General features: G+C 47.9%; 3 protein-coding genes, 2 long non-coding RNA genes and 1 pseudogene across 8 annotated transcripts; 1 reads left to right on the forward strand and 5 right to left on the reverse strand.

Moving 5' to 3' along the window:
• Positions 1-17,271: 17,271 nt before the first annotated feature.
• On the reverse strand, positions 17,272-22,751 carry LOC140420227 (uncharacterized). The gene is made up of 3 exons (XR_011946234.1): positions 22,642-22,751; positions 20,615-20,946; positions 17,272-17,758 (listed from the first exon to the last, which is right to left on the reverse strand). It is a non-coding gene; the product is annotated as an uncharacterized lncRNA (long non-coding RNA).
• Positions 22,752-23,062: 311 nt separating this feature from the next.
• Positions 23,063-44,747, forward strand: LOC140420231 (uncharacterized). 3 transcript variants are annotated; one of them, XR_011946236.1, is made up of 3 exons: positions 23,063-23,105; positions 33,165-33,270; positions 43,584-44,747. XR_011946236.1 is itself a non-coding variant. In XM_072504263.1 (2 exons), exon 2 carries the CDS (start codon positions 27,189-27,191, stop codon positions 28,557-28,559), a length of 1,371 nt encoding a protein of 456 aa, XP_072360364.1. In that variant the 5' UTR covers positions 24,093-24,151; positions 26,849-27,188; the 3' UTR covers positions 28,560-28,807. The 3 variants fall into 3 exon arrangements, 1 of the variants encoding a protein (XP_072360364.1); XR_011946235.1 differs by lacking the exon at positions 23,063-23,105 and adding an exon at positions 24,092-24,151; XM_072504263.1 differs by lacking the exons at positions 23,063-23,105; positions 33,165-33,270; positions 43,584-44,747 and adding exons at positions 24,093-24,151; positions 26,849-28,807.
• LOC140420237 (uncharacterized) lies at positions 32,084-33,453 on the reverse strand (annotated as a pseudogene).
• Positions 44,748-49,730: 4,983 nt separating the features above from the next.
• LOC140420256 (uncharacterized) lies at positions 49,731-79,316 on the reverse strand. The gene is made up of 2 exons (XR_011946247.1): positions 79,177-79,316; positions 49,731-49,969 (listed from the first exon to the last, which is right to left on the reverse strand). It is a non-coding gene; the product is annotated as an uncharacterized lncRNA (long non-coding RNA).
• Positions 79,317-79,980: 664 nt separating this feature from the next.
• On the reverse strand, positions 79,981-81,974 carry LOC140420245 (josephin-2-like). 2 transcript variants are annotated; one of them, XM_072504283.1, is made up of 2 exons: positions 81,818-81,974; positions 79,981-81,691 (listed from the first exon to the last, which is right to left on the reverse strand). In XM_072504283.1, exons 1-2 carry the CDS (start codon positions 81,972-81,974, stop codon positions 81,399-81,401), a joined length of 450 nt encoding a protein of 149 aa, XP_072360384.1. In that variant the 3' UTR covers positions 79,981-81,398. The 2 variants fall into 2 exon arrangements, with proteins under 2 accessions (XP_072360384.1, XP_072360383.1); XM_072504282.1 differs by having other exon boundaries at positions 79,981-81,974.
• A 13,863-nt stretch (positions 81,975-95,837) lies between these two features.
• LOC140417994 (uncharacterized) lies at positions 95,838-114,245 on the reverse strand. Its single transcript, XM_072501424.1, has 2 exons — positions 113,464-114,245; positions 95,838-98,137 (listed from the first exon to the last, which is right to left on the reverse strand). The coding sequence occupies exons 1-2, from the start codon at positions 114,148-114,150 to the stop codon at positions 97,343-97,345; spliced, it is 1,482 nt and encodes a 493-aa protein (XP_072357525.1). The 5' UTR covers positions 114,151-114,245; the 3' UTR covers positions 95,838-97,342.
• Between the last annotated feature and the right edge of the window lie 29,934 nt (positions 114,246-144,179).

The following is a 144,179-nucleotide window of genomic DNA, read 5'->3' on the forward strand; positions in this document are numbered from 1 at the left end:
CACACAGACTGAAACATCCTCCTGTGTCTCCAACATCTGTGAGTACCTCTTTTAATGTCGTCACAATTTTCAACACAGACTCATTTACAGGGCACAAGGCCCAATTACACTTCACATTAACGATTCAACAGTCACTGAACACGAAACAGCTGCAAGGCACAAGGCCCAATTACACTTCACATTAACGATTAAACGATCACTGACCACAAAACAGCTGTGAGGCGCCAGGCCCAATTACATTTCACGACAACGTTGTAACAGTCATTGAACACAAACAGCTGCAAAGCGCAGGGCCGAAATACATTTCCAAATACCAATTAACCAGTCATTTATCACAACCAGCCGCAAGGCACAGGCCCTACGTGTAGTTCAGGTAACAATCAAACAGGTTCATAACTCGAACAGTCGTAAGGCACAAGGCCATGAAACCAAACGACTGTTCTAAAAGTAAAAAGAAACAAGGAGACACAAAGCACAATTACATCGAGGCATCAACCTCCAAACACATACACAAGCAGTCGCGAGGCACAAGGCCCCGAAACCATACGACCACTCCAAAATAAAGTAAAGAAAAGAGAAATAAAACCCAAAAGTACAACACACGACACAGGCACGTTTCAAGGTAACGACTCTAAACACAAAAGACAAGCAGTCGCGAGGCACAAGGCCCCGATACAATACGGCCGCTCCAGTTACAAATATGACCCACAGGGCCTCAATTCTTTTTAACAGTATCATATCAAAACCCAATCACCAGGCACCAGGCCTTAATTTACCCCAGAAATGGTTTAACGGGGTAGAATCCATCACCGAACACTAATCCCTGCTCACCCACCCCCGTTCGCCCCGCCCTGCCGCCGACACCCCGGGGGAAAGGCCCCCCCTTGGCTGAGAGCACAGACCCCCCGGAGAGCCAGACCCGGGCGCGGCGGAGGAGAGAGGGTTCCCCTCTCCTGGACCCGCCCGAGGGCACAGGACCATTCGGAGGGAGAGCAGTTCTGCACTAACCAGCGTTCCACCACAATTACTAAATACCATTCCGGAGGACCGAAATGTGTTAAATGTTATAGGCTACTAAATAAAACAAAAGCAAGGAAAACAAGAAAGCAAATCCCTCATTATACATAGAAAAAGTCTGCAGAAAAAGTCCATTAATTTTGCAAGTTCCATAACACAGCACCGGCGCTCTTGCCGAAATTTCACGAGGAACAACATGTCCTCAAAGTCCTCCAATGGCAGCAGCCAGAGTCACTCCAATGTTGGCAACAGTCGACAACGGGGAGGAAAGTCCCAGAGTCAGTCCCAACCGCCCACAGGGCGTCCAGGGGGGCCGAACCCCCGGAGACCCCAGGAACGGCAGCAACCCACCCCGGGCTGCAGGCCGCGGGCCGCCCATCGGGTATCCACTCCCGGTTCCGACCCGCCGCTTCCAGCAGCCAATCCAGCTGCCATCCTTCCTCCATTCCTTCGTCCTCCATTGGGCGAACTCAAAACCGCCGACAGCAAACCTCGCAGTCCGAAGCAGCGTCTCCGCAGCTCAAACGCTGACTTGAAACACGACTGGTCTCAGTACTCCGAAACCGGTCTTCTCCCCTTCCCTCAGGGACCAGGAGCAATGGGCGCCGAGTTGCTGTTTCACCCCATCCAGGAAGCTCCCAGAGGCGGCCTGCCTTTCGAATCGGCCCGGGGGCGGACACCAAGCTCGCACACAACCGCCCAAGCCTCCTCCACTTTTCACCCCAGGAGTTTGGACAGTGTCGGCCGTAGCTCCCACAATCCCCCGCGCTGGGGAACCCGCTCTATCCGCCGCACGGGCGGGTGATCAGGTACTGCGCATGTCCAAGGGTGAGGGGAAGCTGCGCATGTGTGGAGGAAAGCCCAGCCCCTGACCTTCCTGTGAGGTGTTGTCTAATGGATAGAGTTAGGACCGGAAGGACGCTGGTCCTCCAATCAGCGCGGGCTTTATGTGAAAGGAGATTGGGCTTCACACAGACTGAAATGTCCTCCTGTCTCCAACATCTGTGAGTAAAACACTTTCTTTTCTCCCCCTGTCCATTTCTTGTCTCATTCTCACCTTCAATTGGTCACTTGCAGCAACTGAAGGGAAAGGAAGTTAATCCAGGGAGGGTGCAGACTCTGAAAAGCTTGGCCCAGGTCTCTCTCTCTGAAAGACATTGACATCCTTTGCTCCCTCAGCTTGACACATTTATTTGTCTGGCTAAAATGATGGTCTCTTTCCTAATGTTCACATTTAAAGGGCTGGTTTCCCCAGGAGATGGCTGACATTAAAGGGAACAGTAAACAGGACAAACCAAACCAATTACTTTCCTGTCGGAATACTCTCCACCATCAGCAAAGTGATGGAAGGGGTCATTAACAGCGCTATCAAGTGGTACTTACTCAGCAAAACCTGCTCACGGACGCTCAGTTTGAGTTCCACCAGGGTCACTCAGCTCCTGTCCTCATTCCAGCCTTGGTTCAATCATGGACAAAAGAGGTGAATGCCAGAGGTGAGAGTGACTGCCCTTGGTATCAGGGCAGCATTTGACCGACTATGGCATCAAGGAGCCCCAGCTAAACTGGAGTCAGTGGGAATCGGGGGAAACTCTCCGCTGGTTGGAGTCATACCTGGCACAAAAAAAGATGGTTGTAGTGGTTGGAGGTCAATCATCTCAGCTGCAGGAGTTCCTCAGGGCACACTCCTAGGCCCAACCATCTTTAGCTGCTTCATCAATGACCTTCCTTTCATCATAAGGCCAGAAGTGGGGATGTTTGTGGATGACTGCACAATCTTTAGCACCATTCATGACTCCAGATAATGAAGCAGTCCATGTCCAAATGCAGCATGTCCTACACAGTATCCAGATGTTGGCTGATAAGTGGCAAATCACATTTGTGCTACACAAGTGCCAGGCAACGACCATCTCCTACCAAGGAGGATCTAACCACTGCCCCTTGACATTAGCATTGGTGAATCCTCCACAACCAACATCCTGAGGGTTATCATTGATCAGAAACTGAACTGGACTAGCCATATTAATATGGTGGCCACCAGGGCAGGCCAAAGGCTACAGCGGCTAACGCACCTCCTGACCCCCAAAGCCTCTCCACCATCTACAAGGCACAAGTCAGGCATGTAACAGAATAATCACTACTTGCCTGGTTGAGTGCAGCTCCAACATGCTGCTCTACACCATCCAGAACAAAGCAGCCCGCTTGACTGCTCCACATTCCATGAATATTCAAACACTCCACCACCGACGAACAGTGGCAGCCGTGTATACCATCTACAAGATACACTGCAGTAACTCACCAAGGTTCCTCCGACAGCACCTTCCAAACCCACAACCACTACTATCTAGAAGGCCAAGAGCAGCAGATAGTTGAGAACCCCACTACCTGGAGGTTCTCCTCCAAGTCACTCACCAGACAGACTTGGAAATATATCGCCCTTCCTTCATTGTTGCTGGGGCGACATCCTGTAACTCCTTCCCTGACAGCACAGGGTGTGTACCTACAACTCAAGGACTGCAGCGGTTCAAGAAGGCAACTCATCACCACCTTCTGAAGGGCAACTAGGGATGGGCAATAAATGCTGGCTGAACCAGCGACTCCCACATCCCGTAAATGAATTTAAAAAAATGTTATATTGCACAGAGATATATCTAGTGTTATATAGAATGTATTAGATATATTATTGATGGTTCTGTAATGAAATACATGTATTATTAGTTCTACCTACATTATATATTTCCAGTGATACAGTCATTGCAGCACTTATGGAATCCATTTGGGAACTCAAGTCAATGCTGACTCTCTGTACAGCAATCCAGTCAGTGCCATTCCCCCTCGATATCCCTGTTCACCTGCAAGTTTATTTTCTTCATATATTATTTTGAATTATTGATCATCTCGACTTCCACAACGCTTGTGGGCAGTGAGTTCCCTGTCATGACCACTCCATGACTAAATAAAGTTCTTCCTCAGAATTTCCCTATCTCTAATCAGTAAATGTATTTATATGGAGATTCTCTACTCTTGTACAGGTTTTAGTGAGTTTAGATTTGTTGATCAGCACCTTCAGGAAAATTGGGAGGGAAAGTAAGTGAATATAGGTCTCTCTGTCCAGGGTAGGAAGCAGTGAGCTTGGATTTGTCAATCAGCCTGAATCGGCACCTTCAGGAGAATTGGGAGGGGGAATATTAGCTACAGCAGAGTGAGAATGGAGGGAGAGTGTGTGGGATTGAGATTTAGAGCATTTCAGGGAAAGAGAGAGGAAAGAATGTTCGATAGAAACTAGAATTGTCTGTTCTGAGTTTCTATCCTGTACTAACAATGATTACTGTTGTAAAATCTGTTTGCAGGAAGTTCGAACAAGAGGAGTTTGAGGCCGAGCTCTCAAACTAAATATCACGTCAAGAACTGACTGAGTCACTCAATTCTTGGGATCATTGGCCTTTGAATCTAGTAGGAGAAATGTTTGTCTATTCTGTCTGCTTCAAGAGATTTTAAACATCAGTGTGTCTGGAAAAGCACTGAGACACACACACACACCCGTGTGAGACTGTTACAGAGCACTGACTGTGGAAAGAACTTTAACCAGTGACACAGCCTGAACAAATACTACACCATTCACAGAAGGGAGAGACTGTACATGTGTTCTGTGTGTGGCCGAGTCTTCAACTGATCATCCAACGTGGTGAGACGCAAGATCACCCGGACCATGGAGAAACCATGGAAATGTGAGGATTGTGGGAAGGGATTCAGAGCCCCGTGCGAGCTGGAAAGGCATCAACGCAGTCACACTGGAGAGAGGCCTTTCACCTGCCCTCAGTGTGAAAAGGGATTCACTGAAATGGGCAGCCTGCGGAGACACGAACGAGTTCACACTGGGGAGAGGCCTTTCACCTGCTCTCAGTGTGAAAAGGGATTCACTGACATTGGCAACCTGCGGAGACACGAACGAGTTCACACTGGAGAGAGGCCTTTCACCTGCTCTCAGTGTGAAAAGGGATTCACTGACATTAGCAGCCTGCGGACACACGAACGAGTTCACACTGGAGAGAGGCCTTTCACCTGCCCTCAGTGTGAAAAGGGATTCACTGACATTGGCAGCCTGCAGAGACACGAACGAGTTCACACTGGGGAGAGGCCTTTCACCTGCCCTCAGTGTGAAAAGAGATTCAATTATATTGGCAACCTGCGGAAACACGAACGAGTTCACACTGGGGAGAGGCCTTTCACCTGCTCTCAGTGTGAAAAGAGATTCAATGTCATTGGCAGCCTGCGGCAACACGAACGAGTTCACACTGGGGAGAGGCCATTCACCTGCTTTCAGTGTGAAAAGGGATTCACTAACATTGGCCACCTGCGGAGACACGAACGAGTTCACACTGGAGAGAGGCCTTTCACCTGCCCTCAGTGTGAAAAGGGATTCACTGAAATGGGCAGCCTGCGGAGACACGAACGAGTTCACACTGGGGAGAGGCCTTTCACCTGCTCTCAGTGTGAAAAGAGATTCAATTATATTGGCAACCTGCGGAAACACGAACGAGTTCACACTGGAGAGAGGCCTTTCACCTGCTCTCAGTGTGAAAAGAGATTCAATGTCATTGGCAGCCTGCGGCAACACGAACGAGTTCACACTGGGGAGAGGCCATTCACCTGCTCTCAGTGTGAAAAGGGATTCACTAACATTGGCCACCTGCGGAGGCACAAACGAGTTCACACCGGGAAGATGCCATTCACCTGCTCTGACTGTGGGAAGGGATTCTTTCAGTTGTCCGACCTGCAGAGTCACCAGAGAGTTCACACCGGGGAGAAGCCGTTCATCTGCACTGTGTGTGATAAGGGATTTGCTCATTCATCCCACCTGCTGAAACACAATGTCAATCACACCAAGAGCAGGCCCTTTAAATGCTCTGACTGCAAGAGGGGTTTCAAAAGCTCTCAGCTACTGATGTCCCACCAGCGCTTTCACTCTGAGGAGAGACCGTTCAGCTGCTCTCATTGCACAAAGAGCTTTAGTACCTCATCCAACTTGCGGAGACACCAGCGAGGTCACACTGGGGAGAGCCCGTTCACCTCGCCGACTGGGAAAAGATTCACTCGGTCATCACTTGCTGAGCCACAACGTCACTCACACCAATGAGAGACCCTTTTAAATGCTCCGACTGTGGGAGTGGGTTTCAAAGCTCTTGGGTACTGATGGAACACCAGTGCATTCACACTGAGGAGAGACCGCTCAGCTCCTCTCACTGCGACAAAGAGGTTTCAAACATCATCCACATTGCGGAGACATCAGCGAGTTCACACTGGAAAGAAGCCATTCACCTGCTCTCACTGTGGGGAGGGATTCACTCAGTCGTCCAACACGCTGAGACACCAAAGGGTTCACAAGTGATGATGGGTTAGATTCTGCTGTTATTCCTGCTGTTAATCACATCCAGGACTGAACCTGGAGTGGGTGGAGGGATTTGTCTCCTCGTCAACACCTGGTGCTCGGATGTGGCGACCCTGGGGAACTACTGATCCCTGGACCTGGAATACCTGACTGTGAAGTGCCATCCATACGGCCTTCCATGGAGTTCACTTCTGCCATCATCACGGCGGTCTACATCCCACCCCAGGCGGAAGTGAAGAAGGCGCTTGATGAATTGTAACCGCTATAAATAACAATGAAACAGAATACCTGGCGGCCTTGTTCATCGTGGCCGGGGACTTTAACCAGGCCAACCTCAAGTGTGTACTGCCAAAATTCCACCAACACATCTCCTGTCCCGACAGGGGCCCCAACATCCTTGACCATTGCCACACAAACATCAAGGGCGCCTGATGATCCATCCCCTGACCGCACTTCGGAAAATCGGACCACAAGATGGCGCTCCTTCTCTCGGCGTACAAGCAGAAACTTGAACGGGAAAATCCGGTTAAGAAGGTTGTGCAAATGCTGGTCTGAGGCAAAAGAGCTCCTACGTGACTGGTCCATATTCAAGAACTCGGCAGTTAGCCGAAACGAGTATGCCAGCACCATCACAGGCTTCATCAGCAAGTGTGTAGAAGATTGTGTGTCAAAGAAGGTAGTACGTACGTTACCCAACCAGAAACCATGGCTTAATCGGGAGATTCACTCCCGACTGGTCTGAGGCGTTCAAGTCAGGCAACCCTGACCTGTACAAAAAAATCTAGGTACAACCTCTGCAAAGCCAACAGGGATACCAAGAGACAACAGAAGAGTTGTCCAGACTAAGCGAGAATCATGGACTCTCATCGATTGTGGCAAGGCGTAAACAACATAATGCGCTAAAAAGCAAAGCCGAGTAGAATCTTTAGCAACAATGCACCCCTTCCCAACAAACGCAATGCATTCTATGCTTATTTCGAGCAGGAAACCAACAAACCTTTGTCATCTGCCCCAGCAGCCTTGGACACGCCCATGCCCACCGTCACAGCCTCCAAAGTCAGATTGGCCTTCTTGAAAGTGAAGCCTCGGAAAGCGACAGGTCCTGACGGGAGTCCCTGCCATGCACGGACATCCTCAACCTTTCCCTCCTCCGTTCTGAGGTTCCCACCTGCTTCAAGAAGACCACCATCATACCGGTGCCAAAGAAGAACCAGGCAACGTGCCTCAATGACATCGATCATTATGAAATGCTTAGACCACAGCTGGAGTAATGTGTGCAGTTTTACTTAGGAAAGGTATTGCCACAGAGGAACAGCAACAAAGTTTGACCAGACTTGTCCCGGGTATGGCAGGACTGTCCTATGAAAGCAGATTGGGGAAACTAGGCCTCTTTTCTCTAGAGTTCCAAGGAATGAGAGGGGATTTCATTGAAACTTACAAAATCCACAAAGGAATAGACAGGGTGGGTGCAGGTGAGAGGTTTCCCCTGGTTGGAGAGTCTGGAACCAGGGGACACAATTTCAAACTAAGGGAGAAGCCACTTAGGACGGGTCTCTGAGGAGACATTTCTTTACTCCTCGGGTTGTGAATCTTTGGAATTCTCTACCCCAGAGGGCTGTGGAAGCTCAGTCACTGAGTGTGTTTCAAGCAGAGACTGACAGATTTCTTTTTTTTTTGTTTAATAAATTATTTTCTTCTAATTAAGGGGCAGTGGAGCGTGGCCAATTCACCAATGCTGCACATCAAGTTCGGTTGTGGATCTGAGACCCACAAGGCACAAGGAGAATGTGCAAACTCCACATGGACAGTGACCCAGGGCCAGGATCGAACGCAGGTTCTTGGTGCCGTGAGGCAACAGTGCTAACCACTGGGCAACCGTGCCACGCAACTGACAGATTTCTAAATATCAATAACCCATATGGATATGGAGATAGTGTGGGGAAAAAGACATTGAATCATAGGATCATAGTATTTACAGGGCAGAAGGAGGCCATTTGGCCCATTGAGTCTGCACCGGCCCTTGGAAAGAGCACCCGACCAAAGTCCACACCCCCACCCTATCGCCGTAACCCAGTAACCCCACCCAACCTTTTTGGACATTAAGGGCATTTTAGCATGGCCAATTCACCTAACCTGCACATCTTTAGACTGTGGGAGGAAACCCACTCAGACACCTGGAGAAAGTGCAAACTCCGCACAGATAGTAACCCAAGCCGGGAATCGGACCTGGGACCCGGGAGCTGTGAAGCAACTGTGCTAACCAGTGTGCTACCATGAAATGGATGATCAGCCATGATCGCATTGAATGGCGGCGCAGGATCGATGGGCTGAATGGCCAACTCCTGCTCTGATGCTCCAATGGTATAAAGATCGGTAGGAAAGTAAACTGTGAAGAGGACATAAGGAGACTACAAAGGATAGAGGTAGGTTATGTGAGTGGGAAAAGATCTGCCAAATGGAGAATATTGTGAGAAAATGAGAAATTGTCCATGTTGCCAGAAGAATAAAACAGTTTCTGATCTGAATAGTGAGAGATTGTAGAGCTCTGAGACTCCGAGGGATCTGGGTGTCCAAGAGCATGAATCACAAAAAGGGAATTGAATACAAAAGTAGGGAGGTTGTGCTTCAGTTATACAGGACATTGATGAGTCCACATCTGGAGCACTGTGTATAGTCTTGCTATCATTTAAGGAAGGATGTAAATGTGTTGGAAGCAGTTCAGAGAAGGTTTACTGGACTCGTACCTGGAATTGGAGGCTGGTCTTATGAGGAATGATTGGACGGGCTGGGCTTGTGTCCGATGGAGTTTAGGTGACTTGATTGAACCGTATCAGATCCTGAGGGGCCTTGACAGGGTGGATGTGGAAAGGATGTTTCTTCTTGTGGGAGAATCTAGAAATTGGAGTCACTTTAAAAGTAACAACTTGCCTATTTAAGGCAGAGGAGAACTTTTTTCTCTCAGAGTTGGGAGTCTTTGGAACTCTCTTCCACAAAGGGCAGTGGAAGCAGAGTCTTTGAATATTTTGAAGACTGAGTTGAATAGATTCTTGATAAGCAAGGGGGGCGAATGGTTATCGGGGGGAATGTGGAATTGAGGTTACAATCAGATCAACTTATTAAATGGTGGAGCAGGCTCGAGGGGCCGAGTGGCCTACTCCAGCTCCTAATTCGTATGTTATCACATCCTTTATAATAGATTGTAGCATTTTCCCTCCTACTGATGTCAAGCTAATGGGTCTGTGGTTCCCCGTTTTCTCTCTCACTCCTTAAATAGTGTGGTTACATTTACTACCTTCCAATCTGCAGGAACCATTCCAGAATCTATAGAATTTTGAAAGATGATCACCAATGTATCCACTATCTCTCCAGCCGCCTCTTTCAACACTCTGGGATGGAGAGCATCAGCTTTTGGGGATTTATTAACTTTCAACCACATTAATTTCTCCAGTATTACTTTCTCACTAATACTAATCTCTTTCAGTTCCTCGTGCTCACTGGTCCCTTGGTTCTCTCGTGTTTTAGGACAATTTCTGTATCTTCCTCTGTGAAGACAGACACACATTGTTTAGTTTCGCTGTAATTTCCTTATTCCCCATCATAAACTCTTCTGTCTCTGCCTGGAATGGACCCACATTGGTCTTTGCGAATCTTTTCCTTTTCACATTTTATAGGAACTTTTTCAATCGTTTTTTTATGTTTCTAGCCAGTTTGCTCTCGTATTCTATTTTCTCTTTGAGTTTCTTGATCCTCCTTTGTAAATACTAAAACAAGTTTCCAATCCTCAGGGTTACACTTATTTTGGCAACTATATGAGTGATAAGGGGCGTCATTCTCCGACCCCCCGCCGGGTCGGAGAATGGCCGTTGGCCGCCGTGAATCCCGCCCCCGCCCCCGCCGAAGTCTCCGAAGGGAGAAAAGTCGGCGGGGCGTTAATGGCGCCGCTGCCGCGGAGAATGTCACGGGTCTGCGCAAGGCAGCCGATTTTCGGCCTGCCGATATTCTCCCTTCCGGATGGGCCGAAGTCCCGTCGACGTGATGACCGTTCACGTCGACGTGAATCAAACCTCCTTTTCATCGGCGTGACCCGGTGCTCCAGGCTCACGCCGACCAGCGAGGAGGTGAGTGACGGCCTGGGGGGTTGGCTCTGGGCAGGAAATGGCGTGGCCGCAGACTGATTGCCTGAGGAGAGGTGTGTCTCGGCTTGTGTGTGTGTGCGGCGGGGGGGGGGGTGGTTAGAGTAGGCTGGGCTCCGGGGGAGTGCCGGGAGGGGGTCCGTGCCGGGGTGGAGGTTGGGGGTTGTGGAGGGGGTCCGTGCCGGGGTGGAGGTTGGGGGGGGGTCCGTGCTGGGGTGGAAGTTGGGGGTTGGGGAGGGGGTCCGTGTCGGGTTGGGGAGGGGGTCCGTGCCGGGGTGGAGGTTGGGGGGGGGGTCCGTGCTGGGGTGGAGGTTGGGGGTTGGGGAGGGGGTCCGTGCCGGGGTGGAGGTTGGGGGGGGGGCCGTGCTGGGGTGGAGGTTGGGGGGGGGGTCCGTGCTGGGGTGGAGGTTGGGGAGGGGGTCCGTGCCGGGGTGGAGGTTGGGGGTTGGGGAGGGGGTCCGTGCCGGGGTGGAGGTTGGGGGGGGGTCCGTGCTGGGGTGGAGGTTGGGGGGGGGTCCATGCCGGGGTGGAGGTTGGGGGTTGGGGGGGGGGTCCGTGCCGGGGTGGAGGTTGGGGGGGGGGTCCGTGCTGGGGTGGAGGTTGGGGGTTGTGGAGGGGGTCCGTGCCGGGGTGGAGGTTGGGGGGGGGTCCGTGCTGGGGTGGAGGTTGGGGGTTGTGGAGGGGGCCGTGCCAGGGTGGATGTTGGGGGGGGGTCCGTGCTGGGGTGGAGGTTGGGGGTTGGGGAGGGGGTCCGTGCCGGGGTGGAGGTTGGGGGTTGGGGAGGGGGTCCGTGCCGGGGTGGAGGTTGGGTGTTGGGGAGGGGGTCCGTGCCGGGGTGGAGGTTGGGGGGGGGTCCGTGCTGGGGTGGGTGTTGGGGAGGGGGTCCGTGCCGGGGTGGAGGTTGGGGGTTGGGGAGGGGGTCCGTGCCGGGGTGGAGGTTGGGGGGGGGGGTCCGTGCTGGGGTGGAGGTTGGGGGGGGGGGTCCGTGCCGGGGTGGAGGTTGGGGGTTGGGGAGGGGGTCCGTGCCGGGGTGGAGGTTGGGGGGGGGTCCGTGCTGGGGTGGGTGTTGGGGAGGGGGTCCGTGCCGGGGTGGAGGTTGGGGGTTGGGGAGGGGGTCCGTGCCGGGGTGGAGGTTGGGGGGGGGTCCGTGCTGGGGTGGAGGTTGGGGGGTGGTCCGTGCCGGGGTGGAGGTTGGGGGTTGGGGATGGGGTCCGTGCCGGGGTGGAGGTTGGGGGGGGGGTCCGTGCTGGGGTGGGTGTTGGGGATGGGGTCCGTGCCGGGGTGGAGGTTGGGGGGGGGTCCGTGCTGGGGTGGGTGTTGGGGAGGGGGTCCGTGCCGGGGTGGAGGTTGGGGGTTGGGGAGGGGGTCCGTGCCGGGGTGGAGGTTGGGGGGGGGGTCCGTGCTGGGGTGGAGGTTGGGGGGGGGGTCCGTGCCGGGGTGGAGGTTGGGGGTTGGGGAGGGGGTCCGTGCCGGGGTGGAGGTTGGGGGGGGGGGTCCGTGCTGGGGTGGGTGTTGGGGAGGGGATCCGTGCCGGGTGGAGGTTGGGGGTTGGGGAGGGGGTCCGTGCCGGGGTGGAGGTTGGGGGGGGGTCCGTGCTGGGGTGGAGGTTGGGGGGGGGTCCGTGCCGGGGTGGAGGTTGGGGGTTGGGGAGGGGGTCCGTGCCGGGGTGGAGGTTGGGGGGGGGGGGTCCGTGCTGGGGTGGGTGTTGGGGAGGGGGTCCGTGCCGGGGTGGAGGTTGGGGGGGGGGGGTCCGTGCCGGGGTGGGTGATGGGAGGGCAAATGAGTTGGTCCACCTGGCCAGGTGCCAGCCTCCAACAGTTGGACCCATGCGGTCCATGCCACCTGGCTGGGGGGAGGAGGGGATATGGGCAATGATGACATGTCGTCGTTCCCCTCCCCCCCACCAGGCCGTCATGTTTTCAGACCATCCAGCGATGTTGGCCGCCGTGGTGGCAGCCGCTCATGTCTATGTTGCCCTGGATGAGGAGGAGGAGGAGGAGGAGCGTGCCAGAGAGGCGGCGCAGGCTGCCGCAGAGGGGCAGGCGGCAGCCGCCCAGGCTGGAGGGACACCTGACCGACAGGACGAGGAGGGGGAGGAGGGCGTCGCGGCCCCACGGCAACGGAGGCACCCGAGGGCGCCCCGTGTGTACCGGCCCCGGCAGTCATACCAGGACCTCACGGACCGGGAATGCAGGAGGAGACTCCGGATGAGCCGGGAAACCGTGGCACACATCTGCCACCTGCTGGCACACCTGTCACCGCGTGGCACTGGCGGGGGACACCCTCTCCCCGTGTCCGTCAAGGTTACGGTGGCCCTGAACATTTATGCAACGGGGTCATTCCAGGCACCGAGTGGGGACCTGTCCGGCATATCGCAGACATCGGTGCATCCGGGCAGTGACAGATGCCCTTTATGCCATGGCGCACCGCTACATCCGCTTCCCCGTGGACCGGGCCAGCCAAGATGCCCGGGCCGTTGGCTTCTCTGCCGTTGCCGGGTTCCCCATGGTCCAGGGCGCGATCGATGGGATGCACGTCGCCGTGCGGCCACCTGCAGATAACAGGGCCGTGTTCACTAATAGGAAGGGGACCTATTCGATGAACGTACAGGTGGTCTGCGACCACCGCATGATGATCCTGCACGTCTGCGCCCGTCACCCAGGCAGTGTACACGACTCATTCGTGTTGTCGCGGTCATCCATCCCCGGCATGTACGAGGGACGCCATCCCCGGCTGAGGGGCTGGTTGCTGGGCGACAGGGGCTACCCATTGCGATCGTGGCTGATGACGCCTATACGGAGGCCACGCAATGAGGCGGAGAACCGCTACAATGATGCCCATGTAGCGACAAGGGGAGTGATCGAGAGGTGCTTTGGCGTGCTGAAGATGCGTTTCAGGTGCCTGGACCTCTCTGGGGGCGCCCTCCAGTATCGGTCAGATAGGGTCGGCCGCATCATTGTGGTGTGCTGCGTCCTGCGCAACATAGCCCAGCAGAGGGGCGATGTGCCGCAGGCAGAGGAGGGCGGAGTGGAGGAGCAGCAGGAAGAGGCCCAGTCCTCCCCAGATGAGGGGGATGGGGGCAATGGTCAGGGCAGACGGGGTAGACACAGACGGGTGGCTGTCCACCGTTACCGGCTGGCCCAGCGGGCACGGGACAGACTAATAGACGCCCGCTTCACTGACTAGATGGGCGTGGGAATCGGGTAGTATGGCCACAGACCGCACACCATGACAACAGCCGACCACCCACACCCCCCACCCATCCACCCACCCAGCACCCTCACCCCCCTCCCCAACCCCACACACCCCACCCGCATGCACACCACCCCCCCACTCCCAATTGCCGATCCACCGGCGGCACAACGGGCCGGGCTCACCCAGTTGCGGGTGGACGCGTGTCTATCGCAGGCCATGGAGAATGATGACAACCCGCCTCCGATGAGCTCCTGGCTCTACATCGTTGGACTATGTCTGACCCATGGCCACAGTACCACCATCCACCCGGACCATCCCTGCATGCGGCTGTGACACTGCAGCGCACGGTCCCGTCCTCTGCCCGGGGGATGTTGATGGCGGCCCAGGGGGAAGGGGGCAGACTCACCTGGGGCTGAGGTAAGACCACCCCTCACACACACACACTTGCGCTCAACGTACATGACACCCCCGCACACTTTGGACAGAGCACAAAGGCAGCTTCGGTAGGTGTAACATTGACTTTAACCAAAGGAGTTCATGCACGTGCCCTAGCGCCTAAAACTCATCTGTGCCCTGCACCCGTGCCAACTTACTCAGTGTCTAATTGTTTGGCCTTACGGGCCCTTTGACTACGTCTACGTGGTTCCCCAGACGGTACAGCAGAACTGGAGGTGGACTCCTGTGATTCCTGCCCTCTGACACTGGATCCCTTTGGCGGCCGTTTCCTGGGGCGTCCTGGCCTAGATGGGCCAGGCTGCGGCCCGGGCGACTGGGATGGCGAGCTGCCAGCCTGTCCTGCCCGTTGCCCACCCGATGCACCTGGGACGGAAGGGTCCGAGGTGTCGCGGTGTACCGGGACCTCCCCTACAGAGGGAGCCGGGACGGACCACACCACCTCCTCCTCCCTCGGGGTGCCCGATGGCCCCCAGGCCTCTACATGGGTGGGGGATGCGAACGGACTGGCCATCCGACGCGCCCCCGACATCTGGCGCTGCCAGTCCTGGAGGCCCGTGCTGGTATCGACAGGGGTCTGCAGGTTTGCAGCCATGGAGCCCAGGGGGTTGTCGAACCCTGTCTGCGACAGTGCGACGCCAGCTCGCACATGGCCACTGGCGCCGATGCCCTCAGCGATGGCCTGCTGAGACTGGGCCATGGCCTGCAGAGACTGGGCCATGGCCTGCAGAGACTGGGCTATGGCCTGCTGAGACTGGGCCATGGCCTGCTGAGACTGGGCTATGGCGTTGAGCGCCTCTGCCATCTGGCGCTGGCACTGGCTCATGGCCTCCTGTGAGAGGGCAGCCATTTCCTGGGCCACAGACGCCGCCTGCACGGAAGGCCCCAGGCCTCGCAAACCGTTCCCCATGTCTGACACCGTCGCACCCATTGCCTCCACCGCGGACGCCACCCGTGCGGTGTCAGCCTGGGTGGCACGCATGACCGGGACCACTCCCAGCTCCTGGACGCGGGTGGACTCCTCCACCTGCGACCGCAGCCGCCGCAAGCCATCCGTCACCCTATTCGCTCGTCTCCGTGTCGGTGGTTGCATCGGATCTATGTGTGGGTGTGGTAACTGCAGGAACCCGGGATCCATCTGGGCGGCAGATGTTCGCTTGGCCTGGGCTGCCCTCCGACCGCCCGGTCCCTCTGCTGCTCCTACCTCCACCTGCTGTACCGGGACGGCTGTGTTGTGCGCACCAGTGAGTGTACCAGACGCCTCATCACTAAAGTGCCCAACCGTGGTGAGTGTTTCTGCGATGGTGGAGGGTGTTGGTGACAGCAGTGGCGTTGTGTCGTGCTCTTCGTCCCACTCTGAGTCCATGGCACTTTGGGGTGGGGGTTCGTCTCCACCCATCCACTGAGTCACTGTCCGGTATTTCGTCTTCCCGGGTAGGGGTGTCCTGGGTAGTGCCGTCCCGGGTAGTGCTGTCCCGGGTAGTGCTGTCCCGGGTAGTGCTGTCCCGGGTAGTGGTGTCCCGGGTAGGGGTGTCCTGGGTAGTGGTGTCCCGGGTAGGGGTGTCCTGGATAGTGGTGTCCTGGGTAGTGGTGTCCTGGCTCGGATGTGATGGGGGCCTGTGGCTGCCCCCCTCATCGCTGGGTGGTCGCTCCCGCACGTGACGGGGGTGTCGTCTCCCTGTTGCTCCAGGTCTCTCCGTCTCCCGTGGTCTCCGAGGGACATCCTGCGGGCGTCGCATGCTGGAGGGTTCGGGTCTCTCCGTCTCCCGTGGTCTCCGAGGGGCATCCTGCGGGCGTCGCATGCTGGAGGGTTCGGGTCTCTCCGTCTCCCGTGGTCTCCGAGGGGCATCCTGCGGGCGTCGCATGCTGGAGGGTTCGGGTCTCTCCGTCTCCCGTGGTCTCCGAGGGGCATCCTGCGGGCGGTCTGCATCTGCGGGGATGGGTGCCTGGACGTTTGGTCCTGCGATACACAATGAAGCATGCATGGTTAGACATCAGGCAGTGATCAGGTGATACGGGAGAGGGGGATATGGGGACGGGCTGTTGGTGGCTCACTTGCTCGTGGGGCCCCGACCTCTGCATCAGCAACCTCCCGGTCCTCAGGTCCGCCAGCCAGTTCCAGGGCCCTTTCCTCGTGTACGGTCAGTGGCCTCTCATCAGCGGGCCCTCCTCCAGTCCTCACATGCTCCCTATTGTTGTGTGCGCGCTTCTCCTGGGGGGGGGGGGGGGGGGGGGGGTGGTGGCAGGGGTAAAAGGCAACAGTGTTAGGCAGGTATATGAATGCATGCCATCGGTTGCGCGTGCATTGCAGAGGTTAAGGTTAGGGCTGGATTCACTTGGGGATATGGGGGAGGGGGGGATATGGGGGAGGGGGGGATATGGGGGAGGGGGGGATATGGGGGAGGGGGGATATGGGGGAGGGGGGATATGGGGGACGGGGGTATGGGGGAGGGGGGGATATGTGGGAGGGGGGATATGGGGGAGGGGGGATATGGGGGAGGGGGGAATATGGGGGAGGGGGGAATATGGGGGAGGGGGGATATGGGGGACGCTCACCCTGCCTGCTCTGACGAGGTCGTTCACCTTCTTGTGGCACTGGGTGCCTGTCCGTGGTGTTAGGGCCACAGCGGTGACGGCCTCTGCCACCTCCCTCCACAGACGCCGGCTGTGGCGTGGGGCAACTCTGCGGCCGTGCCCGGGATACAGGGCGTCCCTCCTCTGCTCCACCGCATCCAGGAGCGCCTCCACATCGCGTGACTCGAACCTCGGGGCTGAGCGACGGCCAGCCATCAAGTCGGGTGTTGCGGTCGGCTGTTCCGGTCGGGTGGGGGGGGAGCTGCGCGGCCTTATGAGCCGTCACGCCGTGCAGCGCGTATGACGCTGCACGGCGTGAACCACTGCGCAAGCGCGGATCCCGTTACGTCGCTGCTAGCCCATTTCGGGCCGCAGACTATCGGCCCATTTTTATGACGTGACGCAAGTGGGATTTGCGCCGTTTTTTGCACCGATCGGCGGAGTTTCCGCCGATAACGGAGAATTTTGCCCCTGATCTCTTATTTTATCTTCAAAAATGAGCCCAAAATCTGGTTGATTGGAGGTGTCCAAAAATACAACTTTATTGCTAATTATCCACCTCAATTCTCTTACATAAAAATAATTCCAAATTCAGATCAAATAATACATCAAAACATAACAAAGAGAGTTAAACAAAAACATTGGGGAAACACGGTAGCATTGTGGATAGCACAATTGCTTCACCGCTCCAGGGTCCCAGGTTCGATTCCGGCTTGGGTCACTGTCTGTGCGGAGTCTGCACATCCTCCCCGTGTCTGCGTGGGTTTCCTTCGGGTGCTCCGGTTTCCTCCTACAGTCCAAAGATGTGCAGGTTAGGTGGATTGGCCAGGATAAATTGCCCTTAGTGTCCAAAATTGCCCTTAGTGTTGGGTGGGGTTACTGGATTATGGGGATAGGGTGAAGGTGTTGACCTTGGGTAGGGTGCTCTTTCCAAGAGCCGGTGCAGACTCGATGGGCCGAATGGACTCCTTCTGCACTGTAAATTCTATGAAATGAAATTCTATGAAATAAGAAAATATTAGGAAATCAATAGATGGTTCAGAATTTCTTAAAGCATGAATATAGAACAAACTTTAGTCATGAAACTATTCTTAAAGAAATTCTTATCAATGGTCTAACCCCTTATTGGTTTCAAATTCTCAGCTGAGGCTTCCTGATTTAATCAGAAAACTCTGTCACTTGGAGCATGATTTGTTATCCAGGCATTGGTCTTTACTTAAGATTCATTAATGTCTATCAAGTTAATTAAATGTCTACATGCTCCCGCCATGTGTACCAATCCTCTGAAGATAAGGCGTTCTGCATTAACCTTGCTTGTTGCTAAGGCTTTGCTACATTTTGTAAATGTTTCTGTTGCTGAGGCTGCGATACGTTTTCATTGCTAGATGTATTTGTAGAACAATGTTTTATTCATTACGAGGGCTTTTATGCAACTTTTCTTGAAACTGTGTTAGATTCTGACACATATTAAGTTGCTGTACAGCAATTCTCATATTTTTATCTGAAACAATTTCTGCCTGTATGTATACTGAATTTAAGAATTATACTGCATTGATTCTTCAAGGTACCAATAAATCAGTGAAGCAATAAATCTGTAATCTATCAATGAGCCTCTTCCTTTGACCTAATGGAATCTTTAATGTTTCTTGATAGTCACGGTTGCGTCACTTTTCCTGTTGGATTTTTGTTTCTTAAAGGAATCTATATTTTATGTAAATATGTGATAATTCCTTAAATGCGACTGCCTGTGTATCATTACACATTTTATTGTAAGTTCCCAATCAACTTGCCCCTCATAGCTTGACAGTTTCCTTCTGAGACAGAACCATGTAACCACCAAAGCCTATACCTGCATTCTTTAGGGGTTTCAAACAGAAACAGGAACTATCTGTCATCTACCTTCCAAACACCCTTTCACTCAGTGATCCTTATGAAATTTGCCACAAGGCTCAAGAGCATCAGTCATGAGAAGGCCAGTCCAGCAGAAAGAAACCCTCCGACCCTCCCCATTGACCAACTGACAGAATGAACACAATGCAGTCCTGGATGTAATTGAGAGCAGAAACAATAACAACAGAATCCAACCCCTGTAATCAATTGTGACCATGTTGGTGTCTCAGCAAGTTCGAGGAAGCACAGAATCCCTTCTCACACTGAGAGCAGGTGAACGGCTTCTCCCCAGCGTGAACTCGCTGGTGCCTCCGCAGTGTGGATGATTCACAGAATCCCTTCCCACAGTGAGAGCAGATGAATGGCCTCTCCCCAGTGTGAACCCACTGGTGCCTCTGCAGGCTGGATAATTGAGTGAATCCATTCCCACACCGAAAACAGGTGAACGGTCTCTCCCCAGTGTGAACTCACTGGTGTGTCTGCAGGGTGAATGACTGACTGAATCCTTTCCCACAAAGAGAGCAGCTGAATGGTCTCAGCCAAGTGTGAATGCGCCAATGAGCTTCCAGTACAAATAGGCACTGCAGTTGGCCATTTGGCCCATTGAATTTGCTCAACCCTGTAATAAGCTCAATGGCCGATCTAGCTCAGCACCATTTCCCTTAGTGACTTCAACATCTCGAAACCTATCAACTCGATCTGGAAAATACTTGATGACTTGAGGCTCCACAGTCCTCTGGAGCAGAGAATTCCAAAGCTTCACCACATCCTGGAGTGAAGAATTCGCTCCTCATCTTAACTTTCAGTCCATTTTCCTACCTGTTCCCCGTGCCCCTCAACTCCCTCGTCAATCAGAATTCTGTCTAACTTCACGGCGCCAAGGACCCAGGTTCGATCCCGGCCCCAGGACACTGCGTTTGGAGTTTGCACAGTCTCTCTGTGTCTGTGTGGGTCTCATCCCCACAGCCCAAAGATGTGCAGGGTTGGTGGATTGGCCATTCTAAATTGGCCCTTAATTGGAAAAAACATGAATTGGGTACCTTAAATGAAAAAATTATGTTTTGGCGAGGGAGGGAGGGAGGGAGGGGGTGGTGGGGGGGGGGGAGGGGGTCACAATCAAATCCAGTGACTACCCACATATACTTTGTGTCAGGTTGGTGTCAATGTCCACCCCCTCACTTTTCATCCGAGTTTCAGGAGGTTGGAGACTGCTCCGGACAAGTAATGGCGGACGCAGCTCCCACAATCCTCCCATGCTGGAGAAACTGCTTTATCCCAGATGGGTGGGTGGTCTGGAACTGCACATGTCCAAGGGAGAGGGACCCTTAATTGAAAAAAAGACTGGGCACGTATAATAAAACAAATAATTCTGTCTAGCTTATTCTTGAATATATTCAATGACTCCCAGACTCCACTGGACCCTGGGGGAAACAAATTCCGGAGATTAACAACCCTCTGAGATAAGAGATTACTGAAAATATATAACATGGTTGCAGTACAATATTAAAAGACTAGAAATAATAATAAATGTACTTAACAGGTCCAGATGGAGCAGGTTAAAGAGGTGTGAATTGTCTCAAGCCAGGACAGTTGGTAGGATTTCGCAAGCCCAGGCCAGATGGTGGGGGGTGAATGTAATGCGACATGAATCCAAGGTCTTGGTTGAGGCTGTACTCATGTGTGCGGAACTTAGCTATAAGTTTCTGCTTGGCGATTCTGCATTGTTGGGTTGCAAAATCCTATCGACTCTCCTGGCTTGAGACAATTCACATCTCTTTAACCTGTGATTATCCCTCTCTCCAGTTGCTCTGTCTGGACCTGTAAAGACTTAATTACCTGCAAAGACTCTCATTCAACAGTATCGTCTTGCATCATTGCCTTTATCTATCTATGTGTTTCTGGAACCCACCTCTTCATTCACCTGAGGAAGGAGCTGTGCTCTGAAAGTTAGTGATTCGAAACAAACCTGTTGGACTTTTAACGTGGTGTTGTGAGACTTCTTACTTTTACTTTAACACGATCAATAATCACACTCCATGGTTACGTTGCAGAAATTGTCACTCAATTCTCCTGGAACCAGCCCAATGTGATTCTTCATTCCTGTGTTTACTGCCATTGTGTTCCTTTGCCTGACTGGCAACCCTTAACCCCAGAGGTGTCTTTTGCTGTGATGGTTCTCCGGATTGGATTGGATTTGTTTATTGTCACGTGTACCGTATTCAGGTCCCGATAAACCAAGTGACTCTTCCAAATCCTGAAGTGATGTTTGTTTTTTTCTGCAAATCTTCATCTAATATCCTGTAAGATGCAGGGGGGGCGCCTCTCGCAGGTGCGACAGTGGGCTAAGCGTACGCGGAGCTGCCATTGGAATAACAGTGCCATGCGCATCTACCAGGACCTGAGCGTGGAGGTGGCCAGAAGAAGGGCAGGCTACAGGCAAGTCAAAGAGATTCTGTTTAAGAAGCAGGTGAAGTTTGGGCTGCTGTATCCGGCTCGCCTGTGGATCACACACGAGGGACGGCACCATTACTTTGAGGAGCCCGAGGATGCGATGGACTTCGCCAAGAGAGAAGGGCTGGTGCCGAACTGAGGACTTTGTGGACATGTGTTAATAAGACACTGGGTGTTGTTTTCACTCATGGGGGGGGGGGGGGGGGGGGGGCAGGTGGATGAATACTTCTTACACTGCAAATAAGAGGTGCAGGTGTTGGAGAACCAGCGCTGTCTGGAGGTTTGTTTGGCGAAGGCCGAGGAGAATTATAAGGAGGCCCGAGTAAGCTATTGCTGAAGGAGGTTAACGCAGCAAGACTCCCTATTTACTCAGCAGGTTGAGAAAAGTTGAAAGATTGCGAGGCAGAAGTTGTACGAGTTTGGGAGTAACCCGAGCAAATACAAAGGCCGACTTTGGAGCGAATTTCTCTGTGCGGCTTGGCAAAGGGAAAAGGGTCACGAAGACGGAGGAAATAAACAGGAATTTCGGGAATTCTATGCAGGATTATACAAGTCTGAGCAGTCTGGTGATGTATTGGCAGTGTGGAGCATTATTTATTTTCCTTGAATCTCCCGGAAGCCTCAGAAAGCCAGCATGAGGCTCTTAACGCGAATCTTTCTAGGGGAGCGATGTCAAAGACCATGGAGGAGCTTCAGCCAGGTAAAGCGCTGGGACCACATGGCTGTGGGTGTGGGTTTTATAGGGGTTTTGTAGGGGATTTGAGGTTTACTGTTGGAACTATTTGTGGGTTTGTATTATCACTTTGACTCAAGTATGCTGCCATTGACTCTTTCTGAGGCTTATGTCTGTTTGATTCTGAAGCGGACAAGGATCGAGGGAGCGCATCTCTTATCAGCCAATCTATCTTTTGAATGTTGACTTGAAACTGCTATCTAAAGTTTTGGTGAGAAAGCTGGAGGGCATCCTTCCAACAATCAATTTATTTTTTAAATTTAGAGTACCCAATTCATTTTTTCTAATTTAGGGACAATTTAGCTTGGCCAATCCACCTCCCCTGCATATCTTTGGGTTGTGGGGGTGAAACCCACACAAACACGGGGAGAATGTGCAAACTCCACACGGACAGTGACCCACAGCCGCGATGAAACCTGGGACCTCGGTGCCGTGAGGCAGCAGTGCTAATCACTGCACTACCGTGCTGCCCTCCATCTGACAATCATGAGGGAGGACCAGTCTGACCTCGCTCTGCATCACTAACCAGCTGAGCTAAATTGGCTCCTAATTATATTACAAGCTGGGCAGCGGCAGGGTTCATGAATGTCGTATTTGGGCTTCTGAGAAGATCTCGACAAATAAATGTGTCGAGCTGAGGGAGCAAAGGATGTCAATGTCTTTAAGAGAGAGAGACCTGGGCCAAGCTTTGCAGAGTCTGCACCCTCCCTGGATTCACTTCCTTTCCCTTCAGTTGCTGCAAGTGACCAATTGAAGGTGAGAATGAGAAACGAAATGGAAAGAGGGAGAAAAGAAAATGTTTTACTCACAGATGTTGGAGACGGGAGGAAGTTTGCGTCCTTGTGAAGTTCAATCGAGCAGTCACACAAAGCCCGCGCTGATTAGCTGGAGGACCATCCTTCTGGTCCTCCAACTCTTGCCATTGGTCAATACCTCAGGTAAAAGGTTAGAAGGCGGGCTACCCTTTACACATGCGCATCCTCCCCTCTCCCTTGGACATGCGCAGTCGTGGGCAGGGGGAGATTACCGATTGGCTTCTCGCTCTGGCCGTCAGCCGGTTGCCTGGAAACCTTGTCTCGAGGAGGTTCTGTTGTCGGTTAATTTTCCCCCTTGTTCAAGGGGCGGGCGAAACAACGGGTGGGGGCGGGGAGCGCCGGGCCTGCGCACTGGAACCCGGTGACGACAGCGCGGAAGAGTAATTCCTATTAGCTGATTCGGGCAGTGCCCCATTGTGATGTCACAGCGGAAGTGAAGGAAAAAAACTCCAACATCTGTGAGTAAAACACTTTCATTTCTCCCCCTTTCCATTTCTTTTCTCATTCTCACCTTCAATTGGTCACTTGCAGCAACTGAAGGGAAAGGAAGTAAATCCAGGGAGGGTGCAGACTCTGCAAAGGTTGACCCAGGTCTCTCTCTCTCTCTTAAAGACATTGACATCCTTGCTCCCTCAGCTTGACACATTTATTTGTCTGGCTAAAAGGATGGTCTCTCGCCACCCGGGCCCCGGTAGCAGCGCGGTTGGGTGACCTGCACGGCTTACTGCGGTTAGAGAAGAGAAAGTATGAGTTAAGGGTGCAGCAGGGGGGTTTGAGAAAAGGTGGGGGATGTTTGTGACCATGTTTGAGGAGCTGTTCGTCGTGTGGGGGGTGGTGGGGGGAATGGAAAAGGAGAAAAATCTGTACAAACCATATAGATTGTTGGGAAGAATGTTTCCCGGGGGTGTTTATTTGCTGTAACCTACTTTGATACAAGTTTGAATAAAATGCATTGAAAAAATAATTAATAAATAAAAGGATGGTCTCTTTCCTGATGTTCACAATTAAAGGAAGAGAAATTGGTGGCAAATCTCAGCAGGTTTGGCAGCATCTGTAGGGAGAAAAAAGCTGACGTTTCAAATCCGATGACTCTTTGACAAAACTTTGACAAAGAGTCATTGAACTCGAAACGTCAGCTATTTTCTCTCCCTACAGATGCTGCCAGACCTGCTGAGATTTTCCATCATTTTCTCTTTCGTTTCAGATTCCAGCACCCGCAGTAATTTTCTTTTATCACAATTAAAGGGCTGGTTTCTCCAAGAGATGGCTGACATTTAATGGGACAGTAAATTAATATCGGCTAGAGATATGTCTAGTATTTTTAAATTGGATATATTATTTATAGTCTGTAATAAAGTACATTTACTATTATTTCTGGTTGTGTAATATTGTACTGTCGCTATTTATATATTTCCAGTCATCTCTTCCCTCAAAAGGCTATTAATCTATGGAATTCTCTTCCACAGGGATCAATGGAGTCTGTGGATCACTGAATATATTCAAGGTTGAGTTGGACAGATTTTTAATATTTCTTTTGTTATGTTTTTTACCATTTTTAAAATAATGAATGCAACAGAATAACAGAAATATTGATGGAAAATTGGTACAGTGTAGAACAACTGATACTGCCAGCATAAATACAAGCAACACATTGCAGAATTAATTCATAGCAGGATATTTGAGTGACCAGAGCCTCTCGATGAAATGCCAGATCAGTTAACAGGTTAACATAGTGAGCGGGGAAAGAGGGTAAGATTATATAAAAACAGAAGAATAACAATGCAGGGCGCATACCCCAAAATATTACAAAACAGACTAACAGCATAGTCGAATTAAAATAACATAGATGCCATAGAATCTCTATAGTGCAGAAGGAGGCCATTCGCTTCTTCAAGTCTGCACTGACCATCAGAAAAAGCACTCACAGCGGCAGACTCCCCATCCTATTCCCATAATCTGGTGCATTGATCATGGTCAACCCACCTAACCTAACATCGTTTGTGCGGAGGGGCAAGAATTCAAAAATCCCTAAAACAGTACTACAATGGAGAAGAAACATGGGAGGCCTGGCCCTCCCGAACTTGCAATACTATCACTGGGCAGCCACGGCCGAAAGAGTGAGGAGATGGGTAAAGGATCCAGACATGGAATGGGTAAGGATGGATGAGTCCTCATGTACAGGAATGATCCTCCGGGCCCTCGCCATGGCAACACTCCCATCCCCGCCAGCACCAGTCCATTGGTGGCAGCTACCCTGAGAACCTGGAACCAGATGTGGTAGCATTTCAGTCTGACCGATGTGTCCTTCATGGCCCCCATCTGCGGCAACCATAGGTTTGCACCAGCCATTCTCAACACCACCTTCAAGAGGTAGAGACAAGACAGGGGAACACTGATGGTTAGGGACTATGACACAGGAAATAGACTAGCGACCTTCGAGAGACTGGTCCTACCAAACCGGGATGAGCTCCAGATCAAAAACTTTCTCTGCAAGGAGACACCAGCATACCCAGGAACCCTGAGAAGCACAATGCAAGAGGAGTTACTGGACGCAGACAGTCTGGGGAAAGGAAACCCTGAGGACCTGTACCGACAACTCTTAATAAGGATGCGCTCCTTACTTGACGAAACCCAGGAAAAATGGGAGAAAGTGCGAGGGATGGAAATAGGGTGGGGACTCTGGAGCGAAGCACTGAACGGGACCAACTCCACCTTCTCCTACGCAAGGCGAAGCTTCATGCAGTTGAATGTTGTGTACAGAACATACCTGACAAGAACCCGAATGAGCAGGTTCTTCTCAGAGATGGAGGACAAATGTGAATGGTGCCAGCAGGGTCCGGCAAACCGTGCCCACATGTTCTGGGTATGCCCCAGACTTGTCGAATTCTGGACAGCCTATTTAGACGCAATGTCCATGGTTATGAGGGTGGAGCTGTGCCCACAAATGGCAGTCTTCGTGGAATCGGACCAGCCAGAACTATTCATGGGGAAGTGGGTGGACGCCCTTGCCTTTGCTTCTCTAATTGGCCGCTGGAGAATCCTGCTCGGCTGGCGATCAGCAGCACCACCCACAGCTCAGACTGGCTGGCAGACCTATCGGAATTTCTCCACCTGGAGAAAATCAAGTTCACCGTCCAAGAGTCAGAGGATGGTTCCCACAAAGTGTGGAGGCCATTCACCAACTTGTTCCAGGACCTGTTTGAAGCCAGCGGCCAATGGAACACTGGGGAGGGAGGTGGACGTACGGGAGCCAACGGGATCACAGGGAGCAGGCAGGAAAAGGGGAGGGGGGGGCTACTGGGACAAGGAGGGAGAACCCAAAACCAACTGACACAGAGACCAAAGAGCCTAGAACAAAAACACAAGAAGAGGAACCCCCCAAGGGAAGGTTTAAAACAGGACGGGGAGTGCACGGGGTGGAAGGGGGGAGGCCCATCAATGGGGGGGGGGAAGGGAGGGCACCGTCCACTTGTAAATAACAGATAACTCCCATTGTACAGTGAAGGGCCCAGGAAAGGACCCAGAAACGACGAGTGAAGGGGGCGGAGGGGAGGGACGGGAGATGGGGGGACCGGCACAAAGGAAATTGACATGCACATTGTAATCGGCAGAGTTACCCTGACTGCTTGGATAGTGTATAATAAGCATTGCCACAAGTCTGCGACTCGATGAAAAAGAGGTGAAAAAATCTGCCCCATCCAATCCCGCCTCAATTTAAAGTGTTCCTCATAATCCAGATGCGTTTCCTGTAATAAAACTATGTTGACTTTCTCCTTAAGAAAGGAGAGGATCTTTTTCCTTCTGATAGGGTGATGGATGCCCCGTACATTCCCTGAGAAAATTTGCAGATTAACTGCCGCTATTAGTTAGGCGACAGAGAGACAGGAACAGATTTTCACACCACAATCGGGCGTGTGCCATTACCCCCTCCTCCAACTCACTTTACCAAAGTCTCCTCAAACTGCTCCTTTCACGGATAAAAGCCCCGTCTGTACCAGAGTAGGATAAAGTCAACAACACATAAACCCTCCCATAATAACAACAATACAAAAGAATCACCACCACAATAGATCCAAGGGGACATTTCTCAATAAGACTGAGGACCCGGAGGATTAACCCCACGGCCAGACTGTCGTTACCCTCAGGATACCTTCTCCAAAATTAGGAAAAGAAAAGTAACTTCTGTAAATTGTTTTTACAGGATATTAGAAGAGGAGGAATTACAGACAGAAATCTCAAACGTCACATCTCAATCTGACTGAGTCTCTCAATTCCTTGGAACTGAGTATCACTGAATCAAGAAGGAGAAATGTTTGTCTTTTCTGTCGGCTTCAAAACATCAGTGAGACTGGAAAAGCCCCAAGACACACACACCCAAGTGAGAGTGTTCCAGAGCACTGACTGTGGAAAGAGCTTTAACCAGTTACGCAGCCTGAAAAAACATCACACCATTCACAGCGGGAGAGACGTTACACGTGTTCTATGTGTGTACGAGGCTTCAAAGATCGGCAAACCTGGAGACACACGAGGAGACCCAAAATATGAAGATACCGTGGAAATGTGGGGACTGTGGGAAGGGATTCAGGTTTCCATCTGCGCTGGCCGCTCATCGGCGTATTCACACTGGGGAGAGGCCGTTCACCTGCTCTGTGTGTGAGAAGGGATTCATTCAGTTATCCACCCTGTTGACACACCAGCGAGTTCACACTGGGGAGAGGCCGTTCACTTGCTCTCAGTGTGAAAAGGGATTCACTCAGTTATCCGACCTGCGAATACATCAGCGAGTTCACACTGGGGAGAGGCCGTTCACCTGCTCTCAGTGTGAGAAGGGATTCACTCAGTTATCCCACCTGCGGAGACATCAGCGAGTTCACACTGGGGAGAGGCCGTTCACCTGCTCTCAGTGTGAGAAGGGATTCACTCAATCATCCGACCTGCAGAAACATCAGCGAGTTCACACTGGGGAGAGGCCGTTCACCTGCTCTCAGTGTGAGAAGGGATTCACTACTTCATCGAGACTGCTGGCACACCAGCGAGTTCACACTGGGGAGAGGCCGTTCACCTGCTCTCAGTGTGAGAAGGGATTCACTCAGTCATCCGCCCTGCAGAGACACCAGCGAGTTCACACTGGGGAGAAGGCGTTAACCTGCCCTCAGTGTGAGATGGGATTCACTCAGTTATTCAGCCTGCGGATACATCAGCGGGTTCACACTGGGGAGAGGACATTCACCTGCTCTCAGTGTGAAAAGGGATTCACTCAGTTATCCGACCTGCGGCGACATCAGCGACGTCACACTGGGGAGAGACCGTTCACCTGCTTTCAGTGTGAGATGGGATTCACTACCTCATCGAGCCTGAGGAAACACCAGCAGGTTCACACTGGGGAGAGGCCGTACACCTGCTCTCAGTGTGAGAAGGGATTCGCTCAGTTATCCAACCTGCGGAGACATCAGCGAGTTCACACTGGGGAGAGGCCATTCACCTGCTTTCAGTGTGAGAAGGGATTCACTCAATCATCCGACCTGCAGATACATCAGCGAGTCCACACTGGGGAGAGGCCGTTCACCTGCTCTCAATGTGAGAAGGGATTCACTACCTCATCGAGCCTGCGGAAACACCAGCAGGTTCACACTGGAGAGAGGCCGTTCACCTGCTCTCAGTGTGAGAAGGGATTTACTCAGTTATCCCACCTGCGGACACACCAGCGAGTTCACACTGGGGAGAAGCCGTTCACTTGCTCTCAGTGTGAGAAGGGATTCATTACTTCATCGAGCCTGCTGGCACACCAGCGGGTTCACACTGGGGAGAGGCCGTTCACCTGCTCTCAGTGTGAGAAGGGATTCACTCGGTTATCCAACCTGCAGAGACACCTGCGAGTTCACACTCGGGAGAAGGCGTTAACCTGCTCTTAGTGAGAGAAGGGATTCAGATATCCATACACCCTGCAGGAAGACTAGCGAGTTCACCCCTGTAAGAGGCCAATCACCTGCTCTGAGCAGGGGAGACATTCAATGATCCGTCCCATCTCCGGAGACACTAGCGAGTTAATTCTGATGAAAGACCATTCATCTGCTCTCAATGTGGGGAGAGGGTTTTGTGATTCATCACACCTGTTGTGACTCCAACAAGTTCACAATAAATTACAGATGTTGGCTCCGTTGTTATTGTTTCTGCTCTCACTGACATCCAGGAGTGCATTCTGTTCATTCTGACATCTGGTGAATGGTGATGATTGGAGGGTTTCTTTCTGCTGGACTGGCCGGTCTAACACCTCTGCCTCCGGTGGGCTGACCATTTTTGAGGCTAGTTGCGATTACCTGGTTCCAAGTGTGACGACGAGCACAGAATGAAAAGGTGTTTGTATGTTGGAAGATATTTAGTTCCCAAAGCAGCCACGTTGCCATGAAGATGGGCTATGGTGGTTACAGGGTTCTTTTGTCTAATTTATCTGGATGTTTCTCGCAGAAGGAAACTGTCATGGTATGAGGGGCAAGTTGTCTGGTAGATTGGGAAATTACAATAAACAGATCACTGATAAGGTGGATAAGGAGCTAAGAAGGCAGACGGCATGGTTGTCTTCATTGGTCGGGACATTGAGTATAAAAATTGGCAAGTCATGCTGCAGCTGTACAGAACCTTAGTTAGGCCACACGTGGAATATTGCCTACAATTCTGGTCACCACATTACCAAAAGGATGTGGAGGCTTTGGAGAGAGTACAGAGGAGGTTTACCAGGATGTTGCCTGGCCTGGAGGGTATTAGCTATGAGGAGAGGTTGGATAAACTCGGATTGTTTTCACTAGAGCGACAGAGTTGAGCGACGACCCGATAAAAGTTTACAAAATTGACTGGCATGGACAGAGTTGATTGTCAGAAGCTTTTTCCCAGGTTGGAAAAGTCAATTACCAGGTGACATAGGTTTAAGGTCCGAGGGGCAAAGTTTAGAGGAGATGTGTGAGGGAGGTTTTTTTTACACAGAGGGTGGTGAGTGCCTGGAACTCGCTGCCGGAGGAGGTGCTGGAAGCAGGTACGATAGTGACATTTAAGAGGCATCTTGACGAATACATGAATAGGATGGGAATAGACGGATACAGACACTGGAAGCACAGAAGGTTTTAGTTTAGACAGACATCATGATCCGAGCAGGCTTGGTGGCCAAAGGGCCTGTTCCTGTGCTGTACTGTCCTTTGTTCTTTGTTGTTCTTTGTATGACGACAGACAATAGACCGGCAACCACTCGCATTTTATTTACATAAAATATAGATTCCTTTAAGAAGCAAAAATTAAACAGCAAAATGAAGCTATCGTGGCTGACAAGAAAAGTTAAAGATTCTATTAGATCAATGGAGGAGACTCAAAGTGGCTAAAATATTAGTGAGCCTGAGTATTGGGAACTTGTTTTAGAATTCAGCAAAGGACCAAGAAACTGATAAAGAGAAAATAGAATATGAGAGCAAACTGGGGAGAAACATAAAAACTGACTGGAAAAGCTCCTATAGGAATGTGAAAAGGAAAAGATTAGCAAAGACCAATGTGGGCCCAGTCCAGACAGAGACAGGAGAGTTTATAATGGGGGATAAGGAAATGGCAGAGAAACTAAACAATGTGTTTGTCTTCACGGAGGAAGATACAGAAATTGTCCTAAAACACACAGAAAACCAAGGGACCAGTGAGCACGAGGGACTGAAAGAGATTAGTATTAGTGAAAAAGTAGCACTGGAGAAATTAATGTGGTTGGAAGTTAATAAATCCCCAAAAGCTGCTGCTCTACATCCCAGAGTGTTGAAAGAGGTGGCTGTAGAGATAGTGGATACATTGGTGATCACCTTTCACTATTATATAGATTCTGGAATGGTTCCTGCAGATTGGAAGGTGGTAAATGTAACCCCACTATTTAAGGAGAGAGAGAAAACGGGGAACCACAGACCCATTAGCCTGACATCAGTAGGAGGGAAAATGCTACAATCTATTATAAAGGATGTGATAACATACGAATTAGGAGCAGGAGTAGGCCACTCGGCCCCTCGAGCCTGCTCCACCATTCAATAAGTTCACGGCTGATCTGATTGAATCCTCAACTCCACCGAGACCCCTTAGAAAATACATCTGAGGAGATAGTAATAATATTCTTTATTATTATAATCTTTATTATTGTTACAAATAGGCTTACATTAACACTGCAATGAAAATCCGCTAGTCGCCTCACGCCGGCACCTGTTCAGGTACACAGAGGGAGAATTCAGAATGTCCAATTCACCTAACAAGCACATCTTTTGGGACTTGTGGGAGGAAAGCCACGCAGTTTTGGGGAGAACGTGGAGACTCCGCACAGACAGTGACCCAAGCCGGGAATTGAACCCGGGTCCCTGGAGCTGTGAAGCAACAGTGCTAACCACCATGTGCCTCCACACCGCTGTTTCAGTTATGGGGAACAAGGAAATGGCAGAGGAGATTGTTTTTTGTTTAATATTTTTATTCTCCTTTTTCACATTTTCTGCCAAATTTACACCCACCAACAATAAACAATAATCAGCAACAAATATGTTAATCCCCATAACAATAACAACAATCCCATCCCCCCACCAACCCCCAAACATCAGCCCGCATGTTTACATAAACAAATGACAAAAAGGAATCTGGGATTACCCATAGTCACCCTTAATACAAGCAGCCCCCCTCCCCCAACCCTCTCCCCCCCCATTCCCCCCAACTAATGTTCGATGTTATCCAGTTCTTGAAAGTGCTTAATGAATAATGCCCATGACTTGTAGAACCCCTCCATCTTCCCCTCAGTTCAAACTTAACCTTCTCACGGGTCAAGTATTCCAACAGGTCCCCCCGCCACGCCAGGGCACAGGGTGGAGAAGCTGCTCCCAGCAGGATCCGCCTTCAGGCGATCAACGAGACGAAGGCTACAATATCTTCTTCTGCCCCCGTTTCCAACCCCGGCTGATTTGACACCCCGAATATGGCCTCCCGGAGATCCGGGTCCAGTTTCACGTGCACCACTTTAGAAATTACCCTAAAAACCTCCTTCCAGTACTCCTCTAGCTTTGGACAGGAACAAAACATATGAACGTGATTCGTGCCCCACCCCCTCCTGCAACGCTCACACACATCCTCTACTCCTTCAAAAAATCGGCTCACCCTCACCCTCGTGAGGTGTGCTCTGTATACCACCTTCAGCTGTATCAGCCCCAACCTCGCACATGAGGTAGAGGCATTTACTCTCCGGAGCACCTCACACCAGAACCCCTCTATAACCTCTCCCAACTCTTCCTCCCACTTTGCTTTGATCCCTTCCAGTGGTGCCTTAGCCTCTTCCAAAATATCTCCGTACACCGCTGACACTACCCCCTTCTCCAGTACCCTGATCGTCAGCACCTCCTCCAGCACCCTGATCGTCAGCACCTCCTCCAGCGATGTGGAGGCCGGTTCCTCCGGGAAGCTCTGTATCTCCTTCCTGGCAAAATCTCGAACCTGCATGTATCTAAACATTTCTCCCTGCTCCAGCCCATACTTAGCTTCCAGCTCCCTCAATCCTGCAAACCGACCTCTAAGAAACAAATCTTTTAGCGTCTTGATCCCCTTCTCTTCCCATTTCCGAAAACTTCCATCCCACCTCCCTGAACACGCTGATGTGTCTGCAGATGCGGTAACTGAGTGAATCCCTTTCCACACTCAGAGCAGGTGAATGGTCTCTCCCCGGTGTGAACACACTGGTGTCTCAGCACGTGTGCAGACCGAGTGAATCCTTTCCCACACTCAGAACAGGAGAACAGCCTCTCCCCAGTGTGAACTCACCTGTGTTCCTGCAGGCTGCATGAATGAGTGAAAGCCTTCTCACACTCAGAACAGGTGAAAGGCCTCTCCCCAGTGTGTACTCGCTGGTGTGTCAGTAGAGTCGGTAAAGCACCGAATCCCTTACCACACACGGAGCAGGTGAACGGCCTATCTCCAGTGTGAACTCGCTTGTGTCGCAGCAGTTTAGATGAATCACTGAATCCCTTCCCACATCCCGAGCAAGTGAATGGCTTTTCCCCAGTGTGAATTCGCTCATGTTTATACAGGTCTGATGAATTACTGAATCTCTTTACACACTGAGAGCAAGTGAATGGTCTCTCCCCAGTGTGAACCCGCTGGTGTTTATACAGGTCTGATGAATTACTAAATCCCTTCCCACACTCGGAGCAGGTGAATGGTCTCTCCCCAGTGTGAACCCGCTGGTGTTTATACAGGTCTGATGAATTACTGAATCCCTTCCCACGCTCAAGGCAAGTGAACGGCCTCTCCCCGGTGTGAATTCGCTGGTGGGATTGCAACGTGGATAAATGACTCAAACCGCTTCCACACTCAGGGCAGATGAACGGTCTCTCCCCAGTGTGACTGCGGTAATGAGCCTCCAGTTGTGACGGGTATTTGAATCTCTTGCCACAGTCCTCACATTTCCATGGTTGCTGCATGCAGTATGTGTCTCTCTCCAGGTCCGATGATCAGTTGAAACCTTGTCTTCACAGCGAACACGTGTATGGATTTTCCCCTCTCTGAATGGAGCGATGTTTCTTTGGGCTGTGTAGCTGGTTAAAGCTCATTCAATATCTGCACTGGGACACTCTCACTCAGGTATGTGTGTCTTGGTACTTTTCAGATTGCAAAGTTGCTGAAAATCCTTTGAAGCCAACAGATGAGACAAACTTTTCTTCTTCTGGATTCAAAGTCTGATAATATTCAGCCCCAAAGAGTCGAGTGACTCTGTCAGATCGTGTTGTGATGTCTGAGATATCTGACTGGAATTCGTCCTCTTCTAATATACTGTAAAAACAATTTACAAAATACATCACTGTCAGTGCAGGATAGAAATTCAGCACAGACAATTCTAGTTGCTATGGAACATTCTTTCCTCTCTTGTTCCCCAAAAGCTGTGAATCTCCATCGCACACATTCTCCCTCCATTCTCGCTCCGCTTTTCCCAGTAAATACTCAATAATACCGCACTAAAAATGTGTGTAATATACAGGACTTGATTACAGGACTGGAGACTGATGGGGCTGTGAGGGAGATAGTTATTTCAACAGTGAGATGTGAGAGATCTGCAACTCGCTGCCTATGAGGGTGGAGGAAGCACAGACGATCATCATTTCAAAATAAAAGTGTGAGGAAATAAACTTGCAGAGTAATGGGGATATCGAGGGGGGAATGTGACTGATTGGATTTCTCTACAAAGTCGGCATGGATTGGGTTACTGAATGGAATCCAAGTGTCGTAATCATCATAGAATTTATATCATAGAATTTACAGTGCAGAAGGAGGCTATTCAGCCCAGCGAGTCTGCACCGGCTCTTGGAAAGAGCACCCTACCCAAGGTCAACACCTCCACCCTATCCCCATAACCCAGTAACCCCACCCAACACTAAGGTCAATTTTGGACACTAAGGGCAATTTATCATGGCCAATCCACCTAACCTGCACATCTTTGGACTGTGGGAGGAAACTGGAGCACCCGGAGGAAACCCACGCACACACGGGGAGGATGTGCAGACTCTGCACAGACAGTGACCCAAGCCGGAATCGAACCTGGGACCCTGGAGCTGTGAAGCAATTGTGTTATCCACAATGCTACCGTGCTGCCCTGAATAAATGTGTCAAGCTGAGGGAGCAAATGTCTTTAAGAGAGAGAGAGAGCTGGGTCAACCTTTCCAGAATCTGCACCCTCCCTGGATTCCCTTTCTTTCCCTTCAGTTGCTCCGAGTCGCCAATTGAAGGTGAGAATGAGAAAAGAAATGGAAAGGGGGAGAAAATAAAGTGTTTTACTCACAGATGTTGGGGACAGGAGGAGGTTTCAGTCTGTGGGGAGCTCAATCTTCATTCACTCAAAGTCCGCCTTCTGATTAGCTGGAGGATCAGAGTCCTTCCGGTCCACCAACTTTTGCTATTGGTTAATATCGTAACAGGACGTTCAGGGGGTTGGGCTCGACTCTGCACCACATGCGCAGCTTCCCTCTCTTGAACATGCATAGGCCTGGGTCGCGGGCGCGGTGGATAGAGCGGTTTCACCAACGCTGGGGATTGTGGGAGATGAGGCCGTCATTACTCATCCAAAGCCCAGTCTCCAAACTCCTGGGTGACAAGTAGCGGTGGGAGGGCAGTGACCCCACACTGATACAACGTATACGTGGGTAGTCACTGGATTTGATTGCGAGCTCCCCTTAGCAAAACAGTTTGTTAACTCTAGGTGTAAAGATTTAGATACATGTGTGACATATTGGGGAGGGCAATAAGTGAATGTGAAACTGAACCCGAGAGTCAGCACCTTCAGGGGAGGAGAATTGTGGATAAGCAGCAGGAGTAATTCTGGTGGGAGGATTATTTCTTAATTTCTATCCTGTACTGACAGTGATGACATTTGCAAACTCATTCATCAGATGGGTGGATTTGAAGACAGAAATTGCAAGCCAGGCACCTCGTTGTCATCTGACAGATTCACTTAATTCATCAGGATCTGAATATCATGAACCATTGAATCTAGAAGGAGAAATTATGATCTGTCAGCTTTCAAATAATTTAAATATTACTTTCACTGGAAAGGCACAAGGACTCATCCAAGTGAGAGTTCCACTGCACTGACTGTGCAAAGCCTGAAATATTATCACAACATTCACATTGAGGAGAAACCTTTCCTGGTGTTCTGTATGTGGATGAAACTTCAACTGAGCATTGAACCTGAAGAGACACAAGGACACACACCAACGGAGGAACAATCATCAAGGTCCCCGATAATTTTAATGTCAATTGGGAGAATCAGATTCACAAAAATATCCTAAAAAATGGGTTCAGAGTCTTTTTGGAACAATTTCTTGGAGCCATACATTTTAGAGCCAACCAGGGAGCAGACTATCCTCGATCTGGTAATGTGCAACAAGACAGGATTAGTCAATAATCTCATCGTGATGGAGCCTCTAAGTCACATTGATCATAATATAATAAAATTCCACTTTCAGTTTGAAGGTGAGAAGTGCTGGTCTAAGGGCGGCACAGTGGAGCAGTGGTTAGCATAGCTGCCTCATGGCGCTGAGGACCTGAGTTCGATCCCAGCCCCGGATCACTGTCCATGTGGAGTTTACACATTCTCCCCATGTCTGTGTGGGTCTCACCCCCACAACCCAAAGGTGTGCAGTGTAGGTGGATTGGCCACGTTAAATTGCCTTTTAATTGGAAAAAAAAGAATGGGGTACTCTAAATCTTTTTTAAAAGTGCTGGCCTAAGTTAAAAACTAAATAAAGAGAACTCTGAAGGGTATGAAGGGAGAGCTGGCGAAAGCGAACTTGGGAAGCTAGGTTGAAAATTGGGACATCAGTATGGAAGTGGGTGACTTTGAATAACTCTCAGCAAACATTTATGCCAGAGAGAAAGAAAGGCTGTTTGAGAAGAATGCATCATCCATGGTTAAATAAGGAAGTCAAGGAATGTATTAAATTGAAAGAAACACCATCAAAATCTACAAAGGTTAGTGTTCATTCAAAAGTTGGGCAGATTTTAGAATCAGCAAAGAATGAGTAAAAGATAAGAAACAGGCAGAAATTAGAGTATGAGGGTAAACATTCTCGGACTACAAAAGTAGATAGTAAAGGTTTCTGCAAGTATTTGAAGAGGAAAAGAGTGACTAAATCCAGGTTGGTCCTCTGGAGAGTGAGCCTGGGAAATTGATCATGGAAAACAAAGAAATGATGGAGGCTTGAAACAGGTATTTTGTGTCTATCGTCACGGTACCAGACCGAGAACAATTCACAAAGATAATTGAAAATCGAGAGGTAATAGGGAGGGAGGAACACAGAACAATCACCAGAGAAAAGATGCCAGGAAAACTATTGAACCTAAAGGCTGACAAGTCCCCAGGACTGGGTGACCTGCATTCTTGGGCTTTAAAAAAAGTGGTGGCAAAGAGAGTAGATGTATTGGTTATAATCCCACAAAATTCCTTAGATTCTGGAAAGGTCCCAGTGGATTGGAAAATAGAGAATGTAACACCTCTATTCCAGAAAGGAGGGAGGCAGAAAGCAGGAAACTATAGGCCAGTTAGCCTAACATGTGTGACAGGGAAAGTGCGAGAATCCATTATTAAGGAGGTTACAGCAGATTACTTAGAAAATGTAAACATTATTACTTTTTATTTATAACGAGAACTACCATGAAATATGCAGTAAATGCAACTGGTTAACTACAAGTTAACTCGGAAAAGCGTTCTAGTGGAATAATATCCAATCACCACCTGTTACTGGACAGATCACAGATCTTTGGGCCAATTCATTGGCAACCGGCCAAATCAATCAAATGGACGTTTCATTATGAGATATGCAAGACATAAATCACAAACGTTCAATCCATCCCCATTATACAAGTTACCTACCCAGTCTTTATATTGGTAACTAGTCAGCCCTTAAACCCATGACAAAGCATCTGCAATCACATTATCCTTTCCAGGAATATGTACAATTGTAACATTGAACTGTTGTAATAATAAACTCCAATGGAATAATCTTGCGTTCCAGGTTTTAAACTTCTCTACAAATGCAAATAGATTATGGTCTGTGTAACAATGCTTTGCTGATTGTCATGTTGGACATGTACTACGAAGTGCTAAAGGGCTAGTCGCAAGGCCAAGGCTCAATGATGGAATACTTTCTTTGGCACAGACTGAATTTGTTTCTAAAAATACCTCCCTAGCCTCTTTATTCCTTCATTGTTGTCCTGTAGTAGCACTGCCCCTACTCCCAGGTCACTGGCATTTGTGGCCATTTTAAATGGTCTGGAAATGTCTGGGATGGCCAGCAATGGTTCGCCCACCAACATGGATGTCAATCTGTCAAACTCTACTTGGCGTTCTGTGGATCATTGCATTTTTAATTGTTTCCGCTACATATCGAACGTGCTTTTTATTTCAGTTTCTAACTGAGGAGGATTTTGCTTTATTAGTTCAGAATTTCTGATGTTTACTTCATGATTTGTTAACCGACTGCCGCTTGGTGCTTCCATTCAATTATATTCATACCCTTTCAGCATCTTTGTTATATCTGCCCCTTTCTGGGTGTCGTGCAATGTCAAGATGTGGAGATGCCAACATTCGACTGGAGTGGGCTCAGTAAGAAGTCTTACAACACTAGGTTAAACTCAAACAGGTTTGTTTCGAATCATTAGCTTTCGGAGCACAGCTCCTTCATCACCTGATGAAGGAGCTGTGTTCTGAAAGCACGTGTAATGTAATCAGTCTTTTCTGATTGTCCAATAAATGTTTATCCATATTTCAAAGATTTGCTACAGTCAAACAAAAAGCACTATTGTCAATGCTGAGGGAAATATTTGGTTCATTTTAAATCAATAAACCCTCTCCAACCCCTCCAGCTTTACATGCTCTCTTTTCTTGCACATGGTTACTTTCAGAAATAAGAACCATTCTTTGTTTTACAGCTTCTACCTCCTCTTTGGAGTTTTCGTAATCACAACTCTTATCCCAATTTAGCAATACAGACCTTCAGAATCAGAGGATAACACATTGTTGGACCCATGCATTTTCTGTTTTTTGTTACCAGATGTGGTGACAGAATCACGACATAGGTCTCCATTCACCTTCCTCTTAGTTTTAAAAGATATTGATGACTGATTATTTCATCTCCTTTGCCATTTGCTCCCTTTAAGAGGCACTGTGGATCTTTAAAAGGATGTGGGTGAACCAGCTTAGTGCCACTTCTCAGTCCTCGTCCTGACTAACTGATGCTGTGCTATCAAGTATACGTTGCTTCAAAGGAGGCATGCTGTGGGAAATATTTCCCCTGAAGGGGATAGCAATGGATTTACTACAAGGGACTTTAACAAATCACTTTTAGAAAAGTCCAATTCACTTTCTTCCTCCAATTTTCTGCCTTCATTCTGAGCTCTGGGAGAATTACTTGTCATTGGCACAAGATCAGTTAGTGACAGGTCTATTTGGTAATAGCTGTTCATCATCACTCCATAATCAGAAGCAAAATTGAATTTGGTACTCTCGTCTGTCTCTTCATCACTGTCACTACTATTAAATTCAAACTCCTCTTTCCTATGGTCACCTTCAGTCTTAGAATTCTGAGAATCTGGTTCACTGTTTGATCTGTGATTAACATCTTTCAACATTTTTCTTTGAGTAATTTAATGCCCAATGAGTTTTCTTAATTCCCACATGCCCTACTGTTGGTATTTCATGTGATAACTGCAGTAATTCTCTCACACCCTCTGTTATCATGGTTGAATCTACAACCGTCACTCCTGCCAAATCATTCCCCAAAAGTAAATCTATTCCGTCCACTGGGAATTTCTCAGCCAGCCCAACAACTACTGGACCTGACACGAGATCACACTCCAATTGTACTTTATACAATGGGACTGGAATACAATCTCCACTTTTCCCATTCACTAATTCCTCAGCTTTCATTGAGTCTCTGAAAGAAGAAACAAATCCTTCTCCAGTAAGAGAGTTTGCGTAGCCCCTGTATCCCTTAAGATTGTTATGGGTTTGGCACATGTTGGACATGTAAAGTCACAGTTTGTGGCTTAAGAAAAGTAGTGGGAAAACAGACTCAATCAAACAGGATAAGCCAGTGGGTTTTATTAAAGTGGGAGGAAAAAACATTGTCCCAGTGGAAAAGTGCAACAGAGTGTAGAGCCTATTGAGAGGTTGGTGGATAAGCAGGTAACAGAACTTTTTAAGGATATTTGTGAGGGTGAGGTTTACTCGTGTGTACAAGGTGGAGTAGGTAAAGAGATTCAGATCTTGAGGGATACAGGAGCAAGTCAATCTTTTTTTTAATAAACATTTTATTGAGGCATTTATGGTATTACAACGACAACAAAATAAACAATGTCCATGTAAATATAAACATAGTGCAAAAGCCGTCTTTCACCCTTACAGGGACCACCTTTACTAACCCCCTACTCTAAACTAAGCGAACCCCGAATCCCCCCTCACCCCCCCCCCCCCCCCCCCGCCTTCTGCTGATGGTTAATTTTCCCCAAAGAAGTCGACGAACGGCTGCCACCTCCGGGCGAACCCTAACACTGACCCTCTCAAGGCGAACTTGATTTTCTCCAAACAGAGAAAGCTAGCCATGTCAGTTAGCCAGGTCTCCGTCTTCGGGGGCTTTGGGTCCCTCCAGGCTAATAGTATCCATCTCTGGGCTACCAGGGAAGCAAAGGCTAGAACGTTTGCCTCTTTCTCCTCCTGGATTCCCGGGTCTTCCGACATTCCAAAAGTCGCCACCTCTCGACTCGGTGCCACCCTTGTTTTTAACACCTTGGACATGACATCCGCAAACCCCTGCCAGAATCCCCTAAGCATCGGGCATGCCCAGAACATATGGACATGGTTTGCTGACCCTCCTGCACACCTTGCGCACTTATCTTTTACCCCAAAGAACCTGTTCATACGGGCCACTGTCATGTGGGCCCGGTGAATGACCTTAAATTGTAGCAGGCTGAGCCTGGCACATGTTGTGGACGCATTGACTCTACTCAACCCGTCCGCCCAGAGACCATCCTCTATCTCTCCTCCTAACTCCTCTTCCCATTTGTGTTTCAGCTCCTCAGTCTGCGTCTCCTCTGACCCCATAAGTTTCCTATTAATGTCTGAAACCCTCCCTTCTCCCATACACATTCTGGAAACTACCCTGTCCTGTATCCCCCTTGGTGGTAGGAACGGGAAGGTTGAGACCTGCCTGCGTACGAAGTCCCGTACCTGGAGGTACCTAAACTCATTTCCCCTAACCCAATCCAAATTTCTCCTCCAGCTTTCTCAGGCTAGAAAAGCTCCCCTCCATAAACATATCTCCCATCCTCTCAATCCCTGCACTCTGCCAACTCCGGAACCCTCCATCTAACCTTCCCGGGGCAAACCGGTGATTATTACAGATTGGAGACCACACCGATGCTCCCTCCACTCCCACATTCCTCCTCAATTGCCCCAGACCATCAGGGCTGCCACCACCACGGGCTAGTGGAGTACTGTGCCGGCGGGAATGGCAGAGGCGCCGTTATCAATGCCCCCAAACTGGTGCCGTTGCATGATGCCGCCTCCACACGCTCCCATATCGACCCTCCCCCACCACCCACTTCCTGATCATGGCTATATTCACCGCCCAATAATAATTACTAAAGTTCAGCAGCGCCGGCCCGCCCTTCCCCCGGCTCCGCTCAAGCATCCCCTTTTTTACTCGCAGGGTTTTACTCACCCATACAAAGCCAGTGATCACCTTATTGACCCGTTTATAGAAGGACCATGGAATAAAGATGGGGAGACACTGAAACACAAACAGGAATCTCGGGAGGACCGTCATTTTCACTATCTGCACCCTCCCAGCTAGTGACAACGGAAGCGCGTCCCACCTTCGGAAATCGCCCTTCATTTGGTCTACTAATCGGGCCAAATTTAACTTGTGTAGCCGTTCCCATTCCCGCGCCACCTGAATGCCTAGGTATCGAAAGCTTCCCCCTACCACCCTAAACAGCAGCTCCCCCAATCACCTCTCCTGACCTTTGCCTGGATCACAAACATCTCACTTTTCCCCATATTCAGTTTATAACCCGAAAACAGGCCAAATTCCCCCAGAATCCTCATAATTTCTTCCATCCCCTCTAGTGGGTCCGAAACATATAGGAGCAGGTCGTCTGCATATAGAGAGACTCTGTGTTCCACTCCCCCCCCGGACCATCCCCTTGAGGCTCTCAGTGCAATTGCCAGCAGCTCTATGGCCAACGTGAACAGGAGTGGGCATCCCTGTCCCGTCCCCGATGCAGCCTGACATAGTCCGATGTTGACCTGTCCGTCCGTAGCTCGCAACCTGATACAACTGCCTGACCCAGTCAATAAAGTCCTGCCCTAATCCAAACCACCCCAGTACCTCCCGCAGATATTCCCATTCCACCCAATCAAATGCCTTCTCTGCATCCATTGCGACCACTACCTTCACGTCCCTACCTTCTGGGGGCATCATAATCACATTTAACAACCTTCTTATATTGGCCGCCAACTGCCTACCCTTAACAAATCCCGTCTGGTCCTCCGCAATCACGGCCGGAACGCAGTCTTCAATCCGAGAGGACAAGATTTTGGCCAGCAGTTTGGCGTCCACATTTAGTAGGGATGACCTATAGGTTCCGCATAGCCCTGAGTCCTTGTCCCGCTTCAGGATCAATGAGATAGTGGCCTGTGACATCGTCGGGGGAAGCACCCCAGGTTCCCTTGCCTCATTGTATGTCCCCATCAACAGCCACCCCAATAGCCCAGAGAACCTTTTACAGAACTCCACTGGGTACCCGTCTGGCCCCGGGGCTTTACCCGACTGCATGGCCTTCAGTCCCTCTGCTATTTCCTCCAACCCAATCGGGGTCCCCAGCCCTTCCCCAAACCACCTGTCCACCTTGGGGAACTTCAGCCCCCCCTAAAAAGTGCCTCATTCCCTCCGGCCCAGCTGGGGGTTCCGACCCATACAACCTGCTGTAAAACTCCTTGAACGCCTTATTCACCCCTGCTGAGTCTCCGACCACGTTTCCGTCCCCATCCTTTACTTTCCCTCTCTTCCTGGCTGCCTCCCTCTTTCTAAGCTGCTGTGCAAGCATTCTGCTGGCCTTCTCACCATGTACATATATCGCCCCCTCACATTCCTCAGCTGCTCCATCACCTTCCCTGTAGTTAACAAGCCGAACTCCGCCTGTAGCCTCTGTTGCTCCCTTAGAAGCCCTGCCTCTGAGTTTTCCACATACCTCCTGTCAACCTGCAGTATCTCCTTTATCAGTCCGTCCGTCTCTTGCTCTGTCGGCTTTCTCTCTGTGGGCCCGTATCGAGATCAGCTCCCCTCTAACCACCGCCTTCATTGCCTACCAGGCACCACCGCCGAAACCTCACCTGTGTCATTGATTTCCAGGTAGTTCTGAATATATTTGAGCAAGTCAATCTTTAATGGTGAGAAATGGTTTGGGAGGAGTTTTGGCAGAAAATGTGGTCATTTGTGGAATATGGGGTTGGTTTAGCACAGTGGGCTAAATAGCTGCCGTGTAATGCAGAACAATGCCAGCAGCACACGTTGAATTCCTGTACCGGCCTCCCCGAACAGGTGCCGGAATGTGGCAACTAGGGGCTTTTCACAGTAACTTAATTGAAGCCTACTTGTGACAATAAACGATTATTATTATTATTTAGTGGTGAGAGCAGTAGTGTGCCACTATGTAAGGTATGGCGAGAGAGTTCAGTGAAAAGTGGTGAAGTGGTAGTAGGAGTAAAAGAAAAATTACCTTTTTAGGATAAGATTTATCCTAGATAATAATATACCTGGATCACAGGTGGGAGTGCAACCTACTATGGTTGAAAAGCCAGTGGAAAGTGGAACTGAGATGTTGCAAGAAATAGATCCAGGAGTGTTTCCTGATTGTGTGGTAATCAGATCACAAAACCACTGGTTAAGACAGGAGGAAGAGAATTTGAGGAGTGCCAATAGGGAGGCTGAGGTTCAGTTGTCAGAAAACATGTTTGATCAGATGGTTGGTAAAAACAAGAGCAGGTGGTGGATGAAGTGGATAATTTTAGTTCAAGCAAGTTGGTTCAATGGGGAGAATGTGCAGTTCCGCAGACAGTGACCCAAGCTGGGAATCGAACCTGGGTCCCTGGTGCTGTGATGCAACAGTGCTAACCACTGTGCTACCATGCCACACCGGTAGTGACACAAGAGGTGATTATACTAGTATCTGGTCAGGACTGGAGCTGTCTCACAGTTTTATAGAGAGCATCGTCTGTGGTGGAGGCTGAAGAGCTTGTACAAATGTAGCCAGAATGTTCAGCAAACATTTGCATGCACTGACTGTTGTTTTGCACTGTCCAAATGCACCAGCACTTACCCATTATTTTTGGCTATCCTCAACAGACACAGAATACAAAGCAGCTGATAAATGTGAAGAACAGATAATGAATGCTGCAGCATCGATAGCAACCTGTCTTACCATCAAGTGAAGAATTCTGCTGTCAGAGCCAGGCAACTACATATCAGTGAATGGTTTTTTAAAAATTTAGAGTATCCAATTATTTATTTCTAATTAAGGGGCAATTTAGCATGGCCAATGCACCTATCTTGCACATCTTTGGGTTGGGGAGTGAGACCCATGCAGACACGGGGAGAATGTGTAAACTCCACACGGACAGTAACCCAGGGCCAGGATCGAACCTGGGACCTCGGCGCCGTGAGGCAGCAGTGCTGACCACTGTGCCACCATTCTGTGCATTTATCACTGAATTGTTGATGAAGCTTTTCTTGTGTAATCTTGGGAGGCCACCCTGATCTTTGAAATCTCTCTCGCTCGAAGTAGCGGTTACATTTATGCTAATGACTGTGACATGTGAGAAGACTAAAATGGACTATACTCACGTGTAGGTTAGCCTGTTGAAAAATGTAAAATGTTATTATAGAGTATAAGTTGCATGTAATCATAAGAAATGTTTAAAGTTAAAACGTTTTTAGAAAAATAAAGCCATCTGCATACATAGCTGGTTCATTTTTTTAAAGGGGGCGGTGTGACAATTGGAAGATTTTAGGAAAATTTTGATCATAAATGTATTGGGCAATTTAAGGGTTAAAAGCATCGGGTTAAAGTGTGATTCACTGCAGTGGTCCTGTTTTTATTTTAAAGAAGGATCCTGTTTTGCAGGCCGTGGGTGTTTTTAGTAGCCAGGTGAAATTGACAAAATAATGTGTTTTTCAGTCTGGGCTATTGGACTGTGGTTTGACTGGGTAAGTACTTGTGGAATTACTGTACTTTGGAGTCGACAGAGGTTATTTGTTTTCCAGCTTGGGGAGATGGAGTCATTGCTGGGTGGAACCGAGGAAGGCAGAAAGACATTTTAAAAATCTTTAGAAAGCAGTTTTTGGAGAAAGATTTGGAGAGAGGAGTTGAATTCTAGGTCCACAATTCTCCCACAGTAAGATAGATTGAGGGCTGTATCTTTCTTTTCCTGTTATTTAATGGGAGATTGAGTAGTAGTGTTTAAGTGGGTAATTGTAAGCTGTTGTTTTTGGGTGTGATGTTAAGATGTTTAATATTGTCGCCATAATAAAACTTTATTTTAAAAATAACCAAGCTCTATTTCTTCATGTGATCACTCCTGGAGCGAATCATTCTTTCCGCAGTCTGACAAATAAACTGAAATATTGGGGTTTTGGTCCAGTATCTCAGCCACTGTTGGGGTCTGGTCTGGGATCGGAATAGTGACCGATGTAACAATTGATTTTTAAAATTTTTTTAAAAATAAATATATTTTATTGAAGTTTTTCGATCAAACAAAATTTTCCCATTTTACAACTTTGTAATAATATATACATTGATCGTTTAAAAAAAATTAATAATATGCTAACTAACGGCAACTGCCAACAACAAAATAAGAAACAACAGAAATAGTAACTAAAATAGTAACTTCGTAACATCTAATATAAATAACTAATACATAAACACACACATAAAACCCCTGAGGACCCAAATGAGCCCTCCCCCCCCCCCCCCCCCCCCTGGGTTGCTGCTGCTACCTTTCCTATTTTCCCTTATCGCTCTGCGAGATAGTCGAGGAACGGTTGCCACCGCCTGGTGAACCTCTTAGTGCGTACTTTATCCGCTCCAATTTTGTGAACCCTGCCATGTCATTGATCCAGGCCTCCACCCCCGGGGGCTTAGCTTCTTTCCACATAAGTAGAATCCTTTGCCGGGCTACTAGGGGCGCAAAGGCCAAAACATCGGCCTCTCTCGCCTCCTGCACTCCCGGCTCATCTGCAACCCCAAATATAGCCAACCCCCAGCCTAGTTCGACCCGGACCTCCACCACCTTTGAAATCACTTTTGCCACACCCACCCAGAACCCATGCAATACCAGACAGGACCAAAACATGTGGGTGTGGTTCGCCGGGCTTCCCGCTCATCTCCCGCACCTATCCTCCACTCCAAAAAATCTACTCAGCCTTGCTCCAGTCATATGCGCCCTGTGTAGAACCTTGAATTGTATCAGGCTGAGCCTGGCACACGAGGACGAAGAGTTTACCCTACTTAGGGCATCTGCCCACAGCCCCTCCTCAATCTCTTCCCCCAGCTCCTCCTCCCATTTTCCCTTCAGCTCCTCTACCATCGTCTCCCCCTTGACTTTCATTTCCCTTTTTATATCTGACACCTTACCATCACCCACCCATGCCCCCAAAATCACTCTGTCCTGGATCTCTTGCGCCGGGAGCTGCGGAAATTCCCTCACCTGTTGCCTCACAAATGCCCTCACTTGCATATAGCGAAATGCATTCCCAGGTGGCAACCCATATTTTTCTGTCAGTGCTCCCAGACTCGCGAACGTCCAGTCTAAGAACAAGTCCTTCAATTTCACAATTCCTGCTCGCTGCCAAGATTTAAATCCCCCATCTATCCTTCCCGGGACGAACCTATGGTTGTTCCTTATCGGGGACCACACTGAGGCACCCGTCACTCCCTTATGTCGTCTCCACTGCCCCCAAATTTTCAGAGTTGCCACCACCACTGGGTTTGTGGTGTATTTTTCCGGGGAGAACAGTAACGGCGCCGTCGCCAGTGCTTTTAGACTAGTTCCCCTACAGGACGCCATCTCCAGTCTTTTCCAACCGCTCCTTCCCCTTCCCTCATCCACTTACATATCATTGACACGTTGGCGGCCCAATAATAATCACTTAGACTCGGCAGTGCCAGTCCCCCTCTGTCCCTACTGCGCTGCAGGAACCTCCTCTTTACTCTTGGAGTCTTTCCAGCCCACACAAAGCTCATAATACTCTTGTCCACCTTCTTAAAAAAGGCCTTTGTCATCAGTACAGGGAGGCACTGGAACACAAAAAGAAACCTCGGAAGGACCATCATTTTAACCGCCTGCACCCTGCCCGCCAATGACAGGGGCGCCATGTCCCACCTCCTAAAGTCCTCTTCCATCTGCTCTACCAGTCGTGCCAAGTTAAGCTTATGCAAGGTTCCCCAGTTCCTGGCCACCTGGATCCCTAAATACCGGCAATCCCTTGTTACCCTCCTCAACGGGAAATTGTCCATTCCCCTGCCCTGTTCCCCGGGGTGCATCACAAACAGTTCACTCTTTCCCATATTCAATTTATATCCTGAAAATTCTCCAAACTCCCTGAGTGTCTGCATTATCTCAGGCATCCCCTCCACTGGGTTCGCGACATACAACAACAAATCATCCGCGTATAATGACACCCAATGCTCTTCTCCTCCTCTAAGTACCCCCCTCCACTTCCTAGAGCCCCTCAGCGCTATGGCCAGTGGCTCAATTGCCAACGCAAACAGTAACAGGGACAGGGAACATCCCTGTCTTGTACCCCTATATAGTTGGAAGTGTTCAGATCGTTGCCTATTTGTAATCACACTTGCCACCGGGGCCCTGTACAGGAGCTGAACCCATCTAATGAACCCCTCTCCAAATCCAAATCTCCTCAGTACTTCCCACAGGTAGTCCCACTCCACTCTATCAAATGCTTTCTCTGCGTCCATCGCCACCACTATCTCCGCCTCCCCCTCCGGTGGGGGCATCATCACCACCCCCAGCAGCCTCCGTATATTAGCATTCAATTGCCTCCCTTTAACAAACCCCGTTTGATCATCATGCACCACCCCAGGGACACAGTCCTCTATCCTTGTCGCCATCACCTTGGCCAAAAGCTTGGCATCTACGTCAAGAGGGAATAGGCCTGTATGACCCGCACTGCAGCGGGTCTTTGTCTCTTTTCAGGATCAGCGATATCGTCGCCTCCGACATCGTCAGGGGTAGTGTCCCCCTTTCCCTAGCCTCATGAAAGGTTCTCGTCAGAAGTGGGGCCAGCAGGTCCACATATTTCCTATAGAACTCCACCGGGAACCCATCCGGTCCTGGGGCCTTCCCTGCCTGCATGTTCCCAATTCCTTTTACCACCTCCTCCAACTCAATCTGCGCTCCCAGTCCTGTCATCTCCTGTTCCTCAACCTTCGGGAACTCCAGCTGGTCTAGGAAACGCATCATTCCCTTCCGGGGGTTGAGCCTTATATAAAATACCTCTCATAAAATACCTTAAACACCCCGTTCACCCTTCCGCTCCCCGTTCCATCTTTCCGTCCTCGTCTCTAACCCCTCCGATCTCTCTCGCCGCCCCCCTCTTCCTAAGTTGTTGGGCCAGCAGCCGGCTCGCCTTCTCTCCATATTCATACTGCACTCCCTGTGCCTTCCTCCATTGTGCCTCCCCCTTACCCGTGGTCAACAAGTTAAAGTCCGTGTGCAATCTCCGTCTTTCCCTGTATAGCCCTTCATCTGGAGCCTCCGCATATTGCCTATCCACCCTCAAAATCTCCCTCAACAATCTCTCCCTTTCTTTACCCTCTTGTTTCCCCTTATGGGCCCTTATGGCGATCAGCTCCCCTCTAACCACCGCCTTCAGCACCTCCCAGACCACTCCCACCTGGACCTCTCCGTCATCATTAATCTCTAGGTACCTTTCAATACATCCCCTCACCCTTACACATACCCCCTCGTCCGCCAACAGTCCCATATCTAATCTCCAGAGTGGGCGCTGTTCCTTTTCCTCTCCTACTTCCAGATCTACCCAATGTGGGGCATGATCTGAAATGGCTATAGCCGAATACTCCGCTCCTGCCACCTTCGGGATCAGCGCCCTTCCCAGGACAAAGAAGTCTATCCGGGAGTACACTTTGTGGACATGGGAGAAGAAGGAAAACTATTAACTCCTTGGCCTAGTAAATCTCCAGGGATCCACTCCTCCCATCTGCTCCATAAAGCCCTTAAGCACCTTGGCCACTGCCAGCCTCCTCCCGGTCCTAGATCTGGACCAGTCCAGCCCTGGGTCCAGCACCGTGATGAAGTCCCCCCCCCCATTACCTACTTTCCCATCTCCAGATCCGGGATGCGCCCCAACATACGCTTCATAAAGTTCACGTCATCCCAGTTCGGGGCATATACATTCACCAGCACCACCGCCTCACCTTGCAATCTGTCACTCACCATCACGTACCTACCCCCACTGTCCGCTACTATGGTCTTCGCCTAAAACAATACCCGTTTCCCCACCAGTATTGCCACCCCTCTATTTTTCGCATCCAAGCCTGAGTGGAATACCTGTCCCACCCATCCTTTTCTTAATCTGACCTGATCCGCCAGTTTCAGGTGCGTCTCCTGAAGCATGACCACGCCTGCCTTTAGCTTCTTTAGGTGCGCAAGTACCCTTGCCCTCTTAATCGGCCCGTTCAACCCTCTCACGTTCCAAGTGATCAACCGGGTTGGGGGGCTCTTTACCCCCCCCCCCTCGTCGACTAGCCATCCCCTTTTTTAGACCAGCTCCTCACCCGGTTCCCACGCACCCGCTTATCCCCCCGACGGCGCCCTCCCGTCCCGACCATCCCATCCCGTAACAGCTCCCCCTTCCCCTTAGCAGCAGCAACCCCTTCCCCACCGGCGCCCACATTTCTTCGTGTGTCCCCCCCCCTTCGAGGGGAGAGAAAGTTGTCCCCCATCTGATTCACAGTCCCTTACCACCACCTCACTACTTCATTTCAAACACTCTTTCTCCAATCTAGTCCAACTTCTCCTCTTCAATAAATGTCCACGCCTCTTCTGCCATCTCGAAGTAGTGGCGTTTACCCTGGTATTTACCACTATTTTGAAGAAGAGCAGGGGAGTTATCCCCGGTGTCCTGGTCAATATTTATCCCTAAAAACAGATCATCTGCTCATTATCAAATTGCTGTGTGTGGGATCTTGCTGTGTGTAAATTGGCTGCTGCGTTTCCTACATTACAACAGTGACTACACTTCAAAAGTACTTCATTGGCTGTAAAGCACTTTGGGACATCCTGTGGTTGTGAAAGGCGCTATAGAAATGTAAGTTTTAAAATTGAAGGTTTATGTTTTCTGATCTTATCTGGAACTTAATTGATTTCAGCCACACCCAACTTACCATTTAATAAATTCACTTTGGTTCAGACAAGACTTTAACCAATTAAGATAAAATCAGAATTCTCCGGATAGTAAATTTTAAAATAAGTTTATTAAATGAAAATATTTACTGAACAACTTTAAGACATTGACTTTTCCAACTTCATGTGGGTGATCAGTCTGTAGAAGCATAACCCTCTCTGGCTCCTTCTTTGACAGTAATTTCCTTGGAACTCGGCCTCGGGAATCTTCAGTACTTGGTCAGCAAGGAAGACTTTCGGAACCTCTACTTTTATCCCCAAAGTGACCATTACCGCACGTCAGAGTTGGGCCTGTTGTAACACGGCAATTGGTCAATTTGGTCACTGAATTAATTTAATTGGATTCCCAATTACTGACACCACCTTCTCTCATTATCTTAGACAAGAATACAATAGAACTGTTTCATACTATCCCTTTATCTGATTCTATACAATCCCTTATTCATACAGTTTCAAATGTTGAGGCTAATCAGAACTTGAAGGTCTCTCTTGCCAGTACATTTATCCTCATTGCACATTCTTTACATACACAGCAATTAAGCTTTTACAGCAAATGAAAATCAGGGTACGATCTAATGGCCACGATGCGCAAGGCGCAAATCCAAGTGCGCCACTTAGATCGCAGGAGAGTCCGAAATCGGGCACCGCACTAAGCACCAATCGGTTTCAGATCTAACCGGCCTATTCCCATTGGAGAGATCTGAATACAATTAAGACCAATCTCCATCCCATTAACGGGAAGGACACCCTATGTAAAGGCCTTGATATAAGCGACTCCCCAGTCAGTCACATGGACGCCGATTAGTATTGGCCCATACAGACAAGAGCCAGGTACCCGAGGGGTTCCCGGGCCATTGGAGGCCCATGAATGGTGAGGGTTAGGGCAGGGTGTCCCTCCCGGCCCAGCCCCTGGGATGTGTGCACTTGGCACTGCCAGTCTGGCACCGCAAACCTGGGTATTTCACACTCTGCCCATTCATGAAGATCACTCATAAAGACTGAGTCTTGATTTTGTGCAACAACCATGTCTTTCTCTCCATTTCAAATCCCCTGTGAAAATCCAAACACATGTCGTAAATTATTAGATTTAAAACAGAACGAGTTGTTGGGATTCACTGCCTGACAATGGTGCAGGAAGTAAATTCAACAGCAACTTTCAAATGGGAACTGGACAGATTCTGGAGGAAAAGAAACTTGCCAGGCAATGGGACTAATTAGATACCTCACTCAATGAGCTAGCATGGGAACGATGGGTGGGATGGCCTCTTTCTGTGCTCACTGAGACTCGTTTGCATTTGAAGAAAGTGGGAAATACCGTGAACACACTTCCTACGATGCGGGTAGAAGCAGAGATGATGGAATGTTTCCAAAGGGAAATTGGATGGGCTTTTGAGGGAAATAAACTGACACGGAAAGGGGGATAGAACGGGGCAATGGTTTGATCTCCAGAGATCAACAAGTTGTAACTCTTTGTAATTCTATACCCAGAGGGCTTTGGGAGCTCAGTCATTGAGTGTGTTTAAAGCAGAGGCTGACAGATTTCTAAATACCAATAACACAAAGGGATATGGGGATAGTGTGGGGAAAAAGGCATTGAAGTGGATGATCAGCCATGATCGTATTGAATGGTGAAACAGGCTCGACGGGCTGAATGGCCAACTCCTGCACCTATGTATTGAATGGTGGAGCTGGCACGACGGGCTGAATGGACAACTCCTGCTCCTATGTTCCAATGGTACAAAGATAGGTAGGAAAGCAAATTGTGAAGAGGACATAAGGAGATTAAAAAGGTACATATTAAATGAGTGGAATAAGATCTGCCAAATGGAGAACGTGGGAAAATGTGTAATTGTCCATGTTGGCCAGAAGAATAAAAAAGCTTATTATCTAAATGGTGAGAGATTGCAGAGCTCTGAGATTCAGAGGGATCTGTGTGTCCAAGAGCATGAATCACAAAAGGCGAGTATACAGGTACAGAAAGTAATTAGGAAAGCTAATAGAATGTTATTGTTTATTGTGAGGGGAATTGAATACAAAAGTAGGGAGTTTATGCTTCAGTTATACAGGACATTGGTGAGACCACATCTGGAGCACTGTGTACAGTATTGCTCTCATTTAACAAATGATGTAAATGTGTTGGAAGCAGTTCAGAGAAGGTTTACTGGACTCATACCTGGAATTGGAGGCTGGTCTTATGAGGAATGATTGGACAGGCTGGGCTTGTGTACGATGGAGTTTAGGTGACTTGATTGAACAGTATAAGGTCCTGAGGGGCCTTGACAGGGTGGATGTGGACAGGGTGTTTCCTCTTGTGGGAGAATCTAGAAATTGGAGTCACTTAAATGGGCAGAGGAGAACTTTTTTCACTCAGAGGGTTGGGAGTCTTTGGAACTCTCTTCCTCAAAGGGCAGTGGAAGCAGAGTCTTTGAATATTTTTAAGTCAGAGCTGGATAGATTCTTGAAAAGCAAGGGGGTGAAAGTTTATCAGAGGTAGATGGGAATAAGACCACACTAAGACCATAAGGAATAGGAGTAGGCCATTCGGCCCTTCCAGCCTGCTCCACCTTTCAATAGGATCATGGCTGAAACCAACATTCCTCACGTTCACTTTCCTGCCCTTTACCCATAATCCTTGGTTCCCTGACTGATCAAGAATCTATCTCAGCCGGGAAGCATGGTGGCGCAGTGGCTAGCACTGTTGCCTCAAGGTGCCAAGGTCCCACGTAAGATCCCGGCTCTGGGTTACTGTCCATATGGAGTTTGCACATTCTCCCCATGTTTGCGTGGGTTTCGCCCCCACAACCCAAACATGTGTAGGATAGGTGGATTGGCCAAGCTAAATTGCCCCTTAATTGAAAAAAAAAATGAATTGGGCACTCTAAATTTATATTTAAAAAAGGAAGAAAAGAATCTATCTCAGCCTTAAATATACACAAGGACTCTGTCCCAATAACTCCCAGTTGCAAAGACTCTCAGAAGAAATTCCTCCTCATCTCAGTTTTAAATTGACATCTCTTTATTCTGAGGCTAAGCCCTCTGGTCCTAGATTCTCCCATGAGGGAAACATCCTCTCCGCATTTACCCTGTCAAACCCCTTAAGAATCCTGGATGTTTCAATGAGATCACCTCTCAATCTTCTAAATTCCAATGAGTAGAGTCCCAACCTGTTTAACCTTTGCTCCTCAGACAACCCCTCCAGAATGGGGATCATCACAGTGAACCTTCTCTGAACAGCCTCCAATAAAATAATATCTTTCCTTAATTAAGGGGACCAAAACTGGTCTCAGTTCTCCAGATGTGGTGTCACCAGTACCTTGTACAGCTGCAGCAAGACTTCCTGACTCTTATACTCCAGCCCCCTTGGAATCAGGGCCAACATTCCATTAGCCTTCCTGATTACCTGCTGCACCTGTCTGCTAGCTTTCTGTGTTTCATGCACAAGTTCTCCCAAGTCCCTTTGTGTTGCAGCTTTCTGCAGTTTTTCTCCATTTAAATAATACTGATCTTTTGTTCTCCCTTCCAAAATGAACTTCACATTTTCCAAAATTATGCTCCATGTGGCAACTTTTTGTCCACTTGCTTAACGTCTCAATATCTCTTTGCAAACTGTTTGTATCACCCTCGCAACTTGCCTTTCCACCTATTTTTGTCTTCAAATTTGGGCACAGTATGTTCGCTTCCTTCCTCCAAGTCATTAATATAAATTGTACACAGTTGCGGTCCCAGGACTGATCCATGTGGTACCCCACTGGTTACAGGTCACCAACCTGAAAAAGAACCCCTTATCCCCACTCACTGTTTCCTGCTCATTAACCAATTCGCTATCCATGCCAACACCATGGGTTCTTATCCTCATGACTTAACGTTTTGTGAGATACCTTGTCAAAGGCCTTCTGGAAGTTTAAATACAACACATCTACTGGTCCCCCTCTATCCACTCTGGTTGAGACTTCCTCGAAACACTCTGAAAAATTAGTCAGACACGGTTTCCCTTTCACAAAGCCATGCTGACTCTGCTTGATTAGATTATGATTTTCTCAATGTGCTGCTATTACTTCCTAATAATTGATTCCAACATTTTTTTCAATAATAAATGTTAGGCTAATTGTCCTATAGTGTCTCATTGTTTTCCTCCCTTCCATTCTGATTAGGGGGGTTGTCACATTGGCAGTTTTCCAATCCTCTGGTACTTCTACAGAATCCAAGGATTTTTGGAAAATTACAATCAATGCACCCACTATCTCTGTAGACATTTCTTTTAGGATCCTTGGATGCAGCCATCCAGGGGACTTATCTTATCCCCATTAGTTTGTCCAAACAACTTCTCCAGTGATGGTATTTAATTGCTTCCTCCATATTCTTTAGTATTAATGGGATATTCGAAGTATCTTCCACCGTAAAGACTGATGCAAAATATCTGTTTAACTCCTCGGCCATTTCCTTGTTCCCCATAACTGACACAGTGGCATGGAAGCACAGTGGTTAGTACTGTTGCTTCACAGCTCCAGGGATCTGGGTTCAATTCCTGGCTTGGGTCACTGTCTGTGTGGAGTCTGCACGTTCTCGCCAAAACTGCGTTGGTTTCCTCTGGGTGCTCCGGTTTCCTCCCACAAGTCCCAAACGACGTGCTTGTTAGGTGAATTGGACATTCTGAATTCTCCCTCCGTTACCTGAACAGGTGCCGGAGTGTGGCGACTAGCGGATTTTCACAGTAACTTACATAGAACATAGAACAATACAGCGCAGTACAGGACCTTCGGCCCACGATGTTGCACCGAAACAAAAGCCATCTAACCTACACTATGCCATTATCATCCATATGTTTATCCAATAAACTTTTAAATGCCCTCAATGTTGGCGAGTTCACTACTGTAGCAGTTAGGGCATTCCACGGCCTCACTACTCGTTGCGTAAAGAACCTACCCCTGACCTCTGTCGTATATCTATTACCCCTCAGTTTAAGGCTATGTCCCCTCGTGCTAGCCATTTCCATCCGCGGGAGAAGGCTCTCACTGTCCACCCTATCTAACCCTCTGATCATTTTGTATGCCTCTATTAAGTCTCCTCTTAACCTGCTTCTCTCTAATGAAAACAACCTCAAGTCCATCAGCCTTTCCTCATAAGATTTTCCCTCCATACCAGGCAACATCCTGGTAAATCTCCTCTGCACCCGTTCCAAAGCCTCCACGTCCTTCCTATAATGCGGTGACCAGAACTGTACGCAATACTCCAAATGCGGCCGTACCAGAGTTCTGTACAGCTGCAACATGACCTCCTGACTCCGGAACTCAATCCCTCTACCAATAAAGGCCAACACTCCATAGGCCTTCTTCACCACCCTATCAACCTGGGTGGCAACTTTCAGGGATCTATGTACATGGACACCTAGATCCCTCTGCTCATCCACACTTTCAAGAACTTTTCCATTAGCCAAATATTCCACATTCCTGTTTTTCCTTCCAAAGTGAATCACCTCACACTTCTCTACATTAAACTCCATTTGCCACCTCTCAGCCCAGCACTGCAGCTTATCTATATCCCTCTGTAACCTGCTACTTCCTTCCACACTATCGACAACACCACCGACTTTAGTATCGTCTGCAAATTTACTCACCCACCCTTCTGCGCCTTCCTCTAGGTCATTGATAAAAATGACAAACAGCAACGGCCCCAGAACAGATCCTTGTGGTACTCCACTTGTAACTGAACTCCATTCTGAACATTTCCCATCAACCACCACCCTCTGTCTTCTTTCAGCTAGCCAATTTCTGATCCACATCTCTAAATCACCCTCAATCCCCAGCCTCCGTATTTTCTGCAATAGCCTACCGTGGGGAACCTTATCAAACGCTTTGCTGAAATCCATATACACCACATCAACTGCTCTACCCTCGTCTACCTGTTCAGTCACCTTCTCAAAGAACTCGATAAGGTTTGTGAGGCATGACCTACCCTTCACAAAGCCATGCTGACTATCCCTGATCATATTATTCCTATCTAGATGATTATAAATCTTGTCTCTTATAATCCCCTCCAAGACTTTACCCACTACAGACGTGAGGCTCACCGGTCTATAGTTGCCGGGATTGTCTCTGCTCCCCTTTTTGAACAAAGGGACCACATTTGCTATCCTCCAGTCCTCTGGCACTATTCCTGTATCCAATGATGACATAAAAATCAAAGCCAATGGTCCAGCAATCTCTTCCCTGGCCTCCCAGAGAATCCTAGGATAAATCCCATCAGGTCCCGGGGACTTATCTATTTTCAGCCTGTCCAGAATTGCCAACACCTCTTCCCTACGTACCTCAATGCCATCTAATCTATTTACCTGGAGCTCAGCATTCTCCTCCACAACATTATCTTTTTCCTGAGTGAATACTGACGAAAAATATTCATTTAGTATCTCGCCTATCTCTTCAGACTCTACACACAACTTCCCATCCCTGTCCTTGACTGGTCCTACTCTGTCCCTAGTCATTCGCTTATTCCTGACATACCTATAGAAAGCTTTTGGGTTTTCCTTGATCCTTCCTGCCAAATACGTCTCATGTCCCCTCCTTGCTCGTCTTAGCTCTCTCTTTAGATCCTTCCTCGCTACCTTGTAACAATCCATCGCCCCAACTGAAACTTCACACCTCATCTTCACATAGGCCTCCTTCTTCCTCTTAACAAGAGATTCCACTTCTTTGGTAAACCACGGTTCCCTCGCTCGGCACCTTCCTCCCTGCCTGACCGGTACATACTTATCAAGAACACGCAGTAGCTGATCCTTGAACAAGCTCCACTTATCCAGTGTGTCCAACACTTGCAGCCTACTTCTCCACCTTATCCCCCCCAAGTCACGTCTAATGGCATCATAATTTCCCTTCCCCCAGCTATAACTCTTGCCCTGCGGTGTATACTTATCCCTTTCCATCCTTAACGTAAACGTCACCCAATTGTGGTCACTGTCCCCAAAGTGCTCACCTACCTCCAAATCCAACACCTGGCCTGGTTCATTACCCAAAACCAAATCCAATGTGGCCTCGCCTCTTGTTGGCCTGTCAACAAACTGTGTCAGGAAACCCTCCTGCACACACTGTACAAAAAACGACCCATCTAATGTACTCGAACTATATCTTTTCCAGTCAATATTTGGAAAGTTAAAGTCTCCCATAATAACTACCCTATTACTTTCGCTCTTATCCAGGATCATCCTCGCCATCCTTTCCTCTACATCCCTAGAACTATTTGGAGGCCTATAGAAAACTCCCAACAGGGTGACCTCTCCTTTCCTGTTTTTAACCTCAGCCCATACTACCTCGGAAGATGAGTCCCCATCTCGCCTCCTCTCCGCCACCGTAATACTGCTCTTGACTAGCAGCGCCACACCTCCCCCTCTTTTGCCTCCTTCTCTGAGCTTACTAAAACACCTAAACCCCGGAACCTGCAACATCCATTCCTGTCCCTGCTCTATCCATGTCTCCGAAATGGCCACAACATCGAAGTCCCAGGTACCAACCCATGCTGCCAGTTCCCCAACCTTGTTTCGTATACTCCTGGCATTGAAGTAGACACACTTCAAACCACCTACCTGAACACTGGCCCCCTCCTGCGACGTCAAATCTGAGCTCCTGACCTCTATACTCTCATTCTCCCTTACCCTAAAACTACAATCCAGGTTCCCATGCCCCTGCTGCATTAGTTTAAACCCCCCCCAAAGAGCACTAACAAATCTCCCCCCCAGGATATTTGTGCCCCGCAGGTTCAGATGTAGACCATCCTGTCTGTAGAGGTCCCACCTTCCCCAGAAAGAGCCCCAGTTATCCAGAAATCTGAATCCCTCCCGCCTGCACCATCCCTGTAGCCACGTGTTTAATTGCTCTCTCTCCCTATTCCTCATCTCACTATCACGTGGCACGGGCAACAACCCAGAGATAACAACTCTGTTTGTTCTAGTTCTGAGCTTCCATCCTAGCTCCATGAAAGCCTGCCTGACATCCTTATCCCCTTTCCTACCTATGTCGTTAGTGCCAATGTGGACCACGACTTGGGGCTGCTCCCCCTCCCCCTTAAGGACCCGGAAAACACGATCCGAGACATCACGTACCCTTGCACCTGGGAGGCAACATACCAAACGTGAGTCTCTCACGCTCCCACAAAATCTCCTATCTGTGCCCCTGACTATAGAGTCCCCAATTACTAATGCTCTGCTCCTCTCCCCCCTTCCCTTCTGAGCAAAAGGGACAGACTCCGTGCCAGAGGCCCATACCCCATGGCTTACCCCTGGTAAGTCCCCCCCCCCACAAGTATCCAAAGCGGTATACTTGTTTCTCAGGGGAACGACCGCAGGGGATCCCTGCACTGACTGTTTTTTCCCAGTCCCTCTTACAGTTACCCATCTATCTCCAATCTTTGGTGTAACTAATTCCCTGAAGCTGCTATCTATGACCCCCTCTGCCTCCCGAATGATCCGAAGTTCTTCCAACTCCAGCTCCAGTTCCCTAACTCGGTCTTGGAGGAGCTGGAGATGGCAGCACTTCCTGCAGGTAAAATCAGCAGGGACACTAACGGCATCCCTCACCTCAAACATCCTGCAGGAGGAACATTGCACTCCCTTCCCTGCCATCCCTCTAACTTTCTACCAAGATCTGGCTAACAACTAAATTAAAATTTTTTATTAAAAAAAATATTAATAACAATAATAAAATATGGTACTTACCTCACACCAATGGGTTTTATTATTAGGTTAGAGGAGGAGGGCGGGTGGGAGACACTACACGTGTAGTGTCTCGGGTTTCCTCTCCACCAGAATTTATTGGTGAGGGTCTTCCCAGAAGTCCGCGGGTCGACTTCCTGTTCCCACCTTAAATACTAGAATTAAAAAAAAAAAATTTAAAGGAGAAACTTACCTCCCAGAAATCACTTCCGCACTGCCCCCGCTGAAATGGACTAGCCTGCTCCGCTCCTGCTGAAATCGACTTGGCCTGCAAGGTAAGTAAGTTGTTAATCTGTACTCACAGACAGTGACCTTTTAAATGGTCCCCTCTGCCTTGCAGCCCCCGCGCTTTTTCAAAATTCCCGCGCTGATTCTAAGGTCCTGGCTCTCACTCCCGAACTCAACAGCTGACCCGCAAGGTAAGCAAGTTAATCTGTACTCACCTCACCACAGACAGCGACCTTTTAAATGGTCCCCTCTGCCTCGCAGCCCCCGCGCTTTTTCAAAATTCCCGCGCTGATTCTAAGGTCCTGGCTCTCACTCCCGAACTCAACAGCTGACCTGCAAGGTAAGCAAGTTAATCTGTACTCACCTCACCACAGACAGCGACCTTTTACAGATTAACTTGCTTACGAGTACAGATTAACTTGCTTACCTTGCAGGTCAGCTGTTGAGTTCGGGAGTGAGAGCCAGGACCTTAGAATCAGCGCGGGAATTTTGAAAAAGCGCGGGGGCTGCGAGGCAGAGGGGACCATTTAAAAGGTCGCTGTCTGTGGTGAGGTGAGTACAGATTAACTTGCTTACCTTGCAGGTCAGCTGTTGAGTTCGGGTGTGAGAGCTGGGACCTTAGAATCAGTGCGGGAATTTTGAAAAAGCGCGGGGGCTGCGAGGCAGAGGGGACCATTTAAAAGGTCGCTGTCTGGTGAGGTGAGTACAGATTAACTTGCTTACCTTGCAGGTCATTGCAGTCTTAATGTAAGCCTACTTGTGACAATAATAAAGTTGATTATAATAAAGAATATTATTACGATCTCCCAAGACTTATTTTCTCAGGAGCCTCTGTGGAGTTGAGGTTTCAATCAGATCAGCCGGGAACGTATTGAATGGTGGAGCAGGCTCGAGGGGCCGAGTGGCCTACTCCTGCTCTTAATTCGTATGTTATCACATCCTTTATAATAAATTGTAGCATTTTCCCTCCTACTGATGTCAGGCTAATGGGTCTGTGGTTCCCCATTTTCTCTCTCCCTCCTAAAAAATTGGGGTTACATTTACCACCTTCCAATCTGCAGGAACCATTCCAGAATCTATATAATTGTGAAAGATGATCACCAATGTATCCACTATCTCTACAGCCGCCTCTTTCAACACTCTGGGATGTAGAGCAGCAGCTTTTGGGGATTTATTAACTTCCAACCACATTAATTTCTCCAGTGCTACTTTTTCACTAATACTAATCTCTTTCATTCTCCTGTCTCTGTCTGGACTGGACCCACATTGGTCTTTGCTAATCTTTTCCTTTCCATATTCCTATAGGAGCTTTTCCAGTCAGTTTTTATGTTTCTCCCCAGTTTGCTCTCATATTCTATTTTCTCTTTATCAGTTTCTTGGTCCTTTGCTGAATTCTAAACCAAGTTCCCAATCCTCAGGCTCACTAATATTTTAGCCACTTTGAGTCTCCTCCATTGATCTAATAGAATCTTTAACATTTCTTGTTAGCCACGATAGCTTCATTTTGCTGTTTAATTTTTGCTTCTTAAAGGAATCTATATTTTATGTAAATGAAATGCTAGTGGTTGCCGGTCTATTGTCTGTCGTTATACAAAGAATAAAGGACAGTACAGCACAGGAACAGGCCCTTCGGCCACCAAGCCTGCTCGGATCATGATGTCTGTCTAAACTAAAACCTTCTGTGCTTCCAGGGTCTGTATCCGTCTATTCCTATCCTATTCATGTATTCGTCAAGATGCCTCTTAAACGTCACTATCGTACCCGCTTCCACCACCTCCTCCGGCAGCGAGTTCCAGGCACTCACCACCCTCTGTGTAAAAAACCTCCCTCACACATCTCCTCTAAACTTTGCCCCTCGCACCTTGAACCTATGTCACCTGGTAATTGACTTTTCCAACCTGGGAAAAAGCTTCTGACTATCCACTCTGTCCATGCCACTTAATTTTGTAAACTTTTATCAGGTCGTCCCTCAACTCTGTCGCTCTAGTGAAAACAATCCGAGTTTATCCAACCTGTCCTCATAGCAAATACCCTCCAGGCCAGGCAAAATCCTGGTAAACCTCCTCTGTACTCTCTCCAAAGCCTCCACATCCTTTTGGTAATGTGGTGACCAGAATTGTCGGCAATATTCCACGTGTGGCCTAACTAAGGTTCTGTACAGCTGCAGCATGACTTGCCAATTTTTATACTCAATGTCCCGACCAATGAAGACAAGCATGCCGTCTGCCTTCTTAGCTCCTTATCCACCTGCGTTGCCACTTTCAGTGATATGTTTATTGTAATTTCCCAATCTACCACAGACAACTTGCCCCTCATACCATGACAGTTTCCTTCTGTGGGAAACACCCAGATAAATTAGGCAAAAGAACCCTGTAACCACCACAGCCCATCTTCATGGCAACATGGCTACTTTGGGGACTAAATATCTTCCAACCTGCAAACACCTTTTCATTCTGTGCTCCTCGTCAAACTTGAAACCAGGTAATCGCAACGAGGCTCAAAAATGGTCAGCCCACCGGAGGCAGAGGTGTTAGACCGGCCAGTCCAGCAGAAAGAAACCCTCCAATCATCACCATTCACCAGATGTCAGAATGAACAAAATGCAGTCCTGGATGTCAGTGAGAGCAGAAACAATAACAACGGAGCCAACATCTGTAATTTGTGAACTTGTTGGAGTCACAACAGGTGTGATGAATCACAAAACGCCTCCCCACATTGAGAGCAGATGAAAGGTCTCTCCCCAGAATTAACTCGCTGGTGTCTCCGTAGTTGGGACGGATCATTGAATGTCTCCCCTGCTCAGAGCAGGTGAATGGCTTCTTCCAGGTGTGAACTCGCTAGTGTTCCCGCAGGGTGTATGGATATCTGAATCCCTTCTCTCACTAAGAGCAGGTTAACGCCTTCTCCCCAGTGTGAACCCGAAGGTGTGTCTGCAGGTGGGATGATTGAGTGAATGCCTTCTCACACTGAGAGCAGGTGAACGGCCTCTCCCCAGTGTGAACTTGCTGGTGTGCCAGCAGGTTCGATGAAGTAGTGAATCCCTTCTCACACTGAGAGCAGGTGAACGGCCGCTCCCCAGTGTGAACTCGCTGGTGTGCCAGCAGGTTCGATGAAGTAGTGAATCCCTTCTCACACTGAGAGCAGGTGAACGGCCTCTCCCCAGTGTGAATGCGCCGATGAGCTTCCAGTGCAGATGGGACCCTGAATCCCTTCCCACAGTCCCCACATTTCCACCGTTTCTCCATGTGTTGGTTCTCCTCGTGTCTCTCCAGGTTTGTCGATCAGTTGAAGCCTCGTCCACACACAGAACACGTGTAACGTCTCTCCCACTGTGAATGGTGTGATGTTTTTTCAGGCTGCGTAACTGCTTAAAGTTCTTTCCACAGTCAGTGCTCTGGAACACTCTCACTCGGGTGTGTGTGTCTCGGGGCTTTTCCAATCACACTGATGTTTTGAAGCCGACAGAAAAGACATTTCTCCTTCTCGATTCAAAGTCCGGTGATACTCAGTTCCAAGTAATTGAGAGACTCAGTCAGATTGAGACGTGATGTTTGAGATTTCTGTCTGTAATTCCTCCTCCTCTAATATCCTGTAAAAACAATTTACAAAAGTGACTTTTTTTCTCCTCATTTTGGAGAAGGTATCCTGAGGGTAACGACAGTCTGGCCGTGGGGTTAATCCTCTGGGTCCTCAGTCTTATTGAGGAATGTCCCCTTGGATCTATTGTGGTGGTGATTCTTTTGTATTTTTGTTATTATGGGAGGGTTGATGTGTTGTTGACTTTATCCTACTCTGGGACAGACGGGGCTTTTATCTGTGAAAGGAGCAGTTTGGAGAAACTTTGGTAAAGTGAGTTGCAGGAGGGGGTAATGGCGCACGCCCAATTGTGGCGTGAAAATCTGTTCCTGTCTCTCTGTCACCTAACTAATGGCGGCAGTTAATCTGCAAATTTTCTCAGGGAATGTACGGGGCATCCATCACCCTATCAGAAGGAAAAAGATCCTCTCCTTTCTTAACGAGAAAGTCGACATAGCTTTATTACAGGAAACTCATCTGGATTATGAGGAACACTATAAATTGAGGTGGGATTGGGTGGGGCAGTTTTTTTCACCTCTTTTTCATCCAGTAACAGACTTGTGGCAATGCTTATTATACACTATCCAAGCAGTCAGGGTAACTCTGCCGATTACAATGTGCGTGTCAATTTCCTTTGTGCCGGTCCCCCCATCTCCCGTCCCTCCCCTCCGCCCCCTTCACTCGTCGTTTCTGGGTTCTTTCCTGGGCCCTTCACTGTACAATGGGAGTTATCTGTTATTTACAAGTGGATGGTGCCCTCCCTCCCCCCCCCCCCCCCCCACATTGATGGGCCTCCCCCCTTCCACCCCGCGCACTCCCTGTCCTGTTTTAAACCTTCCCTTGGGGGTTCCTCTTCTTGTGTTTTTGTTCTAGGCTCTCTGGTCTCTGTGTCAGTTGGTTTCTGGTTCTCCCTCCTTTTCCCAGTAGCCTCACCCTCCCCCCCACATCCCTTTTCCTGCCTGCTCCCTGTGATCCCATTGGCCCCCCGTACGCCCACCTCCTTCCCCAGTGTTCCATTGGCCGCTGGCTTCAAACAGGTCCTGGAACAAGTTGGTGAATGGCCTCGACACTTTGTGGGAACCATCCTCTGACCCTCGGACGGTGAACTTGATCTTCTCCAGGTGGAGAAATTCCGATAGGTCTGCCAGCCAGTCTGCAGCTGTGGGTGGTGCTGCTGATCACCAGCCGAGCAGGATTCTCCAGCGGCCGATTAGAGAAGCAAAGGCAAGGGCGTCCACCCTCTTCCCCATGAATAGTTCTGGCTGGTCCGATACCCCGAAGACTGCCATTTGTGGGCACGGCTCCACCCTCATAACCATGGACATTGCCTCTAAATAGGCTGTGCAGAATTCGACAAGTCTGGGGCATACCCACAACATGTGGGCATGGTTTGCCGGGCCCCGCTGGCACCATTCACATTTGTCATCCATCTCCGGGAAGAAACTGCTCATTCGGGTTCTTGTCAGGTATGTGCTGTGCACAACATTCAGCTGCATGAAGCTTAGCCTTGCGTAGGAGAAGGTGGAGTTGGTCCCGTTCAGTGCTTCGCTCCAGAGTCCCCACCCTATTTCCGTCCCTCGCTCTTCCGCCCATTTGTCCTGGGTTTCGTCCAGTATCCCGGTGCGCATCCCGATGAAGAGTTGTCCGTACAGGTCCCCACAGTTTCCCTTCCCCAGACTGTCTGCGTCCAGTAACTCCTCTTGCATTGTGCTTCTCAGGGTTCCTGGGAGTGCCGGTGTCACCTTGTGGAGAAAGTTTTTGACCTGGAGCTCATCCCTGTTTTGTAGGTCCAGTCTCTCAGTCAGCTCCTCTAAGGTCGCTAGTCTATTTCCCGTGTAAAAGTCCCTAACCATCAGTGTTCTCCCGTCCTGTCCCCACCTCTTGAAGGTGGTGTCGAGAATGGCTGGTGCAAACCTATGGTTGCCGCAGATGGGGGCCATGATGGACACATCGGTCAGACTGAAATGCTGCCACATCTGGTTCCAGGTTCTCAGGGTCACTACCACCACAGGACTGGTGCTGGAGGGGTTGGGAGTGCTGCCGTGGCGAGGGCCTGGAGGATCAGTCCTGTACATGAGGACTCGTCCATCATTAACCATTCCGTGTCTGGGTCCTTTACCCATCTCCTCACTCTTTCGGCCGTGGCTGCCCAGTGATAGTATTGCAAGTTCGGGAGGGGGAGGCCTCCCATGTTTCTTCTCCATTGTAGTACTGTTTTAGGGAGTTTTGAATTCTTGCCCCTCCGCATAAACGCCATAATCACCTTATCTATTGAATGGAAAAAGGCCTTGGGGATGTAGATCGGTAAGGATCGAAACAGGAAAAGGAACCTGGGCAGTACGTTCATCTTGATCATCTGCATCCTCCCCGCCAGGGAAAGCAGGAATCCATCCCATCTCTGTGGGTCGTTTTTGACTTCCTCCGCCAGACTGGACAGCTTCCACTTGTGGATCCGTGTCCACTCGTGGGAAACCTGGATCTCCAGGTAGCGGGATTTGTTTTTGGGCTATTTTAACTGGGAGGCCCTGCAGCTCTGCCCCTCCCCCTCTCTGCCTCACCTGGAAATCTTTGTTTTTGTCCAGGTTGAGTTTGTAGCCCAAGAAGATTCCGAACTCTCTCCGGGGAGGAGGGGGTCCTCGGAGGCGTACAGTCCCCGGTAGAAGGCCTCGAATGCTTGGTTGACCTTTTTTGGTTGGGCTACAGGACGGCTATGGTTGGGCGGCACGGTAGCACAGTGGTCAGCATTTTTGCTTCACAGCGCCAGGGTCCCAGGTTCGATTCCCGGCTTGGGTCACTGTCTGTGTGGAGTCTGCACGTTCTCCCCATGTCTGCGCGGGTTTCCTCCGGGAGCTCCGGTTTCCTCTCACAAGTCCCGAAAGGCATAATGTTAAGTAATTTGGAAATTCCGAATTCTCCCTCAGTGTACCCGAACAGGCGCCGGAGTGTGGCGACTGGGGGATTTTCACAATAACTTCATTGCAGTGTTAATGTAAGCCTACATGTGACAATAATAAAGATTATTATACCGTCTGCCTCTGTTATCCTTTACCTGGGCTATTTCCCTCGTGGCTGCCTTCTTTCTCAGCTGGTGAACCAGCAGGCGGCGAGCCCTCTCCGTGCTCATAAAAGGTCCCCAGTGTCTGGCGGAGTTGGTGCACTGCCTTGCTCGTGGGGAGCAGGTGAAAGTTCTTTTGCAGCTTCTTCCTCTACAGGAGAAGCTCTATGGCCAGGACCTCGGAGTATCGTCTGTCAACCTCCAGAATGGAGTCGATCAGTTGCTGCCTAACCGCTCCCTCTTCCCTGTCTCTACGAGCCTTTTGGTGATTATTTCTCCCCTAATCACAGCCTTCAGTGCCTCCCAGAACGTGGAAGGTGAGACTTCCCCGTTCTGGTTGTTAGTGATGTACTTGCCGATGGCCGGTGATGTTTTCTAGCAGAAGACCTTGTCGGCCAAGAGCGTCGTGTCCAACCTCCATGTGGGGCATTGGGTTTGTCCCGTCTCCAACCTCACATCCATGTAATGTGGAGTGTGGTCTGAGATTACAATCATGGATTATTCCACTCTGACTATTTCTGGAAGCACCGATTTCCCCACAACAAAGAAGCCGATGTGAGTGTAGACCTTGTGTACTGGTGAGAAGAACGGGAATTCCTTCTCATCCGGGTGTAAGAATCGCCAGGAATCCACTGCCCCGTCTTCTCCATGAACCGCCAGGGATCCACTGCCCCCGTCTGCTCCATGAACCACCAGGGATCCACTGCCCCCATCTGCTCCATGAACGTTCCCAGTTCCCTGGCCATGCCTGTAATTTTCCCTGTTCTGGGATTGATCTGTCAGTCAATGGATCCTGTGAACAGTTGTGAAGTTCCCCCTCCCATGATCAGACCGTATTCCCCCCTTCCATCTCCGCCTCCCACACCCTTCTATAGAACATAGAATCCCTACAGTGCAGAAGGTCATTCAGCCCATCGAGTCTGCACCGGCTCTTCGAAAGAGCACCCTACATAAGCCCATGTCTCCATCCTATCTCTGTAACCCGTTAACCCCACCTACCCTTTAATGGAAGCCTACAAAGCCTCCGTTTCCCTGCTCCAACCCCACACGTACTCTGCGTTCGCCGCCCAATAATAGTATAACAGGTTCAGCAGGGCCAAGCCCCCTGACTGTTGCCCTCTCTGAATCACCGTCTTCCAAATCCTTGCCACCTTATCTGCCCACACAAATAACTAAACCAACCTATCCACCCCCATAAAGAACAATTTTGGCAAAAAGACCATTAGGCACGGAGATAAAAATAAAAACCACAGCAAAATGTTCATCTTAACCAGCTGCACCCAATTGTGGACAGATTTAGTGCCTTCTCTGGTTATAAGATGACTTTTACTGAGTCAGAGGCCAGTGAGGGGGAGGGTGTGTGTTGAAGGGTAAGCCCCCTCCTCTTGCTAAGTTTCCAATCAGGTACTCCCCTTGGGATTTAAATATCTGGGAATGTCAATGTCCCCCTCTTTCGGACAGCTATATGGGGTCAACTTTCCACAGCTGATGGTGACTATTAGGTGGGACCTTGCCCGGTGGTCGGCTCTTCCGATTCCATGGTGAGGGAGGATCACCTTCATTAAAATGAATGTGTTGCCCAGACTGTTGTACCCTCTGCAAATGCTGCCTATACTGCTGTCGACCAGAGTCGTTAAGGAAATTAATGGAATGATTAGTACAAAAATAAACCTCACCTCAAGTTTGTTGAGCTCCAATCACCAGGAGCTCAGGGATCTTTGTGTCTCCCGAATATCAGGCTTTATCAATTGGCCTCACATCTTAGTTTCACACGGAATTTGGTTAGGATAGACCCAACATCCATCAGGCTCGATATGGAAGCAGGCCAATCAGTTCTCCCTCTATCCAAAACTGGCACAGATTGATTACAGAATGTATCCCATTGGAATTTTTAATGTCTACTTCATTCTAAGTCTGATGCATTTGTTCAATTATGAGACCCCTATCTCAAATACATGTGCTCCAATCTGGCTGACTTGCTCCTCCAGGGATTTCCATCAGTGAATTCAATTCAACTGAGCCCAGAGTAGGGCACAGTGGTTAGCACTGCTGCTGCATAGAGCCAGGGTCGCAGGTTTGATTCTTTCAGTGGCTGTCTGTGTGGAGATGCGCTTTCTCCCTGTGCCTGCATGGGTTTCCTCCGGGTGCTCCGGTTTCCTCCCACAGTCCAGAGATGTGCAGGTTAAGTGGATTGGTCATGCTCAATTGCCCCTTAGTGTCCAAAGATGTTAGGTTAGGTGGGTTGACGATGATCAATGCACCGGATTATGGGAATCGGGTGGGGAATCTGCCTCGGTGAGTGCTTTTTCTGAGGGTCAGTGCAGACTTGATGAAGCGAATGTCCTCCTTCTGCACGACAGAGATTCTGCGTCATCTATGTTATTTTAATTCGACTATGCTGTTAGTCTGTTTTGTAATATTTTGGGGTGTGCATTGTTACCCTTCTGTTTTTATATAATCTTACCCTCTTTCCCCACTCACTATGTTAACCTGTTAACTGGTTGTTCAATTGATCTGGCATTTCACATAGCAGCTCTAGTCCCAAAAATATCCTGCTACAAATTAATTCTCAATGTGTTGCTTGTATTTATGCGGCAATATCAGTTGTTCTACACTATACCCATTTTCCATCAATATTTCTGTTAGTCTATTGCATTCATTATTTTAAAAAGTTTTAAAAAACAGAACAAAATAAATATTAAAAATCCATCCAACTCATCCTTGAACATATTCAGTGACTCCAAGACTCCACTGGTCCCTGTGGAAGAGAAAGCCAGAGACTAACAACCCACTGAGGGAAGAGATGACTGGAAATATAAAACGTAGCTACAGTACAATATTACACGACTGGAGTTAATAATAAATGTACTTTATTACAGACCATAAGTAATATATCTAATCTGTACCATTTAAAAATACTAGACATATCTCTGTCTGATATTAATTTACTGTCCCTTAAATGTCAGCCATCTCCTGGAGAAACCAGCCCTTTAATTGTGAACATTGGGAAAGAGGCCATCCTTTTAGCCAGACAAATAAATGTGTCAAGCTGAGGGAACAAAGGATGTCAATGTCTTTGAGAGAGAGACCTGGGCCAAGCTTTGCAGAGTCTGCACCCTCCCTGGATTCACTTCCTTTCCCTTCAGTTGCTGCAAGTGACCAATTGAAGGTGAGAATGAGAAAAGAAATGGAAAGGGGGAGAAAAGAAAGTGTTTTACTCCCAGATGTTGGAGACAAGAGGAGGTTTTACCTCCACCGTCCGCTTTGTGACGTCACGAGAACCCGATCTGAATCAGCCAATAAGAATCACTCTGTTCAACTGACGTTTTCTGGTCTCAGTGCGCAGGCTCGGCACGCGGACACGGGAGCCCCGGAGCCCCACCCCCACCAGTTTTCACCCTGTACCTCCTCGAGACAAAGGGTTCCAAGAAACCGGCTGACGGCTCCCGGGACTGCGCATGTCCCAAGGAAGAGGAGAAGTTGCGTATGTGCAGGGGAGAGCCCGCCTCCTGACCTTCCTTCTGAGGTTTAGACCATTGGAAAGAGTTGTGGGATCGGATGGACTCTCGTCCTCCAGCCAATCAGCGCGCGTGCTTTGTGTGAATGAAGATTGAACTTCACACAGACTGAAACCTCCTGTGTCTCCAACATCTGTCAGTAAAACACTTTCCTTTCTCCCCTTTCCATTTCTTTTCTCATTCTCACCTTCAATTGGTCACTTGCAGCAACTGAAGGGAAAGGAAGTGAATCCAGGGAGGGTGCAGACTCTGCAAAGGTTGACCCAGATCTCTCTCTTAAAGACATTGACATCCTTTGCTCCAACAGCTTGACACATTTATTTGTCTGGCTAAAAGGATGGTCTCTTTCTGAATGCTCACAATTGAAGGGTTATTTTCCCCAGGAGATGGCTGACAGTTAAGGGGGCAGTAAATTAATATCAGAAATAACGAGAAATGTCCAGTGTAGTTATATGGCACAGATCAGATATATTATTGATGGTTCTGCAATAAAGTACATTTATTATCATCCCATTTTCTGTAAATGAAATGTGCAACAATGGGTGCCCGCATGGGTCCTAGCTACGCTTGCCTAACACAAGAACCTGCTTCCATACCCGCATGTCTATCCTTGTCTTCTGCAGTGTTGCAGTGAAGCTCAATGCAAACTGGAGGAATAACATCTCATCTTCCGGTTAGGCACGCTAATTCCTTCCGGTCTCAACATCGAATTCAACAACTTCAGATGATCAGCTCTACCCCACCTCGACCCATTTGTTTTCCTCCCATTTCATTTTAACTGTCTTTTACCATTTATTTCTCTCTTGCCTTTCTTTATATATATTTACCCCCCCCCCCATCTTCTCCACGTTTCCTTACCTTATCTCCCCTTTGCTTCCCCCTTCCCCTCCCCCCACATCTACATCTTCACAGTTTACCCTCTGATGTTAATTTCTCTGCAGTTTGGCCTTTCACACCTTTAGTTCTCTCTGGGGACTGCCATTAGCACTCTTTCCCCTTGCTTTCTGTGGCTATTAGCACCCCGTTTCCCTTGGTTTCTGTGGCTATGACTCATCTTTCATTCTCACTCCACAATATAAATATTTCCCACTTTCTCTGTCTTTTAGCTTTGACAAAGGGTCATCTGGACTCAACGTTAGCTCTTTTCACTCCCTACAGATGCTGCCAGACCTGCTGAGATTTTCCAGCATTTTCTCTTTGGTTTATTATCATTTCTTGTCTTCTAATATTGTTCTGTAGCTACGTTATATATTCCCAGTCATCTCTTCCCTCAGAAGGTCGTTAGTCTCTGGAATTCTTATCCATAGTGACCAGTGGAGGCTGGGAGGGTCATTGAATGTTTTTTACGGATAAATTGGACAGATTGTTTTAAATCTGTTTATTATTATTTTTTTTAAAAACATTTTTTTAAGCATAACCACAACAGAATAACAGTAAAATTGGTGGAAAATGGGTACAGAGCAGAACAAGAGATATTGCCAGCAACAATACAACAACATATTTCAGAATTAATTCAGAACAGGATATTTAAGGGAACTGGGCCTCTAGATAAAATGCAGGGTCAATAGAACAACCAGATAACAAGTTAACATCATGGGCGCGATTTTCCGAAGAGGAAACAAAGTCCCCTAGCGAGCACGTTTAGCTGCGTGTTTCATGCCACCCTCAGCGCTGAGAAACACATGGCTATTCAACGTGACACGCATTGTATAGAGGACCGGAATGGGGACGCACAGCCAAGGCTGCACTTAGCCCGTTTTCTACTGTGAGGAGCTTCGCTGGCCGGAACTCCCCAGTTTAGCGAGAGATGGTGAGGCCGTTTTTTAAATGATGTCTCAATCTCCAAGGCTCCAGAAACGAGCCCTGACCTCCCGACCCCACCCCCTCCAGCCCGATCGCACTATGGAAGGGTCGCCAGCCACCCGAACCCCTCTCAAGACACACGCTGGGCACCCCCTGCCCGATCACATGCACATGCAAAAAATGCCAGCCTGGCAGTGCCAGGCCAGCACCCAAGTGGCACTGCCAAGGGCCAGGCTGACACTGCCAGGGTGCCCAGGTGGCACCAGCAGTGCCAGGGCACCACCCTGCTCAAAGGGCATGCAATTTGTAGGCCTCCGATCCTCTGGGAGACCCCCGTGAGTGCTATTCTGTTTCGCCCCTGTTTGCGGGGATCAGTGCTGAATGGCGCTCGCCCAAGTTCCCTGAGGTGAAGGGAATGAATCCCAAAGCCTCAGGTACCTGGGGAACATGCACATTAGAGTGGGGCTAACTGCCTCGCTCTAATATGCAGATTTGCCAAAATGTAATCCCACCCACAATGGGTGATATTTACAGCACAACGTCTCTCGAGATCGCGTTGAATCTCGCGAGGCGTAACAAACCGAGTAGATTCCAGGAGCAGGGTCTCCCCGGTTTCATCGGCCATGCTGCGACGCGGCGAGCTGCTTTGCCAGCGCAGCATGGCCACTGGATCGCACCCAGTGAGTGAAGAAAGAGGGTAAGGATAACAATGCCAGTTGCACACTCAAGAGTATTGCAAAACATACTAACAACATGGTCATGTTCAAATTAATCAGTCAAATTGAATTCACTCATGGAAAGTCCAGGAGAAGCAAGTCAGGCGAATTGGAGCTGATGCCTTTGCGGTTGGAGGTCCCATACTTTATAAAAAACATAAGACTTAGAATGGAGTACAGATGTTAAAAATTCCGTGGGAACGCATTCCATAATCAGCCCATGCTAGTTTTGGATGGAGGGGAAGTTGTTGCTAATCCAGGAGCGAGGATATTTTTACCAGTGACAAACATCGGGATATTATAATCGCCTTTTTTCATTAGAATCGGTGATTTCCCCATCTGGGAGACACAGGATCAGGAATACTGGGTCAGGCTCTATCAAAAATTCTCTCCAGTTCCCTGACTACATTTGACCAATAGGATTGAATCTTGATGCAGTTCCATGGAGAATGTATATCATCACCCTCGACTGCCAGGCACTTTAGGCACATAGGGAATATAGTAGGATCAAACCTGTGTCTAAGACTAGGTGTCAAATGAAGGCTGGTAGTATTTTCAACCGGGCCTCCTTCCTTTTATTGCAAATCATAATAATATTTATTGTCACAAGTAGGCTTACATTAACGCTGCAATGAAGTTACTGAGAAAATCCCCTCGTCGCCACATTCTGGCGCCTGTTCGGGTACACAGAGGGAGAATTCAGAATGTCCAAATTACCTAACAGCACATCTTTCAGGAATTGTGGGAGGAACCGGAACATCTGGAGGAAACCCACGCAGGCGGAACGGTAGCACAGTGGTTAGCACTGTTGCTTCACAGCTCCAGAGTCCCAGGTTCGATTCCCGGCTTGGGTCACTGTCTGTGCAGAATCTGCATGTTCTCCCCGTCTCTGCATGTGTTTTCTCCGCTGGATGCATTCCTCTCATTATATCCTCCACAGCAGACACCATCTCCCATGCCCTACACTCAACCCTGGAGCATCTCGACAACAAGGACTCCTACATCAGACACTTATTCATTGACTACAGCTTCAAATTCCTAGTGTGCACATCACAAACAATCTGTCCTGGTCCACCCACGTCCGCACTACGACCAAGGAAGCACAACAGTGCCTATACTTTCTCAGGAAACTAAGGAAATTCGGCATGTCCACATTGACTCTTACCAACTTTTACAGCTGCACCATAGAAAGTATCCTATCTGGCTGCATCACAACCTGGTATGGCAACTGCTCGGCCCAAGATCGTAAGAAACTACAGAGAGTCGTGAACGCAGCTCAGTCCATCACACAAACCCGCCTCCCATCCATTGATTCTGTCTATACCTCCCGCTGCTTTGAGAAAGCGGGCAGCAAGGACTTCCGGGTGCGACGATGACCAGCTAAGTCGCACGTTTCGGCAGCTCCCGTTGGAACGGACTTTTGGGCTCTTGATAAGAGCCCCAACGGCAATTTTAAACGGCCAAAATCACTGTGCGGTGAAATAGAAGGGAATCCCCCCGGATATTGATGGAAAAAGGAGAGGATAGCGGCAGGATTGCAGTGGATCCTTCGGAGCAGCGGCAAGGGAGGGAAGCTCGAAGCAAGATGGCGTCGGAAGGTGGCCGTTCGATATGGGGCCCGGAGCAACAAGAGTTCCTGCGGCGCTGTGTGGAAGAGCTGAAGAAGGAGGTGTTGGCCCCGATGCTACAGGCGATTGAAGGGCTAAAGGAGGTGCAGAGGACCCAGGAGCTGGAGCTTCGGGTCGTGAAGGCAAAGGATGCTGAAAATGAAGATGAAATTCAGGGCCTGGTGGTGAAGACAGAGACGCACGAGGCGCAGCACAAGAGGTGTGTGGAGAGGTTGGAAGCCCTGGAGAATAATTCGATGAGGAAGAATCTAAGAGTCTTGGGTCTTCCCGAGGGCGCAGAGGGGGCGGACGTCGGGGCATATGTGAGCACGATGCTTCACTCGCTAATGGGATCGGAGGCCCTGACGGGCCCTTTGGAGGTGGAGGGAGCTTATCGAGTTATGGCGCGAAGACCAAGGGCAGGAGAAATACCTCGAGCCATAGTGGTGAGGTTTCACCGCTATAATGACAAAGAGATGGTCCTAAGATGGGCGAAGAAAACTCGGAGCTGCAGGTGGGAGAATGCGGTGATCCGCGTATACCAGGATTGGAGTGCGGAGGTGGCGAGAAGGAGGGCGAGTTTCAATCGGGCTAAGGCGGTGCTTCACAAAAAGAAGGTGAAATTTGGAATGCTGCAACCGGCGAGACTGTGGGTCACATACCAAGGGAAGCACCACTACTTTGAGACGGCAGAAGAGGCAGAGGAACTGTGGGCGCCGGTGGGTAGGAAAGCGGGGCTGAGTGGGAAATGCGGGCCTCGTTCCCGCGCTATGGTAATTATGGCGGGAACAGGGACGCAGGAAGGTGGGGGCCTCGCACAGTGAGAGGCCGAGGGCAAACGGGGAAGCCGAGGTCAGCCAGAGTTCTCTGACTTCTGGGAGCAACATATGGGGGTGTAATTACGCTAGAGGGGGATCTAGCGGAGGGTGGGGGGGCTAACTGGGTTGCTGCTGCTAAGGGAAGGGGGAGCTGTTATGGGGCGGGGTGGTCGAGGCGGGAGGGCACCGTCGGTGGGATATACGGGTACGTGGGAACCGGGTGAGGAGCTGGGGTAAGAAAGGGGATGGCTAGTCGACAAAGGGGGGGGGGGGTAAAGAGCCCCCCAACCCGGTTGATCACGTGGAACGTGAGAGGGCTGAATGGGCCGATTAAAAGTGCGCGGGTACTCGCACACCTAAAGAAATTAAAAGCAGATGTGGTTATGTTGCAGGAGACGCACCTGAAATGGACAGATCAGGTCAGACTACGCAAAGGATGGGTGGGGCAGGTGTTTCATTCGGGTTTAGATGCGAAGAACAGGTGGGTGGCTATTTTAGTGGAGAAATGGGTACTGTTTGAGGCAAAGACCATAGTGGCGGACATGGGGGTAGATACGTGATGGTGAGTGGCAGACTGCAAGGGGAGGCGGTGGTTCTGGCGAACGTGTACGCCCCGAACTGGGATGATGCAAACTTCATGAGGCGTATGTTGGGGCGTATCCCGGACCTGGAGGCGGGAAAGTTGGTAATGGGGGGAGATTTCAATACAGTGCTTGATCCAGGGCTGGACCGGTCGAGGTCCAGGACCGGGAAGAGGCCGGCAGCCCTTCAAGGTGCTGAAGGACTTCATGGAGCAGATGGGAGGAGTAGACCCTTGGAGATTTATCAGACCGAGCAGTAAGGAGTTCTCATTCTTCTCCCATGTTCACAAGGTATATTCACGGATAGACTTTTTTGTCCTGGGAAGGGCACTGATTCCGAAGGTGACAGGGACAGAGTACACGGCCATAGCCATCTCGGACCACGCTCCACACTGGGTAGATCTGGAGGTAGGAGAGGAAAAGGAACAGCACCCACTCTGGAGAATGGATATGGGCCTGTTGGCGGATGAGGGGATATGTCTAAGGGTGAGGGGGTGTATCGAAAGGTACTTGGAGCTTAATGACAATGGAGAGGTTCAGGTGGGAGTGGTCTGGGAGGCGTTGAAGGCGGTGGTCAGAGGGGAACTGATATCCATAAGGGCACATAAAGGGAAGCAAGAGAGTAAAGAAAGGGAGCGATTGCTGAGAGAACTTCTGAGGATGGACAGGCAATATGCAGAGGCACCGGAGGAGGGACTGTACAGGGAAAGACAAAGGTTACATGTGGAATTTGACCTGCTGACCACGGGTAAGGTAGAGGCACAGTGGAGGAGGGCACAGGGAGTGCAGTATGAGTATGGAGAGAAGGCGAGTCGGTTACTGGCCCAACAATTGAGGAAGAGGGGAGCGGCGAGGGAGATAGGTGGGGTGAGGGATGAGGAGGGAGAAATGGAACGGGGAGCGGAGAAAGTGAATGGGGTGTTTAAGACATTCTATGAGCGGTTGTATAAGGCTCAGCCCCCGGAAGGGAAGGAGGGAATGATGCATTTCCTGGATCAGCTGGAATTCCCGAAGGTGGAGGAGCAGGAGAGGACGGGACTGGGAGCACAGATTGATGTGGAGGAGGTGGTAAAGGGGATTGGGAGCATGCAGGCGGGGAAGGCCCCGGGACCGGATGGGTTCCCGGTGGAATTTTACAGGAAATATATAGACCTACTGGCCCCGCTTTTGACGAGAACCTTTAATGAGGCCAGGGAAAGGGGGAAGTTGCCCCCGACTATGTCGGAATTAGGGTTGGGAATGGGGCCAATGGGCCCATTGAGTCCATGCTGGCTCTCTATAGATCTAACCATCTCCTTGTTCTATCCCTGTCATTTTATTTCCCTCAGGTCCCCATCCAATTTTCTTTTGGAAACATTCCATCATCTCTGCTTCTACCCCCATTGTAGGGAATGGGCTCCAGATGTTTACCAATTTCTTTAAATGCAAACGGATTTCAGAGAGTGAAGAAGGCCATTCTGCCCATCGTTCCCATTCTGTCTCTTTGAATGAACTATCTAATTAATCCCAGTACCCTGAAAGTTTATACTTCTTTCCAGAGTCTGTCCAGTTCCATTTTGAAAGCTATAGTTGAATTTACTTCCTGCACAATTGTCAGACTGTGAATCTCAAATCAGAATAACTTGTTCTGTTTTAAATTAAATAATTTCACAATATCCTGTGTTTGGTTTTTCACAAGGTATTTGAAATGGAGTGAAAGGCATGGTTGTTACACAAAACCACGACTCAATCTTTATTCTTGATCATGGTGAGTGGGCCGAGTATGATATGTCCAAGTCTGGGGACTATTTCTAAAATGAAATTACATTTCTATAGCACCTTTCATGACCACAGGATCTCCTCACACATTTTACATCCAGTGAAGTGCTTTTGAAGTGTCGTCACTGCTGTCATGTGGGGAACGATAGGTATGCCTTAGTAACAAAATGTAATTTTAAAATCATCTTCATCCATCTGCACTGTTATAAGTAACAAGGTCAAGGAAGCCATGTTAAACTCCAGTACATGAGTGGACTTCTAATTAAAAATGAATACTGTATAAACCAAAATGTTTCCAGAAACTGCTGAAGTAGTGGAAATTGTTTAAACTACTAATTCCAAAATTTTGAAAAGCTACTGGTCATCATATACTGCCAAAATCTGGCTCAAGAATAAGATTCATTTTTCCATCCGATCAAAATTAGTAAGAAAGTAAGCTATTGTATTCTACAAAACTGTCTTTGAACTACTGTATCCTGTATTAACCAACTGTATCAATTGAAGATTACTGTATTAGTTAGCAATCTGTCAGAAATAGATGATTGAATAAGTAGTGAGCTTTAATTGAGTTACAGTTAATGAATCAATTGTTATGTTAAAAGACAGTTTAAATTGCTGTAAAACTGTAATGCTTACTTTCTGTGTCTGTAAAGAATGTGCAACGAGGATAAATGTACTGGCAAGAGAGGCCTTCAAACTCTGATTAGCCTCAACATTTGAAACCATAAATAAGGGATTATATAGAATCAGATAAAGGGATAGTAAGAAACAGTTCTGTTGTATTCATGTCTAAAGTAATGAGACATGTGTGGAGTTTGTATGTTCTCCCTGTGCCTGCATGAGTTTCCTCCGGGTGCTCCAGTTTCCTCCCACTGTCCAAAGTTGTGCAAAGGTTAGATGGATTGGCCACGCTAAATTGCCCCTCAGTGTCCAAAGATCCCACAAACAGCAAATGATAATGAGCAGATGATGTGTTTTTAGTGATGTTGATTGAGGGATAAATATTGACCGGGACACCGGGGATAACTCCCCTGCTCTTCTTCAAAATAGTGGCTGTGGGATCTTTTACACCCACCTGAGAGGGGCAGACAGGGCCTCAGTTTAACATCTAATTTGAAAGAAGGCTGTTCTGACCGTGCAGCACTCCCTCAGTGCTGGGACCAGGAATGTTGGATGTGATTTTTGTCCTCAGGTCTCTGGACTGGGATTTGATCCCACACCCTTCTGACTCAGAGGTGAGAGAGCTGCCCACTGAGCCACGACTGACACTATAGACTATGGGCCCGATTCGCCGGCCTCGTTGCGCTCTCGATCAAGAGTAACGAGGCCACTGAATAGCGGGAAATGCCAAAAACGAGATCCGTGCCAGGCGCCAAACAGTTTGCGATGCAACCAGCCCACTCCCCTTGGTGAAATCAGGATCTCGCCGTAGCGAGGTGAGAAACCAATGATCACCTCTTCAGCCCCATTTCCATTCAATTAACGAGAGCTACCCCAGATCCAATGGCCTCCCGTCATTCAGCGGCCTCCCCAGCAAGTGCTCACACTGGCGGCGATTAGTATTTATTTTGAAAAGCTTGAACCAGGCAGAAGAATTCCTGTGGTGAGCCGAGGAGGTGAGTCGCCATCTTTGCTCACAGGCAAAGAGCCCGGGGGCACTGGGCATGCTGCCCCAGTATTTGGGGGGGGGGGCGGGGGGAGACTCTGGGGGTGACAACCACTCGGGCACCACCATGCCAACCCCTGGATCATGTGTTCCAGTTCCGGGGGCAACCCTTGTCCCTGCCCATCTGCCCCAACCGCCACCCGTAACCCCCACCGACTGCTGAGGCCTCTGGCTGTGTGGCTGAAGGCTATTGCTGATAGGGAATTGGCAATTGTGAGCCCTTCACAGATGCCAAGTGGATTCCCGTGGGTGGGCAGGCCTTGTAGCATGTGGGAGTCATTGCCCAGCATTGCAATCAAACCTTGATGCCTGGACACTGCGCCTGAACGCTGCGGGGGACAAGAGCATACACGCAGCATCCGCACACCCAGGGGATGGGACAGAGCCTCAGGGACATGCCCACGGCCAGAGGGTGGGTGGGTGCCACATCAGGTGGTGGTGGGGGTGGGGGGGAGGGGGGATGCGTGGAGAGATGGGCAAAGGGATCAGGGGTCAGCCCACATTGCAGAAGAAAGTGACAGAGGCATCATAATGTTTGTGCAAAGAGGTATTTATTGTGCTGTACGTTATCCCACTCCTGGTGGCGTGGTGCCCCCCCACCCCTGCACCCAGTACCCTCGGTGATCCTCGACATGCCTGGCCCTCCTAGCTCTAACACTATGTCTGGCTGTGACCAACGTCGACGAAGCTGCACAGGCGTGACTGACACTCATTCAAGTGTCTATCTGAAACCGCGCACCAGGGAATGAACGCAGGCGGACCATTTTGGTTGAAGCCACGCTAACGTGACTGCCGGATTTGAAGCCGCGGAGATGGGCCATCGCTCACTGAGCGTCTGGTTGAAGCTGCACAGGTTGTTGAAGCCATGCAAGTGGGCCAATGCTCACTCGAGTGTCTAGTTGAAGCCGCATAGTTCACTGCATTTTCTTTCCCTTCGTCTATTTGTTAGATTTCTTTCTCCATCGCATCAGAAAATAAATAAATAAATATTGCCGAATACAAAAAGAAAGAATGTTCCGGGTTCTGATTGAGGAGCCGTGAGCTCCATCACAGGGTTCACAGCGGAACATCAATCTCAGTTAATGCAGAAAGATGGTTGGGACCCACACCTTACGGCTGGGGGACAGGAAAGCTGGCGGATGGGTCAGAAGAAGGCTAGAGAACAAAAGGGGTAATAATTCTGAGCAGCCTATATTTAGTGAATAATTAGACAAAGGAATGAGACAATCCAGTCCAGCCGGTGGCTGCAGTTTGCAGCAACACAGTTGGGCAGATAGGGTGGGGCTGCCCCAGTGGATAAAACACAATCACCAACCGCCCTTGGGCCGAGGATACTGAGCCTCATCTCCCTGTGGCCAGAACCAATAGATATTGGGAATTGAAGGAAAAGGAGAGACATTTAGTAAACCCACAGGGTAAGACTAATCCTGAAGGAACACAAATTTGCTGAGGAATAGCAATGGTGTCACTTTACCTGCCTGAAGACACAGGAAACTGAGCGATAAAATGAAACCATTCAGCTGGACAGCTGGAAATGAAATACAGGCTTGTGTCTCAAAGGAAAACTCCGTCTGTGAAAAAGCATTTTTGCAAACTTTAAACCAAGTCCTTTCAGAGCAAGTAGATAAGGACAAGTACAGCTCCTCCTGCGATTACCAAGGGGGAGGCTGCCCTAAACATTACAGTCATATATTCTCCCCTCCCTTGTCCTGGCGAGTTAGCAACAGTTTTAGTTAAAAATGTAACAAATGAATTTACTGTTCCATTTGAGATGCTAATAAGAGGTTTTTTATTGTGTTTAGTTCTATGTTTACAATTAGTTTGGATAGGAAACTAAACTTCATCCAATGTGAAACTGATTTAAATAAAATTCCAACCGCTTGGATTTAAGAGACAGGTTTGAAAGTAAGTAACCCATGTTTAGGTCAGTCTGTTCCAAAACAAAGATAAGACGAGTTTGGCAGCAATCCAATTTTAACTCCCCAGTACATTTGGGTGATAAAAAAATGTTGAGAGTCAGTTTTAAAAAAAATATTTTTTTATTCTCCTCTTTTCTCACATTTTCTCCCAAATTTACACCCAACAATAATCAGTAACAAATATGTCAATCCCCATATCAATAACAACGATCCCATCCTCCCACCAAACCCCAAACATTAGCTCGCATGTTCACATAAACAAATGACAAAAAGGAATCAGGAATCACCCATAGTCGCCATTAACACACACAGCCCCCCTCCCCCAACCCTCCCACCCACCCGCCCCAACTAATGTTCGATCTTATCCAGTTCTTGAAAATGCATAATGAATAATGCTCATGAATTGTAGAACCCCTCCATCCTTCCCCTCAGTTCAAACTTAACCTTCTCAAGGGTCAAGTATTCCAACAGGTCCCCCGCCACGCCAGGGCACAGGGTGGAGAGGTTGCTCTTCAACCTATCAGGATCCGTCTTCGGGCGATCAACGAGGCGAAGGCTACAACATCTGCCTCCGCACCCGTTTCCAACCCTGGCTGGTCGGACACCCGAATATGGTTGGAGTTCTGTAAACATCTTCCATGACCAAAAGGGGGAAGTGTTGGAGGGCATTTTGTGATACTGGACTATGGTATAAATTATAGGTGGCCCTGTAACTACATCTGTGCTCCCGTATTACTTTTAAATAGTTCTGATGAAACAAAAGGTACTCATTGGCTTAGATGCCTGTTTAGAAGAGGTAATTTGTAGAAATAGATAGTGTATACACAATGCTGTTAACATCAGAAAAGACACAAAATGGCTGTTAGCTATTTTGTGATATAAAATGGCTGAACAAGCCACATTCCCTGTAAACTGTCTCATGAGACCCAAGCGTGGGTATGTATAGAGAGTGTCCCAACAGCCGCTGATAACAGCTTCACAGAACAAGACTTGCAATGTATCCTTGATAAGTTCAAGGTCTAAGGCTGTAGACAGGGCACATCATTGTTAGTTTTGAATGACTTCTGTATGAAGTTAGGGGCGGGTAAGACAACACCCACTTTAACCATATATGTGATAATTGGGTATGCCAGGAAAATTGATTGACTGCATGTAAAAAGTGTGACGTGAATATAGTTGATTGATTGTCTGTAAATGAGAAAACAACTAATTCTGCCCCTTGAATCTGTATATTATCCCATGTGAGCTTTAGCTCAAGTGAGAGAAGGTGCTGTCACAGGCTGTGGAGTCTGAGACCTTCCCTCCCAAAATTCTGACATAATAAACTGCTTTTTTTACTTATACTCAGGTCATTGTGTGAATATTTTCACCCCTAACATTGTAATTCTTTTATTTAATGATGTGATATTCCCAATGAGAGCGCGACCTCGAGGAATTGAGCTGAGTTCTAACCGTACCATCAAGCAACATTGCATAATATTATGTATTAAAACCCCATTCCTGTTTGTTTCAGTCTGATCAATGAACTTAAACTATGTGACGATGGAGCAATATAGGAAATGATAGAGGCAATGATTCAATAACAGTCCTGCTGATATTGTCTCTTTAAACATTTCAAGTTCTTTTTTAAATACATTTAGAGTTTCCAATTATTTTTTCCACCTCCCCAGCGCGCTGGCTTCATCCGTTACAGCTGGAGGTCTGAGTCAGGCCGCCATCGGCGGCGAGACCTTCCCCCCCTCACCGCTCCCGCTGTCCGATCTCCCGTGTCTCGCGTTCAGGGAGCGAGCAGCCAGCTTCCGTCCTCCTCCACCTCCCTCGGCACCACCAGCAGCAGCTCACAGGGATCCTGGGCAATCTGGTCCTGCAGGAACTTCCTCAGTTCCTCCTCATTCCCGATTGGAACCGGGGCCTTTAGTTTGGAGTGCAGGTTGTAGTAGGCCCCGTTGATTAGCCTGACTGCCACCCAGTGCTTGCGCTGGATGGGGAGCGAGACAAAGCCCAGCGTCATGTTGGAGGGAATGTTGAGGATGAAGCCATGGACCCGGCTCAGCACCAAGCTGCTGAGCGACTTGCGTTTATCCCACCAAATCGCAGCGAGGCCTTGAGTTAGCAAGGCGGCCATGAGGACGTTGACATCATAGTTCCCGGTTCCTAACAAACTGCGATGTGGATTCACCAGAGAGTCGGGAGCCAGCTGGCCGCTCAGCCCGTCCAGCTGCTGCTGGGTGAAGAGCGGCTGCTGCAGGAGGTTGTTGAGGGCGTGGAGGGCGCAGAGCTCTAGGCGCTGCCGCTCGTGGTACAGCGGAGGGGGGGGGCTCCGACATCCCCACACCCGGGGGGGCTCCGACATCCCCACACCCGGGGGGGCTCCGACATCCCCACACCCGGGGGGGGCTCCGACATCCCCACACCCGGGGGGGGGGCTCTGACATCCCCGCACCTGGGGAGGGCTCCGACATCCCCACACCCGGAGGGGGCTCCGACATCCCCACACCCGGGGGGGGCTCCGACATCCCCACACCCGGAGGGGGCTCCGACATCCCCACACCCGGGGGGGGCTCCGACATCCCCACACCCGGAGAGTGAGGACAGGCTGCCGGGTGAGTCACTGCCAACCCCGAGGATGCGCCAGTCCCACCCAGGCCCGGACGGAGAGCCCTTTTTGCATCTTTTAACGACTTATTATTTTTCTTTCTTCAATCTAAAAACAAAAAAATTCTTCAAAAATAGTTTTTTTAAATATTCCTCAAAACGTCCCCTGGGGCCGGACTTCCGACGACTTAAAAACACACTCTAGGCGGGAGCCACCCGGTGTGGAACATCTCCACTACATTGCGTCCTGGCTTCGGGCCTGCCGCCTCATCCTCAGTTTAGCTCCACCCCCGTTGCTCCAAATGCGCGCGTCCCGGGCCCGACACCTCAGCTCCGGCCGCCAGACACTCACGTGGGGTTCGTCGCCGGTTCTGAAACCGGCCCGGCTGGACGCCCGGGACAGCTCCAAAGGCCGCCGAAAATCGGTGGGGGGAGACCAAAAAAACGTGGAAACCCCTGAAAGCGGCGTAGACAGTGGCCACCGGCGGGAGCTCCTCTAGGACAGAGACTTGGACTCTTTCCACAGTCAGTCCCCTGGAACACACTCACTCGGGTGTGTGTGTCTCGGTGCTTTTCCAGTCACACTGATGGTTAAAATCTTTTGATGCCGACAGATCGGGCAAACATTTCTCCTTCGAGGTTCAAAGGCCGATAATACTCAGGTCCCAAGGTATCGAGTGACTCTGTAAGACTGAGACGTGATCATTGAGATTTCTGTCTGTAATTCCTCCTCTTGTAATATCTGTAAAAGGGGTTTACAAAAGTCAACACTCAGTACAGGATAGAAATTCAGATCAGAGAATTCTAGTTTCTATGGAATATTCCTTCCTCTCATTCCCCAATACCTCGTCTCCAATACCTATTCCCCATACCTAGTCTCCAGGGAGCGGACTCGGAGGGATGGAGTGTCGGAGCTGTGAGGACAAAATCCTTATCTCAGGGATTCACAGCCAAGTCTCCAGGGAGCGGACACGGAGGGGCAGGGTATTGGAGCAGTGACTGTAGGAAGGATGAGCTAGCTGACCACTGCACCCTGGTACAGGAGGCCATCCAAGTGGGGGGAGGAAGTGGTAGTTGTCGGTGATTCTATAATTAAGGGAAGTGATAACGTCCTTTGGAAGCAGGACCGAGAGTCCCACATGGTGTGTTGCCTGCCCGGTGCCAGGGTGAGGGGCATCTCTAACCGGCTTGAAAGGATATTGGAGAGGGAGGGGGAGGATCCAGTTGCTGTGGTCCACATTGGGACAAACAACATCGGCAAGACTCGGAAATAGGACCTGTTTGGGAATATCAGGAACGAGGAACAAAATTAAAGAACAGGTCCTCAAAGGATGTAATCTCTGGATTATTACACGAGTCACGTGCAAATTTGGCACAGGGATGAGAAAATTACGGAAGTAAACACGTAGCTAAAGGAGTGGTGCGGGAAAGAGGGGTTCCAGGGGCACTGCCACCAGTATTGGGGCAGGAGGGATCTGTACCGTTGGGACAGTCCCCACCTGAACCGATCTAGGACCAGTGTCCTCGTGGAAAGGATAAATAGGGAGGTCAGAAGGACTTTAAACTAATAAATGGAGGGGGAGGGGAAGGCCTCAGGGGAACTCAATACAGTTCCAAACACAAGTAGCAGGACGGTCTGGACTGGGTACCAAATATACCGGTTATAAAGTTTACAGGAGGGACGGAGAATATGGCAGAGTGGGTGGAGTAGCCTTACTGATTGGAAATACTATCACCTCAATGGTGAGGATTGGAGTTGTTAATTGTCACGTGTATCGAGATACAGTGAAAAGTATTGTTCTGTGTACAGTTCAGATAGATCATTCCGTACATGAGAACAATACATAGGGTAAACATCAATACACAAGGCGCCAATACTACCCCTTCCCCAGTCCCCCTGTCGTCAGCACCTCCTCCAGCAATGTGGAAGCTGGCTCTACTGGGAAGCTCTGTATCTCCTTTCTGGCAAAGTCTCAAATCTGCATATATCTAAATATTTCCCCTTGCTCCAGCCCATACTTCGCTCCCAGCTCCTTCAATCCTGCAAAACGACCCCCAAGAAATAAATCTTTTAGTGTCCAAATTCCTTTCCAATCCCATCTCCGAAAATTTCCAATCCCACTTCGCTGGCTCAAATCTATGGTTATCCTCTCCTTTCTTAAGGAGAAAGTCGACATAGCTTTATTACAGGAAACTCATCTGGATGATGAGGAACACTTTAAATTGAGGCGGGATTGGGAGGGACAGGTTTTTTTCATCTCCTTTTCATCCAGTAGCAGGGATGTGGCAATCCTTATTAATAAAAATATCCCTTTTAAGGTTGAAACCTGCACCAAGGACAAAGGAGGTAGATATGCGATCATTAGAGGTTCGGTGCATGGCGATATTGTTTCAATAATGAATGTTTATGAATCCCCGAATTACTCCCCGGAGTTCATTACTAAGGCCTTTGTGGATTTTGCAGAGTTAGCTTCAACTAACTCTTTTGTGGTTGGTGACTTCAACTGTCCCTTAAATCCGCTGGTAGATAAGCTCCCGGTTACCAAGACCCCCCCCCCCCCCCCGCTGCCACAAGCCAGGGCATTGGCCTTTACTTGTGAGGAGGTGGGTTATGTGGATGTTTGGAGAACTTTGCACCTGAGGGGAGGAGATTTTACCTTCTTTCCAGCTCTAATCAATGTCATACTAGAATCAACAACATTTTTATGTCAAGGACGATCCTACACCTGGTGTCCTCTTGCACCGTCGTGACCATCGATTGTGGACCATCCCCCTGTTACTCTGGAATTCTACTCGAGGGTTCACCCCCAGGTCGAGAATGTGGAGGTTTGCTGCCTCTCTGATAAGAGATACTTCATTTACTAAGCATTGTAAGAACGAGTTTGAGTTCTTCCTTTGGGTTAACCCGACCCCTGGTATTCCCCCCTCCATTTTATGGAAGACATGTAAAGTTTATGCTCGGATGCTGAAGAACCAGCAATGTCTGGGGGTTTGTTTCACGAAGGCCGAGCAGAATTACAAGGAGATCTCGAATAAGCTATTGCTGAAGGAGGTTAATGATTGATGCAGCAGGTCGAGAAAGGTTTGCGAGGCAGACGTTGTACGAGTTTGGGAATAAACCGAGCAAATACATGACCTGTTTGACAAAGAAAAAGGCCGACATTGGAACAATTCCCTCTGGGCAGCTTGGGGGGGGGGGGGGAAGGGTTGTGAGGACAGAGGAGATAAACAGGGATCTGGGGAATTCTATGCAGGATTATAAAGTCTCTGAAGTCTGGTGAAGTGTTGCTGGATATGGAGCATTTATTCACTTCCCTGAAGCTTATGGAGGCCTCAGAAAGCCAGTGTGAGCCTCTTAATGCTCCCCTTTCTAGGGAAGAGGTCTCAAAGGCCATGAAGGAGCTCAGTTGGGTAAAGCACCAGGAGCGGATGGCTGTGGGTGTGAGTTTTATAGGGGGCTTGAGGATTTGTTGTTGGACCCATTGATGGGTATGTATTGTCACTCTTTTGACTCAGTCGATGCTGTCATCGACTCTTTGGGAGGCTACTATCTCTTTGATTCTGAAGGATCCAGAGGAGTGTGCCTCTTGTTGGCCAATATCTGTTTTGAATCTTGACTTCAAATTACGATCTAAAGTTTTGGCGAGAAGGCATCCTTCCAACAATTGTGCGGGGGCGGGGGGAGCCTGGGTTTTCCAGTAACAATGTTGGACGGTTGCTGAATGTGATTCAGGCTTTTCAGAAATACACAGTGGGTGGGCTGGTGATCTCCTTCGATGCAGAGAAAGCTTTCGATCAAGTCGAATTATCTGGTGCATCCGATTCGAGGCTTCGGAATGGGTGAGGATTATATCGAGTGGATTCAATTGTTAGATTAAAGGTAAAGTCGCCAAGGTCCCAGATGACCATAGGCTGCTTTCCCCATTGAGAGGTATATCTGACTGGTGGTGATTTAACCTGAGGATCAACACAACTCAGGCACGATACAAGGTTGAGAAGCTGGTGCCTTCATGAATAACCTCAGCCGGGAATTGAAGCCTCCCTCTGCATCATGAACCAGCTGTCCAAACAACTTGAGCTAAACCGGCCCCTGTTATATTACAGGCTGGTCAGGGGCAGGGCTCATGGATGGTTTATAGTTGTCGTGTCTTTAAGAGAGAGACAGACCTGGGCCAAGCTTTCCAGAGTCTACACCCTCCCTGGATTCACTTCCTTTCCCTTCAGTTGCTGCAAGTGACCAATTGAAGGTCAGAATGAGAAAATAAATGGAAAGGGGGACAAAAGAAAGTGTTTTACTCACCATAGGCTGGAGACAGTGTTGTGTTGGGTGTTCCGCTATACAGACGAACCAACACGGTTGCAGATGGTACAACTTTGTTTTATTACTATCAATAACAACATCTGTAAACTTATGACTGTGGTTCGTTCTTTACCCTTTAACCTGTGGACCCAACCCTAACACTATCTTAAAGAGGCACTCAGCACATGGTGTATGTCTGAGTGGCTTGCTGTGAGCTCTGTGCCCTGAGCTGTCTCCTGCTGGAATGAGCGGGAACTGTGGTGTTCCCCGTTTTATAGTGCGTACTCTTGCTTGTGATTGGCTGTGATGTTGCGTGTGTGTTGATTGGTCCGTTGATCTGTCCACCAGTGTGTATGTGTGTTTGCACCATGATGTTTATCTGAATATCATGACATCCCTCCTTTTTTACAAGAATATGTGCCTATGTGGTAATAAATATAGATGTGTACTGAGTGCAGCTGAACGTGTGTGTGCAATATCTACAACATGTACATGAGGCTAAACTATATACATAGGAAGGTGTCAGGTGCAACATAGCAACGAGGTTGTACCATAAACAAAACAAGCGTAATCATCAAACATCAAAAACGAACACCTGTAACGACAAAAAGAGAAACATATTAACATTGTGGCATAATACGTCAGTGAGTTCAATGTTCAAACAGGCTCATAAGTCCAGCCTCGTAGGTGGGCGACGAATTCGGGTTAACCGCCTCAAGGGTGGGTCAGGATCCACCGGCTGAGGAATGGGCCTGGCCACAGGTGACAGAGGAATGGGCATGGTGGCAGGAAGCTCCCCGAAGTCGACATCAGGAACAACAGGAGGGCGTGGCACCGGTGTATGATCATGTAGCGAACGCGGAAGCAGGCGAATGGAGCCATCAGGCATGTGAACCAGGAACGAGCGGGGAGCCACGCGGCGGAGAACTTCGGCACTTGCTGACCAGCCACCCTCTGGTAGGTGGATGCGGACGTTGTCTCCAGGCGCCAAGGCAGGAAGATCAGTTGCCCGAGTGTCATGTGCCACCTTCTGCTGAGCACGCTGCTGTCACATCCTTTGCAGTACTGGAGCATGGTCGGGTGTAGGAACAAGAATGGATGGCACAGTGGTCCTGAGGGCGCGACCCATCAACAGGTCTCTCTCTCTTAAAGACATTGACATCCTTTGGTTTATTTCCCAATGTTCACAATTAAACGGCTGGTTTCCCCAAGCGAGGGCTGATATTTAAGAGGACAGTAAATTAATATATGATGTCAAGTGTTGTTATATGGCATAAATTAGGTATATTGTTTATGACTCTGTAATAACGTATGTTTATTATTATTTCCAGTGTAATATATACTGTGGCTGTGTTATATAGTTCCAGTCATGATGACACAGAACGAGTGCAACTGGAGTCCATGCTGACTCTGTAGACAATCCAGTCAGTTCCATTCCCCCTTGATATCCCCAATCCACTGCAAGTTTATTTACTTAAAATACCAATTTCATATTAAAGTCGTAAATCCACTCCTTGTATAAAACGAATTCCAGGTCACGGCCACTCAATATCTAAATAAACTCTTCCTTAGATTCTTCTGTTAACTCTAATCAGTAAATATGCTTATATGTATATGTTGAAGTGAGTTCCCAGTTGTTAGAGGTGAAAATATTCACACGCAGGCCTTTATGAATGAGTAAAGAAGCAGTTTATTATATCAGAGCTCTGGGAGAAAGATCTGAAAGCTCCCCAGCTTGGCAGCACTCTTTCTCACTTGAGCTAAGGTTCGCATTGGGTTAATATACAGATTCAAGAGGTGGAATTAGTTGCATTCTCATTAACATATCAATCAACTCTATTCACGTCACAATTCATTACATGCAGTCAATCAATTTTCTTGGCATCCCAGTTATCACATATATGGTTAAAGTGGGTGTTGTCTTACCCGCCCCTAACTTCATGCAAAAGTCACTCAAGACTCAACATAAAGATATCTGTCTGCAGCTGGAGACCTTGAGCTATTGTGTGAAGTTGTTATCAGTGGCTGTTAACATACTCCCTAGAAATACCCATGTCTAGTTCCCATGAGGTAGCCTACACAGCTTGCAACCCATTGTTCAGGAATGTGGCTAGTTCAGACATTTTGTGTCTTTAGTATTGCTATCTTAGCTAACAGCCATTTTGTGTCCCTTCTGATATTAGTAAACATTGTGTATACACTGGGCGCGATTCTCCGCTCCCGCGCCGGTTGGGAGAACCGCCTGGGTCGCCACATTTCCCGCGACGCCGGTCTGACGCCCTCCTGTGATTCTCCCAAGTGGCGAGAACGGCCCCGTCGAGTTCCGCGCGGCGCAGACCGGAGAATCGCCCGTGACACCCAAAATGGTGACTCTCCAGCACCCCTGCTATTCTCAGGCCCGGATGGGCCGAGCGGCATGCCCAAAACGGCGGGTTACCCCCGGCGCCGTCCACACCTGGGGCGAAATTCTCCCGAAGCGGGGCGATGTCTGCCGACTGGCGCCCAAAACGGCGCCAATCAGACGGGCATCGCGCCGCCCCAAAGGTGCGGAATGCTCTGCATCTTTGGGGGCCGAGCCCCAACATTGAGGGGCTAGGCTGACACCGGAAGAATTTCCGCCCTGCCAGCTGGCGGAAACGGGCATTGTTGCCCCGCCAGCTGGCGCGGAAATGACATCTCGGGGCGGCGCATGCGCGGGAGCATCAGCGGCCGCTGACAGTTTCCCACACATGCGCAGTGGAGGGAGTCTCTTCCGCCTCCGCCATGGTGGTGACCGTGGCTGAGGCAGAAGGGAAAGAGTGCCCCCATGGCACAGGCCCGCCCGCGGATCGGTGGGCCCCGATCGCAGGCCAGGCCACCGTGGGGGCACCCCCCGGGGCCAGATCGCCCCGCACCCTCCCCAGGACCCCGGACCCCGCCCACGCCGCCTTGTCCCGCCGTTCAAAAGGTGGTTTTAATCCACACCGGCGGGACAGGCAATTTATTGGCGGGACTTCGGCCCATGCGGGCCGGAGAATCCAGCGGGGGGGCCCGCCAAGCGGCGCGGCCCGATTCCCACCCCCGCCGAATATCCGGTACCGGAGACTTCGGCAACCGGCGAGGGCGGGATTCACGGCAGCACCCGGCGATTCTCCAACCCGGCGATGGGTCAGAGAATGACGCCCCTGGTCGCTGCCGGCGGGAACAGCGCGGGAACGTGGTGGGGGGGGGGCGGCCTGCGGGGGGGCGAGGGGTATCCTGCACCCGGGGGGGGGGGGGCGGGCCTCAAATGGGGTCTGGCCGCGATCGGTGCCCACCGATCGTCGGGCCGGACTCTCTGAAGGAGGACCTCCTTTCTTCCGTAGCCCCGCAAGATCCGTCTGACATCTTCTTGCGGGGCGGACTCAGCGAGGACGGCACCACGCATGCGTGGGTGACGCCAGTTATGCGGCACCGGCTGCGTCATGTATGCGGCGCCGCCTTTACGCGGCGCCAAGGCCTGGCGCATGTAAATGACGTGGCTCCGCTCCTAGCCCATTATCGGGCCCTGGATCGGTCGGGATAGGGGCAGTTTCGCGCAGTCGGGAACCTCGACTGCGTTCCCGACGCCGCAAACACTCTGCCTCCATTTCGGAGAATCGCGCCCAAGGTCTATTCCTACAATATGCCTCTTCTGAACAGGCATCTAAGCCAATGAGTACCTTTTGTCTCAGCAGAACTATTCAAAAGTAATATCGGAGCAAAAATGTAGTTACAGAGCCAACTATAATTTATATCATAGTCCAGTATCAGAAAATGTCCCCCAACAATTCCTCCTTTTGGTCCTGGAAGAAGTTTACTGAATCCCAGATGATCACAATGATTCGATGAGGGCAGCAGGATGGGTTTTAATACGGCCTTTGGGGCATGTAACCTCCCTGATGTTCCATACGTACACCGTGCCTGTGATTCAAAGATCACCCCTCAAATGAACCCATGTATGTCACGTTTAATGCCTTGATATCAATCATGCCTGCCTCCCTGACTAACTCTGCTGTCTGTAATTAAAATATATTATTCATACTAGTTTGCAAGTTAGCTCATCTTACACTCCCACACTCTCTGCCACCAACTTTCACTCTGAAGTAGTTCCTCGTGTGTTTTTTTTTTCAAAGCATGGATTTTTTTCATTAACTGGTAGTAAAGCTTAACTGATTGACTGATCTTGAGTCTTCGTTCCCTCAGAGTTTCTGCAAGGTGTGGGACCATCTCTGGCTCTTTATAATCCTAACTCAAATAATCCTTGCTAGGCCGACCTAAGGAGAACAAGTTATAGCGATAGGAGGTTATGGTGGTGAAGGCGCAATATTTTCCTTTCCCTCCGTAAGCTTAAAATGCATGGGGACAGGTGTAATCTCTAAGGCACAACCATGAGTTCTGATTAACCCACATTCGTCCAACTCTCCCTGTCCTACCGGGTCGGGGCACACTTTAATGTCCCCTTTCTGTTTACACCCCGTGAGGGAGATCCCATATATTATTCCTGCGTATAGCAGAGGTCTCGGTGAAAAGTACCTGAGGGAGGTGTTAGCCCGTACTATTCCAGTGTTCTCCAGTTGGTTGAGAGGGAATGGCCCTGAGTCCGGTGTGATGATAGGGATCATCAGGACCATCTCTAGCCCCGTTATCTCGTCCATTTTGCAGTCGAGGATCGCTGAGTATACTGTGGTTACTCTCTTCAGAGTACAGTTGTCCAGCGTCCCTTGTCATTTGGCTAGCTTAGCCAGTTGAGGGCTGTCTATTCAAGCTGCCCCTGTCAGAGCCTTCCAGCTGTCTCTGTTTCTCGGTCGATTAGTTTATTAATTATTGTTGATTGTCTTAGTGTGTCCCCCAAACACTGTTGTCCTATTCAATTGTATATCCAGGCCATCTTCTCTCAAGCTGGGTAGACCTTTCTCTGGTTTCTCTAATATTCCTTTCCTTATTCCTTTAACTTGTTCCACCTTTGCATTTATCCCTTGTATGTCTAGTGACTTTACCATAGAAGTTTCTGTGTTAAGTCAAGTCACTGCATCATTGATTATGCCTCTTCTTACGCTGTGTAGGTTGTCATGCCCTCAAAATCTAGTGGCACCCGTATCATTGGCAGCCTGCTTCATAACAACCTTACTTAAAACACAATGCCTATTTATTTCATATTATAAACAATACCTGAACCTGCGAGAAGTACAGTGACAATTTGTATACGCATCGGCTGTCTTTCCCCGAGTGTACCTGCAGCCACGCATTAAAATAAGTTCTACCATTGTTCCAGTCTCTGGCTGCTGGGATCAATATTACGTCAATAAAATTATATAAAGCACCATAGTTCATATAGCTATGTTCATCCTGTGTCCGTTGTGAAATCAATGATTTCCTGCGCTCTTATCTGCTCGTAGTTGTTCTGAGATCTCAAGAGTCATCACGAGTCCCCACAACCTCCGCTGTCGTTCCAGCCTTTTTTGGATGTTTAATCTGAAAATTTAAAGGAAAAGTGTCCTGGTCATCACCAGGTGTTAGGTGTTGTCCGTATTAAGCTTGTTCCTGTATGGGCCGAACACGTCTGTTATCCAGGGGTTAGTAGTTCTCATATTTTACAATCTTTTCATATCTATTTTCCTCGTGGTTGCGCGCCTGTTTCTGTTGGGCTTGAACCCGACCCTGACGTGCTTGTGCCTGTTTAGTTAGCCAGTTTGCTATAACCCAACTATCTCAAATTCCTGAAGCTACTGCAAATCGTGTTCCACTTGCAGTTGCTTGTAAAGTAAAACACAAAAGATCCATTCTGCTTGGGAGAGAGTGGGTTAGCTAATCTGAATATATCTGACAATTCAAAACTTAAAATTTGTAAGTTCCAATTAAAAATACATCGTCAGCTGTTTTTTTAAATTGCTTTATCAGAGTTACAAAGCCAGAGCTCAGAGTGTGGACAGGGGCAAACCCTGAATCCAGCTCCTCGCCTGCTCCAAAAACCAATTCAAATTGAATCCAATTCATGGTCCCCGCAAGAGTGACATACCAAATCCAGGCATTAAAAAGCACGGGTCAATTCTCTGCTGGTTTGAAAAGGGGTGGAGTAAGAGTTCTCTACCTGACGTCATTTTGTCACCACCCTTCTTTTGTTTAAACAAGAAACATGAACATGGACATATTTTGTTAACCCATCTGTCCTTTACACTTAATTCTGCAATCTCAGAATTAATACATCTGCGTTGTGTCAGGGAAGTTTTAACGCTGGACTAATCCAACACCGGATTGGTCAAATGTATTTCAACTATCCTAACTTCCAATGAACACCATAAAACTAATATTTTCTTATTCTTACACACGTGATTTTATATCCTGATTAAAATTCTTTGTGTATCAAAATTACCCTTAAAATGTCAATGCTAACTTTTGAAAAGATAAATTTGTTAATTACACTCAAACTATGATCTTTAAATCACAATGTCAGATGACACACAAATATCACCACACTCACAAAGGAAACCTAGCACTTCAGTGCTTTAACCAAAATTAGTTAGGTAAAAATCCTTATGGTTCCTATTCTAAAGTTCCAAATTATAAACTCAAGGTTACTTCTCAGAAGATAAATCTTAGCAGAGATATATGAACATTCATAAACCAAACACACACATTATCACAGCTCGCAAATATCATAGTTAACTGTTAGCCCTTTCTCATGGCTACAGATTCTTGAAGAGACAGCAATTTCACAATCACTTAATTAAAATACTGAACAAGATCCTCCATTCTCCTTCATCATAAAACTTTATCTATGTTATTCCATTTAAGTCAATTTCCACTAATTGATTTTATAGGCATTAGCTATTCTTAGAGACATATATGTTTTTACAGATCAACAGCTTGCTGTTAAATTTTGTACGGAGCCTAAGGGGGCGGAGAACTTGGAACGATGCCATTTGCGTCTTTTACGTGATCTAAAACTTTATTTATTCTGTCCTTTAATTTCACTCAAATGTCTTTCTTGTTCTTGAAACTGATTTCAATTTTCAATGTTCGGTATTTAACCAGTGTTTGAAAGAAATCTTACAAGTTTTTTAAAAACTCAAATGAATTGAATTACTGCTGAATTTATCTGGACGGCTTGAATGGCTTAATCTCAAACGGAAATCCCATCTTGCAAATTTGAAACGATCTGAAGTTCTTCTCGACAAGAGCCCATTTGTTAAGTTTCTAACCATAATCTTGTATTTACATTACTCCCCTTTTTTTGTTTTGGGAGGTGATTTGTCATTCTCAGATATTTCTGAACAAAAAGCTTATTGAGCTTTTCAGCCCCCCCTTTTTTTTTTACTATGCCACAGTCTGTCTTATTGAAATCCACCCGGCTTCCACATTTTATTAATTGGGTTACAATGCTTCTGGATGAGCAAAAGGGACATTGTACCTTCCCCTCCTCATTCCTCAGTGACCACGAGGTCTGACCTTTTGGATTTAACTTCATTTTATTTTATTTCCCTTTTGACATGTCTAAACTTTAGTTAATTTAAAATGTCCATCCCCAGGGAGCCTGTTTCTTTCCCGTCTCCTTGAGCCATTCCAGGAATGCTGCATGATCTTTTGGGCTAATTGAGTTAGATTTCCAGAATTCTGTCTTATGCCAGCAACTGTGACTGTGGTGTCCTGATTTCCCGCAATGTTTACAGTTCCCTTTCTTTACCCTACAGTCCTTAGCCATAATTGTAACAGTTTCATAGAACATAGAACATAGAAAATACAGCACAGAACAGGCCCTTCGGCCTACGATGTTGTGCCGAACCTTTGTCCTAGATTAATCATAGATTATCATTGAAGTTACAGTGCAGAAGGAGGCCATTCGGCCCTTTGAGTCTGCACCGGCTCTTGGAAAGAGCACCCTACCCAAACTCAACACCTCCACCCAACACCAAGGGCAATTTGGACATTAAGGGCAATTTCCTGTGATTCTTTTGCCGGTTTGCACAATCTGTACTGCCGCTATCTTTTCTCGCTATATTTCTATGCTTAAAATGATTTGGTGTGAATGTGGGAGAGTGAGAGCTCAATTCCTTTAATTTAGCCTGTTTTTCTAATGGTGTGAAGGCTTTATATCTGTCGTTTACATTATTAGCGTAACGCTGCACGGGGACGCACTTCATTTCTGTCATTTGCTCTTCTAACTGGTGAACTAAGATGACTCCTGCCTTATTTTTTTTGCCGGATCTCACTTTTGTTTATCCCACCAGTTTCTTTGTTCTACGGGGGCTGCTTCGGGATCTCACCATCTCTGATCATTGTTTTTTTGTATCAGAGTATTTTGCCTCGTGCCTCTCTTTCCCATGATGTGTTAACCGTGTCGTATCTATCAATCGTGTATCCGGTATACTAGGCAACTGTGCTCAGAGGCTTTTACCTATCATGCACTCCCGTAGGGTGGCGGTCCTGGCTTGTCACTGTGTCACGGCAAATTCCGCGACTGTTAACACTCAACAGTCTGTGCGTCTCGGATTCCCAAATAACTCTGGCCTTCACGTGAGAGCCCCAAATAAAATCTGACGAAATGCGAGCCATTCGAACCGTGGCATTACAAAATCGAATGGCACTTGACTATGTGTTAGCCGAAAAAGGTGGCACCTGCGCCCTGATTGGTGCGGAGTGTTGAACTTTCATTCCAGATAATTCAAAAGAAGTTAAAGATCTGGCAGCACACATTCAAGAAGAAGTCAGAAAGCTTGACACACCCTCAGATATCTCTATCTGGGAGAAACATTGCGGGTGGTTGGGAGCCACAGGAATGTCCATAGTACAGGGAATATTTTTCTTTTGTGTAGCAGGATTCATCAACTACGTAACATTCCTGTTGATCAAATGCGTTAGCCAACTATTCATGAAATGCAGGGCCCCACCAATCAGAATGATCCACATTAATCCCCCGGCACCACCAGTTAATGAAATGGAACTAAAATATCATTCTTGAACCGTTACTAACCTATCAATTATTTGACTTAATTACTAATGTATTGCTAGAAGATTAATACTGAATCAGCAGAATCAAATTCAATTAATTGATTAATTGTTATTGAATAATAATTTTGAAAGAATTTTTGCTGCAATGCTTGAAATGCAAAGCTTGCCCGCTCTATTGTTGAAGGTTGTTTTCAAACAAGGGAACCATCAAAGACAATATGAATGAGTTCCTCTTTGCACTTTTACCTATCCTATCGTATTTCTCCTTCCTTTTGTTTTATTATGACACACCTCACTTAATCTTTCGATCTATCAAAGGGAGGACTGAAGGAAACCAGCTATTTCTGATAGGTAAAAGGATCATTGATTTAGCCATTTTGTTTTAAATACAACCCAGTTTAAAAACCATTTTAAATGGTTTCTCTACTAAACCACAGAGTTTAATCAGTTTCATTACAATTTTAAAAAACCACATAGCTTACAGAGAAATCTGCAAAGCATACAGAATTCATTTGAAACTTTTGCAGTCTAACTAGAAGCAAACGCAACATTTCTACTGAAGGTCAAAATGAGCACCATAGTTCACCTGAATCTACCATTGTTCAAAATATGAATAGTATAGCAGTCAGCAAATACCTGATAAGTGTTACATTCCCACACACAGAAAACACCCAAAGATGCAACACAGTCAGACCTACGTTACATATTGATGATTTACAACTAATCATCCAATCAAATATATTGGGAACTCACCCAAACCAATCAGCATGTTACAGGGGTAAGAACAGATGGACTCAGATTTATAACATTTTCCTTCAAGGTAGTGGTCCTGGCAGACATTTTCCATTCTAGAATCACTCTATACTATTTGCCCAGCTGTCTACTATCTTTATTTCGTATTTTCATATTTCTACTCTAACTCGAAGTCTGCGCAAGCTGTTTTGCTTTGAGCAAGAAAACATTATTGTATTTTGAAAGTTCAGATCGTTTGTAATGCACATCATAAAACATCTAATCGGGTGGGGGGGGGGGCTCTATAGTAGTTGCTTCATAGCTCCAGGGACCCAGGTTTGATTCCCGGCTTGGGTCACTGATTGTACCGAGTTTGCACTTGCCGTGACTGCGTAGATTTCCTCCGGGTGCTCCGGTTTCCTCCCACAGTCCAACGATGTGCAGGTCAGGTGGATTGGCTATGCTAAATTGCCCTTAGTGTCCAAAAAAGGTTGGATGGGGTTACTGGGATAGGATGAGGGTGTGGGTAGTAGGTAGGGTGCTCTTTCCAAGGGCCAGTGCAGACTCGATGGGCCGAATGGCCTCCTTCTGCAATGTAAATTCTATTAAAATAGCAATTGACACGTTTCTGTCCTATATTAGTTATAGTTCCCTTAAATGTCCACTAACTCCTGGGAAACCAGCCCTCGAATTATTAACATTAGGAAAGAGACCATCCTTTTAGCCAGACAAATAAATGTGTAAAGAGGGAGTGAAGGATGTCAGAATGGGCGACATGGTAACACCGTGATTAGCACTGTTGCTTCACAGCTCCAGGGTCCCAGGTATGATAGCCAGGCTTAGGTCACTGTCTGTGCGGAGTCTGCACGTTCTCCCTGTATCTGTGCGAGTTTCTCCGGATGCACCGGTTTTTTCCCACAGTCCAAAGATGTGCAGGTTGATAAATTGCCCCTAGTGTCCAAAAAGGTGAGGTGGGGTTATGGGGATAGGGTGGAGGTGTGGGTTTAAGTGGGGTGCCCTTTCCAAGGGTCGGTGCAGACTCGATGGGCCGAATGGCCTCCTTCAGCACTGTAAATTATATGAATGAACATGGTTGATCCTGGATGTGATTAACATCAACATCGACAGCTGAATCTGACCCCGTGTAATCATCTGTGAACTCTTTGGTGTGACTGCTGGTGGGATAACTGAGAGAATCCCTTCCCACACACAGTGCAGGTGAACGGTCTCTCCCCAGTGTGAACTCGTTGGTGCGTCTGCAGGATTGATAATCGAGTGAATCCCTTCCCACACACAGTGCAGGTGAATGGCCTCTCCCCAGTGTGAATGCGCTGGTGTTGCAGCAGGCGGGATGACTGAATGAAATTCTTCCCACACACAGAGCATCTGAACGGCTTCTCACCGGTGTGACGTCGCTGATGAATCAGCAGGTTAGATGACTGAGTGAATCTCTTCCCACATTGAGAGCAGGTGAATGGTCTCTCCCCAGTGTGAACTCGCTGGTGTGCCCGCAGATCGGGTGACTGAGTGAATCGCTTTCCACACTCAGTGCAGGTGAACGGCTTCTCCCCAGTGTGAACTCGCTGATGTCTCTGCAGATTGGGTAACTGAATGAATTCCTTCCCACACACAGTGCAGGCGAACGGCCTCTCCCCAGTGTGAAGTTGCTGGTGTCTCTGCAGATTGGGTAAGTGAGAGAATCTCTTCCCACACTGAGAGCAGGTGAACGGCCTCTCCCCGGTGTGAACTCGCTGGTGTGTCCGCAGGTAGGATAACAGAGCGAATCCCTTCCCACACTGAGGGCAGGTGAATGGCCTCTCCCCACTGTGACTGCGTCGATGAGCTTCCAGTGCAGATGGAGTCCTGAATCCCTTCCCACAGTCCCCACATTTCCAGGGTTTCTTCATGTTTTGGGTGTCCTCGTGTTTCTCCAGGTTTGACGATCAGTTGAAGCCTCGTCCACACACAGAAGTCGTGTATGTTCTCTCCCCGCTGTGAATGGTATGATGTTTTTTCTGGCTGTGTAACTGGTTAAAGCTCTTTCCAGTCAGTGGTCTTGAACACTCTCATTCGCTGTGTGTGTGTCTCGGTGCTTTTCCAGTCACACTGATGTTTAAAATCTTTTGAAGCCGTCAGAACAGAGAAACATTTTCTTTTCTAGATTTAACAGCTTATGATATTCTAGTCCCAGCGAATGGAGCGAGTCCACCAGATCTTGATGTGACGTTTGGTTTGAGATTTCAGTCTGTAGATTCTAACCTTCTGATATCCTATAAAAGATGTTAACAAAAGACATCACTGTCAATCCAGGACAGAAATTCAGAACAGACAATTCTAGTTTCTCTGGAACATTCTTTCCTCACTCGTTCCCCAAATGTTGTAATTCTCCATACCACACACTCTCCCTCTATTCTCACTCTGCTGTGTCTAATATTCATCCTCCCAATTCTCCTGAGGGGCTGATTCATGAGTGATCCAGGCTCACTGTTGAAGAAGTGAAAATCTTCATCCAAGCGTCTTTTGATTAGATAAAAGGGGGGGGGGGGGATCTAATAATAATCTTTATTAGTGTCACAAATTGGTTTACATTAACACTGCAATGGAGTTACTGTGAAAATCCCCTAGTCGCCACACTCCGGCGCCAGTTCGGGTACATTGAGGGAGAATTCAGAATGTCCAATTCACAAAACAAGTGTCTTTTGGGAATTATGGGAGGAAACCGAGACAACCAGAGGAAACCCAGGTCGACACTGGAAGAAAGTGCAGACTCCACAGTGACCCAAGCCAAGAATTGAACCCAGGTCCCTAGCACTGTGAAGCAACAGTGCTAACCACTGTGCTACCGTGCCACCCTGAGGAAGGATTTAATTTTGGTAGCGAGTGGTTAAGAATTTTCTGCCTACGATGGAGGTGGAAGTGGAGACGAATATTGATTTAAAAATAAAATTGGACCAGTATTTGAAGGAAATTAACTTGCAGGGGAACGGGGAAATAGCGGGGGGATGGAACTGACTGGTTTGTTGTACAGTCGATATGGACTCGAGTTACTGAATGGATTTCTTCTGTGCTGTAATGACTCCATGACTGGAAATATATAACATAGCTACAGTACTATATTATGCAACTAGAAATAATAAGAAATGTATTTTATTGCAGAACCATAAATAGTATATCTATTATGTACCATATAACACTAAACATATCTCTGGCCTATATTAATTTGCTGTCCCCTTAAATGTCAGCCATCTCCTGGGGAAACCAGACCTTTAATTGTGAACATTGGGAAAGAGACATTTTAGTCAGACAAATAAATGTGTCAAGCTGAGGGAGCAAAGGATGTCAATGGGAGCAAAGGGGCTGTTTAGCACAGGGCTAAATCGCTGGCTTTGAAAGCAGACCAAGGCAGGCCAGCAGCACGGTTCAATTCCTGTAACTGCCTCCCCGAACAGGCGTCGGAATGTGGCGACTAGGGGCTTTTCACAGTAACTTCATTTGAAGCCTACTTGTGACAATAAGCAATTTTCATTTCATTGCAATGTCTTTAAGAGAGAGAGACCTGGGCCAAGCTTTGCAGAGTCTGCACCCTCCCTGGATTCACTTCCTTTCCCTTCAGTTGCTGCAAGTGACCAACTGAAGGTGAGAATAAGAAAAGGGGGAAACATTGATTTCCTCCCAGATGTTTTGGAGGAGGAAGTTTTGGAGCTTTTGGTTTGTTAACAATTCGACAATGCAACAGGACAAAGCTGAATACAGAACAATCAGCAAGAAAACAAAGCCGCCATCGACCCCCCTCCCAGCGGTAGATCCCCATCAGTGGGAACGGACCCAACGTGCGTGTGGGAAAGTATGGGTGTGGATGCAGTACATGCATGTCAGCAAGAGCAGGCGTGTGTGAAGGAGTATCTGAGTGAATGCTGCATGTGCCGGTCTGTGAGAGTGTGAGAGAGAATGAGCAGCACCGACCATCAGGAAAGGACACACCGACACCGAGAGAGACCCCTCCCCTCCCCGGAGGGGCACAGTTCAGCCCCAAAAGGCGGTTCCATTGCCCAAGAGACCAAGGCAGAGGACAGGGTAAACACACAAAGCACAATAGTCACGATGCAAAAACACATCAGCTGCACCAAAGACAAAAAGCTCTAAACAATCAATAAAACAAAGCCGCCAGCAGGCGAGCCCGCGCGTGCGCACTCCCCCGCACATTCTTCCACATCCGCGGAAAGGCCCCAAACATATCTCCGGGTTCCAGTGCGCGGGCCCAGCGCGCAGACACGGGAAGGCCCAGCGCGCAGACACGGGAAGGCCCAGCGCGCAGACACGGGAAGGCCCAGCGCGCAGACACGGGAAGGCCCAGCGCGCGGACACGGGAAGGCCCGGCGCGCAGACACGGGAAGGCCCGGCGCGCAGACACGGGAAGGCCCGGCGCGCGGACACGAGAGCCCCACCCCCACCAATTATTCCCCCTCCCTCCACACCTGCCCCAGACAAGGTTTCCAGGCAACCGGCTCCGGCCAGAGCGAGAAGCCGCTCGGTGATCTCCCCCCTCGATCCAAGATTGCGCATGTCCAAGGAAGTGGGGAGACTGCGCATGTGCGGGGTAGAGCCCACCCCCTAACCTTCAGGCTGAGGTATTGACCAATGGGTTGAATTTGAGGACCGGAAGTACTCTGGTCCACCAGCCAATCACAGCGCGTGTTTTTGTGAATGAAGATTGAGCTTTGCACGGACTGAAATCGACTCCTGTCTCCAATATCTGCGAGTAAAACACTTTATTTTCTCCCCCTTTCCATTTCTTTTCTCATTCTCACCTTCAATTGGTCACTTGCAGCAACTGAAGGGAAAGGAAGTGAATCCAGGGAGGGTGCAGACTCTGCAAAGCTTGGCCCAGGTCTCTCTCTCTTAAAGACATTTACATCCTTTGCTCCCTTAACTTGACACATTTATTCGTCTGGCTAAAAGGATGGTCTCTTTCCTAAGGTTCACAATTGAACGGCTGGTTTCTCCAGGCAATGGCTGACATTTAAGGAGACAGTAAATTAATACCGGACAGAGACATGTCTCGTGTTCTATGGTACAGATTAGATATGTTATTTATGGTTCTGTAATAAAGTACATTTATTATTATTTCTAGCCCTGTAATATTGTACTGTAGTTATGTTATATATTTCCAGTCATCTCTTCCCTCAGAGGGTTGTTAGTCTCTGGATTTATTTTCAACAGGGACCAGTGGGGTGTGGGGCTCATTGAACATATTCACGGATGAGTTGGACAGATTTTTAATAAGTTGTTATTTTTAAATAATTTTTTAAACAATGAATGCAACAGAGTAACAGAAAAAATGCTGCAAAATGGGCACAGAACGGAACAAGAGACATTGCCAACATAAATACAAGCAACACATTGCAGAATTAATTTGGAACAGGGTATTTGAAGGACCAGAGCCTCGAGATGAAATGCCAGATCAATTGAACAACCAGTTAACAGGTTAAAATAGTGAGTGTGGAAAGAGAGTAAGATTATATAAAAACAGAGGATAACAATTCAGTTTGTAAAATATTACAAACAGACTAACAGCATATACAAATTAAAATGAATAACACAACATAGATGACATAGAACTCCTATAGCGCAGAAGGCCATTCACCCCTCAGGTCTGCAGTGAGCCTCAGAAAGAACACTTCACTGAAGCCCACTTCCCATCCTATCCTCATAACCCGGTGCATTGATCATGGTCAAGCCACCTAACCTAAACATCTTGGACACAAAGGGGCAATTTAGCGTGACCAATCCACTTTAGCTGCACATCTTTGGAAAGTGGGAGGAAACTGGAGCAACCGGAGGAAACCCACAAAGACACAAGGAGAATGTGCAAACTACACACAGACAGCCACCCAAGGCTGGAATTGAACCTGGGTCCCTGGCGCTGAGGTAGCAGCATTAACCACTGTGCCCTACTCCCGGCCTAAGTTAAATTGAATTCACTCATGGCAAGTCAGTCAAATTGGAGCGTATGTATTTGAGATAGGAGTCCCATACTTTACCCAATGCATCAGACTCGGAATGAATTATAGACATTAAATATTGCATGGAGATGCATTCCATAATCAGCCTATGCCAGTTTTGGATCGAGGGAGACCTGACTGGTCTGCTTCTGTATTGAGCCAGATGAATGTTGGGCCCATCCTAACCCAGTCCCTTATGAACCTAAGACGAGAGGCCAATTGATGAAGCCTGATTTTCGGGAGACCATCTCCTCCCTTCGCTCCTGGTGATTGGAGCTTAACAAACTTGAGGCAAGGTTTCTTTTTGTTCCAGGTAGAGTCATAGATGTTTACAGCTTGGAAACAGGCCCTTCGGCCCAGCTTGTCCATGCCGGCCAGTTTCTATCACTAAGCTAGCCCCACTTGCCAGCATTCGGCCCATATCCCTCTATACCCACCCTGCCCATGTAACTGTCTAACTGCTTTTTAAAGGACAAAATTGTACCCGCCTCTCCCACTGCCTCTGGCAGCCGTTCCAGATGCTCACCACCCTCTGTGTGAAGAAACTTCCCCACTGGTCTCTTTTGTATCTCTCTGCTCTCACCTTAAACCTATGCCCTCTAGTTCTAGACTCCTCTACCTTAGGGAAAAGATGTCGACTATATACCTTCTCTGTGCTCATTATTTTATTGACTTCTATAATATCACACCTAACCCTCCTACGCTCCAGGTAAAAAAGTCCCAGCCTATCCAGCTTCTCCTTATAACTTAGAACATCAAGTCCTGGCAGCAACCTCGTAAATCTCTTCTGCACTCTTTCTAGTTTAACAATATCCTTCCTATAATAGGCTGACCAGAACTGTTCCTCATCATCCAGATGAGTTTTCTGCACTAAGGTTATGTCGACTTTCTCCTTAAGAAAGGAGAGGATATTTTTCCTTCTGATAGGATGATGGATGCCCCGTACATTCCCTGGGAAAATTTGCAGATTAACTGCCGCCATTAGTTAGGCGACAGAGAGACAGGAACAGATTTTCACATCACAATCGGGTGTGCACCATTACCCCCTTCCTCCAATTCACTTTACACCAGAAGCACCAAAGTTTCCCCAAACTGCTCCTTTCCCGGATAAAAGCCCCGTCTGTACCAGAGTAGGATAAAGTCAACAACACATAAACCCTCCCATAATAACAAAAATACAAAAGAATCACCACCACAATAGATCCAAGGGGACATACCTCAATAAGACTGAGGATTGGAGGATTAACCCCACGGCCAGACTGTTATTACCCTCAGGATATCTTCTCCAAAATGAGGAAAAGAAAAGAAGGGCCAACAAGGGAATGGGGATCGAAGGTCCCTCCCGCATTTTAGACCCACCCATGAAGACCTGCATCCACCACCACCCACCCTTCGGCAATGGCACCACGCGGTTCTGCCATGATTAACGCTCGGATAATAGTTGAAAGACACGGCCCTAGATAAGATAATACGAGTTACTGTAACACTCAAGGAGAAGACATTTAATCGGCGCTCACAGAATAACAACTCCCTTCAATAGGATAAAAGATAATAAATTCAGACAACAACACCATAACAGGGAAAGAGTTCAGATTAGAGCCTGAGTTAGTCTGAGCTGCAAATCATCGCTCCAATCCTTGTCCTTCATGGATTGAACGCAGGCCAAGGCAGTAGTTGGATTATTGAAAGACTTGCCGGAGTTGTCGGATATAATTTTCAGGGTCACAGGATAAAGCGACATAATTCACTCCCACAGCCTTGAGTTCCCTTCAAACTTAATCAAAGCCTCGATGTTTCGTTTGTGTGGCTGCCGGAAAGTCCTGGAAGAAGGAAATCCTCACTCCCTCATGGAGCCAGGTCCCACCTCACCGTCCCCGTCTCCAGGATCTTCTGCCGATCTTTCAAGTTGTGGAAGTGAATGACTACAGTCCTGGGATGAAAAATATCCCTCGCCCTCAAAGACAGGATCTGATGGCCATTCTAATTTGAAACACCCAGTCTTCACATTCAGCTGGAGAAAACGTGGCAGCCGGTCCTCGAAGAACCTCACAGGAGCCTCACCCTCCACACCTTCTGGCTGGCCGACAACTAGATGTTCTTTCTCTGACCCTCGGTTCTCCAAGTCCTCCAGGAGTCCCCAGCATCACTCGGCTGGTTTTCCAAGGATTCAATTCTTAGCTTGCTGAGAAGGCATCTTGCTCAACGTTCAGGTGTCTCTCCTCTGGATCATTGAGTCCCTTCATGGTGTTTGCAGCTCGGCCTCATGAGCTGACAGATATTGAGTCAGCTCACTCAGCCTCTGGTCAATAACACGGAGAGCCGGTCCTCTTTCAACACCAAAGATGTGGCTGTCGGGATAATGGATACATTGGTGATCATCTTTCAAAATTCAATAGATTCTGGAATGGTTCCTGCAGGTTGGAAGGTGGGAAATGTATCCCCACTATTTAAGGAGAGAGAGAAAACGGGAACCACAGACCCAGTAGCCTGACATCAGTCGGAGGGAAAATGCTACAATCTATTATAAAGGATGTGATAACATACGAATTAGGAGCAGGAGTAGGCCACTCGGCCCCTCGAGCCTGCTCCACCATTCAATAAGTTCACGGCTGATCTGATTGAAACCTCAACTCCACATTCCTGAAACCCCCCGATAACCTTTCATCCCCTTGCTTATCAAGAATCTGTCCAGCTCTGCCATAAAAATATTCAAAGACTCTGCTTCCACTGCCTTTTGAGGAAGAGAGTTCCAAAGACTCACGACTCTCCGAGAAAAAAGTTCTCCTCTGCCTTAAATGGACAATGATGTGGAGATGTCGGCGTTGGACTGGGGTGAGCACAGTACGAAGTCTTACAACACCAGGTTAAAGTCCAACAGGTTTGTTTTGATGTCACTAGCTTTCGGAGCGCTGCTCCTTCCTCAGGTGAATGAAGAGGTATGTTCCAGAAACATAGATATAGACAAATTCAAAGATGCCAAACAATGCTTGGAATGCGACCATTAGCAGGTGATTAAATCTTTACAGATCCAGAGATGGGGGTAACCCCAGGTTAAAGAGATGTGAATTGTATCAAGCCAGGACAGTTGGGAGGATTTCGCAGGCCAGATGGTGGGGGATGAATGTAATGCGACATGAATCCCATGTCCCGGTTGAGGCCGCACTCATGTGTGCGGAACTTGGCTATAAGTTTCTGCTCGGCGATTCTGCGTTGTCGCGCGTCCTGAAGGCCGCCTTGGAGAACGCTTACCCGGAGATCAGAGACTGAATGCCCTTGACTGCTGAAGTGTTCCCCGACTGGAAGGGAACATTCCTGCCTGGTGATTGTTGCGCGATGTCCATTCATTCGTTGTTGCAGAGTCTGCATGGTCTCGCCAATGTACCGCGCTTTGGGACATCCTTTCCTGCAGCGTATGAGGTAGACAACGTTGGCCGGGTCGCACGAGTATGTACCGCGTACCTGGTGGGTGGTGTTCTCACGTGTAATAGTGGTATCCTTGTCGATGATCTGGCACGTCTTGCAGAGAATGCCATGGCAGGGTTGTGTGGTGTCGTGGTCACTGTTCTGAAGACTGGGTAGTTTGCTGCAAACAATGGTTTGTTTGAGGTTGCGCGGTTGTTTGAAGGCAAGTAGTGGTGGTGTGGGCATGACCTTGGCAAGATGTTCATCGTCATCAATGACGTGTTGAAGGCTGTGAAGAAGATGACGTAGTTTCTCCGCTCCGGGGAAGTACTGGATGACAAAGGGTATTCTGTCGGTTGTGTCCCATGTTTGTCTTCTGAGGAGGTCGGCGCGGTTTTTCGCTGTGGCGCGTTGGAACTGTTGATCGATGAGTCGAGTGCCATATTCCGTTCGTACGAGGGCATCTTTCAACGTCTGTAGATGTCTGTTACGCTCCTCCTCGTCTGAGCAGATCCTGTGTATACAGAGAGCTTGTCCATAGGGGATGGCTTCTTTAATGTGTTTAGGGTGGAAGCTGGAGAAGTGGAGCATCATGAGGTAAAGCAAAGTGCTGAGGTGACCGTCCTTGATGGAGACGAGTGTGTCCAAGAATGCAACTGATTTTGGAGAGTAGTCCATGGTGAGTCTGATGGTTGGATGGAACTTATTAATGTTATCGTGTAGTCGTTTCAGTGATTCTTCGCCGTGGGTCCAAAGGAAAAGAATGTCATCAATGTATCTGGTGTATAACGTCGGTTGAGGTCCTGTGCGGTGAGTAGGTCCTGTTCAAACTTGTGCATGAAGATGTTGGCGTATTGGGGTGCGAATTTGGTCCCCATGGCTGTTCCGTGCGTCTGGATGAAGAACTTATTGTCGAAGGTGAAGACGTTGTGATCCAGAATGAAGCGGATGAGTTGCAGAATTGCGTCTGGAGATTGGCAGTTGTCGGTGTTGAGTACTGAGGCTGTTGCAGCAATGCCGTCGTCATGGGGGATGCTGGTGTAGAGTGCCGAGACGTCCATTGTGACGAGGAATGTTCCTGGTTCAACTGGTCCATGGTTGCTGAGTTTCTGTAGGAAGTCCGTCGTGTCACGACAGAAGCTGGGCGTACCTTGTACGATGTGTTTCAAGATGCCCTCGATGTAGCCAAGAGAGTAAATGGACAAGTTATTACTTTTAAAGTGACCCCAAGATTCTCCCACAAAGGGAAATATCCTTTCCACATCCACCCTGTCAAAGCCCCTCAGGATCTTATACGGTTCAATCAAGTTACCTAAACTCCATCGGACACAAGCCCAGCCTGTCCAATCATTCCTCATAAGACCAGCCTCCAATTCCAGGTATGAGTCCAGTAAACCTTTTCTGAACTGCTTCCAACACATTTACATCATTCCTTAAATGAGAGCAATACTGCACACAAGTGCTCCAGATGTGGTCTCACCAATGTCCTGTATAACTGAAGCATAACCTCCCTACTTTTGTATTCAATTCCCCTCACAATAAACAATAACAGTCTATTAGCTTTCCTACTTACTTGCTGTGCCTGTATACTCACCTTTTGTGATTCATGCTCTTGGACACCCAGATCCCTCTGAATCTCAGAGCTCTGCAATCTCTCACCATTTCGATCATAAGCTTTTTAAATTCTTTCTACCAAGATGGACAATTTCACATTTTTCCCTTATTATACACCGTTTGGCAGATTTTTTTCCCACTCATTTAATCTATCTAAATCACTTTAGTCTCCTTATGCCCCCTTCACAATTTACTTTCCTACCTATCTTTGTACCATTGGAACATAGGAGCAGGAGTTGGCCATTCAGCCCATCGAGCCTGCTCCACCATTCAATACGATCATGGCTGATCATCCACTTCAATGCCTTTTCCCCCACACTATCTCCATATCCCTTGTGTTATTGGGATTTAGAAATCTGTCAGTCTCTGCTTTAAACACACTCAATGACTGAGCTCCCACAGTCCTCTGGGGCAGCCGTCAGAGATCATTTGTTTTCCAGCTTGGGGAGATGAGGTCATTGCTGGGTGCAACCGAGGAAGGCAGAAAGACATTTTTAAAATCTTTAAAGAGCAGTTTTTGGTGAAAGAATTGGAGAGATGGGTTGAAATCTGGGTCCATAATTCTCCCACAGTGAGACAGATTGAGAGCTGTATCTTTCTTTTCCTGTTGTTTAAGGGGAGATTGAGTAGTAATGTTTAAATGGGTAATTGTCAGCTGTTGTTTTGGGTGTGAAGTTAAAATGTTTAATATTGTAGCCACAATAAAGTTTTATTTTAAAAATAACCAAGCCCTATTCCTTCATGCAATCACTCCTGGAGCGAATCATTCATTCCGCACAGTCACACAAATAAACTGAAATATTGGGGTTTTGGTCCAGTATCTCAGCCACTGTTGGGGTCTGGTCTGGGATCGGAATAGTGACCGATGTAACAATTGGTTGGAGGCCCATTTCCCAGTCAGTCCTTCAGCGCCTTCCTGCCTCCCTATTACTGCGACACACTGTGACAGTTTCCCAACTTGAGACACAGGCCCCATTATTCTCAGCTAAATTGAGCCTCAGCTCCATCGCCTGACTGTCATTGACACGAGATATAGACAGAAAGGTTCCAGAGGAGCCAGTGGAAAGTCAAAACGTGTGGCTCTAAAACACCTCAACAATTGTCAGTCAAATTCATTTATTATTTATACTGGGTCTTTAGGTATTAGATTTAGGCACTGGAGGTAAAGGATTGGATTGGATTTGTTTATTGTCACGTGTACCGAGGTACAGTGAAAAGTATTTTTCTGTGAGCAGCTCAACAGATCATTAAGTACATGAAAATAAAAGAAAAGAAAATACATAATAGGGCAACAAGGTACACAATGTAACTACATAAACACCAGCATCGGGTGAAGCATACAGGGGTGCAGTGTTAATCAGATCAGTCCACAAGTGGGTAGTTTAGGAGTCTGGTAACAGCGGGGAAGAAGCTGGTTTTGAACTGTTCTTGCGTGCTCTCAAACTTTTGTATCTGCTGTCCGATGGAAGAGTGAGTACGGGTGGAGGGTTTTAAAGTATAACTTTTTCTTTCTAACTAGTGTCTGCCTTGGCTCAGTGGGCAGCACTATCACCTCTGAGTCAGACGTTTAATTCCCAGTTAGGGTCCTGTGGACAAAAGCCAGTTCCAACATTCCTCGTCCCAGCATTGAGGGAGTGCTGCCCTGTCACAACAGCTTTCTTTCAAATAAGATGTTAAACTGAGGCCCTGTCTACCCCTCTCAGGTGGGTGTAAAAGTTCCCACAGCCACTATTTTGAAGAAGAGCAGGGGAGTTAGCCCCGGTGTCCCGGTCAATATTTATCCCTCAGTCAACATCACTAAAAACAGATCATCTGCTCATTATCACATTGCTGTGTGTGGGATCTTGCTGTGTGTAAATTGTGTTTCCTACATTACAACAGTGACTGCACTTCAAAAGCACTTCTTTGGCTGTAAACCACTTTGGGACGTCCTGTGGGTGTGAAAGGCACAATAGAAATGCAAACTGAAGATTTCTGTTATCTGATCTTGTTATCTGGAATTTAATTGATGTCAGCCACCCCCAACTTACCATTTAATAAATTCACTTTGGTTCAGACAAGACTTTAACCAATTGAGGCACATTCAGAATCCTCTGGATAGTAAATTTTAAAAGTTTATTGAATGAAAAATATTTACTGAACAGCTTTAAGACATTGACTTTTACAACTTCGTGTGGGTGATCAGTCTGTAGAAGCGTAACCCTCTCTGGCTCCTTCTCTGACAGTAATTCTTGTGGAATTCAGCCTCGGGAGTCTGGCTCCTTCTTTTATAGTAATTTCCTTGGAATTCGACCTCGGGAATCTTCGGTACTTGGCCAGCAAGGAAGACCTTCAGAACCTCTACTTTTATCCCCAAAGTGACCATTAACTCACGTCAGAGTTGGGCCTGTTGTAACATGATCATTCGTCAATTTGGTCACTAGATTAATTTAATTGGATCCCCAATTACTGACACCACATTCTCTCATTAACTTAGACAGGAATAGAATAGAACTATTACATACTATCCCTTTATCTGATTCTATACAATCCCTTATTCATACAGTTTCAAATGTTGAGGCTAATCTGATCTTAAAGGCCTCTCTCACCAGAACATTTGTCTTTATTTCATATTCTTTACATACACAGCAGTTAAGCTTTGACATTATTACAGCAAATAAAACTTTGTCTTTCACTATAACCACTGATTCATGATGGCTTCATTACTTGCAATTCGATGAAGGCTCCCGAGGTATTAGTGCTACTGGCTGGTAGCTAATTAATACAGTAATCTAATTCATACACTTGGTTAATACAAGATACACTGGTTTAAAAAGACAGTTTGTGGAAGGCAATATCTTTCTTTTTTACTAATCTTGATCAGGTTGAATAATAAGCTTATTCTTGAGCCAGACTTGGGTAGAATATGATAGCCCGCTATTTATCAAAATATGATAAACGATTTCTGCTAGCTCTGCAGTTTAGAAACATTTGGGTTTGTACAATCTTAATTTATAAAAGAACAATTCAGCCATTGCAATATTATCGATTACATTGTTTCGTGAATTATAAATTATATTGAATAATCAACTGTTTGGTGACTGGCTTCTAATATGAAATCAATAAGTGATTAACAAAGAAATGTTACATAATCTGTGTAAGAAGCTAGATGTTATAGTTTAAAATGGCTTCCTTGACCTTGTTACTTATAACCATGAATATGGTGCAAAAGTGATGGAATTATAAAATTAAATGGATTTCCCAGTCCTACCTACAGTTTTGTACATTACAACAATGACTACATTTAGCACTACACTCATTATGCTTCACCCGATGTTTATGTATTTACATTGTGTATTAATTGTATGTCCTATGCTTTTCTTGTATGGAACAATCTGCCTGGACTGTACGCAAAACAGTACTTTTCACTGTACCTCAGTACACCTAACAATATATCTAAATCTAAAATCTAAATCTTTTGGAGGGGCTGTGATACTATACAAAAGGATTTTAAAAAAATATTTTCCTCAAACTTGGTGCCCTCATCAAAATGATTGATGAAGATTTAAATGTTGTTTTCCGATTAAGGGGCAATTTAGCGTAGCCGACTCCACACATCTTTGGGTAGACATGGGTAGAATGTGCAAACTCCACACGGACAGTGACCCAGGGCTGGGATTCAAACCCGGGTCCTCAGCGCCGTAGTCCCAGTGCTAACCACTGCGCCACCGTGCTGCCCCGATTGAGCTTTAAGTTTGAGTAAAATTTTGATTCTCTTCGAAATTCTCAATGAAAATCCAAACACACAATATCCTGATCACAGGCAAGTTGTTGTGATCAGGAGTGCTCAGAAAAGGGCGCAAGAAACAGATTCTACTATTTCTTTCAAAAGGGAATTGGGCTAGTCCTTGAAAAGAAAAGAACATTTCTTGACAATGAGATTAATTAATTGGCTCTTTCACAGATCTGGCATTAGCACGATCGGCCGAATGGTCTCCCTCTGTGTGACCTGAGCTTCGTGTGCTGTTAACATGGGTGGGAATAGTGGTAAAGGGACCTGGGTGTGAATGGACCCGGGCGTCCTGTCAATAAGTCACCGAAGGATAACCTGCAGGTGCAGCAAGTTATTAGGAAGGTTAATGGGATGTTGGCCTTTATCAGAAGAGGATTTGAGTACGGGAGGAGTGAAGACTTGCTTCAATAATATAGAACCTTGGTTAGACCACAGCTGGAGTACTGTGTGCAGTTGTACTCCCCTGACCTTAGGAAAGGTATTATTGCCACAGAGGGAGGGTAATGAAGATTCACCAGACTTGTTCTGAGCAAGATCGGACTGTCCTATGAAGAGAGATTGGGGAACCTGGGCCTCTTTTCTCCAGAATTTTGAAGAATGAGAGGGGATTTCATTGAAACTTACAAAACCCATAAAGAAATAGACAGGAATAGACAGGGTAGGTGCAGGTGAGATGCTTCCCCTGGTTGGGGAGTCTGGAACCAGGGGACCCAATTTCAAAATAAGGAGGAAGCCACTTAGGACCGGTCTCGGAGGTGACATACTCAGAGGGTTGTGAATCTTTGGAATTCTCTACCCCGGAGAGCTGTGGGAGCTGTCATTGAGTGTGTTTAAAGCAGAGACTGACAGATTTCTAAATACCAATAACACAAATGGATATGGGGATAGTGTGGGGGGAAAGGCATTGAAGTGGATGATCAGCCATGATCGTACTGAATATTGGAGCAGGCTCGATGGGCTGAATGGCCAACTCCTCCTCCTACGTTCCAATGATATAAAGATAGGTAGGAAAGTAAATTGTGAAGGGGACATAAGGAGGTTAAAAAGGTATATGTTAAACGAGTGGAATAAAATCTGCCAAATGGAGAATAACGTGGGAAAATGTTTTGTCCATGTTGGCCAGAAGAATAAAAAATCTTATTATCTAAATGGTGAGAGATTGCAGAGCTCTGAGACTCAGAGGGATCTGGGTGTCCAAGAGCATAAATCACAAAAGGCGAGTATACAGGTACAGCAAGTAATTAGGAAAGCTAATAGACTGTTATTGTTTATTGTGAGGGGAATTGAATACAAAAGTAGGGAGGTTATGCTTCAGTTATACAGGACACTGGTGAGACCACATCTGGAGCACTGTGTACAGTATTGCTCTCATTTAAGGAATGATGTAAATGTGTTGGAAGCAGTTCAGAGAAGGTTTATTGGACTCATACCTGGAATTGGAGTCTGGTCTTATGAGGAATGATTGGACAGGCTGGGCTTGTGTCCGATGGAGTTTAATTGAACCGTATAAGATCCTGAGGGGCCTTGTCAGGGTGGATGTGGAAAGAATGTTTCATTTTGTGGGAGAATCTAGAAATTGGAGTCACCCTAAAAGTAATAACTTGCCCACTTAAGGCAGAGGAGAACATTTTCTTTCCCGAGGGTCGCGAGTCTTTGGAACTCTCTTCCTCAAAGGGCAATGGAAACAGAGTCTGTGAATATTTTTAAGGCAGAGCTAGCTAGATTCTTGCCAAGAAGGTGAAAGGTTATCGGTGGGTCAGCGGGAATGTGGTTTTGAGGTTACAATCAGATGAGCTGAGAACTTACTGAATGGTGGAGCAGTCTCGAGGGGCCGAGTGGCCTACTCCTGCTCCTAATTTGTATGTTATTACATCCTTTATAATAGATTGTAGCATTTTCCATCCTGCTGATGTCAGGCTAATGGGTCTGTGGTTCCCCGTTTTCACTCTCCCTCCTTACATTGTGGGGTTACATTTACCACCTTCCAATCTGCAGGAACCATTCCAGAATCTATAGAATTGTGAAAGATGATCACCAATGTATCCACTATCTCTACAGCCGCCTCTTTCAACACTCTGGGATGTAGAACATCAGCTTTTGGGGATTTATTAACTTTCAACCACATTAATTTCTCCAGTACTGCTTTTTCACTAATACTAATCTCTTTCATTCCCTCGTGCTCACTGGTCCCTTGGTTCTCTCATGTTTTTAGGACAGTTTCTGTATCTTCCTCCGTGAAGACAGACACACATTGTTTAGTTTCTCTGCCATTTCCTTATTCCCCATTATAAACTCTCCTGTCTCTGCCTGGAATGGACCCACATTGGTCTTTGCTAATCTTTTCCTTTTCACATTCCTATTGGAGCTTTTCCAGTCGGTTTTTATGTTTCTCGCCAGTTTGCTCTCATTCTATTTCCTTTTGATCAGTTTATTGATCCTTCTTTGCTAAAACAAATTCTCAAACCTAAATTTACACTTATTTTGGCCACTTTATGAGCCTCTTCCTTTGATCTAATGGATTTTTAATATTTCTTGTACGCCACAGTTGCATCAATTTTCCTGTCTCAGATTCCCTGAGAGAGAAAGAGAAGAGAGAACGAAAGGCAGTCCTGGATGTAATTGAAGCAGGAACAATAAGAGCAGAATCCATCACGGTAATCAATTGTGAAACTTGTTGGTGTCTCAGCAGGGACGAGGAAACACAGAAACCCTTCCCACACTGAGAGCAGGTGAACGGCCTCTCCCCAGTGTGAACTCTCTGGTGTGTCTGCAGGCTGGACAACTGAGTGAATTCCTTCCCACACACAGAGCAGGTGAACGGCTTCTCCCCAGCATGAACAAACTTGTGTCTCCGCAGGTTGCATAAGTGAGTGAATCCCTTCCCACATGGAGAGCAGGTGAATGGTCTCTCCCCAGTGTGAACTCGCTGATGTATCCGCAGGTTGATTAACTGAGTGAATCCTTTCCCACACTGAGTGCAGGTGAACGGCCTCTCCCCAGTGTGAATTCGCTGATGTAAATTCAGATGAGATAACTGAGTGAATCCCTTCTCACAGTGAGAGCAGGTGAATGGTCTCTCCCCAGTGTGAATGCGTCGATGAATCTCCAGCGCAGATGGGGCTCTGCATACCTTCCCACAGTCCCCACATTTCCACTGTTTCTCCATATTTTGGGTCTCCTCGAGTCTCTCCAGGTTGGACTATCAGTTGAAGCTTTGACCACACACAGAACACGTGTACGGTCGCTCCTCGCTATGAAAGGTGCAATGTTTTTTCAGGCTGTGTAACTGGTTAAAGTCCTTTCCACAGTCAGTGCTCTGGAACACACTCACTCGGGTGTGTGTCTCGGGGCTTTTCCAGTCACACTGGTGTTTAAAATCTTTTGAAGCCAACAAGTTGGGTAGACATGACTCCTTCTAGATAATGGCTGATGAATCGAGTGACTGTCAGATCTAGACGTGATGTTTGAGATTTCTGTCTGTAAATCCTATCCTTTTAACAGCCTGTAAAAGGAGTTTACAAAAGACATCACTGTCAGTACAGGATAGAAATTCAGAACAGACAATTCTAGTTTCTCTGGAACATTCTTTTCTCTCTTGTTCCCCCAAAAGCTGTAAATCTCCATCCCACACACTCTCCCTCCATTCTCACTCTGCTGTATGTAATATTCACCCTCCCAATTCTCCTGATGGTGCTGATTCAGGCTGATTGACAGATCCGTGCTCACTGCTTCCTGTCCTGGACACGGAGATCATAACAAACAGGAGCTGCAGTCGACCTTAAAGCCTATCGAGCCTGCTCAACCATTCAATGGGATCATTGGCCGATCTACCTCAGCACCATTTCCCCACACTATCCCCCATATCCCTTGATATGTTCAATATTGAGAAACCTGTCAATCTCTGTCTTGAAAATACTTGATGACTGAGGCTCCACAATCCTCTGGGGTAGAGATTTCCAAAGCTTCACTACATTGTCTTTAAATTCATTGACGATCCCAGCCCCGTGTCACTGTCCATGTGGAGTCTGCACATTCTCCCGTGTCTGCGTGGGTCTCACCTCCACAACCTTAAATGATGTGCAGGGTCGGTGAATTGGCCATGCTAAATTGCCACTTATTTGGGGGAAAAGGAATTGGGTACTCTGAATTTTTTTTAAAAATAAATTAATTTACGGGATTTGGGTGTCACTGGTTAGGCCAGTATTTGTCGCCCATCCCTAGTTGCCCTTCAGATTGTGGTGGTGAGTGGCCTCCTTGCACACCCACTGTGCTGTTAGGGAGGGAGTTCCAGGATGTTGCCCCAGCGACAGTGAAGGAACGGCAATATATTTCCAAGTCGGTCTGGTGAGTGACTTGGAGGGGAACCTCCAGGTGGTGGGGTTCCCAGGTATCTGCTGCTCTTGTCCTTCTAGATGTAGTGGTCGCTTTGCTGAGCACCTTCGGTCTGTGCACATTCAGGACCCTGACCTTCCCGTTGCTTGCCATTTTATTTATTTATTTATTTATATAAATTTGGAGTACCCAATTCATTTTTTCCAATTAAAGGACAATTTTATCGTGCCAATCCTCCTACACTGCACATCTTTGGGTTGTAGGGGCAAACGCCAAGCAGACACGGAGAAAATGTGCATACTCCACGTGGACAGTGACCCAGAGCCGGGCTCGAATCTGGGACCTCGGCGCCGTAAGGCAGCAGTGATTAACCACTGTGCCACCGTGCTGTCCCTGCTTGCCATTTTAACACAAGACCCTGCTCCCATGCCTGCCCTTGGCTTGTTGCAATGTTCCAGTGACGCTCAACACAAACTGGAGGAACAGGATATCATCTTCCGGTTAGGAACGCTACAGCCTTTCGGTCTCAACATCAAATTCAACAACTTCAGATGATGAGCTCTACCCCACCTTAACCCCTTTGTTTTCTTTCTGTTTCATTTGAACTGTCTATTACCTTTTATTTATTTCTTGTCTTTCTTCATATATATATATATATGCCCCTCACTCTTTCCCTCTATCTTATCCCCCCTTTCTTTACCTTTTGTCCTCTTTGCTTCCCCCTTCACCCCTTCTTCTCATTTGACCTCTCTCCCAACCATGCCCCCCACATCTACATCTGTCACAGCTTACCCTCTGACTTTAGTTTCTCTGCTGTTTGGTCTTTCACACCTTTTATTCTCTCTGGGGACTGCCATTATAATCTTTATTTTATTAATAACCTTTATTGTCACAAGTAGAATTACATTAACACTGCAATTAAGTTGCTGTGAAAAACCACTAGTCGCCACATTCCAGCACGTGTTCGGGTACACAGAGGGAGAATTCAGAATGTCCAAATTACCTAATAGCACATCTTTTGGGAATTTTGGGAAGGAACAGGAGCACCCGGAGACAATCCACACAGACACAGGGAGAACGTGCAGACTCCGCACACCGACCCAAGCCAGGAATTGAACCTGGGACCCTGGCGCTGTGAAACCACAGTGCTAACAACTGTGCTACTGTGCTGCCCATTAGCACTCTTTTTCCTTTGTTTCTGTGGTTCCGACTCATCTTTCTTTCCCTCGCCCGACAGTATAAATATCTCCCACTTTCTATCCTTTTTACCTTTGACAAAGGGTCACCTGGACTCGAAAATAGTCGCTCTTTTCTCTCCTTACAGATGCTGCCAGACTGGCTGAGATTTTCCAGCATTTTCTCTTCTGGAAATATATAATGTAGCTCTACAGTACTATATTACACAACTAGAAATAATAATAAATGTGCTTTATTACAGAACCAATAATATATCTAATCTGTACAATATAACAACACTACACATATTTCAATCCAACATTAATTTACTGTCCCCTTAAATGTCAGCCATCTCCTGGGGAAACCAGCCCTTTAATTGTGAACACCAGGAAAGGGACCATCAGGGGCAGCAAGGTAGCACAGTGGTCAGGCCAGTTGCTTCACAGCTCTAGGATCCCAGGTTCGATTCCCGGCTTGGTTCACTGTCTGTGCGGAGTCAGCACGTTCTCCCCGTGTCTGCGTGGGTTTCCTCCGGGTGCTCTGGTTTCCTCCGACAGTGCAAAGATGTGCAAGTTAGGTGGATTGGCCATGTTAAATTGCCCTTAGTGTCCAAAAAGTTTAGGTGAGGTTACTGGGTTACGGGGATGGGGTGGGCTTAAGTGGGGTGGTCTTTCCAAGTGTTGCGAAAATGTTTCTCTCTTTATTTGGCTCTGAATATGGCGGTCAATATGGTCACCTTTCTTAATTCTAATTACATTTTGCTCTAGAGTCGCCAGGTATCTTTCGATACCGCCACAAGGTTCAAACCGAATACTGATCAAAGGCTCAATACACCAGTTAGTTAGTTCAAAGTCAAATGCTTATTCATTTACACACACAGTTAAATATACTCATGCACAAATACTACAGACTAAACTATCACTACTGCTAAAGCCTATACTTAGCTTCGGGCGCCCACTCAGTCAGAGGAACAATGGCCTTTGTTCAGTTCTGAGGCTGCTGGGGTCGAAGTGGTGAAGGAGAACAGCTAAGGTCGTCTGACTGGTAGCGTGCGTTGACCTTGGACTTACTTGTTCTGGTGCAGCTGTTGGGCAGGTCTCTCATCGGTGAGAGCCGGAGCCAAGAGAACGATTCTCTCTTGGGGGCTCCTTCTTATACCTAAAGGGGCTTCGCGCTCTTTTGGCTGGGCCTTGAACTTGGCCCCAATCAATTGGGCCATTTCTTGATCATTCATATTGATCTCGTCCAATAAAAGAGTGGGTGCCCTGATGGCTGGGCGTGTCCTAGGTGGCCGTTGGCCTGCTTTATTCTGGTCTCCTCTAGTGCCGGGGTGTCTGCCTTAGTATCGGTTACTCAAATGTTCCTCTTTTGTTCCCAGAGATGGGCCATTAGTATGCTAATGGGCCTACAGTTTCGGTCTTGTCTGGGAGCTGCGGCTCCAATCAACAGACAAACCCTGAACTTGCTTGTTTTCTCAGTATTGTCCATTTTCCCTGCAATCTTTGCAAAGTGTCCATTTTGTAATCGGGAAGTGGCCATCCCAGATGGCTACACAAGGGCCGGTGCAGACTCAATGGGCCAATTGGCCTCCTTCTGCACTGTAAATTCTATGAATCCTTTTAGCCAGACAAATAAATGTGTCAAGCTGAGGGAGCAAAGGATGTCAATGTCTTTAAGTGGGCCTACAGTTTTGGTCTTGTCTGGGAGCTGCGGCTCCAATCAACAGACAAACCCTGAACCTGCTTGTTTTCTCAGTATTGTCCATTTTCCCTGCAATCTTTGCAAAGTGTCTTTAAGAGACACTTAAATGTCTCTCTTAAATGTCTTTAAGAGAGAGAGACCTGGGCCAAGATTTCCAGAGTCTGCACCCTCCCTGGATTCACTTCCTTTCCCTTCAGTTGCTGCAGTGACCAATGGAAGGTCAGAATGAGAAAAGAAATGAAAAGGGGGAGAAAAGAAAGTATTTTACTCACAGATGTTGGAGACATGAGGAAGCTTCAGTCTGTGTGAAGCTCAAACTTCATTAACACAACATCCGCGGTTTGATTGTCTGGAGGACCAGAATCCTTCCGGTCCTCCAAGTCTTCCCATTGGTTGCTGGCTGAAAGAAATAAGCAACGATGTCACGTGGTCATGGATACCCTTTTGACGTCAATGGGAATAACCGTCACTGCGCATGTGCATATTTTCCCCTCCTTTGGACATGCGCAGTTCCTGTCCCCCCCCCCCACTCGTACCCCGGTGGATAGAGCGGTTTCCCCGGCGCGGGGGACTATGGGAGATTCTGCTGCCAGTACCCATCCGGAGCCCAGTCTCCAAACCCCTGGGACTGGGATAAAAGTGGGGGTTGGGGGCAGTGACCCCATTCCAGTCAAAGTACATGTCACTGGGTTCGATTGTGACGTCCCCCTTAGAAAACAGTTTGTTAACTTCAGACACCTGGGTGACATATTGGGGAGGGCAATAGCTGAGAGAGAAACTGAACCCGAGAGTCAGCACCTTCAGGGGAGGAGAATTTGGGAAAAGCTGGAGGAGGATAGTGGGATGAATTAGTGTTACAATCAACAGGGAGGGAGTGTGTGGAGGCAGAGACAGAGAGCAGTATTTTCTGTCACATGATCATGAGCTTGGACAATGTTATCAAATCATTTGTGAAACCTGGATTTACAATGTCCCTGTGAAACACCTTGGGCTATTTAATTACATTAAATGTGCTGTATAAATGCAGATTAATCTGCTCTTGAAGGCTGTCACTTGAGCTCCTCCACTGCCCAGAACACCAAGTCCCCGATCATGAACAGTCTGATTAACCAGCTTATTCACACAGATCAGACCAGCCCAGCCCACCCATTCTCAGCGAATCTGCTTTCCTCAGGCTCCCTTGTAACGCTATCCCTGCTCTCACTGCGCTGAGCTCAAGTGCCAACAAAGCATTTTTGTCTTCAGATTTTTACTGTGAGAGGTTAAACCTATCAGGAGATGATGAATAGGCCAGATCACTGCTCTCTTCAAAATACAAGGCTGAGGGACTAATGGAGGGCTGTAAATTATGAAAGATTTTGATACACATGGAGAATGTTTTCACTTGTAAGGCTACGAGCAAAACTAGAGGCTATCAATGTGAGATAATCTCATCAGGAATTCAGGAGAAACTTCTTCCCCAGAGAGTGGTGGGAATGTGGAACTCGCTACCACAGGGATTGGTGGAGGTGAATAACATCGATATATTTATGAGGAAGCTGGATGAACACAAGGGAGAAATGAGCAGATGGATACACTGATCGAGTCAGATGGGAAAGCATGAGAGGGGGATCAAGTGAAGTCTAAACACTGGCATGGATTGGTTGGGCTGTTTCTATGTTGTATATTCAATGTAATTTAGCCTGGTATTGCCTTTAACTCTCACATAGTCGATTCCGGGTTAAAGAGAAACAGTTTCACTCCCAGAAAAACATTTCAGCTCGTTGTTTCCAGCTATTGTCCAATCAGTGCCTCTTGTCAGCCACGTGTCCGTGTGAGGAGTCAACTACAAAGATCTCATGTAATTTGTACCAATATATCTTTCAAGAGCAAATTGTTTTTTCAAATGGACTGGATTATATAAATGTATTAGGTTTTAATCAATTCTTTAAAGTGCTTGATTATCAGACAGTCTTATTCAAATCTGAGAGTTTGTTTTATACAAGACAAAGTAGGCACATGATCAGCACCCCATTCACCATCTCCACCATTGATACACAGAGGCAACAGTGTGTAGCATCTACAAGTGGCACAGCAGCACAGTGGTTAGCACCATTGCTGACATGACCAGGGACCGAGGTTTGATTCACGGCTTGGGTCATTGTCTGTGAGTAGTCTGCACATTCTCGTTGTGTCTGCGTGGGTTTTCTCCGGGTGCTCTGGTTTCTTCCCACAAATCCTGAAAAATGTGCTGTTAGGTGAATTGGACATTCCGAATTCTCCCTCAGTGTACAGAACAGGCGCCGGTGTGTGGCAACAAGGGGATTTTCACAGTAACTTCATTGCAGTGTTAATGTAAGCCTACTTGTGACAATAATAATAAGATTATCATAATAAAGAATATTATTACAATCTCCCAACATTTCTTTTCCAAGGGGCCTCTGTGGAGTTGAGGTTTCAATCAGATCAGCCGGGAACTTATTGCATGGTGGGGCAGGCTCGAGGGGCCGAGTGGCCTACTCCTGTTCTTAATTTGTGTTTTGTCACATCCTTCATAATAGATTGTAGCATTTTCCCTCCTACTGATGTCAGGCTAATGGGTCTGTGGTTCCCCGTTTTCTCTCTCCCTCCTTTAATAGTGGGGTTACATTTACCACCTTCCAATCTGCAGGAACCATTCCAGAATCTATAGAATTTTGAAAGATGATCACCAATGTATCCACTATCTCTACAGCCGCCTCTTTCAACACTCTGGGATGTAGAGCATCAGCTTTTGGGGATTTATTCACTTTCAACCACGTTAATTTCTCCAGTGCTACTTTTTCACTAATACTAATCTCCTTCAGTTCCTCGTGCTCACTAGTCCCTTGGTTCTCTGGTGTTTTTAGGACAATTTCTGTATCTTCCTCCATGAAGCCATACACACATTGTTTAGTTTCTCTGCCATTTCCTTATTCCCCATTATAAACTCTCCTGTCTATGCCTGGAATGGACCCACATTGGTCTTTGCTAATCTTTTCCTTTTCACATTCCTATAGGAGCTTTTCCAGTTCTCCCCAGTTTGCTCTCATATTCTATTTTCTCTTCATCAGTTTCTTGGTCCTCCTTTGCTGAATTCTAAAACAAGTTCCCAATCCTCAGGCTCATATTGTCTCCTCCATTGATCTAATGGAATCGTTAACTTTTCTTGTTAGCCACGATAGCTTCATTTTTGCTTCTCAAAGGAATCTATATTTTATGTAAATAAAATGTGAGTGGTTGCCTGTCTATTGTCTATCGTCATACAAAGAACAACAAAGAACAAAGGACAGTACAGCACAGGAACAGGCCCTTCGGCCCACCAAGCCTGCTTGGATCATAATGCCTGTCTAAACTAAAACTTTTTATTATAATAAAGAATATTATTACCATCTCCCAACATTTATTTTCTAAAGGGCTTCTGTGGAGTTGAGGTTTCAGGGTCTGTATCCATCTATTCCCATTCTATTCGTCAAGATGCCTCTTAAACGTCACTATCGTACCTGCTTCCACCACCTCCTCCGGCAGCGAGTTCCAGGCACTCACCACCCTCGGTGTAAAAAACGTCCCTCGCACATCTCCTCTAAACTTTGCCCCTTGCACCTTAAACTAGGTCACCTGGTAATTGACTTTTCCAACCTGGCAAAAAGCTTCTGACTATCTACTCTCTCCATGCCGCTCATAATTTTGTGAACATTTATCAGGTCGTCCCTCAACCTCTGTCGCTTGAGAGAAAACAATCTGAATTTATCCAGCCTCTCCTCATAGCTAATACCCTCCAGGCCAGGCAACATCCTGGTAAACCTCCTCTGTACTCTCTCCAAAGCCTCCACATCCTTTTGGTAATGTGGTGACCAGAATTGTCAGCAATATTCCACGTGTGGCCTGACTAAGGTTCTGTAAAGCTGCAGCATGACTTGCCAATTTTTATACTCCATGCCCAGACCAATGAAGACAAGCATGCCATCTGCCTTCTTAGCTCCTTATCCACCTGCGTTGCCACTTTCAGTGATACGTTTATTGTAATTTCCCAATCTACCACAGACAACTTGCCCCTCATACCATGACAGTTTCCTTCTGTGAGAAACACCCAGATAAATTAGGCAAAAGAACCATGTAACCACCAGAGCCCATCTTCATGGCAACGTGGCTGCTTTAGGAACTAAATATCTTCCAACCTGCAAACACCTTTTCATTCTGCGCTCCTCGTCAAACTTGGAACCAGGTAATCGCAACGAGGCTCAAAAATGGTCAGCCCACCGGAGGCAGAGGTGTTAGACTGACCAGTCCAGCAGAAAGAAACCCTCCAATCATCACCATTCACCAGATGTCAGAATGAACAAAATGCAGTCCTGGATGTCAGTGAGAGCAGAAACAATACAACGGAGCAAACATCTGTAATTTGTGAACTTGTTGGAGTAACAACAGGTGCGATGAATCACAAAACCTCTCCCCACATTGAGAGCAGATGAATGGTCTCTCCCCAGAATTAACTCGCTACTGTCTCCATCGTTGCGACGGATCATTGAATGTCTCCCCTGCTCAGAGCAGGTGAATGGCTTCTTCCAGGTGTGAACGCGCTAGTGTTCCTGCAGGGTGTATGGATATCTGAATCCCTTCTCTCACTCAGAGCAGCTTAACGCCTTCTCCCCAGTGTGAACTCGCTGGTGTGTCTGCAGGTGGGATGATTGAGTGAATCCCTTCTCACACTGAGAGCAGGTGAACGGTCTCTCCCCAGTGTGAACTCGCTGGTGTGCCAGCAGGTTCGATGAAGTAGTGAATCCCTTCTCACACTGAAAGCAGGTGAACGGCCGCTCCCCAGTGTGAACTCGCTGGTGTCTCTGCAGGTCGGATGATTGAGTGAATCCCTTCTCACACTGAGAGCAGGTGAACGGTCTCTCCCCAGTGTGAACTCGCTGGTGTGCCAGCAGGTTCGATGAAGTAGTGAATCCCTTCTCACACTGAGAGCAGGTGAACGGCCTCTCCCCACTATGAACTCGCTGATGTAACCGCAGGTTGGATAACTGAGTGAATCCCTTTTCACACTGAGAGCAAGTGAACGGCCTCTCCCCAGTGTGAACTCGCCGGTGTCTCCGCAGGCCCGACGAAGTAGTGAATCCCTTCTCACACTGAGAGCAGGTGAACGGCCTCTCCCCAGTGTGACTGCGCTGATGAGCTTCCAGTGCAGATGGAACCCGGAATCCCATCCCACAGTCCCCACAGTTTATCCATGTTTTGGTTCTCCTCGTGTCTCTCTAGGTTTGTCGATCAGTTGAAGCCTCGTCCACACACAGAACACGTGAAACGTCTCTCCCACTGTGAATGGTGTGATGTTTTTTCAGGCTGCGTAACTGCTTAAAGTTCTTTCCACAGTCAGTGCTCTGGAACACTCTCACTCGGGTGTGTCTCTCTCAGTGCTTTTCCAGTCAGAATGATGTTTTGAAGCCGACAGAAAAGGCATTTCTCCTTCTAGATACAAAGTCCGGTGATATTCAGTTCCAAGGAATTGAGAGACTCAGTCAGATTGAGACGTGACGTTTGAGATTTCTGTCTGTAATTCCTCCTCTTCTCATATCCTGTAAAAACAATTTATAAAAGTTACTTTTCTTCTCCTCATTTTGGAGAAGGTATCCTGAGGGTAACGACAGTCTGGCCGTGGGGTTAATCCTCCGGGTCCTCAGTCTTATTGAGGAATGTCCCCTTGGGTCTATTGTGGTGGTGATTCTTTTGTATTTGTGTTATTATGGGAGGGTTTATGTGTTGTTGACTTTATCCTACTCTGGTACAGACGGGGCTTTTATCTGGGAAAGGAGCAGTTTGGGGAGACTTTGTTGCCTCTGGTGTAAAGTGAGTTGGAGGAGGGGGTAATGGCGCACGCCCGATTGTGGTGTGAAAATCTGTTCCTGTCTCTCTGTCGCCTAACTAATGGCGGCAGTTAATCTGCAAATTTTCTCAGGGAATGTACAGGGCATCCATCACCCCATCAGAAGGAAAAAGATCCTCTCCTTTCTTAAGGAGAAAGTCGACATAGCTTTATTACAGGAAAATGACAGATTAACTTACTTACCTTGCAGGTCAGCTGTTGAGTTCGGGAGTGAGAGCTGGGACCTTAGAATCAGCGCGGGAATTTGAAAAAGCGCGGGAGCTGCGAGGCAGAGGGGACCGTTTAAAAGGTCGCTGCCTGTGGTGAGGTAAGTACAGATTAACTTACTTACCTTGCAGGTCAGCTGTTTAGTTCGGGAGTGAGAGCTGGGACCTTAGAATCAGCGCGGGAATTTGAAAAAGCGCGGGAGCTGCGAGGCAGAGGGGACCGTTTAAAAGGTCGCTGCCTGTGGTGAGGTAAGTACTGATTAACAACTTACTTACTTTGCAGGCCAAGTCGATTTCAGCAGGAGCGGAGCAGGCTAGTCCATTTCAGCGGGGGCAGTGCGGAAGTGATTTCTGGAAGGTAAGTTTCTCCTTTAAATTTTTTTTTAAAAATTCTAGTGTTTAAGGTGGGAACAGGAAGTCGACTCGTGGACTTCTGGGAAGACCCTCACCAATAAATTCTGGTGAGGGTACCAATAAACCAGCCCTTAAGATGCAACTGAGGCCCTGTTTGCACCTCTCGGGTGGATGGAAAAGTTCCCACAGTCACTATTTTGAAGAAGAGCAGGGGAGTTATCCCCGGTGACCCGGTCAATATTTATCCCTCAATCAACATCACTAAAAATACATCATCTGCTCATTATCACATTGCTGTGTGTGGGAACTTGCTGTGTGTAAATTGGCTGCTGAATTTCCTACATTAAAACATTGACTACACTTCAGAAATATTTCATTGGCTGTAAAGTACTTTCGGACGTCCTCTGGTTGTGAAAGGTGCTATAGAAAGGCAAGTTTTTAAATTGAAGATTTCTGTTATCTCATCTTGTTATCTGGAATTTAATTGATTTCAGCCATCCCCAACTTAGCATTTAATAAATTCACTGGTTCAGACAAGATTTTAACCAATTAAGACAAAGGCAGATTTTTCTGGATAGTAAATTTACTGAATAACCTCAAGACATTGACTTTTACAACTTCATGCGGGTGATCAGTCTGTCGAAGTGTAACCCTCTCCGACTCCTTCTTTGACAGTAATTCTTGTGGAATTCAGCCTCGGGAGTCTGGCTCCTTCTTTCACAGTAATTTCCTTGGAACTCGGCCTCGGGAATCTGCAGTACTTGGCCAGCAAGGAAGAAGTTTGAAACCTCTACTTTTATCCCCAAAGTGACCATTATCTCACGTCAGAGTTGTGCCTGTTGTAACATAACAATTTGTCAATTTGGTCACTAGATTCATTAATTGGATCCCCAATTACTGACACCACCTTCTCTCATTATCTCAGACAGGAATACAATAGAACTGTTTCATACTATCCCTTTATCTGATTCTATACAATCCCTTATTCATAGTTTCAAATGTTGAGGCTAATCAGAACTTAAAGGTCTCTCTTGCCAGTACATTTATCCTCATTGCACTTTCTTTATGCACAGCAATTAAGCTTTTACACTTTTACAGCAAATGAAAATCAGGGCACGATCTAACAGCCACGATGCGCAAGGCGCAAATCCAAGTGCGGCAGTTAGATCGCAGGAAAGTCGGAAATCGGGCACCGCACCAAGCACCAATCGGTTTCCGATCTAACCGGCCTATTCCCATTGGCGAGATCTGGATACAATTAAGGCCAATCTCCATCCCATTAACGGGAAGGTCCCCCTATCTAAAGGCCTCCCTTGATTTAAGCCAGTCGGTCAAATGGACGCCGATTAGTGTTGGCCCACACAGACATGGGCCAGGCGTCACGGTACCTGAGGGGTTCCCAGGCCATTGAAGGCCCCTGAGTGGTTAGGGCAGGGTGGCCTCCCGGCCCAGCCCCTGGAACGTGTGCACCTTGACACCGCAAACCTGGGTATTTCACACTCTGCCCACTCACTAAGATCATTCATAAAGACTGAGTCTTGATTTTGTGCAACATCCATGTGTTTCTCTCCATTTCAAATCCTCTGTGAAAATCCAAACACAGTGGGCGCGATTCTCCACTCCCACGCCGGTTGGGAGAATCGCCTGGGCCGCCGAAATTTCCGGGGACGCCGGTCCGACGCCTTCCCGCGATTCTCCCAAGCGGCGGGAACGGGCCGGTCGAGGTTCGCGGGCCACAGGCCGGAGAATCGCCGGAGATACCCAAAATGGCGATTCTCCGGCACCCCCGCTATTCTGAGGCCCGGATGGGCCGAGCGGCCAGGCCAAAACGGCGGGTTCCCCCCGGCGCCGTCCACACCTGGTCGCTACAGTCGTGGGCGGTGCGTGAACGCTGGGGGGGGCGGCCTGTGGGGGGGGGGGGGGGCGAGGGGGGATCCTGCACCGGGCTTCACCTTCAATGAGGGGTGGCCCGCGATCGGTGCCCACCGATCGTCGGGCCGTCCTCTCTGAAGGAGGACCTCCTTCCTTCCGCTGCCCCGCAAGATCCGTCCCCCATCTTCTTGCGGGGCGGATTTGGACAGGACGGCAACCATGCATGCGCGGGTTGGCGCCGGCCAACCCGCGCATGCGCGGATGACGTCAGTTATGCGGCGCCGCTTTTACGCGGGCGACATGGCCTGGCGCGGGTAGATGACGTGGCCCCAATACTGGCCCATTGTCAGGGCCTGAATCGGTCGGGACCGGGGCCGATCCGCGCCGTCGTGAACCTCGATGGCGTTCACGACGGCGCGGCCACTTCGGTGTGGGGGTGGAGAATCCCGCCCAGTGTATCGTGAAATTATTAGATTTAAAACAGAACGAGTTGTTGGGAGTCACTGCCTGACAATGAAATGAAAATCGCTTATTGTCACAAGTAGGCTTCAATGAAGTTACTGTGAAAAGCCCCTAGTCGCCACATTCCGGCACCTGTTCGGGGAGGCTGGTACAGGAATTGAACCGTGCTGGCTGGCCTGCATTGGTCTGCTTTCAAAGCCAGCGATTTAGCCCTGTGCTAAACAGCCCCTTGCACAATGGTGCAGGAAGTAAATTCAACAGCAACTTTCAAAAGGAAACTGGACAGATTCTGTAGGAAAAGAAACTTGCAGAGCGATGGGACTAATTAGATAGTTCACTCAAAGAGCTAGCATGGGAATGATGGGCAGGATGGCCTCTTTCTGTGCTCACTGAAACTCGTTTACATTTGAAGAAAGTGGGAAATACCTGGAAGCCACTTCCTACGATGCGGGTAGAAGCAGAGATGATGGAATGTTTCCCAAAGAAAATTGGATGGGCTTTTAAGGGAAATAAACTGACAGTGATACAGGGATAGAACATGGCAATGGTTTGATCTGCAGAGATGTACTGGTTTAGCACAAGGCTAAATCGCTGGCTTTGAAAGCAGACCAAGGCAGGCCAGCAGCATGGTTTAATTACCGTACCAGCCTCCCCGAACAGGTGCCGGAATGTGGCGACTAGGGGCTTTTCACAGTAACTTCATTTGAAGCCTACTTGTACAATGAGCGATTTTCATTTTTCATTTCATTACAAGTTGTGAATCTTTGGAATTTTCTACCCCAGAGGGCTGTGGATGCTCAGTCATTGAGTGTTTATCAAGCAGAGACTGACATATTTCTAAATACCAATAACACAAAGGGATATGGGGATAGTGTGGGGGAAAAGGCATTGAAGTGGATGATCAGCCATGATCGTACTGAATATTGGAGCAGGCTCGACGGGCTGAATGGCCAACTCCTGCTCCTATGTTCCAATGATACAAAGATAGGTAGGAAAGCAAATTGTGAAGAGGACATAAGGAGGTTAAAAAGGTATATGTTAAATGAGTGGAATAAGATGAATAATGTGGGAAAATGTGTAATTGTCCATGTTGGCCTGAAGAATAATAAAGCTTATTATCTAAATGGTGAGAGGTTGCAGAGCTCTGAGATTCAGAGGGATCTGGGTGTCCAAGAGCATGAATCACAAAAGGCGAGTATACAGGTACAGCAAGTAATTAGGAAAGCTAATAGAATGTTATTGTTTATTGTGAGGGGAATTGAATACAAAAGTAGGGAGGTTATGCTTCAGTTATACAGGACATTGGTGAGTATTGCTCTCATTTAAGAAATGATGTAAATGTGTTGGAAGCAGTTCAGAGAAGGTTGACTGGACTCATACCTGGAATTGGAGGCTGGTCTTATGAGGAATGATTGGACACGCTGGGCTAGTGTCCGATGGAGTTTAGGTGTCGTGATTGAACTGTATAAGATCCCGAGGGGCCTTGACAGGGTGGATGTGGAAAGGATGTTTCCTCTTGTGGGAGAATCTAGAAATTGGAGTCAATTTAAAAGTAATAACTTGCCCATTTAAGGCAGAGGACAGCTTTTTTCTCAGAGGGTTGGGAGTCTTTGGACCTCTCTTCCTCAAAGGGCAGTGGAAGCAGAGTCTTTGAATATTGTGAAGGCAGAGTTGGATAGATTCTTGAAAAGCAAGGGGGTGAAAGTTTATCAGGGGTAGGTGGGAATAAGACCACACTAAGACCATAAGGAATAGGAGTTGGCCATTCGGCCCTTCCAGCCTGCTCCACCTTTCAATAGAATCATGGCTGAAACCAACATTCCTCACGTTCACTTTCCTGCCCTTTACCCGTAATCCTCGGTTCACTGACAGATCAAGAATCTATCTCATCCGGGAAGCAGGGTGGCACAGTGTTTAGCACCGCTGCCTCACGGCGCCGAGGTCCCAGATTCGATCCCGGCTCTGGGTCACTGTACGTGTGGGGTTTGCACATTCTCCCTGTGTCTGCGTGGGTTTCGCCCCCACAACCCAAAAGATGTGCCGGGTAGGTGGATTGGCCACGCTAAATTGCCCCTTAATTGGAAAAAATGAATTGGGAACCCTAAATTTACATTTATAAACAAGAATCTATCTCAGCCTTAATATCTTCAGATTTTCTGAATGTGCTGTTATTACTTCCTAATAATTTATTCCAACATTTTTTTCAACAATAAATGTTAGGCTAATCGTCCAATATTGTCTCATTTTTTGCCTCCCTCCCATTCTGAATCGGGGGTTGTCACATTGGCAGTTTTCCAATCCTCTGGTACCTCTCCAGAATCCAAGGATTTTTGGAAAATTACAATCAATGCATCCACTATCTCTGCAGACATTTCTTTTCGGATCCTAGGATGCAGCCATCCAGGGGACTTATCTTATCCCCATTAGTTTGTCCAAGACAACTTCTCCAGTGATGGTATTTAATTACTTCCTCCGTATTCTTTAGTATTAAAGGGATATTCGAAGTATCTTGGTGCAAAATATCTGTTTAATTCCTCTGCTATTTCCTTGTTCTCCATAACTGACACCGCAGCATGGAGGCACAGTGGTTAGCACGGTTGCTTCACAGCTCCAGGGAGCTGGGTTCAATTCCCGGCTTGGGTCACTGTCTGTGCGGAGTCTGCCCGTTCTCCCCAAAACTGCGTGCGTTTCCTCCGGGTGCTCCGGTTCCCTCCCACACGTCCCAAAAGACTTTGTAAGGTGAATTGGGCATTCTGAATTCTCCCTGTGTACCCGAACAGGCCGGAGTGTGGCGACTAGCGGATTTTCACAGTAACTTCATTGCAGCGATATTGTAAGCTTACTTGTGACAATAATAAAGATTATAATAATAAAGAATATTACTATCTCCTCAGATTTATTTTCTAAGGAGCCTCTGTGGAGTTGAGGTGTCAATCAGATCAGCCGTGAACTTACTGAATGGTGGAGCAGGCTCGAGGGGCCGAGTGGCCTACTCCTGCTCCTAATTCGTATGTTATCACATCCTTTATAATAGATTGTAGCATTTTCCCTCCGACTGATGTCAGACTAATGGGTCTGTGGTTCCCCGTTTTCTCTCTCTCTCCTTAAATATTGGGGTTACATTTTACCACATTCCAGAATCCATAGAATTTTGAAAGATGATCACCAATGTATCCACTATCTCTACAGCCGCCTCTTTCAACACTCTGGGATGTAGAGCAGCAGATTTTGGGGATTTATTAACTTTCAACCACATTAATTTCTCCAGTGCTGCTTTTTCACTAATACTAATCTCTTTCAGTTCCTCGTGCTCACTGGTCCCTTGGTTCTCTCGTGTTTTTGGGACAATTTCTGTATCTTCCTCTGTGAAGCCAAACACACATTGCTTAGTTTCTCTGCCATTTCCTTATTCCCCATTATAAACTCTCCTGTCTCTGCCTGGAATGGACCCACATTGGTCTTTGCGAATCTTTTCCTTTTCACATTCATATAGGAGCTTTTCCAGTCGGTTTTTATGTTTCTCCCCAGTTTGCTCTCATATTCTATTTTCTCTTTATCAGTTTCTTGGTCCTCCTTTGCTGAATTCTAAACCAAGTTCCCAATCCTCAGGCTCCTATTGTCTCCTCCATTGATCTAATGGAATCTTTAACTTTTCTTGTTAGCCACGATAGCTTCACTTTTGCTGTTTAATTTTTGCTTCTTCAAGGAATCTATATTTTATGTAAATAAAATGCGAGTGGTTGCCTGTCTGTCTATTGTCTGTCTTCATACATAGAACAACAAAGAACAAAGGACAGTACAGGAACAGGCCCTTCGGCCCACCAAGCCTGCTTGGATCATGATGTCTGTCTAAACTAAAACCTTCTGTGCTTCCAGGGTCTGTATCCATCTCTTCCCATCCTATTCATGGATTCGTCAAGATGCCTCTTAAACGTCACTATCGTACCTGCTTCCACCACCTCCTCCGGCAGCGAGTTCCAGGCACTCACCACCCTCTGTGTAAAAAAACCTTCCCTCGCACATCTCCTCTGAACTTTGCCCCTCGCACCTTAAACCTATGTCACCTGGTAATTGACTTTTCCAACCTGGCAAAAAGCTTCTGACTATCCACACCACTCAGAATTTTGTATACTTTTATCAGGTCTTCCCTCAACCTCCGTCGCTCGAGTGAAAACAATCAGAATTTATCCAACCTCTCCTCATAGCTAATACCCTCCAGGCCAGACAACATCCTGGTAAACCTCCTCTGTACTCTCTCCAAAGCCTCCACATCCTTTTGGTAATGTGCTGACCAGAATTGTCGGCAATATCCACGTGTGGCCTAACTAAGGTTCTGTACAGCTGCAGCATGACTTGCCAATGTTTATACTCAATGCCCCGACCAATGAAGACAAGCATGCCGTCTGCCTTCTTAGCTCCTTATTCACCTGCGTTGCCACTTTCAGTGATATGTTTATTGTAATTTCCCAATCTACCACAACTTGCCCCTCAGACCATGACAGTTTCCTTCTGCGAGAAACACACAGATAAATTAGGCAAAAGATCCCTGTAACCACCATAGCCCATCTTCATGGCAACATGGCTGCTTTGGGAACAAAATATTTTCCAACGTGCAAGCACCTTTTCATTCTGTGCTCCTCGTCAAACTTGGAACCAGGTAATCGCAACGAGGCTCAAAAATGGTCAGCCCACCGGAGGCAGAGGTGTTAGACCGGCCAGTCCAGCAGAAAGAAACCCTCCAATCATCACCATTCACCAGATGGCAGAATGAACAAAATGCAGTCCTGGATGTCAGTGAGAGCAGAAACAATAACAACGGAGCCAACATCTGTAATTTATTGTGAACTTGTTGGAGTCACAACAGGTACGATGAATCACAAAACCCCTCCCCACATTGAGAGCAGATGAATGGTCTCTCCCCAGAATTAACTCGCTAGTGTCTCCGTAGTTGGGATGGATCATTGAATGTCTCCCCTGCTCAGAGCAGGTGAATGGCTTCTTCCAGGTGTGGACTCGCTAGTGTTCCTGCAGGATGTATGGATAACTGAATCCCTTCTCTCACTAAGAGCAGGTTAACGCCTTCTCCCCTGTGTGAACTCGCTGGTGTCTCTGCAGGTGGGATAACTGAGTGAATCCCTTCTCACACCGAGAGCAGGTGAATGGCCTCTCCCCAGTGTGAACTCGCTGGTGTCTCTCCAGGTCGGATGATTGAGTGAATCCCTTCTCACACTGAGAGCAGGTGAATGGCCTCTCCCCAGTGTGAACTCGCTGGTGTCTCTGCAGGTCGGATGATTGAGTGAATCCCTTCTCACACTGAGAGCAGGTGAACTGCCTCTCCCCAGTGTGAACTTGCTGGTGTGTCAGCAGGCTGGATAACCGAGTAAATCCCTTTTCACATTGATGGCAGATGAACGGCCTCTCCTCAGTGTGAACTCGCTGGTGTGTCAGCAGGTCGGATGATTGAGTGAATCCCTTCTCACACTGAGAGCAGGTGAACTGCCTCTCCCCAGTGTGAACTCGCTGGTGTGTCAGCAGGCTGGATAACCGAGTAAATCCCTTTTCACATTGATGGCAGGTGAACGGCCTCTCCTCAGTGTGAACTCGCTGGTGTGTCAGCAGGTCCGATGATTGAGTGAATCCCTTGTCACACTGAGAGCAGATGAACGGCCTCTCCCCAGTGTGAAGTCGCTGGTGAATCTGCAGGCTCGATGAAGTAGTGAATCCCTTCTCACATTGATGGCAGGTGAACGGCCTCTCCCCAGTGTGAACTCGCTGATGTCTCCGCAGGTCCGATGATTGAGTGAATCCCTTCTCACACTGAGAGCAGATGAACGGCCTCTCCCCAGTGTAAACTCGCTGGTGTGTCAGCAGGCTGGATAACCGAGTAAATCCCTTCTCACACTGAGAGCAGGTGAACGGCCTCTCCCCAGTGTGAAGTCGCTGGTGAATCTGCAGGCTCGATGAAGTAGTGAATCCCTTTTCACACTGAAAGCAGGTGAACGGCCTGTCCCCAGTGTGAATTCGCTGATGTATCCGCAGGGTGGATGAATCTCCAAATCCCTTCTCACATTGAGAGCAGGTGAACGGCCTCTCCCCAGTGTGAACTCGCTGGTGTTTCTGCAGGGCAAATAACCGAATGAATCCCTTCTCACACACAGAGCAGGCGAACGGCCTCTCCCCAGTGTGACTGCGCCGATGAGCTTCCAGCTGAGATGGGGCCCTGAATCCCTTCCCACAATCGACACATTTCCACCGTTTCTCTAGGGTGGGGGTCTCCTCGTGTCTCTCCAGGTTTGTCGATCAGATGAAGCTTCATCCACACACAGAACATGTGTAACGTCTCTCCCGCTGTGAATGGTGTGATGTATTTTAAGGCTGTGTAACTGGTTAAAGTTCTTTCCACAGTCAGTGCTCTGGAACACTCTCACTCGGGCGTGTGTGTCTCGGGGCTTTTCCAGTCTCACTGATGATTTGAAGCCGACAGAAAAGACAAACATTTCTCCTTCTCGATTCAAAGTCCGGTGATATTCAGTTCCAAGGAATTGAGAGACTCAGTCAGATTGAGACGTGACGTTTGAGATTTCTGTCTGTAATTCCTCCTCTTCTAATATCCTGTAAAAACAATTTATAAAAGTTACTTTTCTTCCCCTCATTTTGGGGAAGGTATCCTGAGGGTAACGACAGTCTGGCCGTGAGGTTAATCCTCCGGGTCCTCAGTCTTATTGAGAAATGTCCCCTTGGATCTATTGTGGTCGTGATTCTTTTGTATTTTTGTTATTATGGGAGGGTTTACGTGTTGTTGACTTTATCCTACTCTGGTACAGACGGGGCTTTTATCTGGGAAAGGAGCAGTTTGAGGAGACTTTGGTAAAGTGAGTTGGAGGAGGGGGTAATGGTGCACGCCCGATTGTGGTGTGAAAATCTGTTCCTGTCTCTCTGTCGCCTAACTAATGGCGGCAGTTAATCTGCAAATTTTCTCAGGGAATGTACGGGGCATCCATCACCCTATCAGAAGGAAAGAGATCCTCTCATTTCATTAGGAGAAAGTCGATATTGTTTTATTACTGGAAATCCATCTGGATTATGGGGAACACGTTAAATTGAGGTGGGATTGGGTGGGGCAGTTTTTTTCACCTCTTTTCCATCCAGTAACAGACTTGTGGCAATGCTGATTATACACGATTCTCGGCTCTCTGGTCTCTGTGTCAGTTGGTTTCTGGCCTCTCCCTCCTTTTCCCAGTAGCCCCTCCCCACATCCCTTTCCTGCCTGCTCCCTGTGATCCCGTACGACCATCTCCCTCCCCAGTGTTCCATTGGCCGCTGGCTTCAAGCAAGTCCTGGAACAAGTTGGTGCATGGCCTCCACACTTTGTGGGAATCATCCTCCGACCCTCGGACGGTGCACGTGATCTTCTCCAGGTGGAGAACACACACACACACACACGAACACGATTGGGGCCGCCGACCCGCTTGCTCGCCGCTCCTGTCTCCTGCCGCAGTTTCTGTGACCCTGCAGCCTTTCGAGCTGTTGCTTCCTGGCATTTTGTTGTCCGCACTATTGTTGAGGGTGAGGGGATGTTTAAGTCTGATTTTGCGGCTAAATTCGGCAGACAGTGCCTATTTTTCTGTTGTATGGAGGAGAGCCACCTGATGTGTGACTGCTCAGCACATCCCCGTCACAAGTTCCCTCTCTTTTGAATGTTGACTTGAAACTGCGATCTTATGTTTTGGCGATAAGGCTGGAGGACATCCTTCCGACAATCGTGCGGGAGGACCAGACTGGGTTTATACGGGGAAGATTTTCCAGTAACAATGTTGGAAGGTTGCTGAATTTGATTCAGGCTGTTCAGAAATATGCATTGGATGGGCTGGTGATCTCCTTCAATGCATAGAAAGCTTTTGCTTGAGTTGAGTGGAATTATCTGGTGTGTGAGGCTTCGGGTTGGGTGAGGATTAGATTGACTTGATTCAATTGTTACATCACACACCGGCAGCGGCGGTGCTCACCAATGGTTTATGGGCATCGAATTTTCAGCTTCAGAGAGGGACTAGACAGGGCTGCCCTCTGTCCCCCTTGTCCACTGAGCAATTGCCAGAGGCTATCAGATCGGAGTCTCTGATATCGGGACTGGGGGGTGGGGTGAGGCAGCACAAGATCACTCTGTGTGCAGATGACGGGTTGCTGTTTGTGTTGAACCCCAGTGTTTCAGTCCCGGACATTATTGGAGTAGTTGATAGATATTTTTTAAAGTATTTTCATTCAGATTTTAACATTTGCAACACATAACATTACAAAGTAAAACCAACACAAAACCCCTAAACCCACCCCAACTCCCTAACCAAATTCTTCACCTCCCACCTAGCAGTTCCTTGAAATTATAGAACATAGAATCCGTACAGTGCAGAAGGAGGCCATTCAGCCCATCGAGTCTGCACCAGCTCTTTGAAAGAGCACCCTACATAAGCCCACGTCTCCACCCTATCTCTGTAACCCATTAACCCCACCTACCCTTTAATGTAAGCCTACAAAGCCTCCGTTTCCCTGCTCCAACCCCACACGTACTCTGCATTCGCCACCCAATAATAGTACAACAGGTTCAGCAGGGCCAAGCCTCCTGACTGTCGCCCTCTCTGAATCACCGTCTTCCGAATCCTTGCCACCTTATCTGCCCACACAAACGATTAAACCAACCAATCCACCTCCATAAAGAACAATTTCGGCAAAAAGACCATTAGGCACCGAGATAAAAATAAAAACCACAGCAAAATGTTCATCTTAACCAGCTGTACCCGATTGTGGACAGATTTAGTGCCTTCTCTGGTTATAAGATGAATTTTACTGAGTCAGAGGCCATGCTGGTGAGGGGAGGGGGGGGGGGGGGGTGTTGAAGGGTAAGCCCCCTCCTCTTGCTAAGTTCCCAATCAGATGCTCCCCCCTTGGGATTTAAATATCTGGGAATATCAATGACCCCCCTTTTTCAGACAGCTACATGGGGCCAACTTTCCTCAGCTGATGGTGAGTATTAGGTGGGACCTTGCCCGGTGGTCGGCTCTTCCGATTTCATGGCGAGGGAGGATCACCTTCATTAAAATGAATGTGTTGCCCAGACTGCTGTACCCTCTGCAGATGCTGCCTATGCTGCTGTCAACCAGAGTTGTTAGGGAAATTAATGGAATGATTAGTACATTTATCTGGAATATAAATAAACCTCAACTTAGTTAAGCTCCAATCACCAGGAGCTAAAAAAGGGGGGGGGGGGTCTCCTGAATATCAGGCTTTATCAATTGGCCTCTCATCTTAGTCTCACACGGAATTTGGTTAGGATAGACCCAACATCCATCAGGCTCGATATGGAAGCAGGCCAATCAGTTCTCCCTCTATCCAAAACTGGCACAGAATGTATCCCATTGCAATTTTTAATGTCTGTACTTCATTCTAAGTCTGATGCATTTGTTAAATAATGAGACCCCTGTCTCAAACACATGTGCTCTAATTTGACAGACTTGCTCCTCCAGGGATTTCCATCAGTGAATTCAATTCAACTGAGCCCAGAGTAGGGCACAGTGAGGCACAATGGTTAGCACAGAGCCAGGGAACCAGGTTTGATTCCTTGAGTGCCTATCTGTGTGGACATGGACATTCGCCCTGTGTCTGTGTGGGTTGCCTCTGGGTGCTCAGGTTTCCTCCCACAGTCCAAAGATGTGCAGGTTAAGTGGATTGGTCATGCTAAATTGCCCCTTAGTGTCCAAAGATGTTAGGTTAGGTGGGTTGACGATGATCAATGCACCGGATTATGGGAATCGGGTGGGGAGTCTGCCTCGGTGAGTGCATTTTCTGAGGGTCAGTGCAGACTTGAAGAAGCGAATAGCCTCCTTCTGCACTATAGAGATTCTGTGTCATCTATGTTATTTTAATTTGACTATGCTGTTAGTCTGTTTTGGGGTGTGCATTGGTATCCTTCTGTTTTTATATAATCTTACCCTCTTTCCCCACTCACTCTGTTAACTGGTTGTTCAATTGATCTGGCATTTCATATAGCGGCTCTGGTCCCTAAAATATCCTGCTACAAATTAATTCTGCAATGTGTTGCTTGTATTTATGCAGCAATATCAGTTGTTCTACACTGTACCCATTTTCCACCAATTTTTCTGTTAGTCTGTTGCATTCATTTTTTTTAAAAGTTTTTAAAAATAACAAAAGAAATATTAAAAATCTGTCCAACTCATCCATGAATATATTCATTGCCTCTCAGACTCCACTGGTTCCCGTGGAAGAGAAATCCAGAAACTAACAACCCACTGAGGGAAGAGATGACTGGAAATATATAACGCAGCTACAGTACAATATTACACAACTGGAAATAATAAATGTACTTTATTACAGACCATAGATAATATATCTAATCTGTACCATTTTTAAAAACTAGACATATCTCCGTCTGATATTAATTTACTGTCCCTTAAATGTGAGCCATCTCCTGAGGAAACCAGCCTTCAATTGTGAGCATTGGGAAAGAGACCATCCTTTTAGCCAGACAAATAAATGTGTCAAGCTGAGGGAGCAAAGGATGTCAATGTCTTTAAGAGAGAGAGACCTGGGCCAAGCTTTGCAGAGTCTGCACCCTCCCTGGATTCACTTCCTTTCCCTTCAGTTGCTGCAAGTGACCAATTGAAGGTGAGAATGAGAAAAGAAATGGAAAGGGGGAGAAAGGAAAGTGTTTTACTCCCAGATGTTGGAGACAAGAAGAAGTTTCACTTCCAATGCCCGCTTTGTGACGTCACGAGAATCCGTCCTGAATCAGCCAATAAGAATCACTCTGTTCAACTGCCGTTTTCGGGTCTCAGTGCGCAGGCTCGGCACGCGGACACGGGAGCCCCACCCCCACCAGTTTTCCCCTGTACCTCCTCGAGACAAAGGTTTCCAAAAAACCGGCTGATGGATGCAGCCAGATCGAGAAGCAACTTGGTGAGCTCCCCCTGGCCCGGGACTGCGCATGTCCCAAGGAAGAGGGGGAAGTTGCGTTGGTGCAGGGGAGAGCCCGCCTCCTGACCTTCTGAGGTTTTGATCATTGGAAAGAGTTGTGGGACCGGAAGGACTCTCGTCCTCCAGCCAATCAGCGCGCGGGCTTTGTGTGAATGATTGAGCTTCACACAGACTGAAACTTCCTCCTGTCTCCAACATCTGTCAGTAAAACACTTTCTTTTCTCCCCCTTTCCATTTCTTTTCTCATTCTCGCCTTCAATTGGTCACTTGGAGCAACTGAAGGGAAAGGAAGTGAATCCAGGGAGGGTGCAGACTCTGCAAAGCTTGGCCCAGGTCTCTCTCTCTCTCAAAGACATTGACATCCTTTGCTTCCTCAGCTTGACACATTTATTTGTCTGGCTAAAAGGATGGTCTCTTCCCTAATGTTCACAATTGAAGGGTTCTTTTCCCCAGGAGATGGCTGACAGTTAAGGGGGCAGTAAATTAATATCAGACGAGAAATGTCCAGTGTTGTTATATGGCACAGAGCAGATATATTATTGATGGTTCTGCAATAAAGTACATTTATTATCATCCCATTTTCTCCAAATGAAATGTGTAACAATGGGTACCCGCATGGGTCCTAGCTACGCTTGCCTAACACAAGACCCTGCTTCCATACCCGCATGTCTATCCTTTTCTTCTGCAGTGTTGCAGTGAAGCTCAATGCAAACTGGAGGAACAACATCTCATCTTCCGGTTAGGCACGCTAATTCCTTCCGGTCTCAACATCGAATTCAACAACTTCAGATGATCAGCTCTACCCCACCTCGACCCATTTGTTTTCATCCCATTTCATTTAAACTGTCTTTTACCATTTATTTCTCTCTTGCCTTTCTTTATATATATTTACCCCCCCCCCCATCTTCTCCACGTTTCCTTACCCTTTCTCCCCTTTGCTTCCCCCTTCCCCTCCCCCCACATCTACAACTTCACAGTTTACCCTCTGATGTTAATTTCTCTGCAGTTTGGCCTTTCACACCTTTTGTTCTCTCTGGGGACTGCCATTAGCACTCCGCTTGCTTTCTGTGGCTATTAGCACCCTGTTTCCCTTGCTTTCTGTGGCTATGACTCATCTTTCATTCTCACTCCACAATATAAATATTTCCCACTTTCTCTGTCTTTTAGCTTTGACAAAGGGTCATCTGGACTCAACATTAGCTCTTTTCACTCCCTACAGATGCTGCCAGACCTGTTGAGATATTCCAGCATTTTCTCTTTGGTTTATTATCATTTCTTGTCTTGTAATATTGTTCTGTAGCTATGTTATATATTCCCAGTCATCTCTGCCCTCAGAAGGTCGTTAGTCTCTGTTATTCTCATCCATAGTGACCAGTGGAGGCTGAGAGGGCCATTGAATGTTTTTTACGGATAAATTGGACAGATTGTTTTCAATCTGTTTATTATAATATATTTTTTTTACATTTTTTTAAGCATAACCACAACAGAGTAATAGTAAAATTGGTGGAAAATGGGTACAGAGCAGAACAAGAGATAGTGCCAGCAACAATACAACAACATTTTGCAATAGAACAACCAGATAACAAGTCAACATCGTGGGCGCGATTTTCCGAAGAGGAAACAAAGTCCCCTAGCGAGCACGTTTAGCTGCGTGTTTCATGCCACTCTCAGTGCTGAGAAACACATGGCTATTCAACGTGACACGCATTGTATAGAGGACCAGAATGGGGACGCACAGCCAAGGCTGCACTTAGCCCGTTTTCTACTGTGAGGAGCTTCGCTGGCCGGAACTCCCCAGTTTAGCGAGAGATGGTGAGGCCATTTTTAAATGATGTCTCGATCTCCAAGGCTCCAGAAACGATCCCTGACCTCCCGACCCCAACCCCTCCAGCCCAATCGCACTATGGAAGGGTCGCCAGCCACCCGAACCTCTCTCAAGACACACGCTGGGCACACCCTGCCCGATCACATGCACATGCAAAAAATGCCAGCCTGGCAGTGCCAGGCCAGCACACAAGTGGCACTGCCAAGGGCCAGGCTGACACTGCCAGGGTGCCCAGGTGGCACCAGCAGTGCCCAGGCACCACCCTGCTCAAAGGGCATGCAATTGGTAGGCCTCCGATCCTCTGGGAGACCCCCGTGAGTGCCATTCTGTTTCGCCCCTGTTTGCGGGGATCAGTGCTGAATGGCGCTCGCCCAAGTTCCCTGAGGTGAAGGGAATGAATCCCAAAGCCTCAGGTACCTGGGGAACATGCACATTAGAGTGGGGCTAACTGCCTCGCTCTAATATGCAGATTTGCCAAAATGTAATCCCACCCACAATGGGTGATATTTACAGCACAACGTCTCGCGAGATCGCGTTGAATCTCGCGAGGCGTAGCAAACCGGGTAGATTCCAGGAGCGGGGTCTCCCCGGTTTCATCGACCATGCTGCGACGCGGCGAGCTGCTTTGCCAGTGCAGCATGGCCACTGGATCGCACCCAGTGAGTGAAGAAAGAGGGTAAGGATAACAATGCCAGTTGCACACTCAGAGTATTGCAAAACATACTAACAACATGGTCATGTTCAAATTAATCAGGCAAATTGAATTCACTCATGGAAAGTCCAGGAGAAGCAAGTCAGGCGAATTGGAGCTGATGCCTTTGCGGTTGGAGGTCCCATACTTTATAAAAAACATAAGACTTAGAATGGAGTACAGATGTTAAAAATTCCGTGGGAACGCATTCCATAATCAGCCCATGCCAGTTTTGGATGGAGGGGAAGTTGTTGCTAATCCAGGAGCGAGGATATTTTTACCAGTGACAAACATCGGGATATTATAATCGCCTTTTTTCATTAGAATCGGTGATTTCCCCATCTGGGAGACCCAGGATCAGGAATACAGGGTCAGGCTCTATCAAAAATTCTCTCCAGTTCCCTGACTACATTTGACCAATAGGATTGAATCTTGATGCAGTTCCATGGAGAATGTATATCGTCACCCTCAACTGCCAGGCACTTTAGGCACATAGGGAATATAGTAGGATCAAACCTGTGTCTCAGACAAGGTGTCAAATGAAGGCTGGTAGTATTTTCAACCGGGCCTCCTTCCTTTTATTGCAAATCAAAATTTCACCAGCCATAGTCCCATATGTTACCCTGTATCTTCTCATCAATATTGACTGCTGAGTCCCTATCATTTCTTCCGGCATGACTTGGCCCGATGCCCGTCCTTTCCACAATTCTGGCATTTTCCCCGTGGTGGTTTCGGCTCCCATGGAGCATTTGAATTAGATAGGGCATTTGTTGTTGACTGAAATGGTAAATATTTAGGCTGTAACCCAGTCTGGGGAGCGTGAATCTTAGTTCCCATATCCCGGTCAATTTAAATACATCGACCTATTAATATCACGTATGTCATTGATACTCGTTCCCACTCAGGAAGCACCAGTTTTAATGTATTAGACAAATCTGTTCGCAAACCAGCAACAAAGACAGCCTTCAACAGCCAAAAATACTTGTGTCCGAAGTCTCCTGCCCTTCCGGCATTTCCATTCCTGAGTGCTCCTTCCATACTTTCCTAAACGTTTCTTCAGATTCTGTTACTTCCTCTGTCTTCTTCTGATTACAAGCGGTGACCTTTGTCCAGTCAGGTTTTGGTGGGTTGTATTTTAACAGCCACTGCTTAACTACAGTCCACCCCTCTTCTAACTGTTGTTCGTCGGTCCCTCGTGCTTCTTTAACATCTCTGGAAAGCTGGCCGCTGTCCAGTCTCGGGTTCATTGCTGACAAAACCTGGACTCCGTCCAATGGGTGGAGATTGTAAATATGTCATATTCGCTCAAGCCCTTCCCATGTTCCCATTCCTCCTTTCTTGGGATTAGGTCATTCTTTAGACCTTCTATCAATCTTTTCCGGATCAGCTGCTTCATGGGCCTCCATTGCACATTCTTGCCTCGGGTAACTCTTTGTTCCCCGTCCGAAGAGACTGTTCTTACTGACTCGGTCTTAGACGGTTTTGACTTTAAAGGGGCTAACCGTACGCCGTGAGTCCTTCACAACTTTTTTTTTTCTTTTGGAGTGTCTCCTCTCCTGACTTGGGCAGCACGGTAGCAGGTTCGATTCCCCACTGGCTCACTGTCTGTGCGGAGTCTGCACATTCTCCCCGTGTGGACGTGGGTTTTCTCCGGATGCTCCGGTTTCCTCCCACAGTCCAAAGATGTGCAGGTTAGGTGGATTGGCCATGCTAAATTGCCCTTAGTGTCCAAAATTGCCCTTAGTGTTGGGTGGGGTTACTGGGTTATGGGGATAGGGTGGAAGTGTGGACCTTGGGTAGGGTGCTCTTTCCAAGAGCCGGTGCAGACTCGATGGGCCGAATGGCCTCCTTCTGCACTGTAAATTCTATGATTCTAATCTCTCCACCAGAGTCGCGACAGAATTCCGAGGATTCTGAATCAGTTACAAAATTGGGTTCACAGATAATAGATTAATAGATCATAGAATTTCCTCGAGTTCTGTGACCATTTCTGGTGGTTTCTTTTTCGAATGCTCTTGTTTAGTTACTTTTACTTTGGGATGAAATGAAGCTGCTGCGGGAGGGTTTTCGGTCACCGTTGGCTTCTTTTTCATAATAATAATATTTATTGTCACAAGTAGGCTTACATTAACGCTGCAATGAAGTTACTGAGAAAATCCCATCGTCGCCACATTCTGGCGCCTGTTCGGGTACACTGAGGGAGAATTCAGAATGTCCAAATTACCTAACAGCACATCTTTCAGGAATTGTGGGAGGAACCGGAACACCTGGAGGAAACCCACGCAGGCGGAACAGTAGCACAATGGTTAGCACTGTTGCTTCACAGCTCCAGGGTCCCAGGTTCGATTCCCGGCTTGGGTCACTGTCTGTGCAGAATCTGCATGTTCTCCCCGTCTCTGCGTGTGTTTTCTCCGCTGGATGCATTCCTCTCATTATATCCTCCACAGCAGACACCATCTCCCATGCCCTACACTCATCCCTGGAGCATCTCGACAACAAGGACTCCTACATCAGACTCTTATTCATTGACTACAGCTTCAAATTCCTAGTGTGCACATCACAAACAATCTGTCCTGGTCCACCCACGTCGGCACTACGACCAAGGAAGCACAACAGTGCCTATACTTTCTCAGGAAACTAAGGAAATTCGGCATGTCCACATTGACTCTTACCAACTTTTACAGCTGCACCATAGAAAGTATCCTATCTGGCTGCATCACAACCTGGTATGGCAACTGCTCGGCCCAAGATCGTAAGAAACTACAGAGAGTCGTGAACGCAGCTCAGTCCATCACACAAACCCGCCTCCCATCCATTGATTCTGTCTATACCTCCCGCTGCTTTGAGAAAGCGGGCAGCAAGGACTTCCGGGTGCGGCGATGACCAGCTAAGTCGCACGTTTCGGCAGCTCCCGTTGGAACGGACTTTTGGGCTCTTGATAAGAGCCCCAACGGCAATTTTAAACGGCCAAAATCACTGTGCGGTGAAATAGAAGGGAATCCCCCCGGATATTGATGGAAAAAGGAGAGGATAGCGGCAGGATTGCAGTGGATCCTTCGGAGCAGCGGCAAGGAAGGGAAGCTCGAAGCAAGATGGCGTCGGAAGGTGGCCGTTCGATATGGGGCCCGGAGCAACAAGAGTTCCTGCGGCGCTGTGTGGAAGTGCTGAAGAAGGAGGTGTTGGCCCCGATGCTACAGGCGATTGAAGGGCTAAAGGAGGCGCAGAGGACCCAGGAGCTGGAGCTTCGGGTCGTGAAGGCAAAGGATGCTGAAAATGAAGATGAAATTCAGGGCCTGGTGGTGAAGACAGAGACGCACGAGGCGCAGCACAAGAGGTGTGTGGAGAGGTTGGAAGCCCTGGAGAATAATTCGATGAGGAAGAATCTAAGAGTCTTGGGTCTTCCCGAGGGCGCAGAGGGGGCGGACGTCGGGGCATATGTGAGCACGATGCTTCACTCGCTAATGGGATCGGAGGCCCCGACGGGCCCTTTGGAGGTGGAGGGAGCTTATCGAGTTATGACGCGAAGACCAAGGGCAGGAGAAATACCTCGAGCCATAGTGGTGAGGTTTCACCGCTATAATGACAGAGAGATGGTCCTAAGATGGGCGAAGAAAACTCGGAGCTGCAGGTGGGAGAACGCGGTGATCCGCGTATACCAGGATTGGAGTGCGGAGGTGGCGAAGATGAGGGCAAGTTTAAATCGGGCTAAGGC

Source organism: Scyliorhinus torazame, chromosome 5 (genome assembly GCF_047496885.1).
Source record: "Scyliorhinus torazame isolate Kashiwa2021f chromosome 5, sScyTor2.1, whole genome shotgun sequence".
Taxonomy (NCBI): Eukaryota; Metazoa; Chordata; class Chondrichthyes; order Carcharhiniformes; family Scyliorhinidae; genus Scyliorhinus; species Scyliorhinus torazame.

Excerpts from the sequence above, each read along its gene's own strand:
- LOC140420231 (XM_072504263.1), top strand. The coding sequence starts at position 27,189 with ATGAAGATACCGTGGAAATGTGGGGACTGTGGGAAGGGATTCAGGTTT.
- LOC140420245 (XM_072504282.1), bottom strand. The coding sequence starts at position 81,974 with ATGTCGGAGCCCCCCCGGGTGTGGGGATGTCGGAGCCCCCCCCCTCCG.
- LOC140417994 (XM_072501424.1), bottom strand. The coding sequence starts at position 114,150 with ATGGAGAAACAGTGGAAATGTGGGGACTGTGGGAAGGTATGCAGAGCC. Across the intron at positions 98,138-113,463 it reads GGCTCATAAAGTGGCCAAAA|TCGTCAAACCTGGAGAAACA; the intron begins TAAGTGTAAATT and ends GGCTTCAACTGA.